Source organism: Protomyctophum parallelum (genome assembly GCF_964188405.1).
Source record: "Protomyctophum parallelum genome assembly, chromosome: 12".
Taxonomy (NCBI): Eukaryota; Metazoa; Chordata; class Actinopteri; order Myctophiformes; family Myctophidae; genus Protomyctophum; species Protomyctophum parallelum.
In genome coordinates, this window is record NC_139712.1 from 1,322,199 (window position 1) to 1,466,377 (window position 144,179).

Below are 144,179 nucleotides of genomic sequence, written 5' to 3' on the forward strand. Positions count from 1 at the left end.
CACGCACACACACACACACACACACACACACACACCTGGTACCAGACTGAGTGAGTGCACCCACATGGGCACGCCCCACACAGTCACGTGACCAAACTATTTGAGGTGTGTGTGTGTGTGTGTGTGTGTGTGTGTGTGTGCGCGCGCGTGTGTGAGGGTGTGTTTTCAGGGCATGTCTTGCTTATCTACAGTAAACAGGTGTGAACTCCTCCAGAACTTGCAGAGCTCCATTCCACACCCAATACAAAGTAGCACGTGTAACCCATTTACTATGAGTACTTCAAAGGGGGTATTCCCCTCACTTTGGGGTCATTTTAATGTTGTGTGTCGCACCCCGGACAGTTTTCTTTGTTTGTTGCTTGATTCACTATGATTTAAGGCCTATAATCATTGTCCAGATTTCGGTGAAGAGGTGACCACCAAAATTGACCATAACGGGCCTATTTGGTTCCATACACTACAGAGTTCACTTTAACATCGATTTTACAATATAAATTGGGATCCCAGAGATATAAATGCTGTTAAATTCAAACTGGGGGTCCTTGAAATTAAACAGGTCGAGAATCACTGCTAAAGCCCTAAAAATCTTCTCTTATGAGGGGTCCCTGGCATATATTTTCATATGGGGGGGGGGGGTCAATCTGGGGGTCCTTGGCATGAAAAGGTTTGGGAACCACTGCTTTAGATGCTAGCCTGCAAAAATGGATCAGGGAGAAAGTCTGAAACAGGATCTGATATAACAATATGGAATCATATAGTTTCCATTGAGTATGACACAGGTTCCCAAACATTGGGTCGGGACCCATTTGTGGGTCGTGGACACATTGTAGTTGGTCTGTTTATTTTGTGTTTGTTGCAAGTAACGAAGTAATGAAAATAGCTGATCTACAAGCTCAGAGCGTTGTGCGAATCGACGCGTTGTTTGCGTAGATTAAAGCAATAAGCCACACAAGGTGTGAGGTCAGTCACCTTGTACTTTTGAGGGGCGCTCATCATCATCATCATTATTTTCCGACCGCGGTCGAAATCATGGATTTCACAATGCCACGCCAGACTTCCCGGTCCTTCATTGCCATCCCCAGTTCCTGCCTACTGATGCATGTGTCCCTAGCGATGACATATATATTGCATTGCATCATGTATGTTTGTGTGACATGGATTTCATTAATATGGACATTTAAAATGAAATACAGCGTGACTGTCAAAAAGGACATGTCATACATCCATGGTGTTTATAAATAATTGTGTTAAAAGTTGTTTTGTTTGTGTGGTTTAATTATAGCTTTTCACGGTGGGGTAAATAAAGAGCCCTTGTGAACATCAGTTGCAGTGTTGTCTATTCTGCATCAGATGAAGATTGTTTAGGAGCAGTTTATTTATCATTTATTTGTGGTGGTACTTACATTTGTAGGTCGCGGTTTCCATGTGGACACAGAGCAGGGCGGCACAAGGCAATCAAGTCTAGTTCGGCACAGACTCGCTCTTGAGGGCTCACTAAATGTAAATAATTTTATAGTTTTGTGAGCAAAAACTAAAAATACTGTCATCATAGAGCTAAGATCTCTATTGCTGGGATTGAAATTAATCAAGTTTCATCCACCAAGTTCCTAGGAATCCTGGTGGATGAAATATTGTCTTGGAAAGAACACATACATACAGTAACCAACAAAGTTTCAAGATCATTTGGTATCATCAGAAGAATTAGGGGCCATATCTCATTTATTGCAATACTGTTTGGGCAAGTACATATCCATCCAATTTACACAAATTATTAATTATTCAAAAGAAATTTGTAAGAATAGCTACCTCTTCTCACTATTTGGCTCCATCTGCTCCTTTGTTTAAGGATCTAAATGTACTGTCTATCTATGACATTAACATAGTACAGTCCTGTTCTTTCATATATAAATGCACTTACCTTCCAAATATGCTTCCTACAACTTTCAAAGAATATTTTAAGACCAACTCTCAAGTTCATGATTATAATACTAGACAATCTGACAATATTCATCCTCCCTTCAGCCGTACCACTCTTAGCCAGTTCCAGACTCCATAAAAGTCAGAGGTTCTTTACTCTGGAATTCACACATACTTATTGCCAACTCCTCATCTTCACTCTGTAACTTTAAACATAGATTGAGGGCCAGCCTCTTGAAGCAACTCTCTCCAATTGATTCTAATGTAATGTAGCTTTATTGTGCATACTCAGACATACTCACGCACACGCACACACACACACACACACTTCACAAGTGTAAATAATGTATTATTTGTTGTTTTTGTTATTTTCCGTCTATATGTTTGATTACATTGTCTTACTATTTGTATATTATTTTTGGTGAGAACCACAAAATAAGTCTTCCCTGGGTTTCTTTTCTCACCTGCACACACTTCTCTTTTATTGATGTTACCTTTTTTTGTACTGTTTTTATTGTGCGAATAAACTAAAACTAAACTAAACTAAACTAAAGTAACTCGTAACTAATAATTTCAAATATATATAGTGGATAGATCTAGTGGAGTAGAAGTAAAAGTGCTGCAAATTGGAAATACTCTCAGTTGAAATATGATGATTATGTTGGGGAGTCCTCACCTACAAGTGTTTCTTGTCTAGAAACATGTAAACATGAATATTCTAGGCTATATAGTTTGATTGATAGAAAATTTAAGAAAAACGAACATTTACTCCAATGAATGGGTTTGATTTTTTTAATCATTCTATTTAACCTATAAAATGTAACTCTGTAACTTCATGTATATTGACATGTCTCCAAGAAAGTGTAACCAATGCTGTAGTATAACATTGTGCCAAAGTTATATACATTCATGTATAAAATACTGTTAATAAAATAACTAAAATAAATAAACAAATTTAATGTAATTTTCTGCAATGAGGGTCATTCACCTTTCTGTACACATACATCACTTATCAGTGATCACATGACCACTGATTAGGTCTACATTACTTTTCCTCATTTAACAGCTCCATTCATGCACAATGTAGGCTTGCTCTTGCTGCCACATTGTGGTGACAACGGACAAATGCATAATACACATCCTGACATTAACCAATATTTTTGGTGTTGGACACCTTGGAATTCATGGTACAATATTAATACATTTGAAGTGGTTTTATTTTATTGTTGTATCTTGTAGTACAGATATATATATATATATATATATATATCTTAATGACTGTTGGTAGGGCGTTCCACATTATGGTGGCATAGGAGCGGAAATAATTTAGTCCCTTGTTTGTGCCGAATCTGGGTTGCGTCATGAATGTTGCACTACCTCTGGTGTTGTGGGTGTGGACTTCGTTAACATTAAGACAGGTACATGGGTATCTTGATGGTCTAGCGACTGATAGCGATTGATAACTGATAACCGAGTTTGCTATAACACACACACACACACACACACACACACACACACAGGACTCTGAAAGAGCCTGTTATGTACCTGGCCTAGGGGGTGCCAAGATACACAACAAAAAACAGGGGAGACGCAGTTGACCAAAGAAATAGAATTTATTAACTAAACAAAAATAAGTAAATGTAAGGAATAAATCATGATTGAACAGATGAAGTGTGGAGATCAGTAGTCAGTGGTGTAGTGCGTGTAGACATGAGTGAGATGTATGTGTGTGCGTGTTGTATGGATTAACAGAAATGTTGAGAAGTGTGCATGGTGGCGTGCAGGAGGCAAATGAAAGGAACATATCTGGGGAAGGACTGGGTAAGCAGGCATTTATAGGGCGTCCACACACGGGCCCAGGTGCGAGCCACTTAGGCTGATCATCATGTCTAGCTCTGCTCCCCAGTCCTATTGGATACAAAGAACAGAGGTTACTATAGGGCAAACAGTAAACACAACATATACCTGAACCAGACAACCTAAGAGTAATATATATATATATATATAACACACAATATAGGGAACCGTCACAAGCCATTTAGGGAAGGCAGGATGTCTATTTTTTATTTATTTTGATCATTTTTTTATTTATTTTATATTTTCTAACAAAACAAACATGTAAATCACCAATGCACATAGGTGGCCTTACACAGGGACAGCTAAAACAATGAAACAAAGACAATAAAACAGGGGGGGATGGAGGGAAAAAATAACCTTTAAAGACAAAAACATATTCATATAATATTCATAAATATACTGTGACTTGAAAAACTCGTAAGTCAGCAAAATATAATAGGGGGGGAGGGGGAAAACAACAAACAGAAAAACAACACTAGAAACAAATCGCTGTAAGCGATAAGGCAGGACCAAGCAGGAAGGCAATAAGCATAATATGCACAAGAAACATGGAAGACTAAACTTGAGAAAAAGACCATGGAATTGTGACAGGGTCGGTTTTGTATAGTGGGGGGCAGGTAAGGGTTCTTGAAGACTCATACACAGTTGGCGGTGCCCAAATTTGAACCCATGTCCTTGTGTTGCAAAGGCAAGATCGAGCTCTACCTACCGAGCTAACAAGCACAATCATTCAGTGTTTTTGTAGGGGGGGGGGGGGGGGGGGGGGGTCAGAGTTCCGGGTGGGGGGGGGGGGTCAGAGTTCCGGGTCGGCTCGCCAGGTCTGGTACCAGAACCGTCCATGCAAGGGAAGCCTTTCAGGACACACAAAACCTGAACTGAAAGGCCAGGTGTCCAAATCAGTATTTGTTTCAAAATCACAGTTGTACAACATCCCGGGCGAAACTAGTACTTGCGCGCTCTGCTTGCGCAAGTAACAAGGGAGCACAACTGTTCAGTTTGGGTGTTTGGGAGACAATGAGCTGCTGGCCACAGGTCCTCTTATATAGCCTGCAACTAATCAAGAACAGCTGACACAGGGTGTGGCAGCCAGAACTCTCAGGTGATTGACAGGTGAGGCACTTTAGACCAGCAGAGGTCAGCAAAGCCACAGGCACTACAACAGAACAAAGTAAAGACAACATTTCACAAAACGGCAATTTTCATTGGCTCATAAAACCTTCACTCTTTCACTTAAAAGAACGTACTATACTTTCCCATGTCCGTATAGGTCCAAAGTTCACGTGTAGAAGTTTTCGTGCATTTTGATCAAAGATCCTGAGAGGAGATGCATTTTAATTGATTTTCATATAATTCAAAAGTAAGAGCAGAACTGCTAGTAGTTCAGCCAGAACTGCTATTTTTGGCGGAAGAAAAAAACCCTACAAAAACAATAAAGGACCAAGTTCTTTCAGGACTGCTTGGTCCTTTAATAACAAATACAAAACATACAGACACTACAGACCAGTACAAGACAAACAAACAAACACAGACAAGGACGAGAAAAGACAAATAAGACATTACAGTACAGTACAAGGGCTACAGATACAGACAAGGGAGCCAAAAGCAAACCGTTGGTCACAACGTCATATCAATTAAATAATTAATTGAACTGCGTCAAGAGCTTTGGACCAGTTGTCCACAGTGTCCACTCTGGCGCCAGAGTGGACACATACCGGTATGTGTTTACTAGAACAATCCAGTAAACAAATATCAGAAAAGTAATTAAGCCAATTTCTCTACAAGTTAACAGTCGGTTCAAACCGACTGACGAGAGCAGGGTGTCTTTATAAAGCCCAGGGGGTGCACACATCAAACTAATTTCCAGAACTGACACTTCCACGATGTGTGATCTGTATACAAACTGTTGGCACTGGTTCAGGGGTCTGCAACAGGCATGCGGCTCTAGAGCACACCCCTAGTGGCTCCCTGTAGCATTAAAAGTAGCAATAAATTATTTTTCATTTATGGTTTCCGTAGGAGGCCAAACGTGACAAGCATTCTTAATATGCTTATTCTACACATTTTTACAAAATTGGAAAACTTAACTAAACTAAAATTTGCGTCATAGCATGCGACACACTCAGTGCCGTGCCAGCCAGGTGTCTATTATAAGACACCTGGCTGCTGCCTGCTACGCTATGGCTTCTACAGGGAGAGAAATAAAGATAGCCGACGAAAAACAGAGGATTAACAGTTCGTGGACAGATGCAGGCTTTTGCCTTCACAGCCAATGCAGATTGACTGCCTGTATGTTTAATCTGCAGTGAGAAGCTATCAAACAACAAAAAAAGTAACGTTGAAAGACATTTCCAAGGAAAGCATGCTAAATTCTGCTAGTTTCGTTGCAACCCAGGAGATAATAAAGCTTGGCAAGCTGCATTATAATGCGTAATTTTCTTTGCGGCTCCAGATAGATTTATTTATTTTTGGTCGAAAATGGCTCTTTCAACTTCTTGGGTTGCTGACCCCTGCACTGGTTCCACTGGCTTTGAGCTGCAGAGCATAGCTCTGCACCAGAATAATGAGAGCCCATGACTCATACACTGACCGCTGCGGTGGACAAGGTAAGTCGTGTCTTCCTGTACGGTAGGCTATGTAGCCTACTAAGGACTGTCCGATATTGCCCTACTCCTAATTTCCGATACCGATATCAACCAATAGGTACCGATAAAGGCAGGTCGTGGAATTAACACATTATGCCTAATTTTACTGTGAGGCCCCGCTGGATGCATTCATAAATGTAATGTTTTCCAGATAAAAATAAACTATCATAAATTCGGGAGAAATTTAAATTAATTAAACCGATACATTTTAACCGATTACAATTTTATGCAAATACCGGCCGATATAGCCTACTATAGAGTAGGCCTACAGTATGTACTGTACTGTCTACTCTATAATGCCATCTACTATCTTCTTAAACACAGCTGTGGCTTGCGTTCGTTGGCATTGTGTCGCCGTCTGTCATACACTGTCCACTGTCCAGGGCGCTGCTGAATGATCATTGTCTAACCTTTAGAAGCTCTAAACACTACTGTGACTCTACATTTGTAGAGCCCCCTGAGTGGTTTATTGTTCCTCTTCCTCTGTATCATCATTGAAGTTACATTGAATTATACTTACGTTATGAATCGAGTTGGTAAGGTATAATTTAATGGGGTATGGGAGCTTGCTTTCTGTAACCGTCATTCTTTTTGGTAGGATTGAGTTAGAGTAGTGAGTATAGTTCAAATATTTGTAACCATTTTCCTTTTGTTGGCTAGGTTTAGGTAGAGGGTTCTTCTTGTGTTCAGTTCAGGCTTAGTTTGTTTCTGTTTGTTTCTCTGGGTTGCCCCATATATAGCCACTTTTCTTTCTGTGTAATTAAGTGACTATACCTTTAAGTAATTGTAACTTCCGGCTCGAGCACAGTATGTGGTGGCGAAAATGCATATAAACACTATGGTATTGATAAATGTAACACATTGTAGGCTCTACAGTGCCGAACCGACTTTTATTCGGCTCTAAAATAGGAGTATGAATCGGCCCTTAGTCATGAACTTGGTTTACCTTAGTCATGAACTTGGTTTACCTTAACCCATTCTGACCGGGCACCCATTTTGGTGTCAGCATCATGTTATGCTTTAGCTATTTAAAAATAGCAGATCTACAAGCTCATATCGCGCCACCGAGTGGCGCGATACGAGCTTGTAGGTCTGCTATTTTTTGAAAAATCGAAGAACGACTGACATTTCTAGAATCTGATCTCAGGTCAGAATGGGTTGATCAGACCAGTGTGTGTCCGGCGGAAACCTCGTGTGAATCTGATCTCAGGTCAGAATGGGTTAATCATGAACTTGGTTTACCTTAGGCATGCGCTCAATTTGCCTGAGTCATGAACTCAAATTGCTGAGTCATGTGTTACTCAGCAGTATTGGTGTTTCATAGTCCTGGGATGCATTTTTGCAATATTTGGCTATTGCAACATTTGGCTGGTTTATGAACATTTCCTGATGTTTCTTCAAATATTGTGTTTGTATTTGTGCTGCCATGGGGATGTGGGGGGAAAATAAATGTAAATAATTGTTTTGAAATTACTTTGTTGTAATAAAAAATCAATAAACATAATTATGTTAAAGAAAAAATACTGCTCCAGTCCCAAGCACAATTACAGTGGCATTCCTGGCTTAGTTGCTTGCATTAATATGCTTGAGTATATCAGTAGTCTCCATATTAACTTGATTAAACCTGATTTATTTTCCATTATTATTGCGACTGTAGGTCACAGCCTCGTGCCATCATGCCTCGTGCCACTCTCCATATATGGCCGTCTCCATATATTCAGATCAACATATGGAATGAACTGGCCATATATGGAGCGTGTCTTTAGTGGTCAGGGTTTGATGAGGTCAGATCAACATATGGAATGAACTGGCCTTATACAGTATGGAGCGTGTCTTTAGTGGTCAGGGTTTGATGAGGTCAGATCAACATTATGGAATATGTCAGAACAGGTCAGCTCCATATATGGAGACATAAGTATGGCAGTGTTTTGACTGTACAGGGTTTGATGTACCTGGGCCCCACATGGGCCCTACCTGGGCCCGTAGGGCCCGGCCTTAATTTCCAGGCCTGTTGAGAATTCTAGTTTTCGCCGGCTGCCGGGCATGGCTTTGGAGCGGGCCCGTCTAGGGTTTGATTAATGGACTGGTATCAGTCAAAAGGGAGACAGAGTTTTGCACAAAGAAAGCGGAGGAATGTGCACCCATACTCTGCCCGCTGCTGAGGTGGACAAGGTTAGTCTCATGTCTTCCGGCTATGTACTGAACTTTACCTACATGAACTGTACCTACGTGAACTGTATACCTACATGAACTGTGTTTTTTAAACTTTCGATTGGTTCTGTTGGATTTGTGTATGCAATGTATCAGAGTCCTCTGTCCAAAAGGTGTAAGGTGCAACACAAAAGATGCTTCTTTGGAATTCAGACATGCATGATTGCCTGCCTGCCCCCCCCTCCCCACACACGTAGCTCGTAACATAGTGCATGCATACATGAGTGAGTGTGTGCATGTGTCTGACTTACTGTAGAAGAAGAGGACTCGTGACTCCTGTGCAGAGAAGACTCCTTTGTAGATTCTGACCAGGCAGTCGGGGCAGGTCTTGTAGAAGACCACATCGGCTGAGACACTGATCTTGGACTTAATGCCACTCTGGAACACGTGCACACCCGCGCACCCGCACGCACACACACACATACACACACACACACACACACACACACACACACACACACACACACACGTACACACACACACACACACACACACACACAAACACACACGCTATGTCCACATAAGAGATACAACACAAGGGCACAAATATTTACAAGGTGCTTACTAAATGCAATCGGGAAATCGATCAGATCAGATCAGGCCATGTAGGGAAGGCAGGAGGCCTTTATAAGGACCAGCAGGTGCACACATCAAACCAGGCTCGAGTCTCATTTCCACTGATCCAGAATACAATCAGCAGGTCACGGTGACTCTTCCACGATGTGTGCTCTGTACAAACTGATGGCACTGGTTGCACTGGCTCTGAGCTGCAGAGCGGCGCTCACATCAGAAGAATGTGAACCCATGACTCATACTCTGCCCGCTGCTGAGGTGGACACGGTAAAGTCTCATGAACTTCCTCTACTGCAGGCTATGTAACCTATACTGTATGTATTGTCTATAACATCTACTATCTTCTATGTCCGCTGTGTAATGTCTCTACTGTCTAATGTCTATATTCGCAGGGCCACTGTCTGATGTCTATACACCGATATGATGTACACTCTCTTCTGATGTCTACTGTATCATATTGTCTGTTAAATACAATGTAATAAATACAATGTAATGCATGTGACCCCCTCAGGTCTACGGCCAGTGGGTGCTGGTGGCAGCGTTTGCAGATTTCAAGGCAGGTCTGGAAATGATTGGCAAAATCTCACCTTGACATCTCCCTGAACCCCGACAACCAAGCCTTTCACTTCCACGAGAACAACAAAGACCTGTAAGTACTTGGAACCTGCATTATTCATTTCATGAATTAATCTTGGGTCTTAACAAAAAGAGAAGCCCCGATTATACCTCGTTTTTAAATTGACCCTTTATCCCCAGTATGGTCCCATGTGCTGTAGTTGTTTAGTTGCCTTTGCAATCGATGTTTGTAAACCCTGTAGCACTTTGAGGTTTGTGGAAATGTATAATGCGTTATGAATAAAATGTTTTATTATCATTACTTATCCACTTAAATATGTTGTAAGTGATATTTCTGGGTTAAAACTAAAAGAAAATTTGTAAAAAAAAAGAAAAAACAAGCCCAAATTGATTAAATCAATTAATTACCATATGCATTATTATTATCTGCGGGGGTCCGACAGGAAGTAGCTCATAAAATGTCTACGGTGGATATTTATTAAACAAGAACTTTACAGATTGAAAGAGGATAATTCAAGCTTTCCCTACAGCTGCAATGTTGGTGATTTTGATGTTGTTTAATATAATTATAGAGGACTTTTCTGTTTGGATGAATGGGCTCTCTATGGGGAGTGTCACCTAGGTATCACCTTGCTGGCAAGATGGCAGCCGTGTGAATATCATCAATAACTGTGTGCGTGCGTGCGTTTATATGACATATACTGTATGTTGTCCTGCAGGCTCGGCGTATGTTCGAGTCGCTCTAGTGATGCCACTATGGTAATTGACCCATGGGGCGCAGCTCTCACTCTGCATGTTGGAGAATTCGGTGAGTTCCACACTAACATTTCTGTTTGTCAGAAACCTCCTATCTCCATAATACCTTTTGTGTTTCAAAATTAACGCCCTAGGCCTAGTTGGATCACACAGTGTCACACAAAAGTAGCAAAAATAGCAGATCTACAAGCTACTGTACAGTTTTGTATACATATGGGAGACGATATAAGGCTACAAGAGATGAGATGCCTGCTGGAGGTAAATGTTGGTGTCATGCTGTCACAGTGGTGAGAAACAGGAGATGTACAGAATACAGATACGAGGAAGTAAGAAAATAAATACATATAGTAAATATAAAACAAAATACTGAGTTGCTGGCCCTTTGCTTGATTGACTGAATACTTTAGTCGTGGCACAGTAAGACGTCAAAGCTAAAAGGATAACACAAAAACGTCCTGGGGACTCATTTCCATTGTGGTCCTTGATATCTGCAGTGGATCTCTGAATTAATTAATTAATCAATCAATGTGAATATCTATTTCAACACGTCCCTCACATACAGACACTATTTTACATCCACATATTTATTTTTTAATGATTCAAAGTTGTATTGCTTTTTCAGTTTAAGCACAAAGGAATGTCAGAGAATGTGTATGAAAGAATCATACAAACAAACTAACAAAACTACAAAACCAGTAGTTTTGTAACTAATGTACACTACCGAACCTTTACAGAAAAGACAATACAATACAATACAATACAATACAATACAATACAATACAATACAATACAATATTAAGACAATGTCATTGAACCTGCATGGGTAATATTAATTTACACTATATCCAAGGAAAAAGAGACAAAAAATAGATATGTTGCGCTCACACTACAATGGGATCTCTGACAAATTAATACATTCCACATTCCACCCGCTGCTCTATCTCAAGTCCAAACCCCTCCGGTACAGGGCGGCGTGCTCCGCGGCCGCCTGGCTGCTCACCGTCGGGTTTTCTCTGCTGTACATGCTGGCGGGTTTCACCGAGATACTGCGTTACGTTCACGTGGGCAAATGCCTGTTCTTCATGTCCGTGATGCTGTGGTGCAGCCTGGCCATGCATGTATCATATGTACATGCATATGTACATGCATATCACACACACACACAATGTCCAACCGCTGCTGTTGCCCCCGCAACCAGACTACGGATAAGCGGTTGAAGATGGATGGACATTGTGTGTGTGTGTGATATGCATGTACATATATAACACATATTTTGTGAATTGGAGAGGGAAATCTAGAGCTCTCGAGGTGTTGCCCCCACAACCAGACTACGGATAAGCGGTTGAAGATGGATGGACATTGTGTGTGTGTGTGTGATATGCATGTACATATATAACACATATTTTGTGAATTGGAGAGGGAAATCTAGAGCTCTCGAGGTGTTGCCCCCACAACCAGACTACGGATAAGCGGTTGAAGATGGATGGAGGAAAAATAATAATAATAATAATAATAATATTACATTTTGTTTTTTTACATTCTTTTTTTTAAACTTCACAATGTATGTATGTATTGGTATTGTAATTGAGCACATACTCATTCTAGCACATACCTCACCTCTAGCACATATGTTTATTGGTAAGTAATTCTGTATTTCTATCATTTTCAGGTTGAGGTAAACCAGGGAAACCAGGTCAACCAGGTCAGGTCGATCCTGTGTGGCGTCATCTGGATTCCTGTGGTTGGCAGCCCCAATCCTTCCCATTCACCGCGACACCAGGACTTCTCAGCGAGGCAGCGGCTCTGCAGTCCAGCAAGCCCACCGACTTTCTGGAACTCTTCCTCACAGAGGAGTTGTTGACGGTCATCGTGAGGCAGACCAACCTTTATGCAGCTCAGTGCATCGCCGCTATGCCACCAACGCGTCACTCAATCAGGGTCAAGGCATGGAAGGACGTCAACCTCAAAGAACTAAAAGACTTCTTTGGTCTGTTCTTCTTGACCGGCCTCATCAAAAAGCCAGAGTTGGCAGACTACTGGTCTACAGATGAAGCCCTGTCCACGCCATATTTCGCGTCGGTGATGTCCAGGAACAGATTTCAGCTGATCCTGAGGTTCCTGCACTACACAGAGACTCGGGAAAACCCTGATGACCGGCTCTTCAAGATCCGCCCCATCTTGGATTACCTCGTCAGCAAGTGGCAGGAGATGTTCCAGCCGTCACAGGAGATCTCAATCGATGAAGGGACGTTGCTGGGTTGCCACCTTTGAGATCTTGAAATAAGGGACACTCTTTACACCTGCCGCGGCCTTGCGGCGCAGGCGTGTGCAGCAAGGCCGGCAATAAGTTGAAGCAATAAGTTGAAGCAATACGTTGAAGCAATACGTTGAAGCAATAAATTGAAGCAATACGTTGAAGCAATACGTTGAAGCAATACGTTGAAGCAATAAGTTGAAGCAATAAGTTGAAGCAATACGTTGAAGCAATAAGTCGAAGCAATAAGTTGAAGTTTCCCTTCAACTTATTGTTTATGGTATGCTATCCACAACTTTTGAAGTTTTCCAAATGAGCATAACAACATCAGCAGCCCATTATAAAATATATGCCAGCGACCCCCATAAGAGAAGATTTTTACACAGTGATTCTCAACCCATTTAATTTCAAGTACCAGTTTGACATGCATTAGTATACAGACCCCCATTTAATAGCATTTCTATCTCTGGGACCCCCAATTCATATTGTAAAATCAATGTTAATTTAACTCTGATGGTCCATTTGGTTCCATTTGTACACTCTCAGAGTTACAGACCCATAAGGGTCCATTTTGTTCCAAACTATAATTTAGCTGGGGACCCCCTGGAACTCCCTCAAGGACCCCTGGGGTCTCACTTTGGGAACCACTGGTTTAGGCTACTTTAGGTAGTGTGTGCCTCCCGCTAGAACAATTGTGCTGACTTTAATATTTCCTGTGTTTTGTTTTGTTCATTATTGTTAAATTCAGTGTTGACGTGTAGGGGCTATTTAGGAAAATAAGGAACAAACTGCGTTCCTTATTGGTTCAATAAGGGACGCATCATTTAATTCTCAAATAAGGGACGATTCTGTATTTTAAGGGACGGGTGGCAACCCTAGGACGTTTAGCCTTCCGTGTGTACAACCCGTCAAAACCAGCTAGGTATGGCATAAAGTCTTACATTATGGCCGATAGCGCCACAGGATATTGCCACAATATGCGGCCCTACTGTGGCGTCTATTCATCTTTGCTGGATACTGTCACCGGTCTCCTTGGTGACTTGGTAGGTAAGGGGTACATCCTGTTCATGGACAATTTCTATAACAGTGTGAGCTTGTCTGAACATCTCCTGAAGATGAAGGTCCATACCTGTGGCACCATTCGGCGAGGCCGAGGCCCACCCCCAGAAATCAATGACGTCACAGTGGCCACCCTGAAGGAAGGTGACCGGATTGCCATGACTTCAGGGAGTGTGATGGCTGTTGCTTGGAGGGACTCCAAAGTCGTCAGAATGGTATCCACCTACCACCAGGACACAGTGGTTCACAAGAGAAAGTGGCAGAAAGGCGGCACCCAGGTGCCATATGAGAAGCCTCAGGTGGCGGAGGACTATAATCAGCACATGAACGGGGTCGATCTGTAACACATAAACTATTACCCCTGGGCCAGGAGATCGTCCAAGTGGACCACCAAGTTCATCATGTACCTCTTCCAGATCTGTATGTACAACGGCTTTGTCCTCTACAGACAGCGGAATCCGGCGGGTGGCTGTAAGAACCTCAAGTCATTCATTCACTCAGTGATCCTGGCTTGGTCCACCCCCACACGAGTCACACGGAGAAGGCCGCACAGAGACAGAGAGGAGAGTTGCACCACTCAGTTCACAAGAGTGTGATTTTTGTTTTTGTCATGTATTTATATCTCAGGGAGGGGGGGGGGAGGAGGAGGGGGGGGGAGAGAGGGGAGTTTCACAACTCAGTTCACACAGGTGTGATTATTATTTTGCATCACTCAGTTCTGAATTTTTTTGTATGTCATGATTCATATCGTTATCTCTCAAGTGAAAGTTTGAGAGCTTATTCAAAAGTGGTTGTCTCAAATTATTTTCTCAAACCAAGGTGTATGCAACTGTATATGTAAAGTAAGTAAAACTGTATAACTTCTACTTCAAAAATGGGCCTTTTTGAAACCAAGGTGTAATAACATGCTTATAAGTAAACAATGGAACATAATTCTTTTTTCGTTGTAAAGTAGAGACTTTGAGATTCCAAATAAGCTATTGTGTGTCACTGTAGTCATATCACACAGGTTTTTATGGGACTTGACAGATTAGTGTAAATGGGGCCTTCTTTAGTCGGCGCATGGTGTTTTCAACGGCCTAAAACGTAAAGTAGAGATTTAAAGCTTTACAATGAGCTATTGTGTGTCACTGTAGTCCAATCACAGAGTGTTATATGGGGCTATAAACAATATCAAACTAAAACGGCTTGTAACTCAAAACTACTAAAAAAAAATGCCTTTTTTCAATGAAACCAAGGTGTACTAAAATGCTTATAAGTAAACGATGGAACATGCTAGGAACATAATTTTATTTCCGGTGTAAACTAGAGTCGTGCAGCTTTAAAATGAGATATTTCGTGACATTGAGGTCATATCGCACATTTTTCTATTGTCATTCAAAAAGTCAGCCAAAGTTGGCCTAAGGCACAATAAGATGATATTAAGGGTGGCCATAAGAGCCTGTGATCTCACCTGTCCTCACATGATCGGGCCTGCCAGGTACAATACTACCACCTAGTGGACAAAAGAGTAAATTACAGAAATAAAGTGCGTTTGCGTGCAGAAACTACTATAATGGTAGTAGAATAGTAGAATATTGTAAAATGTGTAATACAATAAATCATTGTCTTCGTGTAAGTATACTCAATTGGGGAAGTTTCATGGTGATAATAAATATAGTTTTCCCCACTCAATTCATAAGTAACGTTCCAGAAAACTCACTTGACTCCCTTGAATCCCTTGACTCCTTCAAAACCGCTCTCAAAGGGCACCTACGGATGGCTGCAATTTGAAACTGGCCTCTGTAAAATCTGAATCCCCGCCACCGCCCCCCCCCCCCCCTTTCCCCTCACTGTATATGTATCTTTTCCCTTTTTGCTTCCTATATAATGAATTCCTGTTCTGTTCTTTAACTACATATAAGTGTCTATTTGTATGTCTCTAAATGTTTTGATGAATTGAACAATGTGGACCCTGTTGTAAACAAGTGTAATGCTTAATTGGGTCGTCCACTCACAGTTAACAGTCTTTGTATTGAGTTTGCGCTTGAAATGTACTGTAATTCTAAAAACTGTTAATAAATATTTCAATCAATCAATCAATCAATCACTGATGTAGTGGGTTAAGGCCTTCCCAGTCATGTGACACCCCCAATCTCCCATATTCAGGACAGCTGAGACACATGGCTGCTCACTGAATAAAAGAACGGGAGCCACATACAGCCATGTTTTTGTGTTTGCCTCCTTGGTCGTGTGTTGGGGTTGTTTTTGTGTTTGCCTGCATGGTGGTGTGTTGGGGTTGTAGGTGCAGAGAATGTCATTGATGGTAAGCAGTATATTCCAGTATATTTCCAAACTATGAGCTAAATCTTGAGTGTTCCTTATGATTAGGTGTCATCCTTGACTCAATTAAAATTTGCACATACAAAAGTTGAGCAAGACTGAACTGCTTTAGATTGGCCAGACCATATATACCAGGGGTACTCAACTGGCGGACCGCGGTCCGCGACCGGACCGCGGACCACCTCTTTGCGGACCCCAAAAAAAAAAAAAAGAAAAAAAAAAAATGTTTTTTTTTTTTTTTTTTTTTTTAAGTTAATAATATAAATAACATCAGATGGTACATTTCTCATGTGAAATTGCTGCAAAGCCCCCCAAAATGTCCCCCAAGGGCCCCCAAAATTCTGGCGCGCGCTATGCGCGCGCGCAGTGTGGCCTGCCAGGGCGCTATGCGCGCGCGCAGTGTGGCCTGCCAGGGCGTATAACTCCCGGCCTGATTTGGAGTTCCACTCCAGGCCTGCACTCTGCACCCCATTCTTGGTTGGGTGGAAGGCGATCTGATTTGTATAAGCTTGGCTTGACCATACTAAACGGGCATAGAGCCCCGCTCTCCGATGGACGCCGCGCATGGGACCGGACCTCGGTCTTATTCAAAAAAATATTTGTGGACCTTCATCATTTCTAGTTGAGGACCCCTGATATATACCATTGCAGTGCAATGGTATATATGGTCTGGCCAAGGCTGTCCCCAAACATTCAAGGTTCGAATGTTCGCTCGTTAGGGTTGGCACTCGAATCTTAATTAATGGGCTTGAACCATTCGTTTTTTAAATATCATTTTTATTTAAAAAAATATATATTTTTATTAATTTATTTTTTATTTTTTTCCTTTTTTATTAACTTGAAAATATATCTTGGCGAGAATGCGATATGAACGTGTAAAATAAAATAAGTTTCTAGTGCATTCCTGTCAGAAGTTATGATTTTTTAAAGAAATCTCTCCTTGTTCTGCTGTGCACATTCATTTGGTGATTGGAGACTCGCGTCTCTCTCTCTCTCTCTCTCTCTCTCTCTCTCTCTCTCTCTCTCTCTCTCTCTCTCTCACAAACACACGCCAGCTTGATCGCTGATAGGGGGAACTGTTCTTACCAGTAGCAGCCATAATATATTAGCATATGCTCTCTAGCATGATAGCATCACAAAATGAGTGAACTCTGATCATTGTTAAGCAAAACGGTCACGGAGGATCTGCTTTTTCCCTGTGCCCACTTCTTCTGAAGCCGCATTCATACACAGGTGGAACAAATTAACGAGGAACAGCTAACGAGCAACGCGCAGATCAGCTGTTTTCGTGGTGTGTGTGTGTGTTGTGAGAGACGAGAGAAGAGCGGGGGAGACGCGCTGTGCGCTCTGTTCGAGACGGTTATTTTTTAATGAATTAAAAACAAATGGTCCGAATGTTCACTCGGAAATTCCTGACGAAGTTCGAGTCCTAAAATAAGGGCTAGGGTACAGCCTTACATTGCACACAGACAAACTGTTGTTTATGCATGCCATAATATTTTCCCATATCTCTTATTGTATTACTTCCAGTTTCTGGAGCCAGTCAATCACCAAACCAATCAGTAACTAATTTATAAACAATATATGAAGATAAATAATGGACAAAATATCAACCTATGAAATGGTATGCCATTGCATAATCCTTAGAAAATAAAATACAATATGCTTAGTTTTGACAGTTTTATTAAATTCTCCTTTAGCAAATAGATTTTAAATGTGTCGGCCAGAGGTAACATTTAAAAATGTCGATTGTCGACTGTATTTTGGGAATGTTATTGCTTTTGCATGTTAGATTAGTTTATTTTTTGTAAACGATTGTTTTTAGTATAGTTAGATATTTGTATAGAAAGGCCTAACCATTAGCCTCGGCTATGAACCCCATATATATATCTTACAATGCAACGGTTTCATGATTTTATAACTAGATAGATGCATTGTTTTATAACTAGATAGATGCATTGTTTTATAACTAGATAGATGCATTGTTTTATAACTAGATAGATGCATTGTTTTATAACTAGATAGATGCATTGTTTTATAACTAGATAGATGCATTGTTTTTAACTAGATGGATGCATTGTTTTTAACTAGATGGATGCATTGTTTTATAACTAGATAGATGCATTGTTTTATAACTAGATAGATGCATTGTTTTATAACTAGATAGATGCATTGTTTTATAACTAGATATATCACCCTGGGATACTTATACTGGCTGCTTTGTTTTCGCTTAGTTTATCTGCTGCTAGTTCTGCTTCTCACATTACATTTAGTTTATCTGCTGCTAGTTCTGCTTCTCACATTACATTTAGTTTATCTGCTGCTAGTTCTGCGTCTCAGATTACATTTCAACGTTTGTTTTAGAGACATTATGACCGATATCATATTGATATCAGACAAAATGAATTGCTGTTATGGCCGATAACCGATATTACCGATGTCGATAACCCTATCATTATGTGTTAAACAATTATAATAATTTTGTCCATTCTGAAAAACACATGTACAGTATGTAACAAGGTATCTGCACTGCAGGCTTAGGCAAGTCAGATTAAACTTTAATACCTTATTTTTAATATTGTGATACATTGTTTATCTGTAAAGACAATCGGACATATGTGTATTAATCGGTTCGATTGATTAATCGGATTATTCAGAAAATAACTAGAATCGGCCGATACCGATGTGTTCACCGATTGATCTCCCATCACTGGTTTGTGTCATGGTCTGTCACTCTACAGACCATGTCTCCACATCAGCCACTCCCATTCTCCATTCCCTCTCTCAGCCCTTGTCACACACCTGTTTCCACCCCCTCTTCAGCCCAACAGTGCCATGCCCATTCCACACCTGAGAACACTTCTGCAATCACCCTGCTCCCTATAAGACTGGACTCATTTCACAAACAAACTGTCAGTACATACATCCTTGTTCCTGTGTTCTGCCTTGGACTCCCCGTGTGTTATTTTGGGCTTCTAAGAGGTATTTGTGATTTGTATAGCCTTAAGTTTTTTGGACTTACTGAGTTTGCATTTATTGCTTCTTGACGTTTTGCATTTTTTGGATTTTGGACTGTACTTCTTGCATTCCCTACTTTTTGTTGTTAAACTTATTAGGCTTAATAAATAAGTTAATTTGAAACCTGTTCTGCTTTTGTCTCTGCATTTGGGTTCAGTCTTTCCTGCAAACCGTAACAGAATGTACTGACCATAAATGAACCCAGCAGAGATAAAACTTTTTCATAGAAAAGTAGTAGAATTTGAAAATGTGGTTTCCCATCTCTTGGCCTCTCCACCTAAACTGCTTGCTGAACTCCAAGTGGAGATATCGGTACAGCAGCAGTGGTTCAAGGAGAGACCATGGGTAAGCCATTTTGTCCCCCACCTGGATGTGGTCCTTGGGAGGCTCAAGAACTTTGAAAATGCCTCAATTCCCCATGCATCCCAACCAGTTCCCTGCTCTCTCAGGCTTGGAGTGGTGAGTCTAGAATTAGCTAGCCCTGATAAGTTTGCTAATCAGCAGAAGACTCAGTATATGGACTTGCGTTCCTATTTTTGCAGTAAGGCCAAAATTCCAGTTTTTTCTGAACAACTTCACGCCCCAGATCCTTATCTGGGCACACGCCTGGCTCTGGGAGGTCCCCGTAGTGCCAACAAACGGGGCAACATCCCCCGGGATCGCCCAGCAACCAAGCCCACCCGGCCAGCCATCTCCAGTCTGCTGTCAGCCCCTAGCCAGAGACCAGTGTCTGCAGCTCCCCCTGCAGGCCTGCCACCCATGTTGGCCGTTCCGCCTCCAGTGTCTGCAGTTCTACCTGTGGTCCAATCTGCAGCATCCTCCGTATCTCCTGGGTGTGCAGCATCCTCCGTATCTCCTGGGTGTGCAGCATCCTCTATGTCTCCTCGGTGTGCAGCTCCGCCTGCAGCCCCGCCTCCTGGGCCTGCAGCCCTGCCTCCCATGACTGCAGCCCTGTCTACTGTACCTGCAGCCCCGCCTGAAGCCCCGGCTCCACCTGCGGCTTCCCTGTCATTTCCTCCAGTGTCCTCTGCCTCGTCTGGTCCTCCTGGCCTACCACCAGACAACACCTCTGCCTCGCCTCGGCCTCAAGGCCTACCTCCAGGTGGCACCCCCTTCTCGTCTCGGCCTCCAAGCCGACCTCCAGACGGTGCCCCCCTCTCGTCCCGGCCTCCAGGCCGACCTCCGGACGTCACCTTCTCAGCCCTGGTCTGTCCTCCAGGCCGTCCCCCTGAGGTTACCCCCGCCTCTGTCCATTATCCAGGCTGGCCCCCTGACGTCGCCTGGTCTGCCCCTCTTCCCAGCCTGCCCGGCACTCCGCTGCCCGGCCCTCCGCTGCCCGTCCCTCCGCTGCCCGTCCCTCCGCTGCCCGGCCCTCCGCTGCCCGGCCCTCCGCCGCCCGGCCCTCCGCCGCCCGGCCCTCCGCTGCCCGGCCCTCCGCTGCCTGGCCCTCTGCTGCCCGGCACTCTACTGCCCGGCTCTCTGCTGCCCGGCCCTCAGCCTGCATCCCCGGTTCCTCAGCCTGCAGCCCCAGTTCCTCAGCCTGCAGCCCCAGTTCCTCAGCCTGCAGCCCCAGTTCCTCAGACTGCAGCCCCGCCTCCCATGACTGCAGCCCCGCCTCCCATGACTGCAGCCCCGCCTCCCATGACTGCAGCCCCGCCTCCCATGACTGCAGCCCCGCCTCCCATGTCTGCAGCCCCGCCTCCCATGACTGCAGCCCTGCCTCCCATGACTGCAGCCCTGCCTCCCATGACTGCAGCCCTGTCTACTGTACCTGCAGCCCCGCCTGAAGCCCCGGCTCCACCTGCGGCTTCCCTGTCATTTCCTCCAGTGTCCTCTGCCTCGTCTGGTCCTCCTGGCCTACCACCAGACAACACCTCTGCCTCGCCTCGGCCTCCAGGCCTACCTCCAGGTGGCACCCCCTTCTCGTCTCGGCCTCCAAGCCGACCTCCAGACGGTGCCCCCCTCTCGTCCCGGCCTCCAGGCCGACCTCCGGACGTCACCTTCTCAGCCCTGGTCTGTCCTCCAGGCCGTCCCCCTGAGGTTACCCCCGCCTCTGTCCATTATCCAGGCTGGCCCCCTGACGTCGCCTGGTCTGCCCCTCTTGCCCTCCTCCAGACCCCCACCACCCACCCTGCTCGATGCTCTGGACTATATTGAGGCATGTCTGGAATCCATGCCTTAAGGGGGAGGTACTGTCACGGTCCGTGACATGTGTTATGATTTGTTATGTTCCTTGTGCTAGGTTTTGGTTTTACTTTACACTTGTGTGCTTTTATTTTGCAGTCTGTTAGTGTTTCCTGTGTTGCTCTTGTTACCTGTGTTGTCTCACCAGTACCCTGATTACCCTAGTGTTTCCACCTTGTCTTGTTAGTCCTTTTAGCCAATCATTGTGATAATTATCTGTTGAGTTCACCTGTGTCTTTGTGTATTTATGCTCCCCTGGTTTTGTCTTTTCCTTTGTCAGATCATTGTTGTAGGTCACCAGTGTATTTTCAAGTTTTGAAGCTCTTAGTCTTGTTCCTAGTAGTCTTTGTTCCTAGTATTCTCCTAGTGTGTTTTCTCGTGTTTGGTCCTGGACTTTTGTGAGTTTTGGTCATTAAACTCTCTTGCATTTGAGCTCCTTGCCTCCGCCTATCTGTCTTGCATTTGGGTCCTACCTTCCTGCCCCGCACACGTGACAGTTTGTTTCTTAGTAAATCATGTCTCCATATTTTAACTTACGGTTGTGTTTGTAATTGGATGCCCTTGCCTACTGTAACATGTGAAGGCTATGACATCAGGAGTAGCATTACCTTGCTACTGCTTGACCACTCCGTAAATTCATTAACACTTCCATCATCAATATTTTATACTATTAAACAGTAGGCCTACAAAGTTGGCTTCCAGGGCACTGGCATTATAGCTGTACATTTGAAATGTGCATTTATAGGCCAATATTATACCAAGTATACATTCAACTGATGTTTTAGTCAGGGACAGACTGTTGACTAGTCAAACAAAGGACTTTTTTTAACGATGGGTTCTCAGATTTGATATTGTGTAGTATATATAGGTATATATAAGGTTTACTAAGACCAGTGCCCATCAGGCACCGGCCTACTTGGGAACGATGCAAGTTGGGAACAATACAAATCAGGAATGCATACCCCCACAGTATGCAATACCATGTCATCATAGCATCTGTTTTAACTGTCTGTCTGTGTTTTAATTCCAGGAGGGAAAACCACACCTGCGGATATTCCCAGGCCCACCAGTAGGGTGCAGTGTTTCTCTCTCTCTGCTTGAAAAACTGGATCAGATTAAGATGTGGAGGATCAGTGGCCAGTGGGTGCACAGGTGCATGGCAGGTGGCTTTGCTTCCACTGAACTACATTAGGTATAACTTCTAATCCAAATAGTTTTTTTTTTTTTTTCTAGAAACAGCAAAGCAATACAATGCTTGATTAATGGTCACTAATGGGTTAGGCTACATTCATCTTATCTGGCAATGTAAAAATGGGTTGCAACAAAATGATGTACAATAATGACAAAATTATTTATTAGGAAAACAATTACATTACATAGAAATTTCAATTTTTCAATGTAGGCATACTCTTAAAGTAAGGCAGAAATTAAGCGAATTTGTAATTGTAAAATGGACAGAGAACAGGCAGAGAGAGAGAGAGAGAGAGAGCACACATTGAAACCAGCCCCCTCCTCGACCAATCAGCTTGATCAGACACGGCCAGCATTCTGCCTGAGAGAGAGAGAGAGAGAGAGAGAGAGAGAGAGAGAGAGAGATCGGGAGGCAGCACAAGGGGCCTAACCAAAGAGGCCTTTTCAAATACTGGCTGCCCCCATTTTCAAAGCATTGTCAAACAAACCTAATTCATTACATCTTCAGTGGGAACTATCAATATAGCAAATGCAAATTACGATCAGAAATGTTAATTATCTCCCCATGCAGCCAGCTCGGTAGTAGTGAGCACGTGCACACGTACGTGCACAACACAGAGAAGTATCTATAGTGTTTTCAAAGAGAGCCACCCCGTTTCTAATTATCTCAAGTTGTACTCTGAGAGAGTCTGTGACTGACTAACAACTCAACGCTAGTCTTCAGTGCGCCCACATGCAGCTCCGCCAATCGGGCACGTGATGCCCAGTGGCGTCCCGGCGTCCGACGCACCACAAAACAACAAACCAAAAACAACAAACCAAAAAGATGTTCAATAAAAAGAAAAATACATCAAAACAACAAAACTGTAAATTCTCTTATGGGGGTCCTTGGCGTATATTTTCAAATGGGGGTGTGCGCCTCCACGGGCTAATTAATGTCAATTGTGGGGGTCCTTGACGTGAAAAGGTTTGGGAACCACTGCTCTAAACCACCCTGGCCCTATAACTATAACCTTCTCTGCCTCGTGCACGCACACACCGTACTCACCACCACCTCCAGCTGAAGACCGTACTGCCCATAGCATCACTGCCAGCGCGGACGGATGGGGAGCAAACTCCCCCTCGTCACCGGCACCGAAGAAACACAAAAAAAATAAACAAAAAAATTATCAAACCCAAATCTCGTTTAACAACAAACATCATTCCATATACCTGTACATATATATGTCTCACTGAAGTTGAACACTATACATAAGATGTTAATTTGCCCACTTTGCAAGTATCTATCTTAAAGAATGGATCACATTTACAATTATAATGTGTATAGTGTTTTCCATTCTTTCCACTAGTACCACAGCAGGACATCTTGATGAAAGTCATGACAATTTACAACGTATTTCATTAGAAAGACAGTAGGCCTATAGTACACTCACGTTTTAACAAATGGGACTATAGTAATAGTAATAGTAGTAGTAATAGTAATAGTAATTCAGGCAAACATCATTTGTTTGATTAATGCATAGGCTACAGTCCACCAAAAAAAACTGTGTTTGAGGAGAGAAAAATAAATCATCACAATATGAATATAGCAATATAATCTATACGTATGTCTACATCAAATTAAATCACAATGCATCACCACGTTCTAAGCTTGTAGATCTGTTGCTTCTTCCAAATGTTTTGCCTATTTTGACATGCCCAAAATGGAGACCTTTGGGTTTCATATTGTCGTATTACTGGTAGTCGAGGAGTGAATTTAATGCCCGACTTATTTTGTCTCTTCTGTGTTTCTGTGTCCAAATCCACCCATGGCAACCGCAGCTAAAACCGCCTTCCCCACATCTCTAAAACCCTACTTCTTTTGTCTCTTCTGTGTTTCTGTGTACACTTCCGACTTCTTGACCTTGGCTATGATCGTCGCCTGATCTTTCATTTCCCCCAAAGACTGAATTCGGGTCATGTAGCCCTCCTTGGCTTCAGACCTCTCCCCCTCGATGAGCAGGTCTATGTATTCAGGTGCAGAAAGTGGATTGGGCCTCAAAGCGATCTCACTCAGTCTGGCCAAACATGCAGCTGCCTCCTGCACGAGGGACACCATCAGGTCCTGGAGGACTTTAATCTCTTCCTCTAGCTTTTCGATCACATCTTGTACGGACATCTTTGCTTCCGTGGCTTTCTGGTACTTTTCCATCATTTGGAAGACTGTGACCTTCTTTGTCATCGAAACATACTCCCATCTGAAATTCTCGTTATCATGGGATTTCGACCCACAGCCACATACAGTACACGTTCCATTGTCGTCCATGGCGGCACAGAGTGTCATTGGTCGGTAGCTTGGTATTCCACAGCCGTAGTGACAAGTCCTTCGGCATTGTCTGCAGTTGGTGCCCCTCTCACATTTGGCGACTCTCTCATAATTTGAGGATGTTTCTTCAATCTCAAACTTTGCATTTATGGAGATGGTGGCTTCATGTTCTTCAATCGTTCGCTTCGTCTTCCTGATTTGTTCAAGTTTCACTATCCCAGCTGTAACCTTTGGCTGTATGCCATTGATGGCTATCTCAAGCCTTTTGCGTTCTTTAAGAACCTCCTTTGTTAGCTGCAAACTGTTGGTTTCCATTTTGTCTAAAGCGGCAAAGAAACGTTTCAAGCTCCTAATGCCCATGTTCCAAAACATTTCTTCAAAGTTTTCATCGTCAGAGTCTTCATCTTCACTTTTCCCGGGGGAACCATTGTCTGCAAACAGAGCAGAGGAGTTGAATTTGAAGTGAATGGGCAACCCTGCATCTGTTTTGGGACATGGGACATTGGACGCGTTTATCGCCTCCAGAACTGGGGGCTGCTGGCCGTCTGCAAACGTCACCAGCATCCGAATGTGCTTTGCAATGTCTTTACCAAAAATGGACAGCACGGAGTCAAACACGTACTTCTGTGTGTGTGTCAGTCTTACAAGAGCGGCCTGGGTAACGAAACACACTATGTCAATCTCAGTGACACCAACGTCGGAACCGAAAAGGTTCCGGATCTTCTCTATGATTTCCCTGTCTCTTTTTATTCCTTGAGTATCACCAAAGCCTGGTGTGTCAACGATGGTGAGCGTATAAGGGACTCTAAAACCCTCTTGGTGGTTAATTTTGTATGCAGTGACCTGAGATGTTTGGCTTTCAGCTTGGTTGCCTGGTCCCTCATCGATCAATTTAAATCGGTAATCATCATTCCAGTTTATGCCGAGGATGTAGTTGACCATCCCATTGATGAGGGTGGTCTTCCCTGCCCCAGTTGCTCCAAGCACCATGATCGTGCGGTTTCGCCTTGTGCTTTCCTCGCCAACACTGTAGCTCCTGCATCCATCAATGTGCGTTTCATTCATTTTCAGAGGTAGCTTGTAAACTTTGGGTGGCCCCGGATTGATGAGTTCGCTATTACGTCTGGCAAATTCAGACAGAGATACAGTTGCAGCTTTTGTTGTCTGGACAGTGACCGGAATGCTTTCCTTGCTTCTGCCAGCTACGCCACAGTCACATCTGACTCTGACTACATAATCTGTCAGCGCTTCTAGCCGGGTAATGATGGCATTTTCAGCATTTGATGCCACTTTGTTCCACTGCAGTTGATCATGTTTCATTCCAGTGGATACTTGTGAGTACTCCACACTGTAGCTCTCCACGTTCACCCCGTCTCCGCGCTCCGTCGGTCTCTCCCATTTCACTGAGAGTTGATCTGAGAATGCTTCAACTTGAAGTTTTCCAGGTGGACTTGTGGGTAAAGTGTTCATAGAGCCACTGACTTCACTGGCTGGCCCTCTGCCAACTGGACCCACTGCTCGGTATCTGAACATGTACTCCGTGTTAGGAGTCAAATTTGACACTGTGACTTCATCAGCTTTGGCTGCAGTCTGCTGTTGCCAGATATCTTGTCCAGTGCCACGGTACTCAATACAGTAGTGGCTGGTGTCCTCTGCTCCAAATCTCGGTGCGTACACCTTGAGTGTGACGTTGTTGTGGTTTATGTCACTCGCTACAGCTGTGTCAGGCTTCGAAGGTGGCTCGAAGTTCTCATTGGCCAGAAATCCATCCTCATACAGGTAGACACATGCACCCTTTTGACTCTCATTTGCTGTAGCTGTCACAAGGAACTGTATATTCTTCCTGTCCTTGTTGGCATCCGCAAAATCAATGAAAAGCTTAGCTTTCTGCCTCACTTCCTCATATAGCTCTTTTGAGAAGTACCATTGTTCGTCTTCTACATCTCGGGGATGCAGTGCAGTATCGTCGGTTTTCACTTGTTTGGGTGCTTCTCTTAGATAGCTTGATAAAGCTGACAGATATGGTTCAGCCGTTTGCAGTGAGGTGAAAGCAAAGCATACCGCTTGCTTGGTTTCGGTATTTAGGATTATTTTGTCAATTTCATCCTGACTTGAGACAACCTTTGTGTGTTTCATCATGTTAGTGAGGGAGCATATGATGTTTATTTCTCTCTCTTTGCAGCGCATCCACTCACTCAGGTCTTTGTTGTTGAAAGGAGATGAGTGTCTTCTTTTCAGGATCTCTGCAAGCACACTTTCCTCTTCCCCACCTCCTCTGAGTAAAGGGAGTTTCCTTGCCAAGGTCTTCTGAAAGTCTAGCTTGAACTCATTACACAGATCTTTAAAAGCCCCCAGCTTCTTGCTGATCTGTGGGAACTGTTCTGCGACAGTGCTCTTCAGTGCATCGTTGCACCTCAGTTCCAGTTCAGCGATGTACTCCAGGACACTTTGAACTTCGTTCACTAATCCAATGCCAATCTCACGGACCAGCTGAGCAGCTTTCGGATCTAAAGCCTTCAAAGGCATCAGCCAGACCGTCACTGGTATAGCATTCTCTCCATCTGTTCCCAACAATTGTGGAAGACTTTGGTAGACTTGTATTGCATCTTTAAAAGACACTGGGGTGGTTTTAAGAGTAAAGTCCCCATGGAACTTACAGGAGAACTTATCAACCTTTGCGATGTCTGTGTCTTTCATTTGTAGATCAGCTTCACCTTCTATTGACAACATGCCGGGGATAATATTGATTGCTACCTTCAAGTGGCCTTCGATTTCTTTACGATTCTCATTATCGGACACTTCACGGTCAAATACAAAGAAGGCTTGTGCCCCATAAAGGATACCAGTTACAACATGTGTTGCTATGCCTGAGGCAAAAACATCTGGATAGACCACATTGCCTCTTCCAAGATGATTCATTGACAATTCTTCAAACATTGTGGTAGCTTTGTATGTGAATGTTACTCTCGCCTGATTTTGTGTAGTCTTACTATCATTGAGATATTTGGCAGAGCCCTCAACCTTTACCAGTCCACCCAAGAAACTTGCTTTCAAGGACGCGTCAACATTTAGTGATGAAATTTTGTCCTTAATCGATTCAGATGCAACAATCTCAAATTCAGTGTTGGGCTGGGGTCTTTTTCTGATATCCTTTCGCAGATCTTCATTATTCCACAGTGTATAGCCTGAAATTGAGAAAGTAGCTCAGTTATGTGCCTGTCACTAATATTGATGTTTGATGAAGACATTAAACTTGGTACACAGCCTTGGAATTCATCAATAATATAATGAAAACATGTTGATGGTTTCTCACTGATCCTGGGATGGCTGCCATATAATATTGAATTGTAGCTACCGTATAATTCCAGTAGTAATTAGTACAAATTTATTTTAGTAAAACTTCACGCCCCTTACCCCTTATCCCTAAACCTTTTTGCCATTTTTTACTATTTTAAAACATTTTAAAATAGTACAAATAGCCTATACAAGCTAACAACGTGCACGTCTATATAGATTGGCTAGTTGAACAACTTTTAAATGTTTTAAAATTGTAAAAAATGGCAAAAAGGTTTAGGGATAAGGGTAGCTCTGTTCCATAGCCTTCCGCTTCGCAGAAGGCTATGCGATTTACCGGTTTGAATCTCAAATCGAAATCAGACCAGCCTCTCCTCTTTAGTGGAAATCTCACGAACGTTTGACCTACTCACCAATACAAACACGGGTTGTGTCAATAGAAAGCCTACTTTCCTTAGTGGACGCACTCTGAGCCCCCCACCACACGTATAAACGGTACTTTTTGGCCAGAAAGGGATTTTTTTCCACCGGAGGAAAAATATTCTCTGAGGCAGTTCTCTGGGCAATATCAGTAGAGAGCGCAGCAGAGTAACTAAAAATGTTTTTTTTCCGGTGGAAACAAAATCCCCTTTTGGCCAAAAAGTACCGTTTATACGTGTGGTGGTGGGGGGGGCTCAGAGTGCGTCCACTAAGGAAAGTAGGCTTTCTATTGACACAACCCGTGTTTGTATTGGTGAGTAGGTCAAACGTTCGTGAGATTTCCACTAAAGAGGAGAGGCTGCTCTGATTTCGATTTGAGATTCAAACCGGTAAATCGCATAGCCTTCTGCGAAGCGGAAGGCTATGGAACAGAGCTAGGATAAGGGGTAAGGTTGTGTATTTTCTTGACAGGCAAGTGCTTTTGAGACTTTAGTGTCAATCCCATTCTTGCGAAGTCAATACATGACTATTACTGTTAAGCTTTGTGGTTTGACTTCTCACTGGGAGCACCCATTCAACATATTAATGTAAAAATGGTAAAAGTAGTCTACATTTAAAGCGTTACCTGGGACAAGCGAGTCTCGTCGACAGTCATAGAGCATGCCAAGACTGAAGGGTCGTCCCAGAGCTGCCATCTGTATGATTGCACTGCCCCCTGCTGGGTCCATTGCTCCACTGCCCCCTGGGTCCATTGCTCACGCTGACCTGGAGAAAATCAATACACCTGTGTTAGTTCATTCACCCTGTTGGTAAAACATAATACGCACTATAGCCTACATGTTGTGAACTCTGAATCTGGGCCTTACTTACAATAGGAGCATGTATGGGAAGGCATTACATTTAATTTGTGTAGTTTGTTGTACATGAGTCATGACAGACTTATACTTATTGCTTAAATACCTTGTAAAACAATTGTAAATAGAGTAAATACTTGTGTTCTATACCTTTAGCAAACCAGGATCTGCTGTGACAGTCAGGATCATCAAGTTTTCACCATGCAGCACCTGATTACCTGTATGGGAAAATAACATTAAAAGACTATTCAAAACTCCCAAGCAAGCTCTGCATGTATAAACTAATTCAAGGACTTCGTTAAACATGTTATTAGTATTACACAGTTAACAGTACAACGGGTTGCATTGCAAATGTGTTTTAGTTGTTTTAGTTTTTCTTTTTTCTTCTCTTTTCTCCCTTTTGTGTATTGTATTGTATTGATGGTAGTTAGGACCCTCTCGAAAACGAGATACTGTATCTCAATGGGGTATTATATATATATATATATATATATATATATATATATATATATATATATTATATCCTAAATAAAGACATTTCAAACAAACAACAAATATACAGTATAGCTGGCTTTGAATGCATTGCATGCAATATTGGCCAATGAATGAATTAGGCCAAAAGGCACATTATAATTATTATATTATTGCAAAGTACTTTGCCGAGCAACATAGAAAAGAGAATAACAAAAACATTACAATTAAAATAAAAGTATGATTGAATATCAACACAGATATTTTAAACAATCAATTAAAAGCAAGAGTAGAAGAGGCTGCAAGCCATTGGCTCGTAAAAGGGCATTAAGGAGGAAAAAATAGTCTCCAGAGTACATTAGTGTACATAAAGCATTATGCACAGTGAACTGGCGAGACATATCGCTCCGTTGCTCAGTTGAGTACAAATTATTAATTCAAAAATAGTTTCTCATTGACTACAATCCTGTGGTAAGACAGCACTAGAAGCTCTAGACTAGAAGCACATATAATAAGCAAACAAATATCACAATATAACATCACAAAACCCAGCACAGCATTCTTTTCTTTTTGATTAGCCATTTTTCTGTGGATCCAGATCTTCAAATAATAAAATCATCAGGAAGAAGCTAACAAACAAACAAAAAAACATCTGAAAAGTGATGGAAAATGTAATGAATAGGGCCGGGACTTTAACGCGTTAATTGAGATTAACTACAGAAAAATTAACACGTTAAAAAAAAATTAAAGCATTTAATCGCACCTTTTTTTCCCACCGCGGAACGTTTCTCACTGGGCTCGTTTCTAGTACTGTAGTACTGAATTGGCTGCGGCACGCCTACTCTAGCAGCAGCAGCAGTGATCTCTACACCCAAACCCAAATTTATCGAATGAAGAAGCCGCTTATATTGCTTTTGCTCCATGGATGGGACATTTAGATGTAAAAGCTATCGGATGGACGCGTGGATAGCGGCATGGCTGTGTGCAATGTCAGAGGGAAAGGATCCATGACCAACGTTAGCTTCCATGCTAGCTGCTTCAGCTTGTCTCACAGGACACCGGAGACGTGCGGTGATTTCAGCACAGCACGAAGCTGTCAAGGTGTCCTCGATGCGAAACATACTGAAGTAGCAAGCGTGGGAATTCCGTGGTCAGACAATGGTGTACTGCCCCAACCTCATGTGAAATGTTTCCCCCTAATAAAGTTGTTTTTATTTGTTTTCTCATGCCCCGCCATGTAAAGCACATTTGAGTATTCATATACACGCTGAAGTGAAGACACTTTATATAGGCACTTGCTAGTTGCTGCACAAGTTTTATTGCTTAAAGGGGAATACCACTCATTTTCAACACATTTTTTTTCTATGGAGTTGTGTGCACTGGAAATAATAAAAAGTCCCCCCATTCTGTGTTGCCTAGAACTGGAGGTCTGGAAAAAACAGTAACATTATGAAGTACATTTTGTGATGTCACTGAGATGTACTTCATAATGTTACTTCAGACATCCAGTTCTAGGCAACACAGACTGTGGGGGACTTTCTTATTATATCCACACAACAACTCTAAAGTATATTAATGACAGTACAATGTTGAAAATGAGTGGAATCCCGTAGTCACTATTCACTGGGATACCAAAGAAACCAAAAAAAGGTTTCTCACTGTTCTCAGGTTGAATATTGATATGCGATTAAAATGCGATTAATCGAGATGAATTAATTACAAAGCCTCTGATTAATTAGATTAAATGTTTTAATCGAGTCCCAGCTCTAGTAATGAATTTAATTTCCTTACTTGTTAAATATGCTCCTGATGATGCTGTGTCGATGTGGACTGCCTCTGCTCTTGTCACTAATGCCTTAACTACTCAGCTATGAGTGGGGATGGATTCAGTATTCAGTAGATCCTCCCCGGTTGGTGGTTGGAATGGATTCAGTATTCAGCGTCAGGCCTCTAGTGGTGTTGTGGATGGATTCAGTGGTCAGCTCCCCGGTTCAGCGTCAGACCTCTGGTGGTGGTTTGAACTGATACAACAAAGTACTGGACAGACCTTTTTTATATACTATTCTAAGCCCCACCCTGAAGTTTGCTATTTAATCAGTGCTATCATAGCACTGACGAAGGTCTTGGGACCGAAATGTTTGCTTTTCAATCAGTGCTATCATAGCACTGACAAAGGTCTTAGGACCGAAACGTTTGCTTTTGAGCACAGAGCACTTCATGAGCATGATACAATAAAATAAAATATATTTTCTTAAGTCTCAGTCCAAGGAGTTTTACTTCTATTTTCTATACGGTGAGCGAGTCTTTTTCTGTCAAAGTTTCCCTTACATTTATTTTTGTACAGTGTACAGTTTGTGGACCATGGTGACATTGATCAATTCTTGATAAACAAAGTTTCTAATTTATTAAAATGTATTAAAATCTATAAATCTCACACTATTAAGGCAACCGGCCGGTTCCACAAGGTGCCCTTTTTTCACGTGAGCACCTGCCCCTCTAAATGTCTGTGCACGCCACTGGTAATGCACACCAACAATAATAAAAAACATTATTCATGATTAACATACTGTCTATTACTGATGATTGCATCTGACTTGATAAGGCAACATGGTTGAAATGTCAGTTCCTTAGTTTATTTCCTTTTCTAAGTCTGCTGGGAATGTCCGCAAACGTCTTTCCAAGTTCTCTTTCTTCACCATCACTGTTCAGTTCTTTCTGATGAGACAAATAATTACTATAGAGCAGGGGTCCTCAACTAGAAATGATGAAGGTCCACAAATATTTTTTTGAATAAGACAGAGGTCCGGTCCCATGCGCGGCGTCCATCGGAGAGCGGGGCTCTATGCCCGTTTAGTATGGTCAAGCCAAGCTTGTATAAAATCAGATCCCCTTCCACCCAACTAATAATGGGGTGCAGAGTGCAGGCCCGGAGTGGAACTCCAAATCAGGCCGGGAGTTATACGCCCTGGCAGGCCACACTGTGCGCGCATAGCGCGCGCCAGAATTTTGGGGGCCCTTGGGGGACATTTTGGGGGCCTTTGCAGCAATTTCACATGAGAAATGTATACCATCTGATGTTATGTATATTATTAACTTTTTTTTTGGGTGTTCCGCAAAGAGGTGGTCCGCGGTCCGGTCGCGGACCGCGGTCCGCCAGTTGAATACCCCTGCAATAGAGTAATGGTGAGAGAGCTCTATCCAGTTCCATGTATGGTACACAAATTCATATGGCTGAGATTTCTCTTCTTTATTTCTTGTTCTCAGTTCTCCGTTTGATGGAAAGTTAATCAAATGATTTGTGGTTTGCCAGAAAGGGTCTTTCCAAGTTCCCTTTATTCACTTTCACTGCATAGTTGTACTATATGTTTTTGGTGTCATAAACTCATTTAACCATGTCCATCCCACTCATTTGTTAGTTTCAAGAGTAGTGGCGTCTGTTAAGGTGAAAGTATTGTTGATGAGAAAGTCTTAGTACATGCATACCGTATAGGACCAGTATAAGAAAGGTCAGCAGAGGCTGCATTTTATGCGCAGACTGAGACAGTATAACGTCGAAAAAATATTATGGCACTTTTTCATCGATCCTTTGTGGAGAGTGCACTGACATTGTGTTTTGTTTCCTGGTATGGCTCATTATCATTGGTTAATAAGAATAGAGAATGTGTGTGTGTGTGTGTGTGTGTGTGTGTGTGTGTGTGTGTGTGTGTGTGTGTGTGTGTGTGTGTGTGTGCGTGTGCGTGCATGTGCGTGTGCGTGCGTGCGTGCGTGTGTGCGTGCGTGCGCGCCTTCAGTTCTAGTTGATAGTTGTCAAATTCCAAACTGGGAGATACTGCCTTCAGGGATACATGCTCCACGTCTAAGGAATATCTGTCAAAACAAGTTGAAGCTGGATGTCCTTATTGTTTCATATGATATTTTTTAAAGATTTTTAACTGACCTCACACTAGAAGAAGGCGTACACTAGTATGCACCTGCTTTTTGTAATAATGTGTTTTTGAGATTCTGATTCTGTTTTCTGGTGTGTGTTTTTGTATCATAATCCTTTTGTGTGTTAGTGTTTGCCATGTATGTAAAATCATTGCTGTAATTGTTCTTTGTATACAGGGTTAGGGGTTAACCCCTAACCCTTTTGAAAAAGAGACCTTGGTCTCAATTGGATTCCCCTGAAATAAAGGTTTCAATCAAATGCCTTTTGAATAGCCATGCCACAATTACATGAATAAACACACTGTTGCGATGTATTCCTGTCTCATCGGCAACTAAAAAAAACTCAATCCATTGGAACTACTCCAGAACTACTCTGCCAGGGCTGGGAAGTACACTTCTGGTGCATGGAAGGACTAGGCTCTGTGGGTTGTCTCCTGCCCGGGCCCCTCCTACGTCTCACCAGGTCCACTTCTGCTCTCACCAGGCCCAGGACCTGTGCGTTGCACCAGAGTCCCAGCACAAGACAGTTCATTCAGGAGTGGTGGGCAATGGTTCCGCAGGGAAATGCTGCTGCGGCTCTGCTTGCTGCTTGCATGGCCCTCCTAAAGTCCTCACCGAGGGTTGTTGGGCTTCCTCCTCACGGAGGACACAGGCTGGGGCACACATCTCAATATTTGCCATTGGCAATGAACGGAGAAATTTGGTCAAAATTCCACTAAATATGACGTAAATTAAACATCAAAAGCCATTGACATTGAAAGGAAAATGTCATATGTACGATTGTACGTCATATGCAAACGAGCAAATCAGCTATTACACCAATCACAGCTAGGTATTCTGATGTACGAGATTATTCATGATGATGTATGATGATAAGACTACCCAGGTGTGATTTTTCTTTAATATAGTGATATGAGGTAGGGACGGGCAATATGGCAAAATATTATCAGGATCAATATCTTTTCAGCAATTATCAAAATATTGATATTCATCAGGATATCATTTTTATGTTTATTTTTATATAATCTATTTAACCAATTAGTTTTTATGCTGATAGACTATTTGTTTTTTTATGCAGATAGATGGATTAATTCAATTAAATTAAATTATCTATATAGCTATCTATCTATGTTGCTCATGGATGCATGGATGGATAGACAGACTATCCGTTTTTATCCTGCTGTTCTATCATGTGATATTCGATGCAGGGCAAGATGCTCGATTGTGAATGAAATTGTAATATTCTCCTTGGCTTTGACTGCTTCAGACAGAACATCTGACACACAGCTACAGTAGACTATTAATTTACTAAACTGGTAACTTACTCGGCTGCCTACCGTTGCTCGTTAATCAGGTCACACAATGGATGGACCACTGATATTTATCCAGCCAGGTCGGTGATTACTAATATCATTCATGCTGTGCAACACATGCTTTTGTAAGCGACGCTAAGGATTGTTTTGATCGATAATAATCCGTCATGTGCGTGCGCGCGTGCACTCTTTATTTGTGCGTGCAGCTGTGCACAGTGTTTCTCCCGCGTTTGGTTAAAAGTTGGCGTTCGAACTTTACAAATAAGTTTAGTATTCAACGTGCCGGGGACGCTATCATGCTGCGTTCACTCTGACGCTCTGTGTGCTGCCTGCGAGGGAACAACAGACACACAGCACATGAGCACAGAGTGCTAAAAGGGGGAGGGCCGAGGGCGGTGCGGTGGAAGCAAGGGGAACAGATCTTCAAGCTAAAATGCATCGAGCCTCGACACGTTGTAGGCTTGTAGATCTGCTCTTTTTGGCGAACGACACCGCCGTACTACATATATAAATGTAGGTATAGAACTGAAACTAATAGAATGTGTATTGCGGGATCAGAGCCTTAATTGTCTTTATCACGATTGAACGGTCAAATTCTGTAGTCACCAGTGCTACAAATTGAATTCTACAACTCGCACGGTGCTATTTTTAGTAGCATATGCGACTACCTAGTCGCACTGTCGAGCCCTGCCTGTGTATACATGTATGTAATCTGGCACCACTGCCGTATCAGGCACAGTTTGCTGGGACGGTGCATACGCATCAAAAGTGGCGGGTTGGCTGGGACGTGCGTACGGCGCAAAGTAACCACAGTATACCGCTAATCAATTTACAAATTACTATACATAATACATAGTATCTCAATGATGACGTAAAAGTGATGTGGATTAAAGGACCAGGCCAGAGTGTAATTGGTTTTCGGTGGTGACGTAATGATGATATATTTTAGTGTTGGGAGGATTAAAGGTAATGCTCCTATGTATACATGTATGTAATCTGGCACCACTGCCGTATCAGGCACAAGTAGTCATTACTGAGATTTGACAGTTTGTAGCGGTCGAAAGTACTTGCGCGCTCTGCTTGCTTGCAACAAGCAAGTATGCACTTGACAGAGTGCAGTTCTAGTTGATATTGTATTCTATAGCTATAGGTCCATATAGCCTAAATGCAGTATGGTTTAATGCTGTATAATTCACAGCTTTGTGCCATTCTTAATGAATAATCATCAATCAGTCAGTTCCCCATACAATGCTCCAGTCAGTCAGTTCCCCATACAATGCTCCAGTCAGTCAGTTCCCCATACAATGCTCCAGTCAGTCAGTTCCCCATACAATGCTCCAGTCAGTCAGTTCCCCATACAATGCTCCAGATGACATTGAGAATAAGCTGCTGATGATGAGTACTACCATATAAGAGTTATAGAACAATATTTTTGTCATTCCAGCTGTTTTGAGGCATAGGTCTACCTGAGAAACATCCTTAGATTCTACATGCTAGGGGCACGGTGGCACAGTTGGTAGTGCTGTCGCCTCACAGCTAGAAGGTCCTGGGTTCGATTCCCGCTCGGGGTGCTGTTGGTGTTGGCGGCGTGTTTCCTCCTCCGCGTCATCAGTGCCCATACCCGAAGGCGGGGTTGGCGAAAGGGCCTTTCTGTGTGGAGTTTGCATGTTCTCCCCGTGTCCCCTAGGGTAGGTACCCTCACAAAAACATGCAGTAATCCTGGTCTCTAAACTGCCTCCCCCTGGCCAGCCGGGACGCCTGATGGAGGGGAAAGGAACTGGTTGGAATAACGTGCTCCTTCCACGTGCTACGTCCAACCAGGGAAACTCCCCCCTGTCAGGTGTAAAGGAGCAACTTGGACACTCAAGCATGAAGGAAGCATGAGTTAAGTCTGTTGCTCTCCCTAGGTTGGCGGAGGGTGTGTAGAGCCCAGGATCACATCACAGGATGATTGACACAGGGGTGAAAAATGCGTTACAAAATCGTGGGACAAAAAATATATAAATTTAAAAGATTCTACATGCATGTGGGTAAACTAAAAACATGGCATCAAAATATATTTCCTGTTTCCAGTTTGTATAGGCATTTTACAGTAACAGATCAGGATTAGAACATTTAGAAGTCTTGAAAAGAAAACTGTAAAGGGGCCTTGGAGCCTATTTTTACATATATTGGGGTCCGTATACCTGTAGACAATATGTGCAAATATGTAAATCCAAAAAGTAGGTGGACAATGGAGCAGGATTAACTTGACTTTTCTGCATTTGTATTAGCAAATCTCATGGATACATTTCATGGCTTTTGAGGTACCCCTGGTAGAAGAGTAGGAGCAGTATTACATGAGACTATAGCTATTTCCACCTATAACCAGTAAGACGCCTGAGGGTGAGAAGCGACTGCGTCATAAAGGGCGAGGTGGTGTGCACACATCCACCTGGGTGACTGCTGGGTGAGCGCTGGCACTTTGGCATGGGGGGTAAGATCAACATAATTATGGAATTAATTATGTACTGACCATATATGGAGCATGTCTTGAGTGTACTGGGTCTGATGAGGTCAGATCAACATATAGAATGTCAGAACAGGTCAGCTCCATATAGAACTAAGAAAATGTGCAAGTAATAATTTCGCCCGGTCCGTATGCACCGTCCCAGCCAACCCGCCACTTGATGCGTATGCAAATAAAACAGCAAATTTGTGCCTGGTTTGCTGGGACCAGATTACATAAATGACCATATTTCTTACGTCATCATTTAGAGCTAGTCATACATATACTATATATATAATCAGTCAAATAAAATAGCATATTGTGCCGTAAGAAATATGGTCATTTATGTAATCTGGTCCCAGCAAACCAGGCACAAATTCGCTGTTTTATTTGCATACGCATCAAGTGGCGGGTTGGCTGGGACGGTTTTTGGCGCAAAGTAACCACAGTATACCGCTAATCAACTTACAACTACATATATATAGTATATGTATAACTGCTCTCAATGATGACGTAAGTAATACAACATTATTTTTATGGAGTGTATAAAAGTAACGGTAGTGTCAAAAAGTTAACCATAAAGCTTTACGTTAATTTCATTCAACATTATCAAAAAGTAGTGTGCAAAAACTAAGTCAAAGTTTTATTCTAGAAAGTGAAGATATATACTTTCAGACGGGACCACTGACCTAAAGAACTGACCTAAAGAACCACTGACAAATCCAACTACAGATTACGGAAGTATTTTAGATCATGTATATTTTAACAAAAATTGAAGTTAGAGACACATATTACTCTGATCATGATTTAGTATTAATATCACTATAGTCCAAGATGAAATACATTTAAAACAATTGACAATTTACAATAAATAATAAAATAATTATACTGTATAACATATTTTAATTCAGTTTATATACCTTTTTTTTCATCACATATCAATGATTTATTTTTCTTTGAAAAACTAGAAAGGGATCCAGAATATTTCTAAATTGATAAAAGTGTATTTCTTATATAGATAGAAACTTGAACCATACTTAATAATACTAGGTGTTTACATGCATTTAAGTAGGTAGGTAGCAAATAGTTACACCTAATAATTAGACATTTCAAACGTTCCTTCACAGAGATACTGAGATTCCACAGTTTACATTCCACAGCGCACTAGTTGGCCATTTATGGCCTACTAGTGTGCAACAAGCAATATGCACTCGACAGAGTGCAGTTCTAGTTCACAATAGAACCAAATATTGGCATCCTGGTTGCTTTAGGGGCAGAGAGCACTGAGGGGGAAGGTGCCCAAACCCCATAAAAGCGCACCGTTTTGGGGTGGTCTTTTTGTGTGGGTCCCTTGTGCCATTTCAATTCAGAAATACCCAACTAGTATGTTTCACAATAACTTGGCCTGTGTCATTGGAATTGACCCACCTTCAGGGTAGGTGTTTTTTGCAGTGGGGATCACTTCATGGATGGATTTAATGACTTTTGCAGTAAAAGTAAAACGTCTGACCATCCATTTCATGAAGAGGACATCTTAAAGATATGAAAGAACAATGTCACATTTTTTTGATAAATAGTAGGACCAAAATTCCAAGTGAATGTTGCTCAGAAAAGTTAACTTTTTGCTATTTCCGCCTATTTAAGTCCTTATATAAAAGGCTGCTGCTTCACAATATAACCAAATATTTGCATTCTGATTGTTCTGGGATGTAGGCACACTACCTGGGGAGGCATACTTTTGTCCGACGGGGCATAGGCCCGACGGGGCATACGTCCGACACTGCGCTGGGGGTCGGGAGAGGGTTGCGGTTAGGTTTAGGTGTCTGCCCCGGGGGAGGTTAGGGTTAGGGTGAGGGTTTGAGAAAGGTTGTCGTTCGGACCAATGCTCCGTCGGATCAAAGTACTGCACTCCACTACCTGTAGACAATTTGTGCAAGTATGATGTAAAAACAAACAGCAGGTAAAATATTACAGAGAATTCTCTTGGAACGATCTCTTTCAGATAGACGTTTTTTATTGCCTACTGTATGTGCTGAGTAACTTCATGGATCAATTTCAACCCTTTTGCAGTAAAAGTAAAACTCGGGACAATCCATTTCATGAATGGGACATCCTAAAGATATGAAAAAAACTATGTCCCGTTTTGTTATACCTCGGGGAGGGGTATAGTCAACTTTTGGGGCTTTTGTTCCTGCACTAAAATGTCAGACATGACAAGTCTTGCCGCGGACACGTGTGTCCATCAATGTACGGACATGTTGATGACCCCTGGAACAAACAGACAGGCAATTAACCAGGATTAGGCGCCAGTACTGGGATGCATGCAGTATATTTATTAGGCATAGTAACAGAAATCTGTTTTGAGCATATAAATACAATATTTTTTTAATTATTATTATCCTGTCTGAGGGGAGGGGGGGGGGCACAGTGTGTGTGCAGAATTTGGCATCGACCGGGTTAACGGTGCTGGAGATTAGCTGCTCACGGACACACACACGGACGGACGGACACACGGACGGACGGACGGAGTGCAAAACATGCCTCGGCCTGGTGGAGACAAAAAGAAAGCTGTTTAGTACAGTGGGAAGAGGGGGGTATCATGCACCCCCCGGACATATACTTATAATCAGTGTTTTATTATTGGAAAAAATGTGCTGAAAATGATGAGCTATGATAAAAAGTTGTCAAAATGTCCCACCTACCTCAAAACCCCCTTTTTGGTATATGGCTCTGGCGAAATTGTGTAAAGGCGAATATTAATTCACTAAAATTACATAAATAGTCTGAAATTTGTCATGGAGTATCCTAACACATAGGGGTAAGTATAAGAATAGGATTTGGGGGGTTGCTACCATTATATTTTTAAATATGACCTACATTATCCCCAGAAAAACAAAAAAAGATGCTGTCCGCTTGACTAATAATAACAAAGATGGTTATTTTCCAACACATTATGGTGAAAATCACTGCCTCACTTGTATATAGAAAACCTCCCATATCCCTAAGCTTCATTTTGAAGCCAAAACTCTGAACTATACCTCAAATCGGTGAAAAGTGTATATTCAGTCAGTATCAGCTATACATTTGGAATAAATTAATGAATGACTGAGTTTGAACTGACTCCACATTATGGAATATTTCTTACTTGAATAAGCAATGTTAAAAAGTTGGAAAAGTGTCCACAAATCTACAATTTGTATGCAAATGTGTACCTCCATTATCAAAATAATCGATTTTCACTATATATCTCAGCCAATACTGCGCTTAAATGAACAAATAAGGTGTATAGACCTATGTTTTGAGTGAAACTATTTTTAAAGTGACCATATGTGCCTGTGGCATGCTGGTGTGCAAATCAGTACCGATTCAATCAATTCCTCTATCTCGTTGGCTTCTTGTCCGCATGCTTTCCAGTGTCAAGGAGATCAAGCAGTGAGGTTGGTATAGGACTGCACCACAGGACACACTGGATTAAAAAACTATTTGGTTATCAACCATCCCTGCCCTTCATCATATGGTTTTGGTTTTTCCACCATAGCTTCATAAGCTCGCTTGTATAAGGCAACAGTGGCTGTCTTCAGAGCAGAGTTGATAGATAGATAGATACTTTATTTGTCCTTTCGGAAATTTGTTTTGTGTCAGTCATCAGTCATCAGGATATACATAAAACATATGCAAACAAACAGATCACACAGTACATAGACAATAAAGAAACAATGCCAACAGAAGGCCACCAGTCATAGTTCCAAGAGGCATCACATCACACTTTATGCATCGAACTGAGACGGGGCCTGCTTGTTCATCAGTCCTATACTTATGGGAACAAACGATCTTGAGGCCCTAGCCTGCAGGGAAGGTACCATATACCTGCTGGACACGCTGATGATTTTATGGAGTTTGTTCTTATTAACCAATGATAATGAGCCATACCAGAAAACAAAACACAATGTCAGTGCACTCTCCAGTCTCCACAAAGGATCGATGAAAAAGTGCCATAATATTTTTTTCGACGTTATACTGTCTCAGTCTGCGCATAAAATGCAGCCTCGGCTGACCTTTCTTATACTGTAGATGGAATGAGTGTTGGAATTCCATGTCAGCTTGGAATCAATCGTTGTACCCTCCACAATCACTACCCCATCCCCACCAATGACTATTTCCTAGTGTGCATGAGGTCAATTATGACCTCCTTAGTTTTTTTGATATTCAGCTGGAGGAAGTTACTCCTGCACCAACCGCCAAACTCGTCCACTGTTCTTTGATAGCTAATCTCATCAGTAGTTAGTTAATAGTTATCTGCACGCTCAGTTAGTAGGACAGAGCATTATGGATCAGGAGATAGTGAAGCCAGTACCAGCCAGTAGACCAACGTGCCTTCTTGTCAATCTGAATAGGCCTACCCACAGTGGCACAAAGGACATTCACTCAGAAAAGAAGATAAAGGTCATTCAAAAAGCAGTTATCAGCACTGTTAGTAGGACAGAGCATGATGAGTCAGGAGATAATTAATTAATCAGTGGAAAGAGTTGTTTTACTTAAGTAAAAGTACCAATAGGCCTACTGCAATTTAGTATGTAATTGAAAATGCACTTTAGTAAAAGTACAAAAGTATCTGCATCAAAATGTATTTAAAGTAGGTCTACTAAAAGTAAAAGTATACTCATATTGCAGAATGTCCCATTTCACAAGTTCAGAATGTGTAGAAAACCTATTGAAAATAGCCGATCGACAAGCTCGCAATGCGTAGATCGTAGAGACCTGCGGATGGAGTTTTTTGTCACCCGCAACCGCAAATTCATTATCCGCCCGCTGTCCAACCGCATTAATGATATCCTATTTATATTAATCAAAATTGTACTTAAGTACAGTACTTAAGTAAAAGTACTTAAGTTACTTTCCACCACTGGATATAATACAGCACAGTACCAGTCAGGTTAAGCAGACTGTGACTGTAATCAGTAACATAACAGTACTAGCCACGTGTCGTACCACTATCATGGCTGTATACTGTAGGTATACATTATTCAGCATATGCTTAATATAATATTTACGCTTTTTTAGTTGCCGATGAGACAGGAATACATCGCAACAGTGTGTTTATTCATGTAATTGTGGCATGGCTATTAAAAAGGCATTTGATTCAAACCTTTATTTCAGGGGAATCCAATTGAGACCAAGGTCTCTTTTTTCTCTGTATACAAAGAACAATTACAGCAATGATTTTACATACATGGCAAACACTAACACACAAAAGGATTATGATACAAAAACACACACCAGAAAACAGAATCAGAATCTCATAAACACATTATTACAAAAAGCAGGTGCATACTAGTGTACGCCTTCTTCTAGTGTGAGGTCAGTTAAAAATCTTTAAAAAATATCATATGAAACAATAAGGACATCCAGCTTCAACTTGTGTTGACAGATATTCCTTAGACGTGGAGCATGTATCCCTGAAGGCAGTATCTCCCAGTTTGGAATTTGACAACTATCAACTAGAACTGAAGGCACGCACGCACGCACGCACGCACGCACGCACACACACACACACACACACACACACACACACACACACACACACACACACACACACACAGCTGTTTCACATGGGGTGGACTCTGTTTGGTCAGAGGTAGGAGTGGTTTGCAGGGTATATAAGAATGAGCGAGCCTCCTATCCTTAGTATCCTCACGTCTCTTCTTGTGACACCACACCGACACGACACGGTAAGCCAAGGAAAACTTAGAATCCATAGATTGCCTATATAGATCTATGGATTTTAATCTTTAATGGATTGTGAATATATATATATATATTTTTAATGTTCACTATATTATTTTATTATTTCAGAAGATTTTCTAAAGATTTATTTTTCAGAAAATAAATATTTTCAGACATAACTTGTATGACAGATTGAACATATAGCATAGTTTTTCATTCACTTTGATAAAATATTGTCTTTTCTTTTATTTCAGCAAACTGAAGCAAATACTGACTATATACGGTAGGCCTATGATATGTCTTAATCATTTCACCATAAATGTATGACTATTGACAAATATTAATATCATTGTCTGACAGTTATGTAACAAGTAAAGGCCAATTCATGTTTTGACAATAGGTGTCACATTAAAGTCACATTAAATGTATAGGGTAGTGATTTTCTTTGTTTAAAATAAGTGCTATTCCTCCATACTTTAACCTATAGAAACTCAATAAACAATTTAAAAAAAAACACCTTACCTTACTGTGTGTAGACATGCATTATTGAGATCTTTACATTTGGAATACTAGCTAGTACTTTCTGTACTGCTTTTCAATGTGTTTTCAATGTGTGATTTTCTGTGAACACGTACTTTCCCAGCTGGCTGATCTGAAGCAGCAGACCCGTCCTCTGTCCAACACTCCTAGAAGGAGAGCTCACCCAACCTGCTCACCCTGCTGTCAATACGGTAGAGGGCACAAATCCACGGGTTCATGTACTTTTTATTTGCATTGTAATACCCATAGGGGGATTTTAAATCATAATAACTGAGAGAAAACGCTATTGTTACTGCTACTGAATTAGTTTTCACTAGAAACAGTCTGTTCATAGAAGACACAAATGTTGACAAAGGTTGAAATGGTGTCACTGATAATCTCACAGTTCATACAACTGAAATGAATGTGATTATTTAACTAATGATGTTAAAAAATATATAATATATATGTAATCTTGTTGATTGAAATTATTAGTTTGTTTATTTATTTGAACCAACAATTAAACAGCAGCAAGAGTTCCTGACATGTTGGTTGAATCCATCTTTTAGGTCGCACTTGAGAATCACTCTCACCGTAGCTGCTGAAGAATTCTGCAAACATGGGGAATTCGAATTCGAATTCGGAACCGGAACCGGAGGAGAGACCAGCAGAAGACACAGATGACCTGACATGCTACAGGTGTTCTATTCCTCTTCCTCGATGCTCCTCGTTTCACGATTTTATAGAAACAACAAAATATGGCCAAGACGTGTATGAGTTTAACAATGGTGCATTCTACAGACCAATAGAACCAATATGTTACACAAAATATACGTGTGGAAGTTGCATGGATATAATAGAAGCGGAGAGAGAGTTGAGAGCAGCGGATCGACTGATTTGGCATCTACAGGGGCCTGGCAACCGCTTTTGACACCGCGTCGACAGCGGGGGATGTGAGAAGTGAAGAGATTTAAAACACAACAAGAGTTCTACCTAATAAGTTAAAAAAAAAGCCCAAATTGATTAAATAAATTAATTAACAGGCTGCATTATTGTCTCCACCAGGCCGAAGGCATGTGGGGAGAGTATGTTTTGCACTCCGTCCGTCCGCGTGTCCGTCCGTCCGTCCGTCCGTCCGTCCGTGTGTCCGTGTGTCCGTGAACAGCTAATCTCGGCCACCGTTAACCCGGTCGATGCCATATTTTGCACACACACTCCCTGGATGCCAACCATGAACCTCTGCCCCAAACTTTCCAGAACGGCCTGTTATAGCGCCACCAGGAGGCCGCTTTGTGCAAAACAAGTTTTTGCACAGTACACCTACAGATTTTGTCCAAACATCACGCAAATTGGTACACAGTCTTTCTAGAGCCATTCAACGAAACGGGTCTTTCAGATTTATCAGACTCCATCCTGATTGGTTAAGATTGGCTTCCAAAGTTCACAGGAGTGCTCAGTTTCAAACAAAATGCTGCAAATCATGAACACATCGCGTGATTTCCGTGAAATTGTGCACCCACATTCCCACTAGGCCGAGGACGAAATGCCACATGAACAATTTCAACTCAGCCTCAAGGTGGCGCTATAACTGGCCGAAAAGTGTTTTTACCTCTAACTGCACGGATCTGTGGATAACCTGGTGGAGACCTGTGCCCGGAAGGGCACTTTTTCTAGTTGTCATCTGTGGTGGTCCGCTATACTGTAACTGCCTCTGTGTCAGTTTCAGTGCAGTAGTTTAGGTAGGAACCACGATTATGTCTTGTCTAGATACTTCCTTAATGTAAACGAAGTCCACACCCACAACACCAGATGGAGTGCAACAACAAACCATGTACAACCCAGATTCGACACAAACAAGGGACTAAATTATTTTCGCTCCTATGCCACCAAAATGTGGAACGCCCTGCCAACAGTCATTAAGACATGTGAATCCCTTGACTCCTTCAAAACCGCTCTCAAAGGGCACCTACGGACGGCTGCAATTCGAAACGGGCCCCTGTAAAATCTGAATCCCCACCCCCCCACCCCTTTTCCCCTCACTGTATATGTATCTTTTCCCTTTTTCTCCTTTATGATGAATTCCTGTTCTGTTCTTTAACTATATAGAAGTGTCTATTTGTATGTCTCTAAATGTTTTGATGAATTGAACAAGATGGACCCTGTTGTAAACAAGTGTAATGCTTAACTGGGTCGTCCACTCACAGTTAACAGTCTTTGTATTGAGTTTGTGCTTGAAATGTACTGTAATTCTGCAAACTGTTAATAAATATTTCAATCAATTAATCAATCAATTCTCTAAAGCGGAACTATTGTGTTCCGAGTCGTTCGTTTCCGCCCGGACATATTTAAGATTATATTTAAGATAATATATTATATTTAAGATTATATTTAAGATTATTTAATTTAAGAGGATGTATAAAAAATGACATACTTAACTATTACAGAGTGGAGGATGAGGCACATTGATTGTCTCGGGCTATACTTGATTATACTTAATTATTGTTCTTATATATATGCATGTACGTGTGCATGTATGGATGTATGGATGTATGGATGCAGTAACACTTGGATTATATGTTTAGGCCTATTGTAATTACTTATTGGTGAATGTTTAAGATGGGGGTAGGAGTAAATAAGTTTTTACTTCTTCCTACTCCTTTTTGAACTTCAGGTGCAAGACCAATGATCACATTGTTGTCATTATAATTTTCTTATTTCATTCAAAAAGAAATATACATGCATTGTGGTTATATATTGTTTTTTTTTAATTATTATCTTATTTGACTGTTTTACCTGAAGGTTTGAAAATAAAGATAATCAAATTAAAAATATATATATATTGACCGCCGCAGCTGGTAAAAAAAACATGCATAGAAGTGGAGTTCTTAAAATACAAACGGGCGTCAGAAAATGTAGAAATGCAGGCAGATGAAGCTCTCGCGAGTTGTGACCTTTAATGTCCAGAGAAGGAGCCGGCCCTATGGTGGCCCATGAGCTCAGGAGCTCATGGGCCTCAAGTCCTGTACTGACCAGTCACTGACCGCAGCACCGCCCTGTATACTGACCAGTCACTGACCGCAGCACAATGCCAGCTTTGAGCCTTTGACTGAACTGTCTTCACAGATACAATGACAATAGTCCAGTGGCGTGCACAGATATACACTATAGGGGGTGCTATAGAGCACCACCTGCCCTTTTCCCTCTGGACAGCAATGTGCCCTTTTGGAAATCAAAACAAAACAATCCTTTTTTTCGTACAGAGTACAGTATGTGGACCATGGTGACATTGATCAATTATTTATACAAAAAAAGCTTCTAATATATTAGTTATGCCCCAAAATCTATAAATCTCACACCATTAACCCATTCTGGACGGGAACACCTTTTGGTGTTTTAACTAAGCATTATACCTTAGCTGTTGAAAAATAGCTCATAGCGTGCCACGAGCTTGTAGGTCTGCTATTTTTGAAAAATCGAAGAACGACTGACATAGAAACATAGCTTTTTCAGAAAACTGTCAGGATGTAGAAGACATTTTTAGAATCAAAATGGGTTAAGGCAACCGGCCGGTTCCACACGCTGCACAAGGTGCCCTTTTTTCACTTGAGCACGTGCCCCTCTAAATGTCTGTGCACGCTACTGACAATAGTTCTTACAGAGCAGAGGTGAATACATTGGGTGGAGTTACTTGCAGATCAAAGCATCGGTGGTCTTCTTATACTGTCTCCATATACAGGACATTACAATACATATGCAAATGGATTATCCAATCTTACTACTACTACTAGCAGTCAGTTGAATTAGACATTGTATGGTTGAACATTATTGAATATGAATAGGGTTTAGGCACTATACCACAAAGGCTTACGGAACAAGAGCAAAGGGAAAAATAAGTTGAAGAGAAGTATAGTAGACCAGGCAAACTATCCGCTATTAAATCCCTAATCGATTGGAATTATCACGGGTGATAGCTATGGTACTCACCATATTATAACAAGGTTGGATGCTATTTTTCAATAGCTAAAGCATAACACGATGCTAACACCAAAATGGGTTCCCGTTCAGAATGGGTTAATTGAGAAATCGTTGCAATTTATGTCGCGACAACGACATGGTATTTTCCCCTTGAAAACCTTGAAGAAATACATAGCATACTATACTTATAGGGAATAGGGACACTAGGGCTCATGTGGTTATACTATATATGTGTGTCCTTCCTGGGATTTGAACCCAGGTCTCCTGCGTGGGAGACACCAGTTGACAACACCAGTGATCTAAAACAGAATGTCTGCTTAAGTAGGGAAGATTTTGTGTTTTCTGCTCCAGGCAATATACCGCTTGTTGTCAACCAGTAACGGTTCCTCTGCGTCCCTGGGCTGTGAGCTTGTAGATTGTCAGTTTACGACTGTACGTTGTCACCTTCAAAGTCTATCCACTGGACACACACTGATCTGATTAACCCATTCTGACCTGAGATCAGATTAAAGAGTGTAGTAGTGCATTGGATGGTATAGTCACTCCTCATAGAGGCTGTTTGGAAAACTGGCAGTTGATATTTCTCAGTGAGTGTCAGTAATGATTTAATAGCATTGGAATCGGAACGATAGGAAAAGATCGTGGAGGCATGTGGAATTAGTGTGAACGAACGGCGTCATGAATTTAGTGCTTTGAGGACGTGACGATTGTTTTCCATCTTTACAATACTACGTGGTCGTCACAGATTGGTTACGGAGGACTTGATTGTTGCTGTTGATTGATAGACAGCCAATCGACGTGAAGACTGCATTGGCTTTAGTCAGTGGACGAACTACTGTAAGCAGATAAAAGCCTATACAGTAAATCAGTGACACCGTTTCAGTTTTCCAGTCATAAAACACGTCACAGACTGTCACCTCAACTGATCTCAAGACAAAGTCATAGTATTAATTATTAATGATTAATCTTTTTCTTTTTTTCTTCTTAAAATTGCTAAATACAATGCACCAAATACTCATTGATCATATTGATCATTTACATTGCAAAACGATTCGATACAATGTCAAACGATACGAAACTATATTATCCATTTGCATTTCGATATACTTTAATTTCGATTTTTTTAAATTAAAATCGATATTTCGATACAGTTACTACATCATTACACCCCTATAGTTAGTAGCGTAGCACAGTATACAACAACACAGTCAATATACGGGCCTGTGACATTTCTTACTGTCACTGTTCATACTGTATACTAAACCCAAGCGTTTAGGTTATAAAGACTTATTTGTAACACTTTTTAAACGTGTCACAGTGTTTAGATTATAAACAGAAGAACATGTTTAATCGCCTGTAACACTTTTTTAAACACAAACGTGTTTAGTTTTTACAATCAAAGTCAGTCATATTATAGGTGTTTAGAATTTTAACACTAGGTGTTCTCGTGAGGTGTTTGAGTGAACTCGTGTTCTACTGTATTTTATGACCATTAATAAACACTTGGCATTTTATTATTACATGGTGTTTAGGTTTAAACGCGTCACATGTTCCAGGGATTTACAGATAAGTGCACGTCCACATACTGTAAAGATACTGTAAAGATGTTCATAGCAGAGTGAATAGTGTCGGGCTGGCTGGCCAGTGATGCCCAGTCCAGTGTGATGTATATAGATTATAGACCCAGGCCTGGCATGCCTCACATGGGTGGCATTCCCCCCTCGTGCCAGATCACGTTACCATACTGCTCAACTTGGGCCTGTGTGTGTCAGTGTGTGTGTGCGTGAGTGCATGTGCATGTGCGTGTGCGTGTGCGTGTGCGTGCGCGCGTGTGCATATGCGGACTGAGTATGGAATCAAATCAGTGCCAAATACTTTGAATCTGAAATCAAGTTCTGAATCTCTGAAAATAGTTTTGCAACACTAAAAATCCGTTCCGAATCTCTGAAAATAGTTTTGCAACACTAAAAATCCGTTCCGAATCTCTGAAAGTATTTTTGAAAGGCTGAAAATTTGTTTTGAATCTCTGAAAAAATATGTTACAGGGTTTCGCCCAGGCATTTTCAGAGTATCAAGTTTGTCACATGCACAGCTTCAGAATTTACTTTTTGGCACTGTTTTCCCTTTGTTTCCACGTTTGAAATCTTGTAAAGTCCAAACTTAAAATTCAAGTTCTGAATCTCTGAAAATAGTTTTGCAACACTAAAAATCCGTTCCGAATCTCTGAAAGTATTTTTGAAAGGCTGAAAATTCGTTTTGAATCTCTGAAAAAATATGTTACAGGGTTTCGCCCAGACATTTTCAGAGTATCAAGTTTGTCACATGGACAGCTTCAGAATTTACCTTTTGGCACTGTTTTCCCTTTGTTTTCCATTGTAAACTCCTAACTTAAACTAAAGGCTCCAAAAGCCTGAAATAAATATTTGAATCACTGAAACACTTTCTGAATCTTTAAAATACGTTTTTATAGGCCAAAATGGCCTTTCAAATCTCTGAAACAAATATTTTTCAGTGTTTCACCCACAGTGTTTCAGAGGTTCAGATCTGTCACAGCATTTCGGTCAACACGTGACTTTTGGCACTGTTCTTCCCTCTGTTTTTGTCTGTCCTATACTCGTATCTGTAACTTTCTGCTTTGTATCTGAAGGAGAAGGGGGAGGAGTTCTGTCCGGTTTGATTTCCTGGTCTGGTTTCAGAGGTTCAGATCTGTCACAGCATTTCGGTCAACACGTCAGTGTTGCCAACTCCCCAGTAACGGAAATAGCTAGTGGCTCCTCGAAAAGTAGCTAAAAGTAGCTAGAGGTGGGATATGCGCGCGCGTAGCGCGCGCCGCCCCTAGCGACTTTTTAGCGTCCCTAGCGACTTTTAGACGACCCTAGCAACGAAAATATGTAGCCAGCCCAGAAAAACATTTGTCATTTATGTGCACTTTGTGGTTAATGTGTAGGGGTTTTTCGACACGCCAGCGACAGCGTTAGTTTAGTTTCAGTCAGAGCCCTCTGTGCTGTCTGAACTCGGAAAATTTGCTGCTCGTTTAAACGCATTGTAATTAAAAAAAAACATACCTCAATTCAACTAACGTTTAGAACGCTATTTTGTTCTGATCCATACAGGAGTTAGAAGGTTAATACTTTATGCATTTGCGTGTGTATTTTATTTTTACTAGCAGACTAAAGTGAGCTGCCACTGCCAGTGCTTTGCTTCCTCCTTTCTTGCTCTGGGTGTAAGCACACCATGATGATGATGATCGCATTCATTCCATTGTTACAATGTGAGTCAACGGGACTACGGGAGTGTCATTACTCTCTCTTACTAGATTACTCTGCTGTCACAGCAGAGCTCAGTGGCTTCCTCGACTCGGCTCGGTTATGTGCACATAACCGAGCCGAGACGAGGAAACCACTGAGCCAGACGCGCCGAGTTTTTTTTTCTTTTTTTTTAGGCTGAGAAGGAAAATTAATAAAAATGAGGGTTTTTATCTCTGGCGACTGTCAACACGATTTATCCCCAATTCACCAGAAAAAGTAGCTAAATTTCTCGCCAGAAGCTTTTCACTAATTAAGTCGCTAGGGGGGTCTGGAAAGAAGCTAAATATGGCGACAAATCCGCTAAGTTGGCAACACTGCAACACGTGACTTTTGGCACTCTCCTTCCCTGTTTTCCTGTCCTACCCGTATCTGTAACTTTCTGCTTTGTATCTGAAGACCAGAAGGGGGCGGAGTTATGTCCGTTTTGATTTCCTGGTTTGCGTTGAAGGAGAAAGGCAGTGCATTTCTCCAGACTGTGACAAGCCAACATAGTTTGATTTCGAACGTTACATTTAACATTAATACTGTTTTACTATCTTTCATTCTTGATAATGTTATCCGTTTTTTATACTTTACTATTTGGACATTGCCTTAAATTAAGTATGCTATTGCTAGCAACCAATACACCATGTTAATGCTGCTTATTGTGTACGTTCACTGGTCTTTTTATTTATTCTTATAAACGATAAAAATGTAAAAATATTTAAATAAAATCCTTTGATAAAAGCATGGGATCCAAACTAATCACTGGTGGACCACAATGGGCAGAAATCCCAAGGATTTTTTAATCAAATGTGACTGCATCATTTTAGCCTATTATGACTGCACCTTTCTTTATGGAAAATATATTAAAAAAAAAAAGAAAGTGACTGCACCTCGTGCTGTTTAATAGTGTTCAATAAATCCATTCAGTGTTCAAATGGATCAAAGTCGGTGGGTACACTAGCATAACCAAATTACATGTTTTAAGAGGTGAATCCCTTTGAAATAAGATACAATGGGCACATATTTACTTGCAGATTCCAGGGAATAGGCTATTGGATTTCATTTCAATGTCATTATTGGTCCTTAACTAAAAAGTTTACTTTAATAACAAAACATTTTGAAAACCAGGTGTGCTATATACTTTGCTTTAGTGAATTTGATTGTAAAATCTGTATAGATGATTAATGACGTGTATGGCTGTTCTTCTTCCTTGAACTGGACACTGCCTCGAGGTCTTTTGGTCCTGGAACTTGAGCAGGTGAAGGTCGATGTGCAGCAGTCCGATTTAGCAGTGTCTTTCAGTCACATTACTTTCTTTATTACACAAATGTTTTTACTGTCTGTTAAATGTTCAACTCAACCTTGTCCTGAGTAACTTGTCCTTAACAAACTTCAACTTTAAAAAAAAATGCTTTTTTCCCTTTACACATTTTGGTCAAATAAGTAGCAATATGTTGCAAATTGTTTATTACCACACAGAAACGATCACAATTTCACATATAGTCCGTCACACCTGCAAATTAAAAGCTTTTCTATATACAGTAAAGACAAGTTTGTCAGAATGCAGGGTCTGTACACAGTCACAATGCCAAAACTTTTAATTCCCAAAGCATGCAGAGAAGTAAACCATCTGACCACTGTCACATTATAAGCTGCATATATGTAGACCTGAATGAATTATTTATGTTCCATGCTAAACACTGTATAGCATTGGTTGCCAAACTTGCTTGTCAATGTGGACCCTCATTTGAAAAGATAGAGATTTTTACACCTAGCAGTGATTTAACCATTATTACAGTTTGAACTGAATTAGGCTATGGTCCCCTATTAAATGACCAGCCAGGAACCCCTAAAGTATATTGTAAAATCAAATTCAATTTAACTCTTGTCTTGAGTGTACAAATGGAACCGTTACTCTATTTGGTTACCAACTGTCATTTAGCTGGGGACCCCCTGAAGGACCCCACTTTGGGAACTACTGCTTTATAGCCTAGTAGTGGTAAAATGTATGCCTTATAAATAAAAGGCTAAGGCTGTTACAATGTTGATCAGAAACAGTGGCACATATAGCAAGAATGAATAATATATGTGTGGGAAAAATATAATACGTCCAATATGAGGAGCTGCATGCCAGCTTGACATACTGCATTTAACAGATCAGTAAAAAATCTATAATTTATTTGATCTAAGTCTTAAGATAAGCCTATTCAGGTGATATATAACGACCACTGGCCATGGCAGATTAAATAATGAACATTGTTAACACAACAATAGATGTGGCCTGCTATTGCCCACTTTAGTATTCAATAGATTGGTCAAATTAGTAGAGTTTGAACATCCTTTGCAGCACATGGACAATGATTGATTGATTTATTAACAGTTTGCAGAATAGGTACATTTCACATGAAAGCACAACTCAATAAAAATACTTACTGTGGACGACACTGATAAAGCATTACACTTTTTTACATCAAATCATCAGAAAATGATATCAAAGGGACTGTGAAAAAAGAAGAATGACCCGAAATTAATCATGCCTATATACTGAAATGCATTACAATAAGAGCTTTAGTAAGAGCAAGAGTCTAGTGTGTGGTGGCTAAATAGTAAATACACACAAAGGGGATCGTTAGCATTCTTAGCATTGCGCTAGCTAACATTTTCATAATAATAATATTACAAAGACCGATAACATTAGCAAGACAAGATCATCGCAAAGCCGTAATATTAGTCTCAACCGTACCCTTTTGAAAATAAATGTTGTTTTCGTCTGGAAAGCTCCATAGAAAAGAAACACGTTAATAAACAAACGTAGTAGCCTAGCTTCTTCTTCTTCTTCTTCTTCTTCAATGCCCCGCTTCGCCGGCAGAGGATGTGACATCATGTAAATAGAGGTGGGACCATTCGGCCAATGACTGATTGACAGACTGCTCAGCCAATGGCAGCCACACGCGCGTCATAAATTTGGCATGCGCGGAAGAACTGCGCGGGGAACTCAATAATTCGGCGGGATGATTCGGCGCGTCTTCTTCATTGCAGCTTGCCAGCTTGTTTGTTATTATTGTTAGCAGTTTACCGCCGCGTTCCTGCTTCAGTTATTATCAAACAACAACATGGCTGGGAGGACAGAGGTGAGCAATATCATGTTCTTATCACTTTTTTATGTATGCGTTCAGTCTATATAGTGTATATACCCGCTGTATAATGCAAACTAGAGCATAACACAACACATTGCTGCAGCATGCCTGCACATTGTCTCCAAACAAACTGAACTAGTGAATACCAATGTCCATATTGTGTACACCAACCAATAACTAAAGCTATTTACTCGGTGCCTGTCTTCGAAATTTAACTATATTAGTTTACTTAACTCTGCGACGGTTCTCAGCCAAGGAGGGTCACAGAATTCACAAGTCACCAGTTTCGGTGTAAAGCCTCTATGCGATAAATGGGTTTTACATTTACAGTAATTTCACTACAGACACTAGATTGGATAAACTTTGACAAAACATTAGCTGCTCGTTTCAAAGCCTTTGTATTCATCATGGTCTGTAATCACAGCTGATGGTTGTCTTCACTAGCATGGTAGTGGCGGCCATTTTCTGGTTTCAGACCCCATTCATTGCGTGCGCGCACACACAGAAGGATACTTTTTTATATCTGTATCTGTGCTTTTTTTTGTGCAAACTGTTAGTCATTCAATGTTCAACATTCATTCAATGTATTCTATAAAATAAAAATTAGAGCTATGGAACAGACATTGTTGTGTTCTATTCATGTTAGATGCTCATCAACAATTGTTCTTGCAGGAGGAACTAAATGACATGGATTTCCTGCGCTACTACTCTGGAAGGGGACGAGGACAACCTGGCCCCCCACCATATGTCAGCCCCAGTAGGCACACTGCACCCGCTGTGACCGCCAGTGCCGGCCGGCCCGGCCCCTCTGCCCCAGCTGTGACTGCCACCACCGTCACCTATGGAAGCAGTAGGCACACTGCACCAACACTGCCAACTGTTGGTCAGTCACTGCAAAGGTATTTGCTGCCTGCCCCACATATTACTGCAAATAATTATAGCTGTAATATATTTAATATATAATATTGATTACACTGCTTTCCCTGTGTACAGTTCTTTTGCATATTTGAGGCAGGGAGGTGTCCGAGCTAAGAAGCGCCCAGGTGCTGCGCTTTCCAAGATGGCTCCTGCAGTGGTTAAAAGACAGTTGAGGCTCCAGTTTTTCATGCTCCCTGGCCCTGCTGAAGCTCCTGGAGTCAGGGTTGGGGAAAAGAACTGTGACATTAACGGAGGATGCGACCCACGATGAGGTAACCATGATGTGCAGTAATCAAAATCTATCAACCTTTACATGGCGTGTTTTCATTGTTGCTGCTCTGATCATTGAGTTATATTTCTAGTTGTCATTCTGTGTGGAACTGTGGATGACCCTAAACACTGTTTTTAATGTTAAACCTGTTTTAGATTGTTGCTCTACTGGAGTTTCAGTTCTCCAAATTGGCCCAGCTGAATGGAGCATGGCTTTGCCACAAGGCGACAGGTAATCCTACTGGACTTGTACTGCATTGAATATATGAATGCATTTATTTCTTACAACCAATCGTAACTTATGTTACGATTAATTCAGTCTGTAGTTATATCAGTGTTTCTTCTGTAATACAAAGGTGCTTTAAGTGTCAATTATTTGAAATAATTTAATGATGGTAGTTCTATGCCTGCTACCAAATGTTTTATACATTTCTCAAAATAAATACCAGTGATATTTATTTTTTGTATTTAGGTGGTCATGGGCAGAGGAAGCTTGTCCAGGTGATTGGAGAGGATGTGGGCTATACTGGCAGTTTTCTGAAGAATGTGACCAACAATGGCCGACACACCCTCTACATTGTCCCAATTCAGGATGAACTGGATTGCAGGTAGGGATGTTGATAGTTAATCGATTAATTTCCGTTAAGAAATTCTTCAATTTAACACCACCTTGGTAGCCACATAAACTGCTCTTGCATGTGAAGTGACAGACAAGACACTGAGAGTGCATATTTCATATTTTCTTTATCCAAACATGCCACTGTATCTCAAATGGTCAAATAAATATTTGTTAAGGACTTTATTACCTTGTTCAGACATTGATTGAAATTAAGATTCTCAGATTTCTAACGTCACTTAACTAACCGGTTAATTGATAATTCACATCCATAATTGCAGCCCACTTCCCCATGACTCACCGGAGTTTGTGAGGATGCCAAAGGCCAGCTGCAGGACATGTGGGCAGTCTATGCCGTTGCAGTTCCTGACCCTCCATGTCAAGAAATGTCTTGTTGAAGAGGTAAGTAACGTTCAAACTATTCACTAACGGAATACAGGTTAGTTGATTATGTATGTTTGCTTCTTTACGGAAGAAGCAGTGTAGTGGCAGAGTCGACTCTTAGTCTGTGTCCGGGGCTACTCGACAAATGCTGTGTGCCAAATTTCTTGTGGCTGTAGGCCAAGGTGGCAGTGACTCTGGGTTAGAGCGGCCAGATGGGAATTGCAAGTGTCCTTGAGCAAGACTCTTAACCCCTAATTGCTTCTGATGTGCAGGTTGCTGCCTTGTATGGTGTCCTATGCCATTTGGATTCAAATTAAATTTGTCTCACTCTATTCAAAGATCGGTGATGTGCCACCACCAAGTGAGGATGAAGTCATCAATGTCGTGGATGATGGTGATGAGTTTGCTGTTGTGGATGAGGCTCCAATTGAAGTAATTTCCTTTTTTACTTGCTACCTGCGATGTCTCCGTTGTGAATTGTAAACATCATGAAATAAATGCATGCTAATTTCTCTTTTCAGGAGATCTGTCCTATTTGTGGGGACGCATTTCCAACACAGGACATTGTGTGGCATGCAAACTTTTGTGGAGTTGGGTACGAATACATTTGACTTTAAGCATTCCTTTGCATTTCACTGATTGTTTTAACAGTTATAATTGCAGCAGAGAGCTTATCATGGCATACGTGTGTGTCATTTCTTAGAATTGCAGAAACTTCTGCGGTGCCCGCTCACAGTCACACAACTGCTGCTGCTCCTGCAGTCACAGTTGCTCCTTCTGTCCCAGGTACCAGTTAACACCTCACAAACTGACACATACTTATTACACTTAAACAAATAAACCATATATATATGTGCTCACGGTCTGTAGTGGCTGTTGCTCCATTTGTCACCACATTGCAGGTATCTGTTAGTGAAAGATATTCCCATTTTACTAACTCTACTACAGTTAATTGCTGATAATTAGAACCCTCAACCTTTGAAGATACAATCCAATAGTTATGTGATTTCCCTCTTCCAATGGAGAGGGGTAATTACAACGACGTCTGAACTACACTAAAGATGGCGGTGCATCTAGTCCATCCGATATTGTGCCCTTTATTGGATTTTTTTGAAAATGTCACACTGAAATGTTTAACCGTAAACACTGTTTTTGTGTATTTCCTAGACTGGCAGCAAATTGAGGTTCCCTCAAGAGCTGCACAACTGTTCAGACAACACATAGTCAGGGAGCAGAGTCGGGAGCCAGAACTTAGATTGACCATGGACATGCATGCTGAAGTGACAGACAGAGAAGCTTCAGTCATTGCATTCTACAAACAAAAGCGACCAAAGTGGGCTGCCTCGTTTTTGTGTGTGCTGGAAGGTAGCAATATTTAATTTCAAATATATACGATCAAGTTCTTTTAGTCGGGTTCAGTACTTGGTTCAAACTAGTCATTGGTCCGTACGTGTGTACAGTTGCTAAATTCTCATTTTGGTTATTTATGCCACTGATCATTTGCTATTTATGTTGGATGAAATTGAGAACTGTATCACACAAGCGTCCAGTAATTGGTTCTTGTCCATGTGATCATGATCATGTATTTCAACGGATGGCAGCCTAAATGGTCAGTGCTCCCTTCAGGTGTAAATAAAACAATGCTTCAAATATCCAAATTAAATTATGTTACTAAACATGTGGTCCAAACAATGTTTCAAAGTACAGTAGCCATTATTGACTGTTTCCAGGTCCTAGACCGTAGATCAACCATTGTTTTATTTAAACTATTATTGCGTTTAGGTGACCTGGCTGTCGGTGTCGGTGTGACGCGGCACTTCATCAGTTTCGCAATGCATATTTTGCAGGCAGGACTACACATGAATTTTGGTATGTTGGTTTGCTTTGTTAGTGCTACAGTATAGCTCTGTCTTAGACCCTAAGGAAGCACCTTCACAATTGTATCCTTGATATCAGTCTGTATGCAGCAATGTGATGTCTTGTCAGTTTTCATGAAAAACATTCTTCTGGGGGAGGGGAAAAACAACTAATGGTTTCATGGTCACTATGCAGGGAGTACTGATGTAACCATGCTGTTTGAGGGACAGCAGGATCACCTCATCCCCTCTGTATCACAGCCCCTGTTGGACAATGACCTTTTTGTGATGGCGGGCCGAATAGTTGGACATTCTTTCCTCCATGGTGGACCTGGGTTGGCAGGGATCAGTCCAGCGGTTGTCCATGTTCTGTTGGGTGGACCAGTAGAGACGGCCATATTGTGCTTAGAGGATGTCCCTGATCTTGAGCATAGGAACACAATAGCGCTGGTAAGAAGCAGTGGTGTCCACTAGTAACTAATTTAGTTTATTGCAAGCTAAAACAAAGTTAACTACCGGTAAGTAATAGTATTGTACTTATGACTCCATATTTGTGGGAAGGGAATCTTAAGACTGAAACTTATATATAAAATATATTATGAATTAACAACGTGTCTTGCTTCAAATATAGTAACCATAACGAAGCAGTCTGACAGGATTAGATCTTGACAAATCTTTATGTAGAAGTTCATGTGAAACTGGCAAATGGTGTACATTTCACATAAGATTACACCTGCTCCAAGAGGCTGTTGAAACACTGAGGCCAGAATACAAAAAAGTAGTGCGTCTTTACGCAGGTTTTTTTTTGTCTGGTCAAAGACTAATGTTTTTTTCCCCCCTCTGCTACAGCTGGAGGGCAACGAGGAGCTGTCGGAGGACCAAAAGCTTGCCGTGAATGACCTTGCTACACGAAACGACCTCCCACGAGTGACTGATGCCAACAGAAAATACCTGCACCAGACTATTCTACAAAAAGAAGTAGGACATGAATTATATTGATCACCAATGTTAACTATAGAAAAAGTCTACATAACGCAAATTATATTTTTGATCAATGTTTCAATGCAGCATGGAATTGTGGACAAAATCCTATCCAATAATGACTTGGTGGCTCAAATGCCAAATAATGGGCCTTTTATATGAAAATGGTTAAACCACTAGTCTACATGAATACTATACAAACTGTTAAATTGAATCAGTTATTTTGTTCCAAAGGGGCTCAGAAGCTGATGTTACATTAACAACACCATCCACTATATTTTTTCATTGGCCCAAATTCAGTTTTTGTTTTTAACTATTGTGTATTGCATTACAATGCAGGTTCTGTTCAGTACGACTCCTCAGATCAGGCAACTCAGAAAAGGGCTAAAGGAAACGGGAGTGTGGCCGATACTGATGGGGAGACGTGATGTGGCTGAAGCGATCTTTCCTAAAGTGACGGCATGCAACCCCGAGGTACGATACCTACACTACTGTATATAAATACTGTTTACGGATATATATATCCGTAAAGAAGGAGGCAGCTCATCTGTCAAACGTTCTGTGTCCACAATATAATTTACATTAGCAGCTATGAGTGTCTGGCTATTCTCTTTTTTATTTAACTGTTTATTCTGACTGGCACCTCACAAAGTTTGCTGTGCACCATAATCCAGATTATTTGCTGGTCACTCACTAAAGAGCTGGAGAGACAGAACTGAATGGGCACATACAACCTGAGCATGTATCTCAGTAGTTTGAAATAATAGTTGTCTCACTTTTATTTAGCTAAACTATACCATCTACTAGTAGTACATGCCATTGACCTCATGTAGAAAAACATAATGTAGCTAACCTGACTCCAGACTTGACGCTCCGGCCACCAAACGGCCTGGCCAATCAGCGCCAGCTAGAGGTGGGATCATGCATTTCTGTGTATGCCTTGATCCCGCCTCTAGCTGCACATACATACACGTACATAGTGCATTTCATACTCATTCTCACACCGATGATGGGGAAACCATGCAAGGCACCAACCTGCACATCAGGAGGAATTTATGTTTCAGTGTCTTGCTCAAGGACACTTCATACTAACTCTCGGGAGCCCGGGTTCGAACTGGCAACCTTGCGGTTCCCATCTGGCCACTCGACCCCTGAGCCACTGCTGCCCCACCCTGCCCTGTACTGCCTTAATTTGTTCATCCTGAGATGTATCGAACAGTCTTAATTTAAAATGTAATATCTGTGACAACTAGGTCATGATTGATCTCATTCTCTGGCCAACGGCATCTGAGGATGAGGACGACGAGGACTACCCTCTTGAAACCAGACAGAGGATTGCAGGCTACCTGAAGCAGTTCATTGAAAGGGGTATGTGATGTCTTTGAATACTTTCAGTTTGCAAAAAAAAAACTGTTCAATACAAGGTTTGGATTTAAAAGCCAACAAAGCTGTTTGTGTTAAATATTAAAGTTATTTGTGCTGAAAATTATTTAAGGTTTCTTTTTTTTATTATTCTAGCTCCTGAAGCGGATCTGGTTGACCTGTGTAAATTCTGGGTCGGATGGGAGGTCCTCTCGGGCGAACTCACATTGGAGGTCAGGGTTGGGGCCTTGCCGACGTCCAGGACGTGTTTCAAGACCCTCCGCCTACCAGGGCACTTCAAGAATTTCAAGGACTTTGAAAACGCTCTTAAAGCATCCATCAGTACAGTTGAAACTGGTTTTGGAATGCATTAATGTCTCTCCTTGAATGGCAGCACTTTTCAAGACCTTGGTTTTCTTTTCTTTTAAAGGGTAATATTCTTTTGAGTTGTGTAGTTACCTTGCCATGATGTAACTCCACATGTGGACAAGACATTTAAAAAGAAATTCCAGTGATCAGAAATTGATCATTCAAAAAGGTGACTTTGAGAGCATCACCAGAGGTCTGGGGAAGGGACTTCCACAGGGCATCAGAGACTCGCTGTAAGCCCTGGACCAGGGCTATCCCTGACCATGCAATTTGTGCACTGCACTACATGACCCGGTGACTGGTGACTTGCCAATGTTTTGCTGTAGAGTCCAGTAACCCTGGTTCAATGTGATTTTATTTCTGTTCTGTAATACTTTTAACGGTACTGTTCAATTGGTCCTTTAAAAAAAGGCCTTGTTCCTGTGTGTCTGGCCTTAAAAATGTTAACATGTGTTTATTTTAAGCTGACAGGTGTTAACTATTGTCTTGGTTGCTCTTAATGTTCTAAAAAAGCACTTTATAAATGCACTATTTAATGTCTTTTAAAATGGTTGCATTTTAAAATACAAATGAATGCGATGTTCAGTAAATGTGTTGTGGTGTTTTTTTTTACTCTATTATCGCTACATCAAATATTTCTGTATTGATGACCTATGCAAAGGCACTACATATGTACTTGTGCTTTTTGTAGACCGCATATACTCAGTTTTGTGCAGTAAGAAGTTACTAGCAATATATTACTGTAATATACCCAGTGACAAGGTATTACTCTGCCATAACAGTACATACCATACTGTGTAACTCCTGACAGCCATCGACCCCTCTAGGTGCTTTAGGTTTCATTACTGTTCACAGCCATGGACCCCTTTTTGGGGTCGGTCTAATAAGTTAACCCCTGTCTGCATCCAGCTAGAATGCAAGCTCAAATTCTACTGGCAGAAGCTAACTCCATAGAGAGAAATAGGCTGGCTGTCATTAAAAGTAATGAAATATAATGCAGTGATGTAAATAGGTTTTCAATGTTGAGTCCCGGGATGCAGGGATGGTCTTTTAGATGAGTCCCACTTCAACTTTTTGCCATTTTTACAGCATTTGACTCATTTAATTTTCAATGGTTAGGTTCATAGATATTATTACTAAAGCTATCTAAATAAACAGTACAGCAGTGCATCCTGTGGATGCAGAGGTCGTTTTATTGCGTACCTTAACTAAACTGCGTTTTGGGATGCAAAATGCACCCTATTTTAATCTCTGTAAACATTTGACTCTTGAGCAATATTGACCAATGCTGCTCAGTTTAGTTGTACATATTCTACTCTTAGCTTCCTTCTGATTACTGATGACTTCATGTATTTGATGTAATACCATGTGCTGGTGGTCTTACTGCAAATCACTCTACTGCAGGGGTGCCCACACTTTTTTGACTTGAGAGCTACTTTCAAAATGACCAGATCAATAAGATCCAAAACATTATTATCCCATTGCTGAAAATAGTTCAATGTACCTGAAGGGGCTGTGGAATAGTGCCGTGCCATGCCGATACATGCCTATGACAGACACATTTGAAGTGGGAAATTCAAATATGGGGACAATGGAATTGGTAGCCTACTGTTTTGTTTTGTATAACTTATGTAATGCAACGTTGCAATGTTATGTAACGTTTGTGTGCAATACAAAGTATGAAAGCAATCGCATTGTGGGTTTGAGCTGACATGTGATCTACTCATCTACCTGCTCAGCCTGATCTACTGATAGGTCAGGAATCAGGATCTACCTTTTGGGCAGACCTGCTCTAATGTAAAACACCACAATCTGTCCGACTTGACCCCCACCAGATGGCGCTGCCTGCCACTGTTGCTGGCCCCAAATTCACCCCACAGTGAACCGGGAAACAAAGGCGTGTTGAGAAGCCTCGGTCACATTTATTTTACTGAACTCGTCTCATACTATCCAGTTACTTTCATAAAACTTCTACAACATGGCTGGGATACAGGTGAGCAATTGTCTTAAAATAATACTAATAATAATGTTGTTAAAATGCCTGTAGTGTTTTTACATTGCACATCGACAATGGTATACAAACTTACAACATAAAGTTGGACGTTTGATATTTCAACCCTGTAGGCAAAATTATGTGGTCTATTTTGATTAATCTATGTGGTGTATTTTGTGCAAAAGTAATGCTTGAAATGGATATCACATGCTACTTTAAGCTAAAGGAAATTTTGAATTTTTTGCCAGCCATAGGATGTTAAATGGTAGGGTCACGAATGTATATAGACAATATTTTAGGCCAATAAAGAAAGACTATATAGACCTACCAAATTTCCCACTTTAAAACAAAAGAATCCTTTCGGCTGCTGCATTTTAATGTGTATAGGCCTATTGTTTTTGGGCATTCAGAAAGTGTGTTTGCAACAGCCATGAAACATGTGACAAGGGGTGCAGCCATGCAATGCCTGACCTATGTAAACATAGGCTCTGTTTTTCTTTTATAAGTGTACATAGATGACATGTTATAATACAACTATATAGCCTGCAATATGATGCATTGTTGTAGTGTTGTTTTGTGACTTGGAGTGCACATTTCTAATTTCAAATTATTTTGTATTGCCAGGATGGTCTTAGTCTTCAGGATCAATTACTTGACCGACTGCAATCGAAACTCCAGCAAGCACTTTCAAGACAGCCTCTTGATTTGGACTACCTCCAGTTTGTGTGCAACCATGCTTTGATTTTGTGGCATTCTTTTGCCGATCATTTGGAGATTGATAACTATATTGTGCAGCAGTTGAACTATGTATTGGAGCGGATCCAAGCTGTATTTGACAACAATCAAACATTGTCACATGTAGACACAGCTGTGGGGTCAAGAGGAAGACCCAGATACCTTATTCAGAAAGAGCAGCTGCATCATTTGTTGGAGTCCCAATTCACAGTGCCATGTATAGCTCAGTTGCTGGGAGTATCAAGACGCACTTTGTTCCGTAGAATGAAGGAATATGGATTAAGTGTATCTGGATACTACAGCACCATGTCTGACTCAGAACTGGATAACATGGTGAGAGCTATTAAAACCCAGATGCCCAATGCAGGGTACAGGAGTGTCAAGGGACAGCTCACTGCAATGGGTAGCCGTGTACAGTGGGAGAGGATTCAGGATTCAATGCATCGTGTAGATGCAGCTGGAGTCCTATCCAGATATGCACGACTTGGCTGCACTGTGCGAAGAAGTTACTCAGTGCGAGGTCCCCTTGCATTGGTTCATATTGATACCAACCATAAACTCATCAGGTATGCTTTAGATCAAGAGTCTTTAACATCTTTCGGTCCAAGGACCCCTTAATGACAGATAAATGAAGCAGCGACTACTACTACTACTAATTTGATTAAAACATTTAAAAGGTTACATGTTAATGTGCGTATTCAGACATTTCACCACTTAAACCGTCAGTACTTAATAAACTTGACCTTTGGCTCTCTACTTAGTGTGGTCTTTCCCCCGGTACACTTAGCCAATCTACAAGCTTGCAACGCCTGGCAGAGTGAGCTTGTAGATCTGCAATTTTTGGCTCAAGTTGGATGTTCATTAACAGCAGTTCCAGATAATATTTTTTTGTATTTACCTGTACCTTTTAATTACTTTTCTTCATAGGTATAACCTCGTAATATTTGGTGGAGTCGATGGATTTTCCAGAAAGGTAGAGTAATTCATGCATGCGTTTTCTAATTAGCTAGTTTATTAATTTCACTTACATTGTGTTTGGCACTGCAGTGTGGTTTAATTATTACATTGATGTGCCTCAATCACTCCCAAAATTCTTTAACATTGAATCCGGACGATAAGACCTTGATTTATTTCTCTAGAGGCACTATCATTCTCTAGCAAATTTTGATCGATTCATCATTCTTCAGTTAATGGACTAATTCTTTCTGCATTAATCGGCAGTGCACATACCATTGGTTTCAAAGCAGGAAGTCCACTGTCACAACTGTCTCCAACCAAAAGATTTTGTATTGTGAAATGACATTGACGTATTCATGTATTCATTCATGTATTCCTTGTTAATTACACAGGTCATGTACTTGAATGCAGCGACAAACAACCGTGCAAGAACAGCATTGTCCTTCTTCCTCGAGGCTGTTGAGCTCCATGGTCTTCCATCAAGGTATTTTTTGTCTTTGTATAAATAATATATTCTGAGGTTCAGATGCTGTGGGTTTTAATCCACCCCACGGTGCATCCGGCTTTGTTTGGGCGTCTGTGTTCAGGTGATATTTGTCACTGCATATATTACTAGGGACTGGGGCGGCACCTGTCAGCAGGGAGTGTTGGTTGGGAGGGATTCCCCCTCGATATACTTAAGAATTACTGCTATGGGTCACTAATGCAGATGTTCTTGGTTACAGTAATTATTTTCATTAAAACTCTTCAGCTCAAGGGCGGCCGCTGGCCTAGTGGTCCAGACGCATGCCACATACAGACTCTGACCTGGCAGTGTGTTGCATGTTCGGGAGGCATACTTTGGTTAGACATAGCATTGGTTAGACATGGGTTACGGTTAGGTTTAGGTGTGCTGCCTCGTGGGAGGTTAGGGTTAGGGTGAGGGTTTGAGATAGGTTGTAGATGTAGGACTAATGACTGGTCTAACCAATGACTAGTCTAAACCAAAAACTGTCTAAACTAAGTACTGCACCCGCATGTTCAAGTCACGTTCATGACAACAACCTTTGCTGCATGTCTTTTCCTGTCTCTTCCTCCCTCTATCCTGTCCGTCTTCACTGTAACTATCAATAAAAGCACAGAAGCAGCACATTTGATATCTCAGCTTATCGGTGCCCCAAGAGGCCAAGACACAGCTCTGGTATCATATCACATTTGATATCTCAGCTTATTGGTGCCCCAAGAGGCCAAGACACAGCTCTGGTATCATATCACATTTGATATCTCAGCTTATTGGTGCCCCAAGAGAGACAGCTCAGTTATCACATTTAATATCTCAGATCATCTGTGCACCGACACACAGCTCACCGACACACAGCTCTGATATCAACAACATAACTTTCAATGCATTCCATATACCACATAGATACTGTACATATCACATGATCATACATTTCCAATCCATAAAACACATTATAATCACAGAATCATGCATAACATAACTAATGTCACAGGGGGGAGGCCGGGGAGGTGGAGCGAATTTGAACGCTGACATCTGAACAACCACAGAGTCAACTTGGCATGTAGAGAGAACACAGAGTGCTTAAAAGGACTACCTGATTAGTAGTTAGGAGAGGCACCCTATATCCCTCCCACCCTTTTTATTTAGGGGGGATCCTAACCACCCATCTGAGGGCACTCCCTAGAGACGAGGGGGCGTGGCATTTCCGCATCTGATGACGTCATTATATCGATTTTGCTGATTGGCACTTTGCCAGTTTGGCAGTTTGGCAATCTGGTTTAAACTAATTCGCCGTCAAGATTATCTAGTATATATGTTTATTCATTAACCAGTGGTAGTGTGTACAAGCCAATGAAAGTAATTTTAAACCGATCTCTGTGTGGCAGTTGGTTTTGCACAGACTGTGTGGGTGTGTGTGTGTGTGTGTGTGTGTGTGTGTGTGTGGGAATTGATTTTGCATGGTTGGATCCAAATGAGCTGATCGTATTGGTTTCACCTCTGGTGGTAGACTCTCTCTCTCTCTCTCTCTCTCTCTCTCTCTCTCTCTCTCTCTCTCTCTCTCTGACAAATATTGTCATGTATTCTGGCTCTCACCATCAACTCTGGAGTCACTGAACTAAAGGACTTACAGCTTAGATTATTTCCAATATGCTTATAAAAAGTCAGGGAGGAATTGATGATGCAGCTAACAGCCTACTTAATCCATTATCAAACCATCTCCAACTCTCCAGCTTACTATGCTAGGGTGATTTTTATTGACATATGGGTACATGGTGGCTTTGTCCATCTTGTCAGAGACTTCCTCTCTGACCGTCCTCATCATGTCAGTGTTAATGATACTCTGTCCGACATCATAGTGGTTAACAGTGATGCTTCACAGGGGACTATCTTATTCCCCTTACTTTTCTCATTATTATACAAATGTATTCACTTATACCAGGGTTTTTCAACTGATTTTGACTTACAGATCACCATTCTTCTGACTAAGAGCAACCTGGGGACTACCACTATTGTGTCAGGTGGGCTGATCACCCGTCCCGCATCTCTTGGGACAGTCGTGAAATAGCACATTTCACTCAGTTCAAGTCATCCCCCAAATCAAAAGATGTGGAAACTAATTTTTGCGTCCTCTGTGGGTGTGTGTGTGTGTGTGTGTGTGTGTGTGTGTGTGTGTGTGTGTGCGTGTGTGTGTGTGTGTGTGTGTGTGTGTGTGTGTGTGTGTGTGTGTGTGTGTGTGTGTGTGTGTGTGTGTGTGTGTGCAGGGGTATGCGTTTGTATACATGCAGACCTGCCTCATCCATTCTACCAGTGATCCTTATCTTTATGACTTAGTCGGCATGGCGATATTGATTCTATGGCTGTGTGGGACCATGCATAGCATATGTAGCCATAGTGCCCCTCCCTTCTTCTTCTGAACAGCTGTTGATGAAAGTTGCCAGCAATTAGATAGATCATTTCAAACTCTTTAGGGTGGTCCTTCATATTGGACTTTCACAGTAGTGTTGCAATACAAGCCCTTATATATTTAGCTAGTAATGCTTATTTATTGATATTTCCAGATAATTGAAAATAGATACATGAATTATCTACTGATAATTCATTTAATGAGATGTTGCGATGATTTGTTTTCTCAGTATGGTGCATCTGAATTGTCTTTAAGAGCATGACAAGGACAGGGCAAATACAAAATACCAATGATGTTACTGGCAAATCCATGCCTGAGCTGTATTGATTAAAATCAAATATAGCAGACACCATCAGAAGAGACATTCAGCATCTTTTTCAAATGTAGATATGTGTGACCATCTTGTAAAATATCTTTCAAATAATCTTAAATTTGCTTTGCACATTCCATATTTACCAATGTGGTTATTTATTTAGTTTATTTATTGGGTTTTTATCTTAGACCATTGGATTTAGTTAAGTAGAGTTCAATACAGATCTTTGGACGTGACTAGGTTCTAAACTTTGAAAGTATGACGGCGTGTTAAGGCATAATGATGCAAAAGTAGCAGATCTGCAATTCTCACAATATGTCACTCGTAACAGTCTCCACATCTATGTCCAATACTAATATTTCAATAGAGCTCCACCCACAGCCCTGTGTTTCTGTATCTTTCACTTGGTATTGCGCCAGGTTGAGTAGGATAGATACCTACCATTTTATAAATGGTTCTGTCTACCTTCATTGGTTTGCTCGTCGATATGCCTGTATCAACTTGGGGTCCTATGAACTCTGTAAATCAGAGAGTTAAATCACTAAAAGACGTTTGAATGTTGAGTGATTCCAGACATTTATACGTGAGGTACTAATAAATATGCTAGTAAACACATGAATATACTGGTTCTGTATCCATGATTTACTATCAATGTCAGTAATATGATAGAATCAAATACTGTTTACTGAGAATAAGTTCATGTGGTGAATATATTCTATACATTTATGGGTTGTCTGGACTCATGCAGTGAAACACATTATGATTCGGGGGTATATGGTGTACGATGTTTATGTGTACATGTGTATGTGTATGTGTGTGTGTGCTGTATCTGATGTTCGTGTATAGGTGTCTGGGTGTATGTGTGTGTACTGTATCTGATGTTCGTGTATGGATGTCTGGGTGTATGTGTGTGTGTACTGTATCTGATGTTCGTGTATGGATGTCTGGGTGTGTGTGTGTGTGTGTGTGTGTGTGTGTGTGTGTGTGTGTCTGTGTCTGTGTGTGTGTGTGTGTGTGTGTGTGTGTGTGTGTGTGTGTGTGTGTGTGTGTGTGTGTGTGTGTGTGCGTGCGTGCGTGCGTGCGTGCGTGCGTGCGTGCGTGTGTGTGTGTGTGTGTGTGTGTGTGTGTGTATGTATGCAAGGATGTGTTTGTGTACGGTATGCGATGTGGTGTATTTTGTGACATATGCATGGTTCAGGGTGTCTTAATGTTTTGATTTAATGTATGACTTGGCGTATTTTTGGTATATGATTGTGTATTTTGTGACATTTGCACGGTTCATGATGTTTTAACGTTTTGTTTTAATGTAGGACTTGGGTTATTTTTTGGTATGTGGTCTCGTGTTTTGCGACATTTGCACGGTTCATGATGTTTTAACGTTTTGTTTTAATGTATGACTTGGGTTATTTTTGGTATGTGGTATGGTGTTTTGTGCAATTGCAGTGAAATGTTGGTGTACGGCGCAGATTATAATGGAAAGATATTGCACCTTTGGCACAGTGACCACCAACCATATGGAGACTTGGGAAGGCTAGCATGGCAACCTGTTATCGTTATATCAGTAGCACAGTAACAGGTCTGTGAGAAATGTAATTGTGTCTTGGTGTGGGTGGACTGTGCAAGCTCTTGTACATTTGTTACTGTGAAGACGGATTTCTGCTATTCATTTCAAGGACTTTATTAATCACTTAAGCGGCGGTTAAGCCCCATACGTGCTGATCTACAAACTCACAAGTTGTTGGTTCAATATGCTGATGTGAGCTGTGAGCTCATAGATCTGATATTTTTGGATACTGGTGTGCAGAAAAGTATAAATCAGGTTTTAGTTTATTGTAATAATAGTGGTAAGAGACGGAATCAGAATCAGACTTGTCTTTATATTATTTGACGGCTGAGGAGTGAATGTATTGATGACCATCCCGTTAACATCACCATGTCTGATGATGCATTGTGTAAATGTATCATTTGAAGAAAACACATATCAGATCCATTTTACCCAGGCATTGTATATTTATTAAGTTATGGAGTTCTCCAATCATACATCAGTCTCACGATGACAGGTCCACCAGTACTATCGAATTGCTAACAATCCGATCGTTGGTACATGATCGGCGACCTGTGGATTATACATTGTAAACAGGCGGCCTATACCTAGCACATTGCCGCCTCATGGTGGTAGTTGTATAACATTACATGGCGTATACCCCAGAAACAGAGAACTACGATCAATATATATATATAAATGAGATCATATTTTGTGTCAAACCTCATCAACAATTACAACATCAATCAGATATATATATATATATATATATATATATATATATTGTAACGATCCCAGGAACCGGAGGCAGAGACGTAGTCACAATGATAAAGATCTCTCTTTATTACTCCCAAGATCACTCGTATAATAGCAGACAGTTTGTGTACATCCCAGTTAGACAAGCATGCGCTCTCAACCTAACTACACACACACAGAGCAACCCGTCACTCACATTCCCCAGTCCCACCCCCACGACAGTCCCATTGGCTGACCCCATAGCTGGCCGCTACAATATATATATATATATATATATATATATATATATATATATATATATATATATATATATATGCGACCAATATGTGTCTCTACGCTAGGGAAATACAGCGGTGTCCATGTGAAGTGTTTCGTGGGCTTTTAAATATTTACATCAGAATGTTGTCAACCTGAATGATAAATTCACGGTCGTCCAACTTCTCAGATAAAGCATCGGTAATGTCTATAATGTCTTGACGTTTAGCTTGAAGATCACGCTGTAGACCATCGATATCTGCATTCAATCTCGTCAGGTCGAACTGGAGAGGCCATGGTGGAGCATCCGTTGAACGTCTGCATTCCCCGACTGTAATGATAATAATAATATTAGAACAGACGCACACCCACACACACACACACACACACACACACACACACACACACACACACACACACACACACACACACACACATACACACAGACACACACACACACGCACACACACACACACACACACACACAGACACACCACCCTCACACACACACACACACACACACACACACACACACACGCACACACACACACACACACGCACACACACACACACACACACACACACACACACACACACACACACACACACACACACACACACACACACACACACACAGAATATTTACAAATACATATATATAAAATATGGAATAGCGTTGATATTGTTTGTTATATTAACGCGAATATGAAATATTGATATTCATTACCTGCATCCTGGCTCGCACAAATTTTGTCCCAATAATCAATTTCCCACCGCTGGTCGTCGTCCTCATTGTAACCATAGGGATCGGGTGATGGAGGATTTCGTATTTGGTATTCAATCAACAATTCGTGATAGTTGTACTGCCATTCTTCAGGTAATTCGTCATATTCTGAAGTCGGTTCGTTGTTGTCTTCACGGTTTAGGTAATAAATATATTGAAAATATTCTGAATCACTGATGACAGAATTATCGTCGTATTCCATATAATTTGTCGCCCCGTACTGTAAATCCTCATCACTATCATTTTCTCTGGCATATTCACTGGAAATTGCATTACGCTCCCGTGATTCCGTAGCCACCTGGCTATTTGAAATATCTACACCAGTTTGATTAGCCATGTGAACAAAAAGTGAGAAATAAAATAAATAAAAAAAATAGACTATGATAATATTCAACGTGGTCTATAGGCCTAAAGACTTCACGAACGCAGCAATGATGGCCTTTTTGTAGACGAGTTTCAGCTCAGTCTGGGGGGGTAGTTTATGAGGTGAGCCTGCGGCATCTTCACAAGATGGTTCGGGGGGCAAGGAGGAGGGCCGCGATATATGAACCAGGATCCATCTGATTCCCCCACCCCATCCATACTTTGTGGTGTGACAGTCGCCAGGAAAATCCATCTTAAGCATTGCATATTTCTCAATGGGCCATATGGGTTTGTAATGATCAAATAGAATGGATTTACACCATATGGTCGTACGTACTGTAACATCGTAAAAAATTCATTCATCGCTATCTCTGCTTTTACATACATGAATACAAATCAATTTTACGACTAGTTTGAGTAAATATTTCACCAAACTGGGATGGGAGTTTGGTCTAGGCCGATCAGAATAAGAGACAAGCATTGTCGGATAGCGGGGGTTGACTAACAGTATATATATATATATATATATATATATATAAATATAACATGGGGGTAGCATAGTCCTCGATGTTCTGACCAGAGCGGAGAATACTCTAGGCCTACTTGCAGTCCGTTATAATGGCTGATGAGTTGATAGATATGTCAACTTTACTGTTGCTCGAGGATGTTCCATTCACGATGCTCGACGATACCGACCTTAATTCTTATCATGGCGATGATTATATGGACATGATCCGTGAACCAGGGCTCGCTAATATCGAGACAGATGAAGCTATCAATTATTTGGTAAATTACTTGGAAATAATGCCTGGTGAGGCTAATCTATCCTCGCTAATGACTGCTGCAGACCTGGAATCTAATCAAGGTATGTAGCCTGGTGGGCAAGATTATATTAGTACATATCTCGAGACAAATTATCTGTGCATTTATTTGAAGTTGTTTTATTTTATTTATAATAAATTACTCATTTGCAATAGTATTACTGATCCATTGTATCACCCAAGCCCAGCGCATGACGTTAGGAGAGGAATCAGTTGCTTGCTGTAGAATATATTTGTGAGATTCTTTATCACAAACGTAGGCTAAATGCATGCATGTGAGACAGATTAATTGTGTCCGAACATATGTTTTATTAATATTCGTTAATTCCTGCCATGAAAAAAAAAAAAAAAGAAAAGTGCTATCTAACATTATTTCATTGAATTGTGATAAATACATTAAAACTTCATTATGTAGGCAGTCATTTTATTGGACTGCTGTTTCTGATAACACCAAACGTCCGTATTATTATTGTGAGCAGAGCTTGTAGATCGGCTACTTTTGGTAATTCTTTACTTTTGGTAATTCTTTACCAAAAGTAGGCCTACTCGATACAAGCTCACAACACGGACGTCGCGTTGGTTATAGATCGACTAACCTAATGCGGATTTCATGCAAATAAAATGTACATGAACCCACGGACCTACAGCGCCCTCTACCGATATTGACGTCAGAGTCGGTGCTCCCCATACAGGGAGTATTGTCCAAAATCATCACATAGAGTCCACTAGAGTCTGGATCCCCATATGGGGGGTACGGATTAGGGAACAACCCTAGCAATTCGGATGCAGCCATAGTGCTTGTCATCGCTTGTGTTAGGTGATAAGATAATTATACTTTAGCATGGAAACTCTGTGTGTCTGTGTATGTGTGTTAAGAAGGCCAGTACGCTTACACACTGAATCCATGTTTCTAATTAATAATCTGTATAACAACATCATCTGGTGATCCCCAAGGGGGACTGCGGAATGTAACCACATGCCGTAAAGCATTCTGACATCCATCCTTACGTTGTTGAAAACTGGCGTAAAAATTGGCTTGGAAAATAACGAAAACAAATGAATTCGGGGGCATTGCAGCCATGAGGGGGACGCCGGTACGTCGGATCAGCATGCCCAACCCCTTGAATAAAACGTGAATAAGAATGACTGAGAAACGTAGATAATATATAATATATCTAACCAGTAACCAAACACACTGATTAAAAGTTGTATTATGATGCCCGTTAGTATTGTGTCCCCATTAAATGTGCAAATGTTGTTTAGGTTGTGTGACGTTCCTGATGGGGTAGTGAGTGTCACATGATGATGTGCGTTCATGTGTAGTCCTTAATTCTCATCACTAAAGACTAATTAATATTATTTTTAATACAGCTACATTTATCATGTAATATGATGCGTCATCAACAGTTCTAACATTATTATAACTTCATAATAATTTACACACAGATCCAGTCTAATCCGTAACTCTCCTGGTGTTTCTATTTCAGTGGCGGATGTTGATACAGACACATTACCAATGACGGTGGAGCCTGAATCGCAACCCCGGGGTGTACAGACCCGGCATCCATGTGTTGAATGTGGAACGTATATTCGCACCAGATCGGGTCTTAAGCGGCACATGCGTATTCATACCGGAGAGAAACCTTATGCGTGTACTCATCTCGCCTGTGATAAATCATTTGCTGATAGCACTACTCTAATCAGGCATATACGCATTCACACTGGAGAGAAGCCACATCAATGCACACAGTGTGGACGAAAATTTTCACAGATGTCGAGCCTAAAAAAACACCAACAAATTCATACTACCAAAAAGCCGTACATCTGTATTGAATGTGGGAGTAGCCACACCCAGCTGTCCAGTCTTCAGAGGCATAATCGTATTCATACAGGAGAGAGGGCGTATGGATGTGGTTACTCCCACATTCAATACAGATGTACGGCTTTTTGGTAGTATGAATTTGTTGGTGTTTTTTTAGGCTCGACATCTGTGAAAATTTTCGTCCACACTGTGTGCATTGATGTGGCTTCTCTCCAGTGTGAATGCGTATATGCCTGATTAGAGTAGTGCTATCAGCAAATGATTTATCACAGGCGAGATGAGTACACGCATAAGGTTTCTCTCCGGTATGAATACGCATGTGCCGCTTAAGACCCGATCTGGTGCGAAGATACGTTCCACATTCAACACATGGATGCCGGGTCTGTACACCCCGGGGTTGCGATTCAGGCTCCACCGTCATTGGTAATGTGTCTGTATCAACATCCGCCACTGAAATAGAAACACCAGGAGAGTTACGGATTAGACTGGATCTGTGTGTAAATTATTATGAAGTTATAATAATGTTAGAACTGTTGATGACGCATCATATTACATGATAAATGTAGCTGTATTAAAAATAATATTAATTAGTCTTTAGTGATGAGAATTAAGGACTACACATGAACGCACATCATCATGTGACACTCACTACCCCATCAGGAACGTCACACAACCTAAACAACATTTGCACATTTAATGGGGACACAATACTAACGGGCATCATAATACAACTTTTAATCAGTGTGTTTGGTTACTGGTTAGATATATTATATATTATCTACGTTTCTCAGTCATTCTTATTCACGTTTTATTCAAGGGGTTGGGCATGCTGATCCGACGTACCGGCGTCCCCCTCATGGCTGCAATGCCCCCGAATTCATTTGTTTTCGTTATTTTCCAAGCCAATTTTTACGCCAGTTTTCAACAACGTAAGGATGGATGTCAGAATGCTTTACGGCATGTGGTTACATTCCGCAGTCCCCCTTGGGGATCACCAGATGATGTTGTTATACAGATTATTAATTAGAAACATGGATTCAGTGTGTAAGCGTACTGGCCTTCTTAACACACATACACAGACACACAGAGTTTCCATGCTAAAGTATAATTATCTTATCACCTAACACAAGCGATGACAAGCACTATGGCTGCATCCGAATTGCTAGGGTTGTTCCCTAATCCGTACCCCCCATATGGGGATCCAGACTCTAGTGGACTCTATGTGATGATTTTGGACAATACTCCCTGTATGGGGAGCACCGACTCTGACGTCAATATCGGTAGAGGGCGCTGTAGGTCCGTGGGTTCATGTACATTTTATTTGCATGAAATCCGCATTAGGTTAGTCGATCTATAACCAACGCGACGTCCGTGTTGTGAGCTTGTATCGAGTAGGCCTACTTTTGGTAAAGAATTACCAAAAGTAAAGAATTACCAAAAGTAGCCGATCTACAAGCTCTGCTCACAATAATAATACGGACGTTTGGTGTTATCAGAAACAGCAGTCCAATAAAATGACTGCCTACATAATGAAGTTTTAATGTATTTATCACAATTCAATGAAATAATGTTAGATAGCACTTTTCTTTTTTTTTTTTTTTCATGGCAGGAATTAACGAATATTAATAAAACATATGTTCGGACACAATTAATCTGTCTCACATGCATGCATTTAGCCTACGTTTGTGATAAAGAATCTCACAAATATATTCTACAGCAAGCAACTGATTCCTCTCCTAACGTCATGCGCTGGGCTTGGGTGATACAATGGATCAGTAATACTATTGCAAATGAGTAATTTATTATAAATAAAATAAAACAACTTCAAATAAATGCACAGATAATTTGTCTCGAGATATGTACTAATATAATCTTGCCCACCAGGCTACATACCTTGATTAGATTCCAGGTCTGCAGCAGTCATTAGCGAGGATAGATTAGCCTCACCAGGCATTATTTCCAAGTAATTTACCAAATAATTGATAGCTTCATCTGTCTCGATATTAGCGAGCCCTGGTTCACGGATCATGTCCATATAATCATCGCCATGATAAGAATTAAGGTCGGTATCGTCGAGCATCGTGAATGGAACATCCTCGAGCAACAGTAAAGTTGACATATCTATCAACTCATCAGCCATTATAACGGACTGCAAGTAGGCCTAGAGTATTCTCCGCTCTGGTCAGAACATCGAGGACTATGCTACCCCCATGTTATATTTATATATATATATATATATATATACTGTTAGTCAACCCCCGCTATCCGACAATGCTTGTCTCTTATTCTGATCGGCCTAGACCAAACTCCCATCCCAGTTTGGTGAAATATTTACTCAAACTAGTCGTAAAATTGATTTGTATTCATGTATGTAAAAGCAGAGATAGCGATGAATGAATTTTTTACGATGTTACAGTACGTACGACCATATGGTGTAAATCCATTCTATTTGATCATTACAAACCCATATGGCCCATTGAGAAATATGCAATGCTTAAGATGGATTTTCCTGGCGACTGTCACACCACAAAGTATGGATGGGGTGGGGGAATCAGATGGATCCTGGTTCATATATCGCGGCCCTCCTCCTTGCCCCCCGAACCATCTTGTGAAGATGCCGCAGGCTCACCTCATAAACTACCCCCCCAGACTGAGCTGAAACTCGTCTACAAAAAGGCCATCATTGCTGCGTTCGTGAAGTCTTTAGGCCTATAGACCACGTTGAATATTATCATAGTCTATTTTTTTTATTTTTTTTATTTCTCACTTTTTGTTCACATGGCTAATCAAACTGGTGTAGATATTTCAAATAGCCAGGTGGCTACGGAATCACGGGAGCGTAATGCAATTTCCAGTGAATATGCCAGAGAAAATGATAGTGATGAGGATTTACAGTACGGGGCGACAAATTATATGGAATACGACGATAATTCTGTCATCAGTGATTCAGAATATTTTCAATATATTTATTACCTAAACCGTGAAGACAACAACGAACCGACTTCAGAATATGACGAATTACCTGAAGAATGGCAGTACAACTATCACGAATTGTTGATTGAATACCAAATACGAAATCCTCCATCACCCGATCCCTATGGTTACAATGAGGACGACGACCAGCGGTGGGAAATTGATTATTGGGACAAAATTTGTGCGAGCCAGGATGCAGGTAATGAATATCAATATTTCATATTCGCGTTAATATAACAAACAATATCAACGCTATTCCATATTTTATATATATGTATTTGTAAATATTCTGTGTGTGTGTGTGTGTGTGTGTGTGTGTGTGTGTGTGTGTGTGTGTGTGTGTGTGTGTGTGTGTGTGTGTGTGTGTGTGTGTGCGTGTGTGTGTGTGTGTGTGCGTGTGTGTGTGTGTGTGTGTGTGTGTGTGTGTGTGTGAGGGTGGTGTGTCTGTGTGTGTGTGTGTGTGTGTGTGTGCGTGTGTGTGTGTGTCTGTGTGTATGTGTGTGTGTGTGTGTGTGTGTGTGTGTGTGTGTGTGTGTGTGTGTGTGTGTGTGTGTGTGTGTGTGGGTGTGCGTCTGTTCTAATATTATTATTATCATTACAGTCGGGGAATGCAGACGTTCAACGGATGCTCCACCATGGCCTCTCCAGTTCGACCTGACGAGATTGAATGCAGATATCGATGGTCTACAGCGTGATCTTCAAGCTAAACGTCAAGACATTATAGACATTACCGATGCTTTATCTGAGAAGTTGGACGACCGTGAATTTATCATTCAGGTTGACAACATTCTGATGTAAATATTTAAAAGCCCACGAAACACTTCACATGGACACCGCTGTATTTCCCTAGCGTAGAGACACATATTGGTCGCATATATATATATATATATATATATATATATATATATATATATATATATATATATATATATATATTGTAGCGGCCAGCTATGGGGTCAGCCAATGGGACTGTCGTGGGGGTGGGACTGGGGAATGTGAGTGACGGGTTGCTCTGTGTGTGTGTAGTTAGGTTGAGAGCGCATGCTTGTCTAACTGGGATGTACACAAACTGTCTGCTATTATACGAGTGATCTTGGGAGTAATAAAGAGAGATCTTTATCATTGTGACTACGTCTCTGCCTCCGGTTCCTGGGATCGTTACAATATATATATATATATATATATATATATATATATATATCTGATTGATGTTGTAATTGTTGATGAGGTTTGACACAAAATATGATCTCATTTATATATATATATTGATCGTAGTTCTCTGTTTCTGGGGTATACGCCATGTAATGTTATACAACTACCACCATGAGGCGGCAATGTGCTAGGTATAGGCCGCCTGTTTACAATGTATAATCCACAGGTCGCCGATCATGTACCAACGATCGGATTGTTAGCAATTCGATAGTACTGGTGGACCTGTCATCGTGAGACTGATGTATGATTGGAGAACTCCATAACTTAATAAATATACAATGCCTGGGTAAAATGGATCTGATATGTGTTTTCTTCAAATGATACATTTACACAATGCATCATCAGACATGGTGATGTTAACGGGATGGTCATCAATACATTCACTCCTCAGCCGTCAAATAATATAAAGACAAGTCTGATTCTGATTCCGTCTCTTACCACTATTATTACAATAAACTAAAACCTGATTTATACTTTTCTGCACACCAGTATCCAAAAATATCAGATCTATGAGCTCACAGCTCACATCAGCATATTGAACCAACAACTTGTGAGTTTGTAGATCAGCACGTATGGGGCTTAACCGCCGCTTAAGTGATTAATAAAGTCCTTGAAATGAATAGCAGAAATCCGTCTTCACAGTAACAAATGTACAAGAGCTTGCACAGTCCACCCACACCAAGACACAATTACATTTCTCACAGACCTGTTACTGTGCTACTGATATAACGATAACAGGTTGCCATGCTAGCCTTCCCAAGTCTCCATATGGTTGGTGGTCACTGTGCCAAAGGTGCAATATCTTTCCATTATAATCTGCGCCGTACACCAACATTTCACTGCAATTGCACAAAACACCATACCACATACCAAAAATAACCCAAGTCATACATTAAAACAAAACGTTAAAACATCATGAACCGTGCAAATGTCGCAAAACACGAGACCACATACCAAAAAATAACCCAAGTCCTACATTAAAACAAAACGTTAAAACATCATGAACCGTGCAAATGTCACAAAATACACAATCATATACCAAAAATACGCCAAGTCATACATTAAATCAAAACATTAAGACACCCTGAACCATGCATATGTCACAAAATACACCACATCGCATACCGTACACAAACACATCCTTGCATACATACACACACACACACACACACACACACACACACACACGCACGCACGCACGCACGCACGCACACACACACACACACACACACACACACACACACACACACACACACACACACACACACACACACACAGACACAGACACACACACACACACACACACACACACACACACACACACACCCAGACATCCATACACGAACATCAGATACAGTACACACACACATACACCCAGACATCCATACACGAACATCAGATACAGTACACACACATACACCCAGACACCTATACACGAACATCAGATACAGCACACACACACATACACATACACATGTACACATAAACATCGTACACCATATACCCCCGAATCATAATGTGTTTCACTGCATGAGTCCAGACAACCCATAAATGTATAGAATATATTCACCACATGAACTTATTCTCAGTAAACAGTATTTGATTCTATCATATTACTGACATTGATAGTAAATCATGGATACAGAACCAGTATATTCATGTGTTTACTAGCATATTTATTAGTACCTCACGTATAAATGTCTGGAATCACTCAACATTCAAACGTCTTTTAGTGATTTAACTCTCTGATTTACAGAGTTCATAGGACCCCAAGTTGATACAGGCATATCGACGAGCAAACCAATGAAGGTAGACAGAACCATTTATAAAATGGTAGGTATCTATCCTACTCAACCTGGCGCAATACCAAGTGAAAGATACAGAAACACAGGGCTGTGGGTGGAGCTCTATTGAAATATTAGTATTGGACATAGATGTGGAGACTGTTACGAGTGACATATTGTGAGAATTGCAGATCTGCTACTTTTGCATCATTATGCCTTAACACGCCGTCATACTTTCAAAGTTTAGAACCTAGTCACGTCCAAAGATCTGTATTGAACTCTACTTAACTAAATCCAATGGTCTAAGATAAAAACCCAATAAATAAACTAAATAAATAACCACATTGGTAAATATGGAATGTGCAAAGCAAATTTAAGATTATTTGAAAGATATTTTACAAGATGGTCACACATATCTACATTTGAAAAAGATGCTGAATGTCTCTTCTGATGGTGTCTGCTATATTTGATTTTAATCAATACAGCTCAGGCATGGATTTGCCAGTAACATCATTGGTATTTTGTATTTGCCCTGTCCTTGTCATGCTCTTAAAGACAATTCAGATGCACCATACTGAGAAAACAAATCATCGCAACATCTCATTAAATGAATTATCAGTAGATAATTCATGTATCTATTTTCAATTATCTGGAAATATCAATAAATAAGCATTACTAGCTAAATATATAAGGGCTTGTATTGCAACACTACTGTGAAAGTCCAATATGAAGGACCACCCTAAAGAGTTTGAAATGATCTATCTAATTGCTGGCAACTTTCATCAACAGCTGTTCAGAAGAAGAAGGGAGGGGCACTATGGCTACATATGCTATGCATGGTCCCACACAGCCATAGAATCAATATCGCCATGCCGACTAAGTCATAAAGATAAGGATCACTGGTAGAATGGATGAGGCAGGTCTGCATGTATACAAACGCATACCCCTGCACACACACACACACACACACACACACACACACACACACACACACACACACACACACACACACACACACACACACACACACACGCACACGCACACACACACACACACACACACACACACACACACACACACACACACCCACAGAGGACGCAAAAATTAGTTTCCACATCTTTTGATTTGGGGGATGACTTGAACTGAGTGAAATGTGCTATTTCACGACTGTCCCAAGAGATGCGGGACGGGTGATCAGCCCACCTGACACAATAGTGGTAGTCCCCAGGTTGCTCTTAGTCAGAAGAATGGTGATCTGTAAGTCAAAATCAGTTGAAAAACCCTGGTATAAGTGAATACATTTGTATAATAATGAGAAAAGTAAGGGGAATAAGATAGTCCCCTGTGAAGCATCACTGTTAACCACTATGATGTCGGACAGAGTATCATTAACACTGACATGATGAGGACGGTCAGAGAGGAAGTCTCTGACAAGATGGACAAAGCCACCATGTACCCATATGTCAATAAAAATCACCCTAGCATAGTAAGCTGGAGAGTTGGAGATGGTTTGATAATGGATTAAGTAGGCTGTTAGCTGCATCATCAATTCCTCCCTGACTTTTTATAAGCATATTGGAAATAATCTAAGCTGTAAGTCCTTTAGTTCAGTGACTCCAGAGTTGATGGTGAGAGCCAGAATACATGACAATATTTGTCAGAGAGAGAGAGAGAGAGAGAGAGAGAGAGAGAGAGAGAGAGAGAGAGAGAGTCTACCACCAGAGGTGAAACCAATACGATCAGCTCATTTGGATCCAACCATGCAAAATCAATTCCCACACACACACACACACACACACACACACACACACCCACACAGTCTGTGCAAAACCAACTGCCACACAGAGATCGGTTTAAAATTACTTTCATTGGCTTGTACACACTACCACTGGTTAATGAATAAACATATATACTAGATAATCTTGACGGCGAATTAGTTTAAACCAGATTGCCAAACTGCCAAACTGGCAAAGTGCCAATCAGCAAAATCGATATAATGACGTCATCAGATGCGGAAATGCCACGCCCCCTCGTCTCTAGGGAGTGCCCTCAGATGGGTGGTTAGGATCCCCCCTAAATAAAAAGGGTGGGAGGGATATAGGGTGCCTCTCCTAACTACTCTGATTGAATGTTGGCGGGAGTGATTTAGCTGGCAGTGAATGAGAGTGAAGGGAGTTGATGTGGAGAGCGACAGCTGATTTAAAGGAGCAGAATTAATTACTGATGGAGAATGAAAGGGGGATTATATAATAAACCTTCTGATTTGCGTGTCTCACTGAACTATTGCTGCACTGTATATATTACAGGGTTCGTGGAGATCAAGGAGTTGAAAATGTGGACATTGCCTACTTCATGTTCCACAGACGTGGAACCGGCCGAGCTAGTTATATCGCTGGAAAAAGTGTACACAATCAAAGGTAATGTCTTGTGATTGTTATCTATCTATAAATGCACCATGTCTCTGTACGTCTGTCTGTACGAGTGTACGGCTGTAATCCACGTAATTTGAGAAACGTTTGACCCACCGACTTCAAAATCAACTGTTCCACTGACGGTCGGACCCACGGATGTCCAGAACCGCCACAAAAGGCCTCTGCACGTTATCACCCCTATATCTCCATATATGGTGCTGGCCTGATCTGACCTCATTCTGACATCTGCATAGACTCCATATTTGGGCATGCAAAGAAGTCCATATATGGGCACCACTCTAGTAGCTTAAAATGAACCTTGTGGTAATTTCAAGGTTTATCTTGTTTTCATATCTCAGCTGAGGTCAGCATCCCAAAGGGATTGTTCCCTGGAGTGAAACTGAGAAACTGCAGTTAAACACTGTATCACATTTTATCACTACCCATTCCTGATAGACATTTATACTTTTTCAGAATTGAACGGCTCTGGCGAGATGTGTGGATGGCCGTCACCTGGATCTTTTATGATGTGCTTCACACACTAGAGGAAGACGGTCTCCTTGACATCTCCAACTCAGTGCACCTTTTCTGTGTGCATTATGTGTTCTTACCTCGCCTTCGAGCAGCGCTCAATGTCTTTACATCTGGCTGGAATAATCATCCCCTCAGGTGAGGTAGAATTGTGTAAGAATTATATTATGATGTTATGGTTGTTTATATCTAACCTTAACTTATATTACCTATGTTGTTCTACTTTGTGCCTTATGATATATTTTGTAGCTTGTAGGAGCCTAGATGGCACAGCCTGCCTTGTTATGGTACAACTTGTAAGCCAAGTTGTGCATGGAGCAGCTAGAGTACTGTGTAAATATGGTCTGCTCCCTATGCTTTATGGCAGAACTACTTTGAATGTTGAGCCCTGGCTCTATTTATATATGTGATTTGAATTGTTTTTCCATATACCCTGAAGAAGGCAGTTGTACTGCCGAAACGTTGGTTTTTACTCTGCATCCAAACAAATAATCGGCACTTTAGCTATCAGTGTGTGCAGCCACTCTTTTGTATTTTTAAGACTTTACTCTTTAGAACTACTTTAACACTCTGTAAGGTTACATGGTGGTAAAGTAGTTCTAAAGAGTAAACATGCGTATTACAGGACAGAGGGAAACCACACTCCAGAACAACTGTGGTATATGGGACAGCTCAACACCCCAGTGGAAGAAGGAAATAGTGAGGTAGGACAACTTTACTAACCCTTACTGCTGCTGTATTTGTATTCTGTACTTGTCGGGCACCATGAATTAAGCACATTACTCTTATTTCAGAAATTATTATTAGAGGTCCAAGATTAAAATGCTTGTGTGTTACACTAAAATCTCATGTTTAGGACCTGCAAAATCCAGAAATGGACTGGGAGGATGGCCTGATGACGCCCGATACCTCTGTTGGAGTTCAGGTCCCAGAATTTCCAGTGCCCATTGCTGATGAAGATCTCTCAGCACTTCAGTCTGCAATTGACCCTCTAGCAAATGATGAATCAAATGGCTATAACCTTTATACAGAGGTGCTAGCTTTTGTGTCAGAAACACTATGATTTCAGACTTTTGTATTCCAGACATCTTCCATAAAAGTATTGTCTCGGATATGTCATATAAAACTAATAAAAGCACCTGGTTGGCACTAGCCTATTTAGAACAGCAGATACAATATAGTAGTACATACTGTTACATCTTGTCTGTGGCCTTACTGTACGTGTTATTAAACAATAAAGGGCCTTAAAGGACAGTTTTGAGTGAGCTAATTTTAAATCTTGTCGCTTCCCAGACATATCCCTTCTGTTTTCTACTGTGGTTAACTATACACAGCATTTCAGGATCCAATATTGTACTTGATCAATCTCACAGAGAGTCATACTTAATAATATAAATTATATTTCATGTATATTGGTGTTATTTGTTAATCTACATAATAAAATGATGGTTTGTTCTTTTAAACGAAACCCAATCTACAGGGAATTTCACAGACTCAGAAATGGTGTTTCCTGTTCCCTTTTATGATACAGATGTTATAAAATATGTAAAAAAAAATCTAAAAAAAAGTCAATAACATCCCTGATTGTTTTTAATGGTAATGCACTGCATAGTGCATGTACAACACAAGCAAACATTTGTAGCCTCATTAACATATAACACCACCACATTCATAGAGGGAAAATAGGGTCTAAAAGTGAGTCACGTTGGGTCACAAAGGTACATATTTTTTTTAGATTGTAAATAAATTACAACCATTAACCTAATTTGGGGGTTTAGAGAATATTACTAAAACGAGGAAAGATCAATGGTCTTCTGTATACCCTCTTCATTATCTCTCTCCTCATTGTCTTCATCTTCATGTACTGTATTAGACTTTATTAATCCCACTTGGAAATTCATTGTTCAGCTTTAACCAGTATATATTGCTGCTTAAAGGATATTTTGTTGTTAAAAGGTTAAAGCACTATATTGTTAAAGTAGTCTACTCGTTGCTGTGAAGTGTTTGTTCAGCAACAGGGGGCTACCCATCTCTCCATGCTTTTTTTTAATATTCATAAAATATATTTTATAGTTAGTTGCACATTTCCAGTTAATCAGGAAACAGTAGCCATTTGGCAGCTCTAATTTCCTAGTGTTCCGGTTGAAATTGTGCCACTTGTTTAATCTCTATTCTGTGCAAGTTCCCTACCTCTAAGTGGTCATATTTGGGTCTGGGGATTACAGGTCCTGGAGTTATGAGTAGGCCTATCATGCTTAATATGTACTAGTGATGGGAGATTAATCGGCAAACACATATGTATCAGCCGATATGGGCCTTAAACCAATTAATCGGTATAGGTTTAATTATATATCGGTTTTAGCAGATATTTTATATGTTATAATAATTATGTCCCATGTACCTGTCTAAATACTTCCTTAATGTAAACGAAGTCCACACCCACATCACCAGAGGGAGTGCAACAAACCATGTACAACCCAGATTCGGCACCAACAAGGGACTAAATTATTTTCGCTCCTATGCCACCAAAATGTGGAACGCCCTACCAACAGTCATTAAGACATGTGAATCCCTTGACTCCTTCAAAACCGCTCTCAAAGGGCACCTACTGTACGGACAGCTGCAATTCGAAACTGGCCTCTGTAAAATCTGAATCCCCCCCCACCGCCCCCCCTTTTCCCCTCACTGTATATGTATCTTTTCCCTTTTTGCTTCCTATATGATGAATTCCTGTTCTGTTCTTTAACTATATAGAAGTGTCTATTTCTATGTCTCTAAATGTTTTGATGAATTGAACAATGTGGACCCTGTTGTAAACAAGTGTAAGGCTTAATTGGGTCGTCCACTGACAGTTAACAGTCTTTGTATTGAGTTTGTGCTTAAAATTTACTGTAATTCTGCAAACTGTTAATAAATATTTCAATCAATCAATCAATCAATGTCGACAATATTTTTTAAAGCCTGAAAAAGCCTTTTGTTATGATGAATGCTGCAACTTATATGCATGTTTTCTGGGGAAGCTTTCAAAAGAGTCAACAAGTTGGAACATTTTTAAATACAAATACTACATTCAAGCTGTTAATGTTGGGATATGGCCCAACATTTCAATAATGGTGCATCCCTAGTTTTGGAATAAAGAGCCTCTTTATAAAAAGCAATCGGCCAAAATGTCTCATCGGTACATCCCTATTATGTTAGTACACCTTGACACATTTCCAGAACTATGAATCAAACATGGGACCTACTGTTCCCCGTGCGGCCTCTCTACCCATTCAGCCATGTCCACCGTTACAGTGAATGGGTTGCAGAACTTACAATAGTCAGTTCAACCGAGTCTTACAGCATGTCTGCTTCAATGCCCTTGTAGCCACAGCTGAAATCATTGCCTTGGAGTAAACAGCAGGCATGGCAGACCCTCTTCTGAGTCCTCTCACCAAAATGTAGTGATGTCTCAAATTGCTGGTGACTACTCTGATCGGCAGCCTTCCACAACATGATAGAATTAACATCAGAGCAGAAAATCATCTTGGGTGATTTGATTTGAGCTCTTTCATAGCCTTACAGGCACCATTGACCTCAAGACCTCCCAGGAAGAGGATGGACAGTGAGCCCATGTTGTATTTATTTTATCTACCTGTTTCTATATATGGTGTTTGTGCATACACAAGTGAGTATACGTCTGCATGTGTATGCGTGCATGCATGATATGTAGCATACATCACAATTTGCAACATCTTTGAGGCATCTGAAGACTTTCTTCTTTAATTTACTACAGAAACAAGCATCTATTAAATTTACTGTACAATTACTTAACCACAATTGAACTGTTGAGCCTGTTAATTTCAGTACTTCCAGTTTCACAACTTGACTTATTGGGAACCACACCTTTATACATTTTACTTTTTAAAGTTTGTACCATGTATATAAAAGGAACAATTTATACCAGGTTAATTTTACTCCCATGTGAGCAGTGTGGCACAAACTTAAGTGCCAAGTGCAGAAAACAAAATGGGTGTTGGGAGTACTGGTACCAAGTACAGGCAAGAAAAGATACCAAATATGTATGATAACTCTACCTAAACCCTCCATTACCTACCGTATAGTTTGGCAGTCAACAGGCTTGTCTTTTGTTTAAAGTTCACAGTGAAAACATGTGCCTATAGTTTGACATGCACATAATGTTCTGTTGATGTTTTGGTATAGAATGTTTACGATAAGCCTGAAAGAGTTAATTCATAGGAGATTCAAGGAGATGTGGTGGACATGACAACTTCCAGATAAGCATTTATTTTGCAATGGAAAATTGTTGCATTGATTATTGTATTTTATGGGGTTTTGCTGTTTTAAGCATGAATGAATGCTGGGTTCTAAAATGCCCTATTCTGATCAAATATAATACTGGCAAAGATTTTCACTTGACTGGAACCGAGTGCCTTGGACCCCCCTTTTTTTCTTTTCATGTTTGAACTCTCGCCAACGAGCACCTGTTTTCAGTTCACAACAAAGGACCATGGCAGCACTTCTTTCCTCTATTCAACGTTTATATTTTATGGGATTTGGGGCTTATTTTCAGGGATGTGTTAGTGTTTCAGGCATCAATGAGTTAACTAAAAATGCTCAAGGGATATCACTGGGCACCCTCTTCAATTCTTAAGGTGACCCCAAGCTACAAGAATCAGTTGAGAAAAAAAACTTTTACTGACAAAACCACATTCACCCTCACGGTTCCCAGACTAACTGCTTTGTGCAAAACTAATGCTTGGAATGAATTCAGAATCATGAAAACCCCCTAGTTCGACATGTCACATGCTACATAAAGCATAATGAAATTTAGAAAATCTTATCTTCTAGTAACTAGTTAATGGATTGCGTAAACTCGTATAAAAATAAATTGCTGGAGTGGATTCATGAAATGTAGAGACAATATTTTAGGCCAATAAAATACCACACATCCACTATAACATTTGACCAAGAACACTTTGAAACCTCAAAACTTTGCTTTTGAACATTTCCACAAAGCACAACTTTTAATACACAGGTATAGTAGCCATAAACACATTTGTTGGATTTTATTTTGCGTTAGAATGACGTAGTGGCCCAATACTAGGGGAAAACAATTTGACAACTTAGAGAAATTATTTCCAACCCCACGCTAAATTTGTAATACAGCTATGAACACTGTAGTAACACTGTAGCTTGTCATGAGTAAACACGTACATATTGATAACCTGTGTTCATATCAGTATTTACTATAGAAATTAACCACTTCAGCCATACATGGCCATTTGAAGTCCATCTTACTTTGAAAAATAATGTGACTAAAAAGATGCTGTAAACACTGAACATTTACTGAATTTTTTATTTTTTATTATTTGAATACAACGTGCATAACAATTCAGACAGCCTCCAAAAAGCACATTTAGTATGAAACCTTAAAGTGCCATTACCACAGACAAGATGTAACATTATGTACTACTATATTGTATCTGCTGTTTTAGATAGGCTAGTGCCAACCAGGTGCTTTTATATGACATATCCGAGACAATACTTTTATGGAAGATGTCTGGAATACAAAAGTCTGAAATCATAGTGTTTCTGTCACATGCAGTTAACAGGGGTTCTCAACTGTAAACAAGGGACCAGTACCATGTTCCTGTCTGTTCAAGTGTTGACTTCTAGGCTAAAACACATGTGTTTTGGCAGCAGTGAGACAATGTTTGATTGACATGGTGCTGTAGTATCCAGATACACTAACCGGTAGTCCATATTCCTTCATTCTACGGAACAAAGTTAGTCTTGATACCAAGACACCAGCTGCGATGCATTGAATCCTGAATCCTCTCCCACTGTACACGGCTACCCATTGCAGTGAGCTGTCCCTTGACACTCATAGCTCTCACCATGTTATCCAGTTCTGAGTCAGACATGGTGCTGTAGTATCCAGATACACTTAGTCCATATTCCTTCATTCTACAGAACAAAGTGCGTCTTGATACTCCCAGCAACTGAGCTATACATGGCACTGTGAATTGGGACTCCAACAAATAATGAAGCTGCTCTTTCTGAATAAGGAATCTAGGTCTTCCTCTTGACCCCACAGCTGTGTCTACATGTGACAATGTTTGATCGTTGTCAAATACAGCTTGGATCCGCTCCAATACATAGTTCAACTGCTGCACAATATAGTTATCAATCTCCAACTGATCGGCAAAAGAATGAAACAAAATAAAAGCATGGTTGCACACAAACTGGAGGTACTAGTCCAAATCAAGAGGCTGTCTTGAAAGTGCTTGCTGGAGTTTGTCGGTCAAGTGCTGTAGATAGAAAAGAAAAAATCATGAGTTTAATTAATCATAAAATATAAATTGGGGATTGGCAATATTAATCAGACATCAAATTGGTGTAGGCCTTAAAATGGAATATTTGTTTAACATTGGTTTTAGCAGATACATTTTAATAAGCATGTTAAAAATGTTATGATGAAGGCTGCAAATTCAAATAAAAGTTTGTAATTCAGTGCCGATAAGCCCATTTCCAGAATGGCCAATTTTTTAATCATATCGATTATCAGGAATAAGCAAATCAGCCAAAGTGTCTCATTGGTATAATATTAATGACAACATTTAAGTTTTACTGCAGGAAAGCGTAATCGTCACAAACTGAAATATTTGAGAGCGTGTGTATGTGTAATACAATAGCAAAAGGTAACTGATCAGGTGTTAACTATTGTCTTGCTTGCTGTTCATTTTCAGCCCAAGTAAGTACACTTTAATATTCATCACAAGTTTAGAGTTAGAGCAATGATATCTGAAGTAGGCTACAATAAGGACCCCAATGGAAACAAGCAGCTTTGTTGGGATTTAAATCCTCTTAGTTGACCTGAATACATTCAAAGACATGATATACCTGTATCAATGAACTGCTTAAATGAAGCTCCGATCCTCTCTGGTTTCAAGAGGGTAGTCCTCGTCCTTGGATGCCGTTGGCCAGGTGATGAGATCAATCATGACCTAGTTGTCACAGAAATGACATTTTAAATTAAGACCGATCGACACATCTCAGGATGAACAAATGAAGGCATTACAACTGCATAGTTAAAGTATTTAGTCTGGAGGCTGCTCAGTGCTACATCACGTTCTTCTACGGTCAACGGCATTTACAGTAGCCGAATAGTTTAGCTAAATAAATGTGCTACAACTCCTATGGTAGTATTAAACATTTAACAATTACTGAGGTACATGTTCAGGTTAAAAAAGGAAGTCACGTTAGTTACAATCTGTCCTAAGTTCACCTCGTGACATGCAGATTTATGTAGCATAATGACAGAAATGTAAGGTGTTATAATGCTATAAACTAACTGTCATTTATTCAGAGGTGAATGACACAAGTTATTTACAGGGGTGACCTGAGGCAACGAGGTTGACGGTTTTAAAAATGTATTTGAAGCAACGCCAAAAAAAATCTTAATGTTAGAGTCTAACATGAAACCGTCATCCAAGGCCTGTGTTCTTATCACTGGTTTATTTACATGTGCAACGTTTAATGTACACCGTGTAATTCATGGTTGTGATTTGACATGGCATGTGCCGGTTGTGTTTTTTTCCCTTACCAGAATCCAAGTAGCCATTTGAAATAAAGTTAAAATAGTATCATACCTTGGGGTCGCACGTCGTCTCTTTAGGGAAGATCGTTTCAGCCACATCACGTCTCCCCGTCAGTATCGGCCACACTCCCGTCTCCTTTAACCCTCTTCTCAGTTGCCTGACCTGAGGAGCCGTTCTGCCCAGAACCTGCATTGTAATGCAATACACAAAATAGAAAGAATATACAGAATTAAATAATATAGTGGATGGTAGCTAATGTAACAGCTTCTGAGACTTTTTGGAACAAAATTACTTTGGTTTAGTATTCATGTAGATATTCAATTCTCTAATATAGTATCTAGTTTATTTGGTTAAGTATAATTCATGTTTTTCTATATTACATTACTTCTTTTTGCAGAATCGTCCAATGCAGGTGTTTTCTGTTGGCATCAGTCACTCGTGGGAGTTCGTTTAGCTCAGTAAGCTCATTCACGTCAGATTTCTGGTTCTCAGATAGCTCCTCGTCACCCTCCAGCTGTAGCAGAGGGAAAAAAGCCATATTAGTCACTTTTACCACATGCTTTTAAAGTGCAGAAGGACACTACAACCCCTCCCCCCTCCATATACAAGCTCACAACACATTGCTCTGTGATCCATTAGAGTTTGTAAATTAAGGTATTGTCACTATATTTAAAACAAGGCACAAGTTGTTAATTCATAATATATTTTTGTCTCAACAGTCCCTTCCTACAAATATGGAGTCAAAAGTACAATACTTAGTTACCTTTGCTTTAGCTTTCAATAAACCAAATGTATTTAAGTACATTAATCAAGTAACACCACTGCTTCTTACCAGCGCAATTGTGTTCCTATGCTCAAGATCAGGGACATCCTCTAAGCACAATATGGCCGTCTCTACTGGTCCACCCAACAGAACATGGACAACCGCTGGACTGATCCCTGCCAACCCAGGTCCACCATGGAGGAAAGAATGTCCAACTATTCGGCCTGCGATTACAAAAAGGTTGTTGTCCAACAGGGGCTGGGATACAGAGGGGATGAGGTGATCCTGCTGTCCCTCAAACAGCACGGTTACATCAGTACTCCCTGCATAGTGACAAGGAAACAAGATTTAGCATAAGATTGTGTATATATATATTTTTTTCTTCCTCTTTTACAAGACTGGTTTTCATTAAATTGCTTATTTATAATCACTTATGACAAGACAAATATACAGACTGATATCAAGCATACAATTGTGAAGGTGCTTCCTCAGGGACTAAAGGTGGCCTTACACTAGCCGATAATCTGGCATTTTTGACGCTCGGGGGGGTGCCCGACTCAATCGATCTGCTCGGGGCCGCTCAACATCAAGAATGTTTGATATTTGCTCTTCCCCACTGCGATTATCCTGTCGTGTGTGGTGCTATCAGATTGAGAAAAAAAAAAGGCTAGTGTAAGGCAAGGGCAGATGCAACACTATGGTCCCAGGTGTGCACGTGGCAGATGTTGTGGCAGTGTCTATGCTGCAAAATGCTCACCCAACCATTCCTGGAATCGCATGCCGGTAGTCTCGGGATGGATTGAAGTGTACTCGGATGAAAGCATTGAATACAGTAAGTGTACTCGGGTGTGGTAGAATCATGGCCAGCCAAAACCAGGCAATCGTATTCAGGAACAGTTTAAATCAAACAGACTCTGTATGAATCTGCCCTAAGACAGCACTGTATATAGCACTAACACTGTGCCATTAAAGCACAGCATGAAAACGTTTGGCTGACTTGAAAGTGAAAGAACACTAACATACCAAAGTTCATGTGTAGTCCTGTCTGTAAAATCTGCATGGCAAAGCTCACGAAGTGCTGCGTCGCACAAACACCGACCAGATCACCTAAACCGCAAGGGTAAATGGTCAATTTATATAGCGTCTTTATCCAAGGAGCTTTACATAGATATTGCATTACATTCACCCATAAACACACGCAACCCTTAGGGTAGTTAAAACAATGGTTGATCTACGGTCTAGGACCTGAAACAGTCAACTATGGCAAATGTACTTCATTTCTTATAACTAGCAAATTATCTGAACCGAGCAAGTGGCTGAACCGAGAAATTAGCAACTGTGTACTTTCCCTACTTGAAATTTCCATTTTTAATGCATGTTGTTGAAGGCTTCTAACTTTTCCCCAACAATTACTGGACCACGTGCCACCTACTGACTGAACGACTGAATGAACTTTGTGTGGCAATGGCCAACAGAGACCAGTGGAAGCCACTTGTGTCACAGATCTCGAGGGCACTCGAAGGATGATGTGCCACCTACATTTCTGTCAATAAATGCATGTAAATAGAACCATGTGGTTTACTCAAACTGAGCAAATGGCATGTGACGGCTACATAGTCATATCATAAACGCAATGTCTGCAGAAGCAGAAACTAATTTCTAATTTGTGACTGAAAGACTTCTAGACAAATTTTACCATATACATATTGAAAAATAAATATTGCTACCTTCCAGCACACAGAAAAATGGGGAAGCCCATTTAGGTCTGTTTTGTTTGTAGAATGCAATGACAGATGCTTCTCTGTCTTTGATATCGGAATCCATATCCATGTTCAAGCGAATTTCTAGCTCCCGACTCTGCTCCCTGAACATGCATGTTCTGAACACTGTTGCGGCTCTTGAAGCATTTTCAATTTGCAGCCAGTCTAGGAAATGCAAATAAACATTTTAAAGTTAAACATTTCAGTGTGATATTAAAGATTTAAAGTATTCAATCTATAAAGTAAACAGCCATAGCTGGGGGCCGCCTGGAACTCCCTCAAGTACCCCTGGGGGTCTCCAGACCCCACTTTCAGTTTTTCCCATTGCTATTGTTCCTGTTCTTTTTTTGTTTTTTTTCTGTTCCTTTTTTTCCCTTTCTTCTATTATTTGAATCATTAAAAGGTGGGCATAATAAGCTTCGGCTTCAGCCCAAACCTTTTCAGTCAAACTGTAATTCTGAAACCCCCATTCTGAAATGTACTGTACTGTAAATGACTGAGATAAATAAACGAACATAACTTTGGGAACCACTGATATAGACAATATTTTAGGCCAATAAAAACTATACCAAATTGGGCACTTCAATGAAAATAAGTACCACAATTTCCGGACTATAAGCCGCTACTTTCCCCCCATGCTTTGAACCCTGCGGCCTATACAACAGTGCGGCTAATCTATGCATTTTTACAGCCAACGGCCACTAGGGGACCTTCTAAATATATCTCTATGGCCACCTGCGGCTTATAGTCCAGTGCGGCATGTATATGTAGTTTTTTTCCTCCCTAAATTTAGCTGGTGCGGCTTATATTCATGGGAGCGCTTTAGTCCAGAAATGTAGGTATATTGGCTGCCCAGACTAGATACAAAATGGTCGATAATGCCAATATAGTGCACCATAATGGCTGCGTCGCAATCTTTATTGTAGTTCTAACTTTATTGCAATTACCTCTCACCATTGTCAGAGGGAATCAACAGACATAGAACCAATAGAGTGTATCCTTGAAGAAGCTGTGTATTTGAGGGTTAGGCCTATGTGAGGGTACTAATTATTAACTTTAAGAGCAGGTCAAGATACAGACTGCATTGCCATTTTACACAAATAAAAGGATATAAGGATGCGTTTGTGAGGTGTGACTGGTACCTGAGACAGCTGGAACCACCAATGCATGACTGGAAGCCACAGCTGTTGTGCGACTGGTGGCAACAGGGAGCCTGGTAGATGTGGCAGCAGGGCGAACTGAGAGCCTGGTAGATGTGGCAGCAGGGAAACCAGAGAGACTAGCTGTGGCAGCAGGGAAACCAGAGAGACTAGCTGTGGCAGCAGGGAGACCAGAGAGACTAGCTGTGGCAGCAGGGAGACCAGAGAGACTAGCTGTGGCAGCAGGGCAAACTGAGAGACTAGCTGTGGCAGCAGGGAGACCAGAGAGACTAGCTGTGACAGCAGGGAGACCAGAGAGACTAGCTGTGGCAGCAGGGAGACCAGATAGACTAGCTGTGGCAGCAGGGAGACCAGAGAGACTAGCTGTGGCAGCAGGGAGACCAGAGAGACTAGCTGTGGCAGCAGGGCAAACTGAGAGACTAGCTGTGGCAGCAGGGCAAACTGAGAGACTAGCTGTGGCAGCAGGGCAAACAGAGAGACTAGCTGTGGCAGCAGGGAGACCAGAGAGACTAGCTGTGGCAGCAGGGAGACCAGAGAGACTAGCTGTGGCAGCAGGGCAAACTGAGAGACTAGCTGTGGCAGCAGGGAGATCAGAGAGACTAGCTGAGGCAGCAGGGAGACCTGATGTGTGAATAGTAGCTGCAGCCGATGTGTGATTGGGACCTCCAGATGCAGTGGGATCCAGTTCATCCTGAATTGGGACAATGTAGAGGATGAGTCGGCCGTTGTTTGTCACACTCTTCAGGAAACTGCCTGTATACCCCACATCCTCTCCAGTCACCTGGATGAGCTTCCTCTGCCCATGACCACCTAAATACAGTGTACAACAGGCAATGTGAAATGAAACAGACAAAATTGCTATAATTTAAAAACATTTATAATTGTCACTTACAGAAGACACACTGATATGACTACAGACTGAATTTGCTGTCCAGAGGAAACATCATACGTCCAAACTGTTTAATTTTCCAGGAAATTAAAAATATACATTAAGGAAATTAAGAAATTATAAACAATGCAATACTGCCTCATAAAAGTTGGTGTTGTGACCTTAGATGTTGTCAATTACTTGCATGAGGAGAGGTGGAGGAGCTAGCTGTTTTAGCAGACAGTTTGAGGGAACAATGGAATTAAGGTTTTGTCCAATGAGTTTTTTACTACTTCAATATTTCCAAAACACACAAAGGGTAGCACTGATTTATTACAATTAGTTGTAAGAATGCTTGTATTTATTCAATGCCGTAAAACTCAGGATTACCTGTCGCTTTGTGGCAAAGCCAGGCTCCATTCAGCTGTGCCAACTTGGAGTACTGCAACTCCAGTAGAGCAACGATCTAGAAAAGGTTTAACATTAAAAACAGTCTTTAGGGTCATCCACAGTTCCACACAGAATGACAACTATAAATTAACAATAACAATGATCAGAGCAGCAACAAGGAAGACAATGTGATGCCCTGTAAAGGTTGATGGATTTTGATTGGCTGTCACTGTTTATCGTTATAAAATAAGATCATTCACCATCGTTGTAATAGTTGTAGTAGACTTAACCCATTTAGACCTGAGGCCGTTCATAAAAACACGTTCTAAAACCTAACCAGCTGGGAAAATATTTAAAATTGGTTCATTTTGACCTCATCACTATACTAGTTGAAGGTTAAAAGCTAGCGATTAACCAAAAACTACATTTGAAAACCTGTCGAATTAACTACTGCACATCATGGTTACCTCATCATGGCTCGCATCCTCTGGTATTGTCACAGTCCTTTTCCCCAACCCTGCCTCCAGGAGCTTTGTGTTATCCGATGGCTTTGGGGTTCGCTCTGTAGGTCCAGGAAGCATGATGAACTGGAGCCTCAAGTCGAGCACATCAGACGCTCGCTTCTTAGCGCGAACACTTCCCTGCACACTAGTAAGGGGGAAAGAAAATCTCAATAAGCTTTAGTTTAAGCGTGTAGATCACTGTAATGGGAAAAAGTATTGGGGGGGATTAATGTAGTGGAGGTCTTCATCCCTCAGCTATGAGAAATGTTTAAGACCACTAACTTAACCCATTTTGGACTGAGGCAGATACTAAAACACCTTCTAAATAATGACCCAAGTTTACTGAACTTCAAATATTTATATTTCAATATTTCAATTTTTTTAATACTATAGAGAACCCCAAAAAGAAGGACACACACACACACACCACAATTTTGGAGCTATAATTAATTGCACTGTGTTTGGCAGCCACTACCTTTGCATTGACTGATTAACAGTTGGCAGTGTTGGTGCAGTGTGCCTACTGCTGCCATAGGTGACGGTGGTGGCAGTCACAGCTGGGGCAGAGGGGCCGGGCCGGCCGGCACTGCCGGTCACAGTGGGTGCAGTGTGCCTACTGGGGCTGACATATGGTGGGGGGCCAGGTTGTCCTCGTCCCCTCTGTCTCTCTGAAATGTATCGCAGGAGGCCCTGCGATATTTCAGTGATCTCATTGATAGAGTCCTGCAAGAACAATATTTTGTTAATTAATACAATGACAGAAAATTTAACAAAAAATTGTCAGAATTAGCATCAGTTTTGTACCATATAGAATAAGAGTTCACCATATACAACAAAAACATATACACTGCATCATTAGATGGAGATTGTTATTTTACAACAATTGATCAAGTACTTGATTAACATTTTGCAAAACAGTCAGATATCAAAAAAGAATGCTCTCAGTGTGTGTGTGTGTGTGTGTGTGTGTGTGTGTGTGTGTGTGTGTGTGTGTGTGTGTAATGAATGGGGCCTGGACGCTGTCTGGAACAAGAAAATGGCCACAACTGCTATGCTAGTGAAGTGAAGACACAACTATCAGCTGTGATTACAGACCATGATGAATACAAAGGCTTTGAAACGAGCAGCTAATGTTTTGTCAAGGTTTATCCAATCTAGTGTCTGTAGTGAAATTACTGTAAATGTAAAACCCATTTATCGCATAGAGGCTACACCGAAACTGGTGACTTGTGAATTCTGTGACCCACCTTGGCTGAGAACCGTCGCAGAGTTAAAGTAAACTAATATAGTTAAATTTCGAAGACAGGCACCGAGTAAATAGCTTTAGTTATTGGTTGGTGTATACAATATGGACATTGGTATTCACTAGTTCAGTTTGTTTGGAGACAATGTGCAGGCATGCTCCAGCAATGTGTTGTGTTATGCTCTAGTTTGCATTATACAGCGGGTATATACACTATATAGACTGAACGCATACATAAAAAAGTGATAAGAACATGATATTGCTCACCTCTGTCCTCCCAGCCATGTTGTTTGAGAATAACTGTAGCAGGAACGCGGCGGTAAACTGCTAACAAACAAGCTGGTTGCAATGAAGAAGACGCGCCGAATCATCCCGCCGAATTATTGAATGAGTTCCCCGCGCAGTCCTTCCGCGCATGCTAAATTTATGACGCGCGTGTGGCTGCCATTGGCTGAGCAGTCTGTCAATCAGTCATTGGCTGAATGGTCCCACCTCTATTTACATGATGTCACATCCTCTGCCGGCGAAGCGGCCCAGCGGGGCATTGAAGAAGAAGAAGAAGAAGCCGCTAGGCCAGGCTAGGCTACTACAGGCTACTACGTTTGTTTATTAACGTGTTTCTTTTCTATGGAGCTTTCCAGACGAAAACAACATTTATTTTCAAAAGGGTACGGTTGAGACTAATATTACGGCTTTGCGATGATCTTGTCTTGCTAATGTTATCGGTCTTTGTAATATTATTATTATGAAAATGTTAGCTAGCGCAATGCTAAGAATGCTAACGATCCCCTTTGTGTGTATTTACTATTTAGCCACCACACACTAGACTCTTGCTCTTACTAAAGCTCTTATTGTAATGCATTTCAGTATATAGGCATGATTAATTTCGGGTCATTCTTCTTTTTTCACAGTCCCTTTGATATCATTTTCTGATGATTTGATGTAAAAAAGTGTAATGCTTTATCAGTGTCGTCCACAGTAAGTATTTGTATTGAGTTGTGCTTTCATGTGAAATGTACCTATTCTGCAAACTGTTAATAAATCAATCAATCATTGTCCATGTGCTGCAAAGGATGTTCAAACTCTACTAATTTGACCAATCTATTGAATACTAAAGTGGGCAATAGCAGGCCACATCTATTGTTGTGTTAACAATGTTCATTATTTAATCTGCCATGGCCAGTGGTCGTTATATATCACCTGAATAGGCTTATCTTAAGACTTAGATCAAATAAATTATAGATTTTTTACTGATCTGTTAAATGCAGTATGTCAAGCTGGCATGCAGCTCCTCATATTGGACGTATTATATTTTTCCCACACATATATTATTCATTCTTGCTATATGTGCCACTGTTTCTGATCAACATTGTAACAGCCTTAGCCTTTTATTTATAAGGCATACATTTTACCACTACTAGGCTATAAAGCAGTAGTTCCCAAAGTGGGGTCCTTCAGGGGGTCCCCAGCTAAATGACAGTTGGTAACCAAATAGAGTAACGGTTCCATTTGTACACTCAAGACAAGAGTTAAATTGAATTTGATTTTACAATATACTTTAGGGGTTCCTGGCTGGTCATTTAATAGGGGACCATAGCCTAATTCAGTTCAAACTGTAATAATGGTTAAATCACTGCTAGGTGTAAAAATCTCTATCTTTTCAAATGAGGGTCCACATTGACAAGCAAGTTTGGCAACCAATGCTATACAGTGTTTAGCATGGAACATAAATAATTCATTCAGGTCTACATATATGCAGCTTATAATGTGACAGTGGTCAGATGGTTTACTTCTCTGCATGCTTTGGGAATTAAAAGTTTTGGCATTGTGACTGTGTACAGACCCTGCATTCTGACAAACTTGTCTTTACTGTATATAGAAAAGCTTTTAATTTGCAGGTGTGACGGACTATATGTGAAATTGTGATCGTTTCTGTGTGGTAATAAACAATTTGCAACATATTGCTACTTATTTGACCAAAATGTGTAAAGGGAAAAAAGCATTTTTTTTTAAAGTTGAAGTTTGTTAAGGACAAGTTACTCAGGACAAGGTTGAGTTGAACATTTAACAGACAGTAAAAACATTTGTGTAATAAAGAAAGTAATGTGACTGAAAGACACTGCTAAATCGGACTGCTGCACATCGACCTTCACCTGCTCAAGTTCCAGGACCAAAAGACCTCGAGGCAGTGTCCAGTTCAAGGAAGAAGAACAGCCATACACGTCATTAATCATCTATACAGATTTTACAATCAAATTCACTAAAGCAAAGTATATAGCACACCTGGTTTTCAAAATGTTTTGTTATTAAAGTAAACTTTTTAGTTAAGGACCAATAATGACATTGAAATGAAATCCAATAGCCTATTCCCTGGAATCTGCAAGTAAATATGTGCCCATTGTATCTTATTTCAAAGGGATTCACCTCTTAAAACATGTAATTTGGTTATGCTAGTGTACCCACCGACTTTGATCCATTTGAACACTGAATGGATTTATTGAACACTATTAAACAGCACGAGGTGCAGTCACTTTCTTTTTTTTTTAAATATATTTTCCATAAAGAAAGGTGCAGTCATAATAGGCTAAAATGATGCAGTCACATTTGATTAAATAATCCTTGGGATTTCTGCCCATTGTGGTCCACCAGTGATTAGTTTGGATCCCATGCTTTTATCAAAGGATTTTATTTAAATATTTTTACATTTTTATCGTTTATAAGAATAAATAAAAAGACCAGTGAACGTACACAATAAGCAGCATTAACATGGTGTATTGGTTGCTAGCAATAGCATACTTAATTTAAGGCAATGTCCAAATAGTAAAGTATAAAAAACGGATAACATTATCAAGAATGAAAGATAGTAAAACAGTATTAATGTTAAATGTAACGTTCGAAATCAAACTATGTTGGCTTGTCACAGTCTGGAGAAATGCACTGCCTTTCTCCTTCAACGCAAACCAGGAAATCAAAACGGACATAACTCCGCCCCCTTCTGGTCTTCAGATACAAAGCAGAAAGTTACAGATACGGGTAGGACAGGAAAACAGGGAAGGAGAGTGCCAAAAGTCACGTGTTGACCGAAATGCTGTGACAGATCTGAACCTCTGAAACCAGACCAGGAAATCAAACCGGACAGAACTCCTCCCCCTTCTCCTTCAGATACAAAGCAGAAAGTTACAGATACGAGTATAGGACAGACAAAAACAGAGGGAAGAACAGTGCCAAAAGTCACGTGTTGACCGAAATGCTGTGACAGATCTGAACCTCTGAAACACTGTGGGTGAAACACTGAAAAATATTTGTTTCAGAGATTTGAAAGGCCATTTTGGCCTATAAAAACGTATTTTAAAGATTCAGAAAGTGTTTCAGTGATTCAAATATTTATTTCAGGCTTTTGGAGCCTTTAGTTTAAGTTAGGAGTTTACAATGGAAAACAAAGGGAAAACAGTGCCAAAAGGTAAATTCTGAAGCTGTGCATGTGACAAACTTGATACTCTGAAAATGCCTGGGCGAAACCCTGTAACATATTTTTTCAGAGATTCAAAACAAATTTTCAGCCTTTCAAAAATACTTTCAGAGATTCAGAACGGATTTTTTGTGTTGCAAAACTATTTTCAGAGATTCAGAACTTGAATTTTAAGTTTGGACTTTACAAGGTTTCAAACGTGGAAACAAAGGGAAAACAGTGCCAAAAAGTAAATTCTGAAGCTGTCCATGTGACAAACTTGATACTCTGAAAATGTCTGGGCGAAACCCTGTAACATATTTTTTCAGAGATTCAAAACGAATTTTCAGCCTTTCAAAAATACTTTCAGAGATTCGGAACGGATTTTTAGTGTTGCAAAACTATTTTCAGAGATTCAGAACTTGAATTTTAAGTTTGGACTTTACAAGATTTCAAACGTGGAAACAAAGGGAAAACAGTGCCAAAAAGTAAATTCTGAAGCTGTGCATGTGACAAACTTGATACTCTGAAAATGCCTGGGCGAAACCCTGTAACATATTTTTTCAGAGATTCAAAACAAATTTTCAGCCTTTCAAAAATACTTTCAGAGATTCGGAACGGATTTTTAGTGTTGCAAAACTATTTTCAGAGATTCGGAACGGATTTTTAGTGTTGCAAAACTATTTTCAGAGATTCAGAACTTGATTTCAGATTCAAAGTATTTGGCACTGATTTGATTCCATACATCAGCACACTGAAAACACACCAAGCTGAACCCAACTACCAATCAGGCTGCTGATACAATGAGTGAGTGAGTTGCAAACTCAAAACACGCCAGCAGGTGGCAAACTTTTCACTTGAACACAAAAGGTTAACACATTATTTCAGAATACACTTCTATGTAGAATATAGCCATGGCACCTACTGTAGGGCCATGACAATCTCAAGAGTTAAAGACCTATAAGGGTCCATTTGGTTACCAACTCTCCATCATTTAGAAGTTTAGCTGCAGGGACCGCCTGGGATCCCCTCAAGGACCACTGGTGGTCACCAGTGTTGTTTTCGTCGACTAAAACTAAGACGACAAATGTCCGTCGACTACGTTTTTCTAAATATACTGACAATTTCGTCAGCAAATAAAAACTAGACGTAAATGTTAGGAAGGGGACTAGTGGACAAGAGATCCAGTATAAGTCATTTTACACTTGGTTGCTGCGACGCGTTGTGAGCTTGTAGATCGGCTATGTAAAAACACTCATTACGACGGCATCAAGACACCGCCAAAATACATTTTAGTCGACTAAATCAACTGTAGATTTAGTCGACTAAAACTAGACTGACACTAAGACATTCCAGGTGACTAAAATGTGACTAAAACTAAATGAAGTTTCAGTCCAAAGACTATGACTAAAACTAAACTAACTAAACATTTAGCACTAACTAAACATTTGCTGCCAAAAACAACACTGGTGGTCGGTCACCCCTTCCATCTCTCTCCCCCATGTCCTGACAGCCTATACTCTCTATAAAGAATATAAAATAAAGGCGAAAACAACATTTAAAATAGTATTATATTTAGTCGGCTGAAACTATAATAGACCAAAACTAAAACATCCCAGATGACAATGTGACTAAAACTAAATGAAAAAAACTTATAGTCAAAAGACTATAATATGACAACTCAATTAGAACGCACCGCTGGCTCAATGCCAGGGATTAAATATCCTATTCCATTTAACCCATTCTGAACGGGAACCCATTTTGGTGTTATAGCATCATGTTATGCTTTAGCTATTGAAAAATAGCAGATCTACAAGCTCTACAAGCAGTCTGCTGGGACTGCTGGGACGCTAATTAGGGACAGTTTCTGAACCGGATGTTGACAGAATGCATTGGATCTTAATGGAGTCCAGCGGACAAGGCATGAACAAACATCGATATTAATGACTATGCCCTTCTAAAAAATAATCCATGCTGACAGATGAAAGAAGACATGTCAGGTTATTTTATATTAATGACTATGCCCTTCTAAAACATAATAGATGCTGACAGATGAAAGAAGACATGTCAGGTTATTTTATATTAATGACTATGCCCTTCTAAAACATAATAGATGCTGACAGATGAAAGAAGACATGTCAGGTTATTTTATATTAATGACTATGCCCTTCTAAAACATAATCCATGCTGACAGATGAAAGTAGACATGTCACAGGTTATTTTATATTAATGACTATGCCCTTCTAAAACATAATCCATGCTGACAGATGAAAGAAGACATGTCACAGGTTATTTTATATTAATGACTATGCCCTTCTAAAACATAATAGATGCTGACAGATGAAAGAAGACATGTCAGGTTATTTTATATTAATGACTATGCCCTTCTAAAACATAATAGATGCTGACAGATGAAAGAAGACATGTCACAGGTTATTTTATATTAATGACTATGCCCTTCTAAAACATAATAGATGCTGACAGATGAAAGAAGACATGTCACAGGTTATTTTATATTAATGACTATGCCCTTCTAAAACATAATCCATGCTGACAGATGAAAGAAGACATGTCAGGTTATTTTATATTAATGAATATGCCCTTCTAAAACATAATCCATGCTGACAGATGAAAGAAGACATGTCAGGTTATTTTATATTAATGACTATGCCCTTCTAAAACATAATAGATGCTGACAGATGAAAGAAGACATGTCACAGGTTATTTTATATTAATGACTATGCCCTTCTAAAACATAATAGATGCTGACAGATGAAAGAAGACATGTCACAGGTTATTTTATATTAATGACTATGCCCTTCTAAAACATAATCCATGCTGACAGATGAAAGAAGACATGTCAGGTTATTTTATATTAATGACTATGCCCTTCTAAAACATAATAGATGCTGACAGATGAAAGAAGACATGTCAGGTTATTTTATATTAATGACTATGCCCTTCTAAAACATAATCCATGCTGACAGATGAAAGAAGACATGTCAGGTTATTTTATATTAATGACTATGCCCTTCTAAAACATAATAGATGCTGACAGATGAAAGAAGACATGTCACAGGTTATTTTATATTAATGACTATGCCCTTCTAAAACATAATCCATGCTGACAGATGAAAGAAGACATGTCACAGGTTATTTTATATTAATGACTATGCCCTTCTAAAACATAATCCATGCTGACAGATGAAAGAAGACATGTCAGGTTATTTTATATTAATGAATATGCCCTTCTAAAACATAATAGATGCTGACAGATGAAAGAAGACATGTCAGGTTATTTTATATTAATGACTATGCCCTTCTAAAACATAATAGATGCTGACAGATGAAAGAAGACATGTCAGGTTATTTTATATTAATGACTATGCCCTTCTAAAACATAATCCATGCTGACAGATGAAAGAAGACATGTCACAGGTTATTTTATATTAATGACTATGCCCTTCTAAAACATAATAGATGCTGACAGATGAAAGAAGACATGTCAGGTTATTTTATATTAATGACTATGCCCTTCTAAAACATAATAGATGCTGACAGATGAAAGAAGACATGTCACAGGTTATTTTATATTAATGACTATGCCCTTCTAAAACATAATAGATGCTGACAGATGAAAGAAGACATGTCAGGTTATTTTATATTAATGAATATGCCCTTCTAAAACATAATCCATGCTGACAGATGAAAGAAGACATGTCAGGTTATTTTATATTAATGACTATGCCCTTCTAAAACATAATCCATGCTGACAGATGAAAGAAGACATGTCAGGTTATTTTATATTAATGACTATGCCCTTCTAAAACATAATCCATGCTGACAGATGAAAGAAGACATGTCACAGGTTATTTTATATTAATGACTATGCCCTTCTAAAACATAATCCATGCTGACAGATGAAAGAAGACATGTCACAGGTTATTTTATATTAATGACTATGCCCTTCTAAAACATAATAGATGCTGACAGATGAAAGAAGACATGTCAGGTTATTTTATATTAATGAATATGCCCTTCTAAAACATAATCCATGCTGACAGATGAAAGAAGACATGTCAGGTTATTTTATATTAATGACTATGCCCTTCTAAAACATAATAGATGCTGACAGATGAAAGAAGACATGTCACAGGTTATTTTATATTAATGACTATGCCCTTCTAAAACATAATAGATGCTGACAGATGAAAGAAGACATGTCAGGTTATTTTATATTAATGACTATGCCCTTCTAAAACATAATAGATGCTGACAGATGAAAGAAGACATGTCACAGGTTATTTTATATTAATGACTATGCCCTTCTAAAACATAATAGATGCTGACAGATGAAAGAAGACATGTCAGGTTATTTTATATTAATGACTATGCCCTTCTAAAACATAATCCATGCTGACAGATGAAAGAAGACATGTCAGGTTATTTTATATTAATGACTATGCCCTTCTAAAACATAATAGATGCTGACAGATGAAAGAAGACATGTCACAGGTTATTTTATATTAATGACTATGCCCTTCTAAAACATAATAGATGCTGACAGATGAAAGAAGACATGTCACAGGTTATTTTATATTAATGACTATGCCCTTCTAAAACATAATAGATGCTGACAGATGAAAGAAGACATGTCACAGGTTATTTTATATTAATGACTATGCCCTTCTAAAACATAATCCATGCTGACAGATGAAAGAAGACATGTCAGGTTATTTTATATTAATGACTATGCCCTTCTAAAACATAATCCATGCTGACAGATGAAAGAAGACATGTCAGGTTATTTTATATTAATGACTATGCCCTTCTAAAACATAATAGATGCTGACAGATGAAAGAAGACATGTCAGGTTATTTTATATTAATGACTATGCCCTTCTAAAAAATAATCCATGCTGACAGATGAAAGAAGACATGTCACAGGTTATTTTATATTAATGACTATGCCCTTCTAAAACATAATAGATGCTGACAGATGAAAGAAGACATGTCACAGGTTATTTTATATTAATGACTATGCCCTTCTAAAACATAATAGATGCTGACAGATGAAAGAAGACATGTCAGGTTATTTTATATTAATGACTATGCCCTTCTAAAACATAATCCATGCTGACAGATGAAAGAAGACATGTCAGGTTATTTTATATTAATGACTATGCCCTTCTAAAACATAATCCATGCTGACAGATGAAAGAAGACATGTCAGGTTATTTTATATTAATGACTATGCCCTTCTAAAACATAATCCATGCTGACAGATGAAAGAAGACATGTCAGGTTATTTTATATTAATGACTATGCCCTTCTAAAACATAATAGATGCTGACAGATGAAAGAAGACATGTCAGGTTATTTTATATTAATGAATATGCCCTTCTAAAACATAATCCATGCTGACAGATGAAAGAAGACATGTCAGGTTATTTTATATTAATGACTATGCCCTTCTAAAACATAATAGATGCTGACAGATGAAAGAAGACATGTCACAGGTTATTTTATATTAATGACTATGCCCTTCTAAAACATAATAGATGCTGACAGATGAAAGAAGACATGTCACAGGTTATTTTATATTAATGACTATGCCCTTCTAAAACATAATCCATGCTGACAGATGAAAGAAGACATGTCAGGTTATTTTATATTAATGACTATGCCCTTCTAAAACATAATAGATGCTGACAGATGAAAGAAGACATGTCACAGGTTATTTTATATTAATGACTATGCCCTTCTAAAACATAATAGATGCTGACAGATGAAAGAAGACATGTCAGGTTATTTTATATTAATGACTATGCCCTTCTAAAACATAATCCATGCTGACAGATGAAAGAAGACATGTCAGGTTATTTTATATTAATGACTATGCCCTTCTAAAACATAATCCATGCTGACAGATGAAAGAAGACATGTCAGGTTATTTTATATTAATGACTATGCCCTTCTAAAACATAATAGATGCTGACAGATGAAAGAAGACATGTCAGGTTATTTTATATTAATGACTATGCCCTTCTAAAACATAATCCATGCTGACAGATGAAAGAAGACATGTCAGGTTATTTTATATTAATGACTATGCCCTTCTAAAACATAATAGATGCTGACAGATGAAAGAAGACATGTCAGGTTATTTTATATTAATGACTATGCCCTTCTAAAAAATAATCCATGCTGACAGATGAAAGAAGACATGTCACAGGTTATTTTATATTAATGACTATGCCCTTCTAAAACATAATAGATGCTGACAGATGAAAGAAGACATGTCACAGGTTATTTTATATTAATGACTATGCCCTTCTAAAACATAATAGATGCTGACAGATGAAAGAAGACATGTCAGGTTATTTTATATTAATGACTATGCCCTTCTAAAACATAATCCATGCTGACAGATGAAAGAAGACATGTCAGGTTATTTTATATTAATGACTATGCCCTTCTAAAACATAATCCATGCTGACAGATGAAAGAAGACATGTCAGGTTATTTTATATTAATGACTATGCCCTTCTAAAACATAATCCATGCTGACAGATGAAAGAAGACATGTCAGGTTATTTTATATTAATGACTATGCCCTTCTAAAACATAATAGATGCTGACAGATGAAAGAAGACATGTCAGGTTATTTTATATTAATGAATATGCCCTTCTAAAACATAATCCATGCTGACAGATGAAAGAAGACATGTCAGGTTATTTTATATTAATGAATATGCCCTTCTAAAACATAATCCATGCTGACAGATGAAAGAAGACATGTCAGGTTATTTTATATTAATGACTATGCCCTTCTAAAACATAATAGATGCTGACAGATGAAAGAAGACATGTCACAGGTTATTTTATATTAATGACTATGCCCTTCTAAAACATAATAGATGCTGACAGATGAAAGAAGACATGTCACAGGTTATTTTATATTAATGACTATGCCCTTCTAAAACATAATCCATGCTGACAGATGAAAGAAGACATGTCAGGTTATTTTATATTAATGACTATGCCCTTCTAAAACATAATAGATGCTGACAGATGAAAGAAGACATGTCACAGGTTATTTTATATTAATGACTATGCCCTTCTAAAACATAATAGATGCTGACAGATGAAAGAAGACATGTCAGGTTATTTTATATTAATGACTATGCCCTTCTAAAACATAATCCATGCTGACAGATGAAAGAAGACATGTCAGGTTATTTTATATTAATGACTATGCCCTTCTAAAACATAATCCATGCTGACAGATGAAAGAAGACATGTCAGGTTATTTTATATTAATGACTATGCCCTTCTAAAACATAATAGATGCTGACAGATGAAAGAAGACATGTCAGGTTATTTTATATTAATGACTATGCCCTTCTAAAACATAATCCATGCTGACAGATGAAAGAAGACATGTCAGGTTATTTTATATTAATGACTATGCCCTTCTAAAACATAATAGATGCTGACAGATGAAAGAAGACATGTCAGGTTATTTTATATTAATGACTATGCCCTTCTAAAAAATAATCCATGCTGACAGATGAAAGAAGACATGTCACAGGTTATTTTATATTAATGACTATGCCCTTCTAAAACATAATAGATGCTGACAGATGAAAGAAGACATGTCACAGGTTATTTTATATTAATGACTATGCCCTTCTAAAACATAATAGATGCTGACAGATGAAAGAAGACATGTCAGGTTATTTTATATTAATGACTATGCCCTTCTAAAACATAATCCATGCTGACAGATGAAAGAAGACATGTCAGGTTATTTTATATTAATGACTATGCCCTTCTAAAACATAATCCATGCTGACAGATGAAAGAAGACATGTCAGGTTATTTTATATTAATGACTATGCCCTTCTAAAACATAATCCATGCTGACAGATGAAAGAAGACATGTCAGGTTATTTTATATTAATGACTATGCCCTTCTAAAACATAATAGATGCTGACAGATGAAAGAAGACATGTCAGGTTATTTTATATTAATGAATATGCCCTTCTAAAACATAATCCATGCTGACAGATGAAAGAAGACATGTCAGGTTATTTTATATTAATGACTATGCCCTTCTAAAACATAATCCATGCTGACAGATGAAAGAAGACATGTCAGGTTATTTTATATTAATGACTATGCCCTTCTAAAACATAATAGATGCTGACAGATGAAAGAAGACATGTCAGGTTATTTTATATTAATGACTATGCCCTTCTAAAACATAATCCATGCTGACAGATGAAAGAAGACATGTCACAGGTTATTTTATATTAATGACTATTCCCTTCTAAAACATAATAGATGCTGACAGATGAAAGAAGACATGTCAGGTTATTTTATATTAATGACTATGCCCTTCTAAAACATAATCCATGCTGACAGATGAAAGAAGACATGTCAGGTTATTTTATATTAATGACTATGCCCTTCTAAAACATAATAGATGCTGACAGATGAAAGAAGACATGTCAGGTTATTTTATATTAATGACTATGCCCTTCTAAAACATAATCCATGCTGACAGATGAAAGAAGACATGTCACAGGTTATTTTATATTAATGACTATGCCCTTCTAAAACATAATAGATGCTGACAGATGAAAGAAGACATGTCAGGTTATTTTATATTAATGAATATGCCCTTCTAAAACATAATCCATGCTGACAGATGAAAGAAGACATGTCACAGGTTATTTTATATTAATGACTATGCCCTTATAAAACATAATCCATGCTGACAGATGAAAGAAGACATGTCAGGTTATTTTATATTAATGACTATGCCCTTCTAAAACATAATCCATGCTGACAGATGAAAGAAGACATGTCACAGGTTATTTTATATTAATGAATATGCCCTTCTAAAACATAATCCATGCTGACAGATGAAAGAAGACATGTCACAGGTTATTTTATATTAATGACTATGCCCTTCTAAAAAATAATCCATGCTGACAGATGAAAGAAGACATGTCACAGGTTATTTTATATTAATGACTATGCCCTTCTAAAAAATAATCCATGCTGACAGATGAAAGAAGACATGTCAGGTTATTTTATATTAATGACTATGCCCTTCTAAAACATAATAGATGCTGACAGATGAAAGAAGACATGTCAGGTTATTTTATATTAATGACTATGCCCTTCTAAAACATAATCCATGCTGACAGATGAAAGAAGACATGTCAGGTTATTTTATATTAATGACTATGCCCTTCTAAAACATAATCCATGCTGACAGATGAAAGAAGACATGTCAGGTTATTTTATATTAATGACTATGCCCTTCTAAAACATAATCCATGCTGACAGATGAAAGAAGACATGTCACAGGTTATTTTATATTAATGACTATGCCCTTCTAAAACATAATAGATGCTGACAGATGAAAGAAGACATGTCAGGTTATTTTATATTAATGACTATGCCCTTCTAAAACATAATCCATGCTGACAGATGAAAGAAGACATGTCAGGTTATTTTATATTAATGACTATGCCCTTCTAAAACATAATCCATGCTGACAGATGAAAGAAGACATGTCACAGGTTATTTTATATTAATGACTATGCCCTTCTAAAACATAATCCATGCTGACAGATGAAAGAAGACATGTCAGGTTATTTTATATTAATGACTATGCCCTTCTAAAAAATAATCCATGCTGACAGATGAAAGAAGACATGTCACAGGTTATTTTATATTAATGACTATGCCCTTCTAAAACATAATAGATGCTGACAGATGAAAGAAGACATGTCACAGGTTATTTTATATTAATGACTATGCCCTTCTAAAAAATAATCCATGCTGACAGATGAAAGAAGACATGTCACAGGTTATTTTATATTAATGACTATGCCCTTCTAAAAAATAATCCATGCTGACAGATGAAAGAAGACATGTCAGGTTATTTTATATTAATGAATATGCCCTTCTAAAACATAATCCATGCTGACAGATGAAAGAAGACATGTCAGGTTATTTTATATTAATGACTATGCCCTTCTAAAACATAATAGATGCTGACAGATGAAAGAAGACATGTCAGGTTATTTTATATTAATGACTATGCCCTTCTAAAACATAATCCATGCTGACAGATGAAAGAAGACATGTCACAGGTTATTTTATATTAATGACTATGCCCTTCTAAAAAATAATCCATGCTGACAGATGAAAGAAGACATGTCAGGTTATTTTATATTAATGAATATGCCCTTCTAAAACATAATAGATGCTGACAGATGAAAGAAGACATGTCAGGTTATTTTATATTAATGACTATGCCCTTCTAAAACATAATCCATGCTGACAGATGAAAGAAGACATGTCAGGTTATTTTATATTAATGACTATGCCCTTCTAAAACATAATCCATGCTGACAGATGAAAGAAGACATGTCAGGTTATTTTATATTAATGAATATGCCCTTCTAAAACATAATCCATGCTGACAGATGAAAGAAGACATGTCAGGTTATTTTATATTAATGACTATGCCCTTCTAAAACATAATAGATGCTGACAGATGAAAGAAGACATGTCACAGGTTATTTTATATTAATGACTATGCCCTTCTAAAACATAATAGATGCTGACAGATGAAAGAAGACATGTCAGGTTATTTTATATTAATGACTATGCCCTTCTAAAACATAATAGATGCTGACAGATGAAAGAAGACATGTCAGGTTATTTTATATTAATGACTATGCCCTTCTAAAACATAATCCATGCTGACAGATGAAAGAAGACATGTCAGGTTATTTTATATTAACTCCTTGATGGCCAAGGCTACGTCAAGCCCATAGACTGCCATGTTAATTGACGTAGTAAATCAACAAATCCCTCCAAGCCAATGACGTTATCTGCGTAGTAGACGTACTGCCCTGTCAGTACGTCTTTTTATAACAAAATATTGCAATTGTTTGACATTTTTGTAATTATTTTTATGTAATCTACCAAAAACCGGCCGAAACCCGCGCGATCGTGCACTATCGTGCACGCGCGCCGTCTCTATGTGATCCGCGGCAAAAAATGTGATATTTTGGGATGTTCCTGGCCGTTTTTAAGCTTAATCTGACTAAGTTATGACAAAGCTAATGTTAGTTTAGCAATCCGGACGGACAAGCTATAAGCTAGGGGTCAAATTAGCTTCCTTTGTTTACCTCGTTTGACAGGAAGTGATTTAGCCAGATTTAACACTTTTGTCAAAATCAGAATAATGGAACGTTCCTGCCATCAAGTGGAACTTTTGGGTATTACTTTGAAATCGAAAGTAAAACTTAATGTATTGTATTTAGATCGCTGATCCCTCTTATTGCATTAAAATGACGAATTAAGAAATGGGGCATTGGCCAGCATTGGCCAGATTTGGCGACTTTTTGAATGGCAATCGAAAAATGTGAGATATGACCACAATGTCACGAAATGTCTCATTTTATAGCTCCAAGTCACTACTTTACAATGAAAAAATAATTATGATTATAGCTTGTTCCATCGTTTACTTATAAGCTTTTTAGTAGACCTTGGTTTCAGTGATAAGTCAAACCAAGGTGTACTAAAGTGCTTATAAGTAAACGAAGGAACATGCTAGGAACATATTTAGTTTTTCGGTGTAAACTAGAGATGTGCAGCTTTAAAATGAGATATTTCGTGACATTGTGGTCATATCGCACATTATTCTATTGTCATTCAAAAAGTCAGCCAAAGCTGGCCTAAGGCACAATAAGATGTTATTAAGGTTGGCAACTTGGCCATTAGTGGGTTAATGACTATGCCCTTCTAAAACATAATAGATGCTGACAGATGAAAGAAGACATGTCACAGGTTATTTTATATTAATGACTATGCCCTTCTAAAACATAATAGATGCTGACAGATGAAAGAAGACATGTCAGGTTATTTTATATTAATGACTATGCCCTTCTAAAACATAATAGATGCTGACAGATGAAAGAAGACATGTCACAGGTTATTTTATATTAATGACTATGCCCTTCTAAAAAATAATCCATGCTGACAGATGAAAGAAGACATGTCAGGTTATTTTATATTAATGACTATGCCCTTCTAAAACATAATCCATGCTGACAGATGAAAGAAGACATGTCAGGTTATTTTATATTAATGACTATGCCCTTCTAAAACATAATAGATGCTGACAGATGAAAGAAGACATGTCACAGGTTATTTTCGGATACTATGTTTTATGATTTGCAAACGATATAATTATATTGACGTCTCGAAAGAGCACAATAAGAATTTCTGAGCGGACAGTATCGCGATAATTCATTGACAAGCTGTTAAGAACTGAGATTCTCGCGATAACAGCCTATATGCATGTATTTTAATACCAATAGCCTGTTATTATAAACAGATTTCATTTGAATCACCTTATCAATGTGTTTTAGTGTAATTTCGCTAAGATATATGTAACCTATTGATGTTTCATATAAGTGAATGCTTTGTATTTGTATGTATTTTTTATTGTGTGTGTGTGTGTGTGTGTGTGTGTGTGTGTGTGTGTGTGTGTGTGTGTGTGTGTGTGTGTGTGTGTGTGTGTGTGTGTGTGTGTTACACTCCTAACACCTAGAGCATGAGGACCAGACAGGATTGGATTGCAGTGTCACAGTTTTTATTCAGGCTTGTACAATATAGATGATATTAGAACATATGGTGTAAAAATAAAATGGGACAGAATTACGGTTAAAAAATAAATAAACTTAACTAAATAATACAGCTATATAATGTATCTTTAAAATAAAAATAAATATAATAAATAATGTTTTGTTAATTGTAACGTACAGCCATTTCAGGGATATATACATTTTAATATGTGTACAGGATGAATGTTAGGCCACAGTGATATTTTATAAGATGACCAAAGAAAAACAAATCAGGATTCCATTAAAGTTGAAATGATTGGAGACATAATGTAAACAGCTCTCCTTAAGAGAATACGTCAATCAATATTCAAAACAAACTTGAAATTAATCTATCCCTCAACTTTGCCAACTCACTGCTCTCCTACAGCTTGGTTTTGCTGACCTGCATTTGGCAGAATTTGCTGGCTCAGGGAATACAACACGCAGATGTCTGCTAGAGGGCTATGATACCAAAAACACTCACCAGGACAATTCCATTCTCAAGGTATAGGTGCTGTTTGAGCTGTGGTGTAGTTCCAGTAAAGCGTGCCAGTGTACAGGTTTCCTATCCTAAAAAACTGTTGATTAACACTGTAAGCATTCCCCATCAAAACTAACCAGTTGTCAAAAAGGTGCAAGATGGCTGACAGTAACCATTGTAGAACACACCATTGTTTGCTGACCTTAGCAAACCAAGTATTTAAACATTTACTGGGAAATGTGTGTAACCCAGATTTTCTTCTGAATTCTTCTCAAGAATAGTAATTAATGAAACCTGACTCAGCTTTTCATCCCTGCTAGCGGTTGGTCTGTCAAATATCTCTCAAAAGCTTGAATATGCAAGTCCGTAGTACTGTAAGTATATTCTGTTCCCCTGGAGCCATAGCTAAGTCCGTAGTACTGTAAGTATATTCTGTTCCCCTGGAGCCATAGCCAAGTCCGTAGTACTGTAAGTATATTCTGTTCCCCTGGAGCCATAGCTAAGTCCGTAGTACTGTAAGTATATTCTGTTCCCCTGGAGCCATAGCCAAGTCCGTAGTACTGTAAGTATATTCTGTTCCCCTGGAGCCATAGCCAAGTCCGTAGTACTGTAAGTATATTCTGTTCCCCTGGAGCCATAGCCAAGTCCGTAGTACTGTAAGTATATTCTGTTCCCCTGGAGCCATAGCCAAGTCCGTAGTACTGTAAGTATATTCTGTTCCCCTGGAGCCATAGCCAAGTCCGTAGTACTGTAAGTATATTCTGTTCCCCTGGAGCCATAGCCAAGTCCGTAGTACTGTAAGTATATTCTGTTCCCCTGGAGCCATAGCCAAGTCCGTAGTACTGTAAGTATATTCTGTTCCCCTGGAGCCATAGCTAAGTCCGTAGTACTGTAAGTATATTCTGTTCCCCTGGAGCCATAGCCAAGTCCGTAGTACTGTAAGTATATTCTATTCCCCTGGAGCCATAGCCAAGTCCGTAGTACTGTAAGTATATTCTGTTCCCCTGGAGCCATAGCTAAGTCCGTAGTACTGTAAGTATATTCTGTTCCCCTGGAGCCATAGCCAAGTCCGTAGTACTGTAAGTATATTCTATTCCCCTGGAGCCATAGCCAAGTCCGTAGTACTGTAAGTACATCTCTTTCTATCCCCCCCCCCCCCCCCCCACCCCCGCTCTTCTACCCTCAGGTATTAACACCCTTGGCTGTTGAACCTGGGCCTGATTTAGCCCAATGAGGGAGAAGTGATATACTTTTAGCAGATTAGAGAAGCCGCGCGTCACAAGGGTATAACTTTCATGTTGTTCTGTCTCGGGCCCTCAGTGGACCAAACACCAGGATGTGGGGTTAAGCCTAGACCTCCCGACAGCCTAAGGTGCTCACTCATCCAGAGACTGATGTTCCAAGAGGGCAGACAATGACCAAAAAAGGGGGAGAAATCTTCTCTCCATGAACATTCAAATCCTCGTAAGGGAACGTCAGTTAGCTGGTGCTACTACAGTCCCCCTTCTTTGGTTCTGTAACATCGTCGAAGCCGTCTGCCTTGTTTTTGTTTTACCTTCTCCCCTTTTGTTCGGCGTTCTATCCATTTCTAAGGCTCTGGGTACACCAAGGAAAAGGGATGCAGGCTTTCCAATGAAATTGCCAGGACGGGCAAAGCAAAGTTCATGCAAAGTTCATACAAAGTTCATAACTTCATACTCTGCCTTTGACCTAAAAGGTATACAGTAGCTTCTGTTTATAATTATGGAAGCATACCAACCCAAAAATAGGTTAAACATGTTACCGCCGGCACCACCACCTCATCCTGGCCCTTAACAAATGTCCAACTTGGGTCAGTTAAATAATTCATTGGGCTTTGTTTTGGTTATACATTGAAAAGACTCCTCTGGTTGACTTGTTGACCCCGTACCTTCGTCTAATATCAGATCACTTAACGAAATACCACTGCTATGACGCTCGCACCCCGTTGGCTACAGCAGCACAGTTGCCAAGCACCTCTCCTCCAGTTGCTAGGGCATACGAGGCCCTAAAAAGTCACTTTATCAGTTTAAATGAACAAAACACTGTGGAGCAGAGCTGCTGGAGTGCATGCTTTTCATCCGACGGAGCATTGGTCCGAACGACAACCTACCTCCTCCCTCACCCTAACCCTAACCTCCCCCGGGGCAGACACCTAAACCTAACCGCAACCCTCTCCCGACCCGCAGCGCACCTCGGAGCATTGCTCCTTCGGAGCAATGCTCTGTCGGATGATAGTATGCCTCCCGAGCTGCTGTGCGGACTTCCTTTTCTTTGTAACTGTATCTGCCTTTGTCTAGCACCAGCGAGGGACTGGGTGTGCGCAACCCTCTTGTTTTTTAAACGTTTTTTATACTGTATATATTACCATGGCAATGCATAACAATAATAATGACTACAACTGCACTCTGTCGAGTGCCAACTTGCGCGTTGCACTCAAGTAGTACTAGCGCGCAAGTACTCCCGACTGCTACGAACTTACTATCAGCCCCTCTGTAAAATATTGAAATTAAATACTAAAACAACAAATAAACCTTTAAAGAAATCCGACATTAATATAAAATACAATTCTTTTGTTTAAAACAGTTTTAAGTTATAGAATATGACCACCATGACATCATACATACATACCACTTTTGGTCCAACCGACCACAATACTTGTGCGCTCTGCTTGTGCAAGTAATAATAATGCATTTTCATGTGGGGGTAAAAATGTCATCCAATCGGGAGAGTAAAAACTAGTAGTAGTAGTGACTCATATTACTAATAGTAATTTACTACCAATACTACTACAAATAGTATTAACTAATAACTTCATGTAACTTTACGGCTATTTCTGAAAGATGTAACTAATAATGTATGTTCTTAACCTTTGCAGCCATGTCCTGGAAACATTGACTGTTGGTGACACGTTGGTGTTGACTGGCAAGCCTGGACCTAGTTCACAACAAAGCAAAAAAAAGGTAAGTTTCAAGTGTGTTGTTGATTTAAAAGTATTTTTGTTCCGATTCAAAGCAAAGAATCAAACCGTGTGAAGTGAGTGGTGCAACTCTGTGTGTCATATGTGGGGGTCCCTCTACTGTACTGTCACTGTACTGTACTGGCACACCCGAAAGCATCATATATACAGTTAATATGTGCATGTGTGTTTGTGTGTGCGTCAGGTTGCGCACAGGTGGTGAAAAACAACCATGTTTTCGTGCTCATACCCAGACACCCGGCCACCCAGTTACCAACACGCATAGTTTCAAGTGTAGCCCATCATGTGTCTCGGCAGATAAGGTCTGGCTGGTTAACTCCAGGGCACTAGAGTGCTGTTTAGATGAGTGGTGTGGTTGAGACATGCTGCTGGTGCAGATAAGGTCTGGCTGGTTAACTCCAGGGCACTAGAGTGCTGTTTAGATGAGTGGTGTGGTTGAGACATGCTGCTGGTGCAGATAAGGTCTGGCTGGTTAACTCCAGGGCACTAGAGTGCTGTTTAGATGAGTGGTGTGGTTGAGACATGCTGCTGGTGCAGATAAGGTCTGGCTGGTTAACTCCAGGGCACTAGAGTGCTGTTTAGATGAGTGGTGTGGTTGAGACATGCTGCTGGTGGGGGTGTGTAAAATTAAATGCAAGGAACTGAAATGAGGCTGACTGGCATACCTGAGTGAACTACAGGAATGCCTACTGCTTCCATAGCCAGGAGCAAAGTGTTGGACAGCCTGGCTGCTCTTGGTTTGGAAGCTAGGCTCCTAGTGGCCTTTTTGTTCTGACTTTTGCTGCCACGGTGTCCATCCGATTTGGGCTTTCTCTCAAAATGCAGTTTTTTGGCCTCAATCCTCATGCGGAGTTGGATGAAGCGACGAGTACATTTTTGGTGCACTCCATGGCATGGTGGAAGGTTGCTGGTCAAAGCCAGTGACTCCCTTTCCAATACAGCCAGTGCAGTACAGGACGTGCGTCTGAAGAGTTGCTCCAATTTTAGCATCAACTCAAACACCTCTGGGGAAGGACGGCAAAGGGCACCTGGTTTATATTCTTTAAGGGACAGTAATGCAGAGGACATGCTGTCCTCCTCTGCATTACTGGCACACTCTCTGTCAGTTATTGCTATTTCACAGCTGTTACAGATTTTGTTGTTCTTTATAACACTGTGTGCGATGTAGCCTGCCAGGGTGTAAAGAATGTTCTTCTCGGTGGTTGAGAATTCAGGTGTGGTTGCAGGAGGTCCGTCTTCCATCTCCTCTCTTCGCTCCTCCACTCTGTCTGTAACCTTTTGTATTGGCTCCAGTGTGTCCAGGAAGTCAACTGCAAATTCATTGTCATCATCCTGGTAGCTCCCACTTTTCACAGGTGCCAGAAACTGCGAAACTGATATTAATCTCAGTGCCTGGTGAAATTCCACTGGAGTTGGTGTAGGATTTTTGGATCGTACACAGCCGAATACATTTTCCAGACAGTCCTGGGTACATTTTGCCGTTAGGACAAACTTGTGTCCTCGTGTTAGCATCTCCTCCTGTATTGCCAGAATAGAGCGAGTCGCCATTACCACCCCTGTTTGTATGGGCTTCCAGCCACCAGTCTTCCCAACCTTAATATTGCAGAACAGATCAATGATGTCGTTGAGGAAGACCTTGGCTTTCTCATACTCCTCCAACTTTAGTCTGCTCAATGCCATAGTGGGATGGCGGGAGGACATCAGATCGAACCAGTGATTGACCTTCTCTAGGAACCATGCTGTTGCTAGATGGGATTGGGGTCGTCCTTCTTTCTGCACCATATATTTCAGTCCAGCACTACTTGAGTGGCTGAAAACATTCATGGCGGGGCCAACTTTCATTTTCTCAAAATGATTAGGCTCAATGGATTTCCTGGACAAGTTTGGAGCTATTTTCAGTGCCATCCCTTCCTGGAAATTAATGAGATCCTTAATGGGCTCTAGTGACACTACATTAGATGTTAAATTCTCTTTTTCCACAACATCCTCTGGAATTGTGATTGTGTGTTGGACAAGGGCATTCCTCAGGTTTTTTACCAGATGGGGGACATCAGGCATGAAATACAGCTGCCTCTCTGGGGTCACAGGATGTGGGACAGATGCATTGCTGTAGTCTACCCCAAAAGCTCTCCACGTGGCTTGATTAGGGCTACCCATGTCAGTGGTGACGTCAATGACATGAAGCCCAATGGCTTCGGCTCTCTCAATAATATCCAGTATAATTGGTTTGTGTTGAATTGCCACTGTAGTGGTAAGCTACAATCTGTTTCCAGCGTGTTGTAGCGCCAGCCAACATAAAAACGCAGGCGTGTGTTGCTGGTCCAGTGTGATCTGGCAAAGTGACATCCCCATACAGCCGTCCTGAGCCCATGTGTAATTCAACACTTGGAGTGATGGCAAGCGTTAAAACACACTCCCTTTCCATCTCACCCATCCCTGCTGCCTTAAGGTTTAGAAAGGTAAAGACCTCCTCTAAAATCCCTGGCTCAAATGTAACCCTTTGCATTCTCGCCTGTAGCGTTCTTATTGCAGGCAGAGGGATTTGCAGATCTCTGAGGGTGTTATAGCCTGTTGGTCCTGCAGAAAACCTGATTTTTAGTGCCTTTTTGATGGGGCTATTACTCCATTTCATCCCCTTTGTATTTATTCGGCCTAATGCCTTCATCTGGTCTTCAGAAAATATTTTGGCTAATTTTCTATCTGTGTTTTTGTTTTTTCTGAGCAAAGCTGCCTTTTGCTTCCTTAATCTTTTGAATGATGCCCGTGCCTTATCAGCAGCCCCCTGTGCTCTCTGAGTAGCCCTCTGTTGCTTTTTTTATTCTTTTCTCAAATCCTCCACTGTGGCCATTTGCTTCTGTAACTCTATTTTTAGAGTGGTGATTTCTCTTTGCTCATCAGGTTCTGCTCTGTCCTCGCTTGGAATTCCTGCTTCTGCTCTGTCGCTTGGAATTTCTCTCTCCACTCTGTGCTCGCTCACAGGTTCTTCTCTTTCAGCTGTCTGTCTGTCTGTCTGTCCTCGGTTTGAATTTCACTCTCCACTCTGTGCTCCCTCACAGGTTCTTCTCTTTCAGCTGTCTGTCTGTCTGTCCTCGGTTTGAATTTCTCTCTCTACTCTGTGCTCGCTCACAGGTTCTTCTCTTTCAGCTGTCTGTCTGTCTGTCCTCGGTTTGAATTTCTCTCTCCACTCTGTGCTCCCTCACAGGTTCTTCTCTTTCAGCTGTCTGTCTGTCTGTCCTCGGTTTGAATTTCTCTCTCCACTCTGTGCTCCCTCACAGGTTCTTCTCTTTCAGCTGTCTGTCTGTCTGTCCTCGGTTTGAATTTCTCTCTCCACTCTGTGCTCCCTCACAGGTTCTTCTCTTTCAGCTGTCTGTCTGTCTGTCCTCGGTTTGAATTTCTCTCTCTACTCTGTGCTCGTTTGGCATTTCTTCTTCTCTGTCCTTGCTAGGACTTCTCTCTCTTTCCTGTCTGTTCTGACTTTTCCTTCTAAGACTCTCAGCCCTTTCACATTCAATCCCTGAAATGGATACATGGCACACAGTTAGGACACAAGACTTATGTCAGTATGAAATATTATTACTACAAATAGATGTTCCCATACAGGTGCTTCTCAAAACATTAGAATATTGTGGAAAAGTTTTTTTTTTTATTTTCTATAAAAATAAATCATATATTCTAGATTAATTGCACATAAAGTGAAATATTAAAAACTTTTTTTTTCAAGTTAAGCATCTCAATAAAGTGACATTTCAATCACATCATATTGTGAAGGTCTGATACCAATAATAACCACTGGAGGACATTTATTTATTAAATTAAAGTGTGTGTGTGTGTGTGTGTGTGTGTGTGTGTGTGTGTGTGTGTGTGTGTGTGTGTGTGTGTGTGTGTGTGTGTGTGTGTGTGTGAGAGTGAGAGAATATGAAATCTTTTTAGTTTCACAAGATAGTATTACTCAAAATGTTAATGTAACACATCTGTTTACAGTTACACCTTTATTTAATTCCTATTTATATTCAATATAAGGCTGCCTGACTGACTGACTGACTGGCTGGCTAATGGACTGACTGGCTGACTGGCTAACGGACTGGCTGGCTGACTGACAGACTGACTGACTGACTGAGTGGCTGGCTGGCTAATGGACTGACTGGCTGACTGGCTAACGGACTGGCTGGCTGACTGACAGACTGACTGACTGACTGGCTAATGGACTGGCTGGCTGGCTGACTGACAGACTGACTGGCTGGCTGGCTAATGGACTGGCTGGCTGACTGACAGACTGACTGGCTGGCTGGCTAATGGACTGGCTGGCTGACTGACAGACTGACTGGCTGGCTGGCTAATGGACTGGCTGGCTGACTGACAGACTGACTGGCTGGCTGGCTAATGGACTGGCTGGCTGACTGACAGACTGACTGGCTGGCTGGCTAATGGACTGGCTGGCTGGCTGACTGACAGACTGACTGGCTGGCTGGCTAATGGACTGGCTGGCTGACTGACTGACAGACTGACTGGCTGGCTGGCTAATGGACTGGCTGGCTGACTGACAGACTGACTGACTGGCTGGCTAATGGACTGGCTGGCTGGCTAATGGACTGGCTGGCTGACTGACAGACTGACTGACTGGCTGGCTAATGGACTGGCTGGCTGGCTAATGGACTGGCTGACTGACAGACTGACTGACTGGCTGGCTAATGGACTGGCTGGCTGGCTAATGGACTGTCTGGCTGGCTAATGGACTGACTGGCTGGCTAATGGACTGACTGGCTAGCGGACTGGCTGGCTGACTGACAGACTGACTGACTGACTGGCTGGCTGGCTAATGGACAAACTGGCTGGCTGACTGACAGACTGACTGACTGGCTGGCTGGCTAATGGACTGGCTGGCTGGCTAATGGACTGGCTGGCTAGCGGACTGGCTGGCTGACTGGCGGAAAGCCACTGGCTGGCTGGCTGGCTTGTATGTTCATGTTGAACCCATTGTAATTTAATTTCACATTTGTTATTTGAATTGTACTAAAGAATGTTCATGAAGGAGTTAATTATTATTGAATAAAAATGGATGAAGTCGAAGATTTGACTAATAGATCTTAATTACTTTGTTGTGGTACTTTAAGGTTTATGTAGCATATTTAGAGTTATTTTTGCTCTAAACACATTGATTATAGTCCTGGATAACTGTCTAAAACCTTAAAATAAAAATAAAACACAGATTTTCCTCCGGAGTCACCGCAGAAAAAAACCCTGCAGATTCCGTTTGGCCTTAATTAATACCTCCATGCCATGCCCCATTGATGAAATAATTTGTTTAAAAGTATCCCAGACCGCATATCGAGGGAATAAATTAACATACTTTTCAGATGGTCGACATTTCTGTATTATAAATGTTTTTAGTGGTCTCATAAACTATTCATATTTTGAGATCAGATTTTTTGATTTTCATGAGCTGTATGCCACAATCATCAAGATTAAAACAAAAAAAGTTTTAAATATTTCAACTTTATGCACATTGAATCTAGAATATATGAAAGTTTCACTTTTTGAATTATATTATGGAAGAAAATGAACTTTTCCACATCACATTTTTTGAGAAGCACCTGTATACCTACCTACAGTATATTACCTTTTGTGTAACTGTGCTCCCTAACAATTAAGTTCTGTTCAGGTGCTGTTCGAAGTGCAGGTGGCTTCCGTCGTTTAATTGCTGCACGATGTGCAAATATACTCGGTACTGCATCGTCCCTTAGCCTTTTCTTGCCCTTTTTATTTACAAACTGATCTGCCTCAAAGTGTGCCTGTAGAGTAACGGTTGTTTCTTTTTAGATACACAAAGCTACACAAACACTACACATCAACATTATTACAGTGTCTTTACATTACCTCACATAGCTTTCTCTTGTTGACATTCTCTGGCATGGTCATACCCATCCGGCTCACGCTGACCAACCACCTCTTCCTCCTTTCAGGTTCAACTGGGAAGCCGTAAAGTTTTGCCCCTTTCTCTGACCGGCTTTTGCAGCCGACTGCCTCACAGCCAACCATATTGCAGCAGCAACTGTCTACAAGGAAAGAAAGAGCAGAGCCCAAGCATTGACTGTATTAGAATTTAAAGGCTCAATTATATGGTCAATCAATATGTTCATTGCTTCTTTATGTCCAGATTTAGAAGAGAAACTGTAAAATAAATAATGTTATACCAAAATGATGCTATAAGGCTTATACTAGTATAACCCATTTAGGCCTGACCTACCTAAAAATGTTTAAAATAATCTTCTAAATCCAGATTTTTCAAAAATAGCAGACCTACAAGCTTGTAGCACGCCACCCGGTGGCGCGCTATATACTTGTAGATCTGCTATTTTTCTATAGCTAAATTATAACATGTTTAAAACACCAAAAGGGGTTCCCGCCCAAAATGGGTTAATTCTCGATTCTCTTGTAAACCAATTAGTCCTACATCAGGGATGATCAAATCTAAGATCTAAATAACCCAATCCCCCCCCAAACCTCCTTAGGATCTATGTGTTGGAAATTGTGGAAGATGTTATGTAGTACATCATGGTCACTGAACATGTTCAAGTCTAAAAAGGTGTCAATATTCTTTCCTTCAAGACAAAAATGGTTTTATAGAATAGGTTGGGAATCCTTCTCGTGGATGCTCACTTTAACACGTAGGCTGCGGAGATGTGCAACAGGTACAGGCAGATGTACTGCAGCTGTCGAGGAATCTCCTCCTGGAAAACAAAGTCTGTGTTTATAGGCATCGTCTTGCTTTGCAATATCTGAATGCTCCTTTTTTTCCTCTCTCACTTACAGTACAATCTGAAACTCACACATACAGTATAGTATATGAACAGCTAAACCAGTAAACAGCCCAAAAAAAACATTCCCATGGCCTACTGACCTTGCGTACTTTCTGGAAGTAGAGCTCTGGCAAGGCATGGAGCCAGTAAGCCAGCTGAGTGAGGTAGAAGAACTTCACCTGGAATCTACAGGAGAGGGTGGGAGCACTTTAGAATAACATCCAATAGCAATATGGTAGGGCTCAGGGTTTTATTTGTTAAATAAACAAAGTAAAAGAACTACAACATGCAGTGCAGAGTCACCATTTATTTGGAGGAATAACATTGATTGATTGATCAAAGTATTTATTAACAGTTTGCAGAATGGTAATTTGCAGAATTACAACAGGGTCCACCATGTTCAATTCAGCAGAACATTTAGAGACGTACAAATATACACTTCTATAAAAGAACAGTAAGGTCGTAAAAAGGGAAAGGAAACATATACAGTAAGGGTAAGAGGACGGGGGGATTCCGATTTTACGGGCTCAAGTTTCCCCCCCGTAAAATCAGATCTGTAAGTGCAGACGGCTGCACTTACAGATTGCAGCCGTCTGTAAGTGCCCTTTGAGAGCGGTTTTGAAGGAGTCAAGGGATTCACATGTCTTAATGGCTATTGGTAGGGCATTCCACATTTTGGTGGCATAGCAGCGAAAATAATTTAGTCCCTCGTTTGTGCCGAATCTGGGTTGAACATGGTTTTGTCCCTCTGGTGTTGTGGGTGTGAACTTTGTTGACATTAAGGAAGTATTTAGACAGCTACATGGGTATCTTGGTGGTGTAGCGTGCTTGTTGGTCACTGAACACATTAAGTTCCAAAGTAATTTGTAATAATTACATTCAATCATCAAATAACAAATTATTACCCATTAGACACATGACACACATGACATTTTTATTCGATTACTTCATGGTGGTATGAAAGACTATTAAATAATGTTTTATACTTGGTACAGAATTTACCATCTAAAAATACCACCTTTTCAGACTCCATCATGGCCCATAGCACTTACCCTAACCCCTTAGATAGCATTTCTGTTGGCTTAGATAGCATTTGATACAGACTTATAGCATGTTATGTAGACAGCATTATAATTGTATTGTATATAGTCATAGCACGCCATAGTGCATAGTACATATGTATAGCATAGTAGTAAATATGTATAGTTTATATGTATAGTGTATGTATAGTTTTGTTTCATTATATAGATATTCCACTGTTACTTTCTTAGCTTACGCATGTTTCATGATATTGATAAATGCTTTTATGTGATGTATTCCCATGCTTTTGTTCTTGCTTAAATGTAAGTCGCTCTGGATTAAGAGCGTCTGCTAAATGCCTAAATTGTAAATTGTAAATTGTAAATTGTAATCTAATGTTGATATTACAGTTACCTGAGGTGTACATGCGGGTAGTTCTCCCAAAGACTGCTAGGATGAAGAATGTACCCTTCCTGTGGGGACAAACCATTATGAGACATAGTTAAAGAAAGATCTTTACACTATCTATTATCTTTCTCCCTCTCACTAGTGTACACACAAATGCAGGCATCCCAACGGAAATAAGCCAATTAGCTATTCTATATAGTGTTTTACTTTTTCTCTGGAGGATCAAAATACCAAAAACAAAGCAGCTCAAACAAGTCATCTTACTGTTATGAGTATGTACAGGGTCCAAATGCTCGACACCAGCCCAGCTAACATGTCCATATGGGCCCGACATGGGTTTTGACATGGGCTATGGGCTATGGGTTTTAACTGGGCTGTGCACCCACTTTTTACAAAGCACCCACCTGTGTTAGCCCATATGGGCTTACGTGGGTTTCTAACTGGGTCTTAGGTGGTATCCAAATGGGCCATTTAATGTCAGAACCATGTGTGCGCCACCTGTGTTTGCCTATATGGGTTTGAAATGGGATCTGATTGGGCCTTAAGTGGGTACCAGCTGGGTGAATTATATTTGACCCATGTAGGCCACACTTGTGTCCGCCCATTAAGGGCTCCAAGTGGGCCGTGCACCCACTTTTCACAAAGCACCCACCTGTGTTAGCCCATATGGGCTTACGTGGGTTTCTAACTAGGGATGGGTATCGTTAGGATTTTTTCGAGTCCGGTACCGATTCCGGTTCTGCTTATCGATTCCGGTTCTTAACGGTTCCCTATTTCGGTTCCAAAATGATATAAAAGAGGTCAAATGTTTAACAAAAAAGCTCAATGTCAATTTAAGACATGTAATGAATAAATAGTGTAACATCCTCTTCCTCCTCATTCAGTTGAGCCATTTGTGGATAATATAGTAACAAAATAAATGGTATAAACTTAAGGTCAATTGTTTTTCACAAAGCTTTTATTTTTAAGACTTTGATTTAAGACAGATGAATAGAGTATAGACCAACATCCTTTCCTTTAACAGTTGAACCATTTGTGGATACTACAGTTACCTCTTACTACTACTGACAATGTCAACAAATAATATATGCCTGAGAGACTACACAACATAAACATCACTGCAACACAAAGTCAGAAATCTAGAAACAAATAAAAAGATAGTCTCATGTAGTCTCATGTGGTGCACAGTCTGCATGGCATGTCAGAGCAGAGTGTATACTGTATACTAAAGACATGTATAATGAATAGTATAACATCTTCTCCTTTATTGAGCCATTTGTGGATAATATAGTGATTCTTTTAAATGTATCTATATAATATCGATTCTGTATTTACCCAGGGCAATAGTGTTGTAGGCTACTTCTCTTATTACCAATAACAAATAAAAGCATGTCTGAGATCTGAGAGCAACACACACACGATTGACTGTGTAAATTAGCATCGCTAATGAAGGGGAGGGGGCAGCGCATCAATGGAGGATCAATGAAAACAAAGGCGGCTTGCATGCTGTGGTTTGCTACTAACAGATATGTGCATGTACACGGGCTTCCCAAAGTAGGCTATCTTTTGTTGTTTTTTCGCCACCTCTCGAAGTTAGACTGGGACCCTATACGCCGTGATCACACACACAGTCACACAGTCACACACACACACACACACACACACACACACACACACACACACACACACACACACACACACACACACACACACACACACACACACACACACACTCACAGTCACACACACACACACGGCTGCGCACTCGAAGTGAGTGCAACAACGCTTTCTCTCCTTGTCTCATGTTGATCCAATGCTGCGCAGCCAGCGTGCTGCGCACGTATGCAGTGAAGACTCAGACAAGGCGCAAGATTCCTGTCCCCTCTCTTAAAAGTTTCCTCCCATAAACTTCACTTGAAAATTACGTTTAAGAAACTTTAATAATGATGTTGCCTCAGTGGCAGGCACAGCGCGTGTCACTGTCTCTAGACTCCTCGACAACTAACTCAATGCAGAGAGATGGCTCCGCCTCTGCAAGCCACAAGCCCACAACTCGTCGCTAATGCAACGCAATGTAGGCTTGTAGATCAGCTCTGTTCCCTGCGCATCTATTAAGGGAAGAAAATAAATAAATATCGTGTGACTGCGTGTCTGTGGGAACCGATAGAGAGAACCGAAATTGAATTATTGTAATGGGTACCCGGTACCCAGGCATGTTCGGTTCGGTACATACTTGGTCCCGAAATTCGGTACCCACCCCTATTTCTAACTGGGTCTTAGGTGGTATCCAAATGGGCCATTTGATCTCAGAACCATGTGTGCGCCACCTGTGTTTGCCTATATGGGTTTGAACTGGGATCTGATTGGGCCTTAAGTGGGTACCAGCTGGGTGGTATATTATTATATATGACCCATGTAGGCCACACTTGTGTCCGCCCATTAAGGGCTCCAAGTGGGCCGTGCACCCACTTTTCACAAAGCACCCACCTGTGTTAGCCCATATGGGCTTACGTGGGTTTCTAACTGGGTCTTAGGTGGTATCCAAATGGGCCATTTGATGTCAGAACCATGTGTGCGTCACCTGCGTTTGCCTATATGGGTTTGAACCGGGATCTGAATGTGGGTTCCAGCTGGGCGAATTAAATGCGACCCATGTAGGCCAGACTTGTGTCTGCCCATTAAGGGCTCCAAGTGGGTTTTCACCCAGTATACACTCAGGGCCCAGCTGTGGGTTTTAGGTGGGGTCCAAATTGGCAATTGTATCTCAAACCCATGTAGGCCTCACCTGTGTTTGCCTATATAGGCTTGAAGTGGGATCTGAATGGGCCTTAAGTGGAGTCCAACTGGGCACTTTGAGACCGATGTAGATCCCACTTCTAGCAGCACAAGTGGGTAACACCCGGGAACTTTGCCAAAATGGGTTTCAAGTTGGTCCTGAAGGGATTTAAATGGGAGAATTTAGCAGTATATTGACATGAACCCTGTTTAACAACTGCAAACACATTAACACAAGATGTAAAAAGTGCCTAAGGTTTAGCCAATTTAAGTTTTACCAGAGTGAAAAAGCTATATCAGAGAATATATCTTTTGACAAAGTTTATTGAAAACATGGTGACATGGAATCTATTGGTTGCAATATAAAAACAAGCTTTGTTCTTTCAGACCAATTTTCTGTTAATGTTTTAACATAACTGTCATAAATGAAACATATGAAAAACAAATTATTCACAAATTGTGTAAATAACACTTGTGTGAAGTGATGGGCGATCATATCATACATCACATTCCGTGCTCAGCAAATCAAATCATCGCAATGGGGTACACATTGCTCAGCCAATCAAATTGTCGCAATGGGGTACACACATTGCTACGCCAATCAAATAATAGTTATGGGGAACACACAAACCTGGGCATAGGAGGGGCTAGCACCCCTCAAAATAAATAAATAAAACACTATTGCAAGCTCATTGGGCAATGTTGATCATTTTCAAGAACTTGAACCATCAAGTGAAGATAGGGTTAAATTAAAGGATATTTAACTGTCAAACATGTTTGGGGTCATTCTAACATTGTGGTGTTTTTTTGTCACTGTACCCATCCTTTAACAACTAGGAGTAAGGAGCAGCCATTATCTCTGGGAGCTGGCACTCAGGCAGCAATTAGGGATTACGAATTTTGCTCAGGGACACACTTTGACACATCGCTGGCCTAGCATCGTGCCAGGGACAACCAGGGGCTCTGGGTCCCCAGGCACGTTCACTAACTTGTGAGCACCCAGTTTTTAAGTTGCTTGATTTAGTATTTAAATATTTGATATTCATATTATCAGACACGCCTCCTTCCTATGTAAACCTATGGTAACGTTAAAATCAATTTTAATCATGTTAGATTAATTGAAAACACTTAACCTACTGCAAGACATAGATACATTGACAGACAATATGGAGGAAGCACTTATAGAAACCCCAACTGAAGTAATAGGGCAGGACAGGAAGAAAAACAAACCATGGGCCACTGATAACATCCTAGATCTACCGGGAGGCAGTAAAGTGGATCACATAATCCACGTGTGGAAGCATAGATGCAGGGAGAAGACAGGGCAACAATGAAGGAACCTAGACAACACAAAATAAACTGAGGAGGACACAACAACATACAGCCACAATAATAGAAGACAAGCATGACTCTACTAACCGAGAAGGAAGCAATATCCAAGTGATGGACAGAGTATTGTTAGGAAGTTAACTATACAAATGTGCAGTAATCCCAACATACTAGTGCTATGAAGTCCAGTAGTGCATGTGGTAGGATGCCTCAATACGTCAAGCTGAAGTAGAGGAGGCAGTAAAGAGCATGCTATCGATAATGTCCCAGCAGAGCTTTGGAAGCAAGGGCAATACATGCTAATAGCATTGACACGCATCTACTAAAATATATGGGAAACCAAGCAATGTACCCAATAAAAGACCCCAAGAAAGGGAATGTAGGGCAGGGACAAAACTACAGAAACAACAGTTTTTTTCTGGCTGGCTAGCAAAGTAATGCTGCAGATCATCTTGATTCAGACAAAAAGGAGATATTCAAAGTCAGAATACTGATTGAGAAGCACCTTTAGCACCAGCACGACCTGTACCACAACAGGTAATCCAATCACTATACCCAAGCAGTGAAGTTCTTATAAACAACATCATGGAGGAAGCACTCATAGAATATCACACCACCATATCCATCAGAGGAAGACCCTACCATCTCCAATGACATCAAACTTATGGCATGGAGATGAAGAGAAAAGTAATAACCTGGTCACCAGCCACAGCCATACATATATCACCAAGGAACAGGCCACTTGCCTGTAGGAAGTAAAGGGCTTATATACTGTACCTTGGGTCCTTTGTGAGTGAAGATGGCAGCTCCACAAAAGATAAAAGCAAGAGCTGGGATAGCAACATCAGCTATGACTAGACTGTATACAGTATTTGGAAACATAACAAATAATAAATCAGCTTCTCAGTGAAGCTGATTTCTCAGTGAAGCTGAGATTACAAATCACTTGTAATCTCCACCCTATTCCATTGGCTCTGAAAGCTGGACACTTACAGCGGACACCGAGCACAGGATACAGTCATTTTAAAGCAAGTGTGACAGAAGAATGCTACATATATCGTATAAGAAGACCGGACAAATGATTATGTTAAGACAGTTTAGCTACCACCCATGCTGGAGAACAGGAGCCTCTACTCTCATGGTCAAGTCACATACCCTCCCTGTCAAAAACCATAGTACAGGGGACAGTGGAGGGAAAGTGGAGAAGAGGCAGACGGGCAGATTAAGTCCTGAGTGGACAACATCAAGGAGTGGACTGGCTGCAGCTTTAAAACCCTGATATGCACAACAGAAGATCGAAAGCACTGGAGAGTGCCCAAGCATCCACCATGACACCTGTACAACCCCCTAGGCCATGGGATGAGTGAGTGAAAGCAACTTAAACTGTATGGGGCGTTCACAGAAGCCTGTGTAGGCGTTAAATTGACCCCAAACATGTTTGAAAGTGAAATATCCCCATAACTATTGTAAACAATAATTTTAGAATAGTGTATAAATTGGCAAACTACATGAGGAACTTAAATATTCTGAACACAAAAAGTAAGAGGAACCTGACACAATCACGACTTGACACAATCATTTAAAATTGAACACAAAAAGGCCAACTGGAGAAAGAGACAGATTAAACTTGATCTCTCAACTTGAACTAAAAGATTTTTATGAGGAGGTAGTTGTTTGCGTGCGTGTGTGTGTGTGCATGCGTGTGTGTGTTACCAAGACTGTGTCAGATGGTGTTTTTTTCTATTGGGGCTGTGCGCCATTGTCCTGTGTGTTCTCCCTGAGCTCTTGCAGCCCTATTCCCACCTCAAGCACGAGCTCCTGTGAACCACTTTGACCACTTCTCTCCCTCCTTCTGCTGAATGTCCTGTGTGACTGCCACTGTGTTCTTCTTTAGTGTCCCTAAAAATAAATAACAAGAAGCTGACTTAGTAATGCTAGCTTGATTCTTACATTATGAAACATCATGAGACATGTGTATATTTAAAAAATATATAATAGAGTGTGATTAGGGACTAATGGATTGGCCACCACAACCACCTTATTAAAGGCCTATTCATAGTCAGCAAGAAGGGCTCTTCACCGCGGCTCTGTGACGTCATGTTGTAGTTGCGGGTTCACCTCACCACCAATAAATAAGACTATGAATAACGCTTAAGAATTTATCATGAAAGTTGTACTACAATCTAATCACACGGCCAAGTGCTACAAGAAATTACATGATTCATTATACATCAAGAATAACTATGGTCTGTAAAGATATTTTTGCTGCATATTGAGGATTATTTTCTGAACAGAAAATTAAAAACAAACCAAAAAACAGTAATTTTAAATGTCTTGAGCTATGGTGGCAAATTTGTTTTCTATGTGAAATACAAACGGTGGCCTCTGTTCAGAATTGTGATCCCTTTTCAGCAGCTACAGCTGTAATACTGTGGCATGCTTCTACTTGTGTACATCAAACATCAATGTTTTGCCAAACACCATTTCAAGTTAGAATGACAGGAGGAAAGTTCAAGATAAATTTACAGTGGAGCAACCATTATGTGCATGCAATCAAAGGGCCAGATCCTATCGACTATACATGTGATTGTGATTCGAAACTACATTTTGAAGTGAATATGATATTTCAACTTACAACTGGTTCCAGTAGGGCGGCTCTGTGTCCCACTTGAGGTGCTCACATTCAGGGTTCCAGCAGCTGATCAGGGTTTCAGTTGGGCAGCAATTCCACTGTGACCCAGGGTTCCTACACATCATTTTACATTTCAAGATGTCAAATTCTCTGTATGTTTATGTTTTTTTTTAATGAAATAAATCTAATTCCATAGTTTACATACTTGCATGAGAACCTCCAGGGGACACACTGGGGCTGCTGGTCATACTCAGTGTCCACTTTCTTGCGGACACAGTAGTCTCTCTGGGACACAGTAGTCAGTCCAACGCTGTTCATTCCACAGGGAGGTGTAGGTCACATGTCTTTGCGATGGCCTACAGTACATTCAATAAAAAAACTTACCTTTTAGCAAACATAAAAAACTAACTTTAAGCAGTAGCATGGTGTGGGCCACAATGTCAAACAGCTCAGGAGAAATACAGCATCACATGACATGTGGAGGAGTGAGCGAGCAGGAGTGTGCGGAATTGGAATGTGGCAGCCTGTCAGTCCAGCCTACTTGATTCATGCGGACTCACATTTAATCCTCACTTCCTTGCTCAGATCGAGGTGGGACGTATGCGTCTAATAATATTAGGGAAATTCCAGGTTGTGTGCCAATGTACTTGGCAAACACCCCAACACAGTGGTTTTGAAAGTGGGGTCTGGGGATCCCCAGGGGTCCTTGAGGGGATTCCAGGGGTCTGTAGATAAATTATGGATAGTTGCGATCCAAATGGACCCTAATGTTGCTGCAACTCCGAGAACCAAATCCATTTTGTTTGACCACCATAACTGTACACTCTAAGATATGGTGGCCCATATTCTAATGCAGGGGTTCTCAAAGTGAGGTGCGAGGACCCCCACGGCCCTATATTGCAACAAAATACTATTAGAACCACTGCCCTAAAACAGCCATTGTTACCTCCTCGGTGGTTTCAACATCAGTCTGTACATCAGATGGAGTCTCTGCTTCTGACATCGCATGTGTCTTCAAAAGAAAGAGCACAAAAACAGGGGAAAGAGACATTAAAGTTAAAGCAATATTATGCCGAACCTTTGAATGGCATAGGGCTATCATACGCCTATCATATAGCCTCTCATTGCCTACTTACTTACACATGTTGTATTACACCTTGTAAAAGCTTAAAAGCTACTTGTGGGAAACTTGTCAAAAGTAACAAGTTGGGTGCATGATGGCAATATTAAAAAACTACAGTATGTGAAATGCTAACAGTGGCCTATTTACAGATTTGTCGCACTCAGTTACATAGCAGCTGTATGCTGTGGCATGCTTTTACTAGTGTACATAAAATGTTTTGCAGAATTACATCATTAACTCATTCTAGGCGGGAACCCCTTTTTGTAACCCTACCCTTCTGGTCAGGAACCCTTTTTGCGTTTCTGTACACTATGTACAGTATTCAAAAATTTAAAAAAATGATGCCGCTTTATAAATATTTGAAGTTTTTCAGAAAACTTAGGTCAGGATTTAGAAGGATTTTTTTTAATCGGCCTCAGTCCAAAATGGGTTAACCCATTAAGACCTGGAATGCATCCGTCACTTTAGCGTTTAACCACATTAGCAATTATTTTATACTTTAGCTAATGAGAGGAAAGCTGAGTGACTTTCATCAGGTATCTCAGGTCGTTTAGACCGACACGTTTTTTACTACATATACCAATACGAAACCTATACACGACCCAGACATGGGCGGGTGACATGGTCTAGCGTAACTGAAATCCCTTGACAATACACACTATTTATAGTCACTACCTGCATACACACTTCTGAGCAAAGGGTTTGTGTTTAGAGTTCATTATCTCATTATGTTAACTTATGTTGTAAATAAATCATGCTTAATTGAATGTATAATCTATGAGACCCGTGGAGGTTCTTTACAACAAACAGCATGGCAGAATGCAGTAAGTCAGGTCTTACCTTGAACTTATGACACATGGAAATAATATCTATAAGTGTAGTAATAGTAGTAAACATAACACAATGACTGAGGGCCTTGGAGAAGTTGGCAATATATCAATGATTATATATATATATATATAGTGACATTTGTCTTCCTGGTTTTCAATCACTCAAGCCCTATTTTATCATTGTATCATTCAATTAGCTTATTCTATCATTTAATATCAACATTATAAAACTGTGAATACAATAATATACGTATAGTCATGATAGGTCATAATTTGGCTGTTGGTCATTAACTGACAGCTCACAATTGTGTGTACAATTTCCCATTGCTGTTATACACTGGTGGTAACTAGTAAAATAACACATTTGAGAAAGTACTAGACTACTAGAGGACTAGTGCTATAGTGGCATAGTAAATTATTGTCGTAGGCCTACCCTACATAATCATATTAGATTATGAAGAAAACTAGACTTGACATTCTGTATTCAAATTGGTGTTATGATTAAAATAAGAACGTTCGACATTATCGACTCGGCTACATTGACTGAATGAGTGAAAGGCAACAGCCCGGCTTTTAATGGTCTTAAATCCCTTTATTTTAGAGCGTTTTGTAGTTATAGTACAACATAAACATTACAGAGACTTTAGTTGTCACTGTACAATACTTTAAAACAGTTGTCATTTTGCATACATACCTAAAATTGCCGATATCCGCGGCGCTCTCGTTCAAAACAATGTACTTCAGCTCCAGGCTCTGTCCCTAATCGAGCTCCCAGTAAGAGCGCAGCTGTGCGCACGAGCGCTTCCGGGATCACGTGACCGGGCTGTTCTGTGCCCCCTCACTAACAGAACTCTTCTATTATACGGCTCTGGCCCAAACAATTTACAATTTACATGTCTTCTGTGGTCTCTAACATTACACCTACTAGCTACATGTTTAAGTATTTATTTCATATTTACATGTCTTCTGTGGTCTCTAACATTACACCTATAGCTACATGTTTAAGCATTTATTTCATATTTACATGTCTTCTGTGGTCTCTAACATTACACCTAGCTACATGGTTAAGCATTTATTTCATATTTACATGTCTTCTCTTCTGTGGTCTCTAACATTACACCTACTAGCTACATGTTTAAGCATGTATTTCATATTTGCATGTCTTCTGTGGTCTCTAACATTACACATATAGCTACATGTTTAAGCATTTATTTCATATTTACATGTCTTCTGTGGTCTCTAACATTACACCTATAGCTACATGTTTAAGCATTTATTTCATATTTACATGTCTTCTGTGGTCTCTAACATTACAACTATAGCTACATGTTTAAGCATTTATTTCATATTTACATGTCTTCTGTGGTCTCTAACATAATAACATTACACCTAGCTACATGTTTATGCATTTATTTCATAGTTACATGTCTTCTGTGGACTCTAACATTACACCTACTAGCTATATGTTTAAGCATTTATTTCATATTTGCATGTCTTCTGTGGTCTCTAACATTACACCTATAGCTACATGTTTAAGCATTTATTTCATATTTACATGTCTTCTGTGGTCTCTAACATTACACCTAGCTACATGTTTAAGCATGTATTTCATATTTACATGTCTTCTGTGGTCTCTAACATTTCACCTATAGCTACATGTTTATGCATTTATTTCATATTTACATGTCTTCTGTGGTCTAACATTACACCTATAGCTACATGTTTATGCATTTATTTCATATTTACATGTCTTCTGTGGTCTAACATTACACCTATAGTTACATGTTTAAGCATTTATTTCACATTTGCATGTCTTCTGTGGTCTCTAACATTACACCTAGCTACATGTTTAAGCATTTATTTCATATTTGCATGTCTTCTGTGGTCTCTAACATTACACCTATAGCTATACATGTTTAAGCATTTATTTCATATTTACAGGTCTTCTGTGGTCTCTAACATTACACCTACTAGCTACATGTTTAAGCATTTATTTCATATTTGCATGTCTTCTGTGGACTCTAACATTACAACTATATGTTTAAGCATTTATTTCATATTTACATGTCTTCTGTGGTCTCTAACATTACACCTACCAGCTACATGTTTAAGCATTTATTTCATATTTACATGTCTTCTGTGGTCTCTAACATTACACCTACTAGCTACATGTTTAAGCATTTATTTCATATTTGCATGTCTTCTGTGGTCTCTAACATTACACCTAGCTACATGTTTAAGCATTTATTTCATATTTACATGTCTTCTGTGGTTTCTAACATTACAATAGCTACATGTTTAAGTATTTATTTCATATTTACATGTCTTCTGTGGTCTCTGACACTTATTTCAGACATGCTCTAGTATGTGAAGAGTCTGCCTGTGGTATTAAGTTAGCGCGATGGAAGGCTCTCCGTCAAATCTGGTCACATTTGAGTGCATGGATTGGTCATCTATCTATGGAGTTGTTGCACCAGCCCTCATGCTTATCACTTATCAACTCAAGGATGATGTCACCCTCTCAGTCATTCGTTATCACCCCACAGGGCAAATAAAGGCTGGGTTAGCTTTACAGCACGGGTTCCCAAAGTGGAGTCCGGGGAACCAAATGGACCCTTGTGGGTCTGTAACTCTATAGTCTATACGAATGGAACCAAATGGACCCTTATGGGTCTGTAACTCTATAGTCTATAGAATGGAACCAAATGGACCCTTGTGGGTCTGTAACTCTATAGTCTATACGAATGGAACCAAATGGACCCTTATGGGTCTGTAACTCTATAGTCTATATGAATGGAACCAAATGGACCCTTGTGGGTCTGTAACTCTATAGTCTATGAATGGAACCAAATGGACCCTTATGGGTCTGTAACTCTATAGTCTATACGAATGGAACCAAATGGACCCTTATGGGTCTGTAACTCTATAGTCTATGAATGGAACCAAATGGACCCTTATGGGTCTGTAACTCTATAGTCTATGAATGGAACCAAATGGACCCTTATGGGTCTGTAACTCTATAGTCTATGAATGGAACCAAATGGACCCTTATGGGTCTGTAACTCTATAGTCTATACGAATGGAACCAAATGGACCCTTATGGGTCTGTAACTCTATAGTCTATATGAATGGAACCAAATGGACCCTTGTGGGTCTGTAACTCTATAGTCTATATGAATGGAACCAAATGGACCCTTATGGGTCTGTAACTCTATAGTCTATATGAATGGAACCAAATGGACCCTTGTGGGTCTGTAACTCTATAGTCTATATGAATGGACCAAATGGACCCTTATGGGTCTGTAACTCTATAGTCTATATGAATGGAACCAAATGGACCCTTGTGGGTCTGTAACTCTATAGTCTATATGAATGGAACCAAATGGACCCTTATGGGTCTGTAACTCTATAGTCTATATGAATGGAACCAAATGGACCCTTATGGGTCTGTAACTCTATAGTCTATATGAATGGAACCAAATGGACCCTTATGGGTCTGTAACTCTATAGTCTATGAATGGAACCAAATGGACCCTTATGGGTCTGTAACTCTATAGTCTATGAATGGAACCAAATGGACCCTTATGGGTCTGTAACTCTATAGTCTATACGAATGGAACCAAATGGACCCTTATGGGTCTGTAACTCTATAGTCTATATGAATGGAACCAAATGGACCCTTGTGGGTCTGTAACTCTATAGTCTATATGAATGGAACCAAATGGACCCTTATGGGTCTGTAACTCTATAGTCTATATGAATGGAACCAAATGGACCCTTGTGGGTCTGTAACTCTATAGTCTATATGAATGGACCAAATGGACCCTTATGGGTCTGTAACTCTATAGTCTATATGAATGGAACCAAATGGACCCTTATGGGTCTGTAACTCTATAGTCTATATGAATGGAACCAAATGGACCCTTATGGGTCTGTAACTCTATAGTCTATATGAATGGAACCAAATGGACCCTTATGGGTCTGTAACTCTATAGTCTATGAATGGAACCAAATGGACCCTTATGGGTCTGTAACTCTATAGTCTATATGAATGGAACCAAATGGACCCTTATGGGTCTGTAACTCTATATGAATGGAACCAAATGGACCCTTGTGGGTCTGTAACTCTATAGTCTATGAATGGAACCAAATGGACCCTTATGGGTCTGTAACTCTATAGTCTATGAATGGAACCAAATGGACCCTTATGGGTCTGTAACTCTATAGTCTATATGAATGGAACCAAATGGACCCTTGTGGGTCTGTAACTCTATAGTCTATACGAATGGAACCAAATGGACCCGTTGACAGTGGGTTTTACAATATTATATTGTTGATATTGTTACATTGCAAACTCCACACACCTTGCTTTTAATTGATCTTTTTTTGTTATTCATGTCCTCACTGTATTGCATTACTGCTCTTGTTTTTTTTTATGTTCATGCCTTGCTTTTCTTTTTTTTCTCTTTTTTCTCCATTGTTCTGTAAAGCACTTTGAGCTGCATTTCATGTCATGAAAGGTGCTATACAAATAAAGTATTATTCTTCTTCTTCTTATTATTATTATAATAGTGTGTGCACAGCATCCACCTCGGCCTGCTGATCCTGAGGCGTGCAGAATTGCCAATCCCTGGTCAGTGGGCGCCACCTGCTGGACGCAACGATGAAACACACCCATCTCAACCCATTCTGACCTGAGATCAGATTCTAAAAATGTCTTCTACATCCTGACAGTTTTCCATTCTGACCTGAGATCAGATTCTATGAAATGTCTTCTGCATCCTGACAGTTTTCCATTGTGACCTGAGATCAGATTCTAAAAAATGTCTTCTACATCCTGACAGTTTTTATTCTGACCTGAGATCAGATTCTAAAAAATGTCTTCTACATCCTGACAGTTTTCCATTCTGACCTGAGATCAGATTCTAAAAAATGTCTTCTACATCCTGACAGTTTTCCATTCTGACCTGAGATCAGATTCTAAAAAATGTCTTCTACATCCTGACAGTTTTCCATTCTGACCTGAGATCAGATTCTAAAAATGTCTTCTACATCCTGACAGTTTTCCATTCTGACCTGAGATCAGATTCTAAAAAATGTCTTCTACATCCTGACAGTTTTCCATTCTGACCTGAGATCAGATTCTATAAAATGTCTTATATATCCTGACAGTTTTCTGAAGAAGCGATGTTTATATGTCAGTCGTTCTTCGATTTTTCAAAAATAGCAGACCTACAAGCTCGTAGCGCGACACTCGGTGGCGCGCTATGAGCTTGTAGATCTGCTATTTTTCAATAGCTAAAGCATAACATGATGCTATAACACCAAAAGGGGTTCCCGTTCAGAATGGGTTAAAGATGGTTTATATTTCATAATATTATGACTGCTAGTGTTCCACACTGAAAATACACTATATGCACACCTGACCAGTCCAGGCGTAAGTACTTTTACTTAAGTACTGTTACTTAAGTACACTTTTGAGGTATTTGTACTTTACTTGAGTATTTCCAATTTCCAATACTTTTACTTCTACTCCACTACATCTCAGAGCGACAATTTGTACTTTTACTCCACTACAATTATTTGAAAACTTTCAGTTACTAGTTACTAAGTAAACTTTAGTTACTAGTTACTAAGTAAACTTTAGTTACTTTAGTTACTTTGGAGATTTAAATTTCGATTAGCAAACATACATTAGCAACTTCAACCCTATACATTTCGGCCTTTTGAAAACAGCTGATCTACAACGCATTGTGAGCTTGTAGATCTGCTATTTTCAATAGATTTTGTACACATTTTGAACTTGTGAAATGGCACATTCTGCACAATGAGTAGCCTACTTTAACTTTGAGTAGGGGAGAGCCGCCACGATTGTAACGCTTCACGGTTGTAACATGGACGTTATCTCTTGATTGGTCAACGCCACCATGACGCCATCGCGTCAGTATGTGTACAGCAACGTACTCTACGTGCCCAGGAAGTTTGAAGTGTTTACCTTTATCCTACGGGGAGTTATTGGCGAAAAACTGACTTTTTTCAAAAGGCGTATAATTTTACACCTGGAGTATATGTGTGCTACAATTTTTTTCTTTGATGTTGGTGAATAAAAATCCACATGGATGTCTTCATGCTTATGTTCTTCATTAGTTTGCATCGTGTTTAGACGGAATTCACGTTCATTCTGGTCTGTAAGCAACGGCAAAGAACAACTTGCAAAAGTGGCCTGCTTCCATTAAATACCATTATATGTAATATTTACATATTTGACATATTGGCCAATATTATATGTTCTAAAATTGTATTGTATTGTGTAGTGTATTCTAAAATTAGTTTAGGGTTGTATAACATTGTACAACTCAATAAATCAAACGTTTGTTTAATCAATGTATTTCCCCACTGAACTGACCAAAAAAAAAAAAAAAAGCCCAAACTGGTACACACGATACTATTTAATATTTCCCTTATTTTTGATACATTTTCTTATCACATCCATGGTATGAAAACAATGCTAAGGAGTTGCTTTAATGAAATATAATTGCTTTAAGCTGAAAACGATATGTTTAATGGTGTTTTTTAGCGTTGTTACATTTATCATGCATGTCGTTACAATTAATCCGATATGCGCAGCAAATGTAACACTGAAACAGCGTCCACGTTCGGTTTAATAACTCCCGATCTGTTTTATCAAAAAAATAACTTGAAGTGGTTTATGGTAGCAGACATGTGTAGGTCCGTTGCCTGAAAATATTACATGTGTAGATAAACGGATCTCTGAGTAAAAAAATGAAACGTGCAAAATGTTACATCCTTGGCGGCTCTCCCCTACTTTTAATACATTGTTTTCAACGAGGGCGGCGCAAATAAGAGCTATTTTTTAAGCATGTGTGCAACATGACAAACTGTTTTAAAGTATCGTACAGTGACAACTAAAGTCTCTGTAATGTGTATGTTGTACTATTACTTCAAAACAATCTAAAATAAAGGGGATTTAAGATCATTAAAGCTTGGCTGAGTCCAATGCATTTCTATACCTATACTTCCGGTCCAGGACATACACACGCACACACACACACACACGCACACGCACACGCACACGCACACGCACACGCACACACACACGCGCACACACACACACACACACACACGCACACACACACGCACGCACAGATCTAAGAGTGTGTGAATCACGCGTATGAAAGACATTTATATACACACCTCGGAAGGAACAATGAATAGATTCCTCTGCAAACACCCAGAGCTGCTTTTTAACAAGACATCACAGGCTATATGAAATAAAAGCTGACGCACATCATCATCTGGAGATGTGTTTGTGCCAGGGACCGCTATATAGGAGAAGACTTGAACAAAGTGGTAGACCTGAGGACCAGGGACCAGGACCAGGGACCAGGGACCAGGGACCAGGGACCGCTATATAGGAGAAGACTTGAACAAAGTGGTAGACCTGAGGACCAGGGACCAGGACCAGGGACCAGGGACCAGGGACCAGGGACCAGGGACCGCTATATAGAAGAAGACTTGAACAAAGTGGTAGACCTGAGGACCAGGGACCAGGGACCAGGGACCAGGGACCGCTATATAGGAGAATACTTGAACAAAGTGGTAGACCTGAGGACCAGGGACCAGGACCAGGGACCAGGGACCAGGGACCAGGGACCAGGGACCGCTATATAGGAGAAGACTTGAACAAAGTGGTAGACCTGAGGACCAGGGACCAGGACCAGGGACCAGGGACCAGGGACCAGGGACCAGGGACCGCTATATAGAAGAAGACTTGAACAAAGTGGTAGACCTGAGGACCAGGGACCAGGGACCAGGGACCAGGGACCAGGGACCGCTATATAGGAGAAGACTTGAACAAAGTGGTAGACCTGAGGACCATTCTACAAATGCCTTCTAATTCCTGACAAGTTCTCTGAAAAACCCCATGTTTCTGTGTCGGTCGTTTTTAAACATTTTCATGTCAAAGACCCCCAAAACTACAGTATAGATGTATTTGGCCGTCGACCCCCATCTGAAAATATGTTGTTCCAGAGACCTCTCAGAAGCAAAGATTTGAGTTAAAAACGTTCACTCTGAAAGAATAATATATATTCAAAGATTTCAGGCACATTTTCACGATTTAAAAATAGCAGACCTACAAGCTCAGAGGCTCAGAGGCTCTCCTCTCACCGCCAACAATCAATGAACCACACCAGTAAATATGGAGGTGCAGCGGTCGGAAAATAGATATTGGCTTTTGGCCTTTAAGAGTCCATCTAGCAACAAGGGAATACAGCCTGTGTTTTTGGCAGAATTGTTTTATTTTAGTTTTAGTCATATAGGGCTCAATTTATGTCACCGCTAAACCCCTTATCCCTAAACTCCTTTGCCTTTCTTTTTTATCTTTTTACTATTTTGCAAAACATTTTTGAATAGTTAAAATGGCTACAAGCTCACAATGTGTCAATGTAAGATTGGCTAGTTGAACTATTCAAAAATGTTTTGCAAAATAGTAAAAAAAAAGGCAAAGAAGTTTAGCGGTGAGGAAAATGGAGCCCATAGTCTCTTGAATAGTTTTATTTAGTTTTACTCACATTTTAATCACCTGTAATGTTTTAGTGCTATAGTCTAGTTTTTGTCGACTAAATGTCATAAGATTTTAGTCCACTAAATCTACAGTTGATTTAGTCGACTAAAATGTGTTTTGGCGGGCCTTGATGCCGTCGTAATGACTGATTTTACACTTGCTGAAAATAGCCGATCTACAAGCTCACAGCTGACAACTGGTTCCATGGGGAAGAATATAAGTACAGGATTGAAGGCATAACTTAATGACTCTCTCTGAAGACATTATGATATATAATAATTAAGCTTTTAAAACAAGACTGTCAAAAAGAAAGGAAAAACACGTGTATAGGCCTACAGTATAGGAAGCTTCACATACAATATAGGCCTACAGTATAGGCAGCTTCACATACAATATAGGCCTACAGTATAGGCAGCTTCACATACAATATAGACCTACAGTATAGACAGCTTCACATACAATATAGGCCTACAGTATAGGCAGCTTCAAATACAATATAGGCCTATAGTATAGGCAGCTTCACATACAATATAGGCCTACAGTATAGGCAGCTTCAAATACAATATAGGCCTACAGTATAGGCAGCTTCAAATACAATATAGGCCTACAGTATAGGCAGCTTCACATACAATATAGGCCTACAGTATAGGCAGCTTCACATACAATATAGGCCTACAGTATAGACAGCTTCACATACAATATAGGCCTACAGTATAGACAGCTTCACATACAATATAGACCTACAGTATAGGCAGCTTCACATACAATATAGGCCTACAGTATAGGCAGCTTCATATACAATATAGGCCTACAGTATAGGCAGCTTCACATACAATATAGGCCTACAGTATAGGCAGCTTCACATACAATATAGGCCTACAGTATAGACAGCTTCACATACAATATAGGCCTACAGTATAGGCAGCTTCACATACAATATAGGCCTACAGTATAGACAGCTTCACATACAATATAGACCTACAGTATAGGCAGCTTCACATACAATATAGGCCTACAGTATAGACAGCTTCACATACAATATAGGCCTACAGTATAGACAGCTTCAAATACAATATAGGCCTACAGTATAGACAGCTTCACATACAATATAGGCCTACAGTATAGACAGCTTCACATACAATATAGGCCTACAGTATAGGCAGCTTCACATACAATATAGGCCTACAGTATAGGCAGCTTCAAATACAATATAGACCTACAGTATAGGCAGCTTCAAATACAATATAGGCCTACAGTATAGGCAGCTTCAAATACAATATAGGCCTACAGTATAGGCAGCTTCACATACAATATAGGCCTACAGTATAGACAGCTTCACATACAATATAGGCCTACAGTATAGGCAGCTTCACATACAATATAGGCCTACAGTATAGGCAGCTTCACATACAATATAGGCCTACAGTATAGACAGCTTCACATACAATATAGGCCTACAGTATAGACAGCTTCACATACAATATAAACCTACAGTATAGACAGCTTCACATACAATATAGGCCTACAGTATAGACAGCTTCACATACAATATAGGCCTACAGT